We start from the raw sequence: 144,179 nt of genomic DNA on the forward strand, positions 1-144,179 counted from the left end.
ATTTTTAAAGCAAAGGGTTGTCTCACACCAAATATTGACTTTGTTTCATTTATTATGGCTTACTGCTGGGCGGCACGGTGGTGTAGTGGTTAGCGCTGTCGCCTCACAGCAAGAAGGTCCGGGTTCGAGCCCTGTGGCCGGCGAGGGCCTTTCTGTGCGGTGTTTGCATGTTCTCCCTGTGTCCGCGTGGGTTTCCTCCGGGTGCTCCGGTTTCCCCCACAGTCCAAAGACATGCAGGTTAGGTTAACCGGTGACTCTAAATTGACCGTAGGTGTGAATGTGAGTGTGAATGGTTGTCTGTGTCTATGTGTCAGCCCTGTGATGACCTGGCGACTTGTCCAGGGTGTACCCCGCCTTTCGCCCGTAGTCAGCTGGGATAGGCTCCAGCTTGCCTGCGACCCTGTAGAACAGGATAAAGCGGCTACAGATAATGAGATGAGATGAGATGAGATGAGATGGCTTACTGCTGTTTATAGTATTTCTTTAATGTTGAAACATTTCTTGTCATTATTTTTAAGCTTTTTTTTTTTTTTTGGTCTACAGCATTTCTTTACATGTGCCTAAGATTTTTGCACAGCACTGTGTGTATATATTTAGATTTATTGTCACATCTCAACATCTCAGTTTACAGCTATTGGGACATCATGTAAATTGGGACAATTAAACTTAGCAGCATTTGTTCTCTGTCCTGTTAAATCCAAGTCAAAAGTAATGTTCTTGAGCCCTTACAGTGAAATTGCTGCTGCTGCTTGATAGAAATAATGTGACTTTATTCCTGTGACATCATCTAAGGGGATGTAGTAAACATCAAAACAGGAAGCTCACCAAAAAAAGAAGCTCGAGGTCTGAAAAACAACACATGCTTGAGCTATTTTATTCATAAAGTTATAAAATTGTCATGATTAATATATTATACATATTTATTAAGAATGTCAGCCCTCCGATAACCCGTTGACTTGTCCAGGGTGTACCCCGCCTCTCGCCCATAGTCAGCTGGGATAGGCTCCAGCTTGCCTGCGACCCTGTAGAACAAGATAAGCAGCTACAGATGATGGATGGATGGATGGATGGATGGATGGATATTTATTAGGAATATACAGTACTGTGCAAAAGTCTTAGGCACATGCAAAGAAATGCTGTTGGGCAAAGTTGCCTTCAAAATAATGAAATTAAATGTTTCTATATTAGAAAAAAATTATATAAAGAGCAGTAAACAGTAATAAATGAAACTACTGAATGAAATCAATATTCGATGTGAAGACCATTTACTTAAAAAATAGTGAAATGAGTTGTAGGTTTTACTGAGCATCTTGCAGAAGCAGCCACGGTTCTTCTGGCCACTTTGACTGTCACAGTTAATTCTTATTTCTGCAGCAAAACCCAGTAGTCTGCTTTTTTTTGGTCTGAAAAGTGGTCTCTTACATAATATGCTGCTTGAAAACTAATGTTTTTGTATTGGCTCAAAGGTAGAAGTCATTAAAAAAAACTATAACAAAGTTTGTGCTAAAAAAAAAAGAGGCTACCTAAACCTTTGCACAGTACTGTATATAAAAGATGTACTAACAAATAAGCTAAAAAAAAAACATGAAAAAAAACCCTAAACATAAAGTTAGTTCAAATCATGCTCATAGCTTTAGAATGTAATAATTTTATCAAATGTCCCAAATGGTTAACTGCCGTAACTCAGCACAAGTGCATTGCAACTGCATGACATTATGGAATTTTATGTCCAAATCGTTGCTTTTTGTTTGTTTGTTTGTTTGTTTGTTTGTTTGTTTGTTTTTGTTTCGTTTTGAAGATTGTTGAAAATGTTTTATCTGATTAAATGCCATTGTAAATTACACTAGTGATGCCTTCCTGTGTTGTCAGAGTGGCACACAACCGATTGCCTCTCAAAAGAATAAAACAAAATAAAGCAGCATCCAATACAATCACTATGCATTGCAAATATTTCAATACAAACATATTTAAAGGAAAACAAAACCCAACAATAAACACCATTTGCCGAGCACAGCAAGTGTCCCCCCCACTTTTAAATTAAAAATAAAACTTTCTAACAACAATTTATCCATTTCAAAAGTTATGATATTGCTAACAATAGGCTTACCTGGCTGCGACAAACTGCAATGAAACCAAATATCCACCTGTGATGTAACCAGTTCACTAGCACACCGTTTGTCTTCATTACACAGAGCCATCAAATAAAGCCTTCTAATTAAAAAAAAAAATCCCCAGGTGCCACTGCTCTCTCTCTCTCTCTCTCTCTCTCTCTCCAGCTCTGTGTGCTCATTGCTTCAGATGGAAAAGAAAGAACTTCACTGTGCTGTAATGTATATGTGGCAAATAAAGGATTCTAATTCTAAAAATCTAATCAGAAATGTTCTGTAACCATGTGATTTTTACTGGCAACAAAATCCGCGAATCAACAGACTTCACTTTTATGAAATTTAAATCTCACTCCGCTAGACAACACATATGCAGTACTGACACGGACGGATACTAGTAAACAATCCTGCTGTCATAGCAACATGATTCTTGCCATCTAAAAAAGACTGCTTTTCTCAGTGAATAAAAATGAACAAAAGCATGTCACATAAAAATACAAAGAAAAATTTACATTTTTGAAAACAACAACAACAACAACAACAACAACAACAACAAAACACTGTGAGCAGTGAGCAATGGAGCGTTTACAGGCAGCAAAAGACTTCCCAAGGCAGGGTATGTGTCTGCTCTCTGCTTACGTGTGTGTGTGTGTGTGTGTGTGTGTTCATTGCTTCAGTGATCAGGCTTATTTTTACAGCTAAACACTTGACACTTGGGGATCTTCAGGGTTATTTACAATAATTTACAAGCGATATATACACACACTAACTCTCAACCTGGGTAAGTCATGTGGCGAGTAAGTGACGTCAGAATCTGACATTAGAGCAGGATATTTGAACCTTGGAGAGAGCAAGATGTCAGCACCCAGGGACATTTTATTTTAAAAGAAAAAAAATCTGTACACAGTATACAGGTACAAATATGAACAAATGAATAATCTAAGATGTCTTGTATGGATATCATCTGCCAGTATAAAGGAGTTTACTTTTTACCTTGCCTGGGACGGAGTCCACCAGGGGTCGACGTATTGTTTTCAGTTGGGTTTCTTTGTTTGTTTCTTTGTTTTTTTTTGTTAATGATACTACAAGAAAACGGCTGGATCAATATTCATGAAACTTTCAGGATAGATGGGCATTGGTCTCAAATAGAACCTCTAACATTTTGAGGGTCATCCGGTCAAGGTTACCAAAAAGGTCAAAATTGTTTTTGTTGTGGCTACTGCCTCATATAGAGGCACTAGCCACTATGTCATCGTGCTGTAAGAGTGTAATGATCGCGCACTGTGCATGCATATACATGTGTTCCAATTAAAATGGCCGGTGAGTGTATTCAATTTGGTTCATCATTCGAAATAAATGGACTAGACTAAAGAAATCGCTTTCAGACATGTTTATGCTTATTACAGAGGGAAAGTGCATTCCACTGAGCTCTAGCACCAGGCCATTTCTGGGAAATAAGAGTTTCAGTCATGGCGACAACGTGTGTATGTCAGCCTCGGTTTGGAGGTAAGTTTCGAAAACTGTAAGAGGTAAGAGTAGAATAATATAAAGTACAGACACTTGGTATATTTTACTTCTGTGATTTTTAAATTGTTCAGTTTTGGATTATGCTTCATTTTTGTGGCTACTGCCTCATAGAGTAAATATATGCTATATTTACTGTATGGACATGGTATCAGAAAACAATTTTATTTATAAGCAGTAGCCACATGTACCCATAGGGTACCTATTTTTTTTCGTAATATCTTCCTTCATATTCATCATAAGCAGGCCCGCCGACGGGGGGGACAAACGGGTATGTTGTCCCGGGCCCAGGAATGGGGGGGGCAGAACTGGGCTCTCATGAAGTTGCGATTATTTTATTTCATTTCAAAATGTGTTGATTTGGGGGAGAAATGTGCTATATTTGCATTCAGTAAATGATTTCTAGATATTTTGCCTTTATTGTCTTTGAAAAAGGCGTCAAGAATCCCCTACCACCCCTAATGCAAAAATGGTTTGGTCTGACTCTTTGATTAAGGGGAAAAAAACGACATCATTCGATCCGCTTCAACAATCAGCGTGCGTGCCATTTGCCAACATGCACAAGTCAGGAGCACAGAAAAGAAAAGAGAAAAAGAGAGGAAGAAACCAAGAGACTCAGGGGCTCACTGCATAAATATTTAAAAAAAGATTCAGATGATGCAGCAGGTACTAGCAAAGGCAGTGGGGCAGCTGAGCCAAGACACAGCCAACTTTTTCCAGCCCCGTAAAGTAACCCCAACCAAGGCACGCGCGGCACGCAATTCATGTTACAAACGAGGGGAGAGCAAGTCACACTGAACACCATATCAAACGCACAGGGCATTGAATCATTTCATAACCACAACGGCTTAATAACATTGTGTTTCGTATATCTGATTGAAGCTAAGAATATTCACATTAGCCCACAATCATATCCCGCCGTTTCTCGAGCGGTGTGTTCTTCTCTGCTTTTCACACTGGACAGTACGCACGCACGCACAAGAAAAGTCTGGCACATTGCATTTCGCACCTGAATAGTTGCAGACTAAGGAAATGTTAAAATGTTAAAACTGTAAAAATGTTGAAATGCTAAAATGAAATGGTTGTTGACCAGTTGAATGGTTTTTGAATACCTGTCATTTAAGGGTTGGAGTGAGTAGAGACTGGGATAAGAGAGGTGGGTGTGTGTGTGGGTTGGCCCGGGGGGGTTGTTAGGGGGGGCCCATTCAGAGCATTTTGTCCCGGGCCCAGCCAAAGCTGTCAGCGGCCCTGATCATAAGTGCTACCGGGCGAGGTTTGTTTTGCCTGGCAACACTTGTTGAGTTTTGTTCTCCTTTAATGTGTTTCAGGGTGGAGAATTCCTTTAATATCTAAATAGTTCAGTGTGTGGTTAGTCAGCAGTCTTATGGCCTGTCTCGAGTCTGTGTGTGTATGCTTCAGTATTCCAATACCATCTGACAAAAGGCAATTGTGTGACAAGGCTTTGGTTTGAGTGGCTGTGGTCTTTGATAATTCTCCAGGATATCCTCAAGCACCATCTGGTGTAAATGTCCTGGAGGGAGAGAGAAGCTCACCTGCACAGTTTATACTCTAAGTTTTTATAGGCAAGAGCAGCTCTCAAATCAGCAATGCTACCACTTAGGATGTGCAGTTATGGAACAACAAGAGGATTCTGGGGCTCGGACAGCATTTCTTAAGGCATCTGAGGTTGTAGAGGTGTTGTTGTGTGTTCCTTATGTCAGCTTCAGCTGAGACCTACACTGACATGAGTCCAAAGAATTTAGAGCTGCTCATTCTCTTTACTGCAGCTCTGCAAACATGTTTATTGCCAGAACAGCATAGCTAATTATTAAGCAAACTAGAGCGAATTATTAAGCTAATTAACCAGAAGATAATATTAAGCTCATTCCATCCTTTTCAACACTGCCACACACATGTGTGCATGATCATGGTGTATTTTAAACAGCTGGAGGACACATCATAAATTTCTAAACAGGAACAGTTATCCCTTCCGGTTGTATTCACTCAGCAACACATAATAGACAATAGTTGCCTTACTGTGGTATCACAATTTTCTTCCCATGTAGGCTTAATGCTGACCAGTGACCAATATAGTTGACATTTCTAGAGATTTTCTCATAGTTCTACATTTAAAGGCAATTTTTGTGGAAAGTTTACTCGTTCATTTTGCTACTTTGTCAGTTTACTCTCTCTCTCTCTCTCTCTCTCTCTCTCACAAAACTTGTTACTAAAATTTATATAGCAAACTACATTACAGAATAAACAAGTTTAGATGACAGAACTGGTCCACATTTCCAGCCTCTAAAAGCATTAAAGCAGGTTATGACCCTGAACTAATACTCTAATATCTCCTTTCTTTCTTAAACCACTGAGACTTGAGTCTAAAAGTGCTGCTGATCTTTTCTACTCTTGTGCGAACACACTTCCTTTCTTCCATAGAAAAAAATGGCTGCTAGGTTCAATATATAAGAAATGATAAGACCCATGCTAACAAACCACCCTCAATAAATAAATAAATAAATAAATATCCTTAATTCACATTTTGTCTGATTCATATAAAATATCATCACCGTCACACCAGGCATGAGGTGCACCATGTTTTGGTTGACTTGGCCAGAATTGCAGCAGTAGAGTGGCCAGTTCCTTTCTGTGCACTCACATAATGGGCAATTTAGAGTAGCCAGTTAACCGAACTGCATGTCTTTGGACTGTGGGGGAAACTGGAGCACCCAGAGGAAACCCACGCAGACACGGGGAGAACATGCAAACTCCACACAGAAAGGCCCCTGGACTTGAACCCGGAACCTTTTTGCTGTGAGGCGACAGTGCTAGCCACCGCACCACCATGCTGCCCATCTTATAAAATATATAGTCTTTAAAAAAAAAGTTTAACTCTAGAACCCTCAAGAGATCCCCAACATGTACAACCATTAAATATATCCTATGTAGGTTATAACTCGACAATGATTTCCCTGTTAGTTCCTCATATCACCTCAGAGAGTCGTTCCCCCCACCCCACCCGCCACTGTTACCTTTGGCTTGCTCATTAGGCTTCTAAATATAAATCCACACCCAGATTTCTGGCGGCACGATGGTGTAGTGGTTAGCGCTGTCACCTCATAGCAAGAAGGTCCGGGTTCGAGCCCTGTGGCCAACAAGGGCCTTTCTGTGCGGAGTTTGCATGTTCTCCCTGTGTCCGCGTGGGTTTCCTCCGGGTGCTCCGGTTTCCCCCACAATCCAAAGACATGCAGGTTAGGTTAACTGGTGACTCTAAATTGAGCGTAGGTGTGAATGTGAGTGTGAATGGTTGTCTGTGTCTATGTGTCAGCCCTGTGATGACCTGGCGACTTGTCCAGGGTGTACCCCGCCTTTCGCCCGTAGTCAGCTGGGATAGGCTCCAGCTTGCCTGCGACCCTGTAGAACAGGATAAAGTGGCTAGAGATAATGAGATGAAATGACATGACCCAGATTTCTGTAAAGCTGTTTTGTGAGAGAATTGTTAAAATGCTGTACAAATTTAATTGAATTTCTTAATAACTTTTAAAGGATCCTTCAAAGACAAATATTGAAATAATGCAAGTGTATATTATTTTTCATACATAAATATATATCTGTTTAGATTCCTGTTTCTCTCTCACACACAGCTAATTTTATAGTGTTAAATCAACTCTGAGAGAGTCAATTTTAACTCTATGCTGGTGTTTATTTTGTCCCAGTTTCTGCAGTGTTAATTTAACACTTCCTAAATACACAATTGACTTCTTCACAGTTAAATCAATTTTTTACAGTGTCATTTCAACTCTATATTTTAACACTTTTGCTTAACACTGGGAAATTAACTCCGAGAATTTTGCTGTGCAGTGTAACAGTTAGCAGAAGTCCTCAGATTGCTGTCTTCTTACTCTAAGGTACATATTGCAACTGCTCATTTAAATTAAATGAGCATAAACTGTTTACTTGTAGATGATATTTTGCTCCCCGGCACTATCCAGTCATCCTTTATTGCTGTAATGATAAATGAGCGTATCTGGAAATAGAAAAAAAGGAAGTGGGAGGAGGGTGCACAAGTAGCCTATGTACAGTAGGTAGCTGTGACTATGTCAGTTTACCCTGTTTTTAGTTACCAGGGAATATGAAGCTTTTGTGAAATAGCTCTGGGCTTTAGAAATCTGTTTCAGGAGCTTTACTGATGTCACTTCCCTTGAAACCTATGGCCTCTGTGCACCAACTATACATCTAAATCATACTCAGAGAATAATGTACAAGTATCCTAACACACACTGACTTGTGTTAGTTAGAACAAAGAGGGGAAAAAACACCCAAGGCAGGACACTCCACCCTTTATAGCCAACAGGAAATGTTCAGTATGAGTATCATCTGTGTGTGTGTGTGTGTGTGTGTGTGTGTGTGTGTGTGTGTGTGTTATGTATTATTAGTCTAGTCTAGTCTGTAAATGTATGCACATGATTTACAGTATACACAATATAGTGTGTGTGTGTGTGTGTGTGTGTGTGTGTGTGTGTGTGTGTGTGTGTGTGTGCCACCACATTATTAGGGCCAATATTATGTTCCAGTGCCAGCAGTGGTTGAATTGTGTGCCAGTTGTAGTGGTTGTATTGTCTGAGTCACATGTGATCCTGTATTAAATTTCTTTTTCTGTGCAGTTTCTAAATTTGACTCCTTTTATTTATGAGCATTTGTGTTTTAATGGTGGGGTGTTTGTTCCCCCCTCCACACACACACACACACACACACACACACACACACACATTTAAAATCATATATCAATCATATATATTACATATTTGATATATAAAATGGTCATTGGGGAAAAACCGTTAAGAAAAATGCATACAGCTAAAGTTAGTCTTTAACTATAGGATAATGTTGTAAACTAGACTGATATTTAAACCTGCCTTATTTCCTGTACTAAAAGGTCAAAGGAAGTCGGACTGAAACTATATAATAAGGCCTCCAACTTTCATAATTTTGTGACTTAATAACTTACATGCAACTTTTTTGTGACTTAATAACTTACATGCAACTAGCTGTGTGTGTGTGTGTGTGTGTGTGTGTGTGTGTGTGTGTGTGTGATTTCTATATTATAAAATTATAATGTTGCAATTATATGACAGAATTATATTTAGTGAAGCATCACCTCGAGAAAATAAAAACACTTCAAAACACATAGGCTCTCTGTCTATAAGGCTGTATGTCATGACATAAGAAGTTGTATGAGTTATGAAGGAAAATCCACCTGAATATCTTGCACATTTATTGATAATTAAGTCATCTTCAGTGGTGTCCAAAATAAAATTTTAAAATGTTAATTCTTTTTTTAGTTTAAATTCTTTCACCTACATATTTGTCCATTTATTTAGCCAGAATGTCATTTGCCTACCTCCTGATAGTAGTGCCAGTGGGAATTAGTCCATGCTTCATCTCTATCTAAAAAGAGAGTGATGCAGCAGTGCTTTAGTCCTTTACTCTATCCAGCCTCCTAATCTGTTCACTTTGTTCAAACAGATCAGGTTCCAAATTTCCAACTTTCATGTTAATAACGCTATCATGATGTCATCTTGTAGATCATCTTGTGAGTCATCTGCTGTAACTCAACACATTTGTTTAGTAGTTGCTTTGAAGTCTGGGAATATGAGGCTGCTTGCTGTCTCCACTACTTATATATTGAATTATTGACATTAAACATTAATGGAAAATAGTGAGTTAGAAACCTGACCTTGTGCCTGATATAATTGAACATTTTCTTCTATTCATATCAACTATTCACTGTGACCAAAAAGACCAGCTTTCTCAATCTATTTGTTCCCCCACCAGCGCACACATCTTGCAATGAAGTCATGTACGATTTATACTGAATGAATAGATTGTAATTTCATTTATACACAGTATCCTCCACAATGATTAGTAAAAAGGGTTAGAAAAAATCTTCTTTTTGGTGAAGTAGCTTCATCTCACACTGAAAAAATGAGAAATCCAAACTTTAATTGAAATAAATTTATTCAGAGTAAAACAAATCCCTCATTAAGAAATAATTATTTTCAACAAAAACACCTGTGCCACTATTATTGGCACCCCTGGAAATTATAGTTAACACAATGTAACTGAAGCATGTTTCCCATTTAAATTGTGCATTTTTGAGTTGGTTGGAGTGTGTAGGAACTTTCAAGCTGTAATCCATGACTTCCTGATTAACTGGGGTACAAATATGAGGTGACACATAGGCCAAGTTCCCTTAGTCATCCACCAACATGGGAAAGATATATGACTTAGTATAAATGTAAAATGACTTGAAAATTACTCATTATTTATTTCCATGTAAATGGTTGGCTAGCATAGTGGGTAGGATCATTGTTTTAGAGGCTGAAGCTCACTAGTTCAATCCCCAACACTTAATAAAGTTTTGCATCAAATCATGCATTGATTCAGGATACTCGTTTGGGGCCACAATGTCATCAATACAACCAGTAAATCCTGAAATTAGTCTTCATTATGAAATGACACTTTAAAAAAAAAAAAAAGCCTAGACTTTAAATGTGTACGTTGGTTGTACATGACTGAAAAGGTTGCATTTACAGTTTGTTTTCATACAGGCACCATGATAGAGTCATGGAATAAAGACAAAAAATTGTTATTAAATGCTCAGCAGAGTGGAGGATCAAACCAACAATCTTCAACTGCTGAGGTGGTGACACTACCTACTATACTACACAGTCATTTACACAGAATAAATAATGAGCCATTTTCAAATCATTTTAAAAAATAATATGAGGGGGGAAATGGAACACTGTCATGGGGTGCCCCCCCCCAAAAAAAGGACTAAAACTGTAAAGAATAAGACCAGATAATGGCCAGCATACACACAGAGGAGGTCAATCCTCTCTTTCTCTCTCTAATTCAAACTGCTACCACATTGACCCTGCGCAAAGCAGGACTCAGCCTGGGCAGTAAGGCCCGCCCACAGACAGGTGATTGACAGCTTGGCCACTCAAGCAAATGAAAAAGCTTTTTTTTTGATGGGCAGCCCTCGCACGTGTGGTTCCGCAACCCAGGACATCCCGCCACCCAACAAAACAGTCACGTCATATATTCATCAAATGTTCAAAGGTGATGTGCATGTTGCAAATGCCATGACTGCTTGACGGATGAGAGATAGTCAGACAAAGACTGTGTGTGTGTGTGTGTGTGTGTGTGTGTGTGTGTGTGTGTGTGTGTCTTTCTGTGGTGTGAAAATGTACATTTATATATGTACAAAACTATACGTGTCTCCTCCTTATCTCTATCTCACGCTGTAATCTTAAATCATCTTAGCTTTCCTGTGTCTGCAGTGTGTGTGTGTGTGTGTGTGTGTACATGCAGAGTTTTCATATGTCTGCAACAAAATGCACAATGATGGCAGGTCACTAATATATAAATTTAGGCACTGCCTAAAAGTGGAGCTCCCATCTGTTTCTGGGTTGTAGAATTTTCTTATATCCTCGCCAGTCTCTTTTGTTCTATTTCTTTACTGGCTAGCACTGGCCACTAGGCGGTGTGTATGACTGGTAATTACTAACACTGGCCACTAGGCAGTGTGTATGACTGGTAATGACTAACACTGGCCACTAGGCGGTGTGTCTCATCTCATCTCATTATCTCTAGCCGCTTTATCCTGTTCTACAGGGTCGCAGGCAAGCTGGAGCCTGTCCCAGCTGACTACGGGCGAAAGGCGGGGTACACCCTGGACAAGTTGCCAGGTCATCACAGGGCTGACACATAGGCACAGACAACCATTCACACTCACATTCACACCTACGGTCAATTTAGAGTCACCGGTTAACCTAACCTGCATGTCTTTGGACTGTGGGGGAAACCGGAGCACCCGGAGGAAACCCACGCGGACACAGGGAGAACATGCAAACACCGCACAGAAAGGCCCTCGCCGGCCACAGGGCTCGAACCCGGACCTTCTTGCTGTGAGGCGACAGCGCTAACCACTACACCACCGTGCCGCCTAGACGGTGTGTATGACTGGTAATGACTAACACTGGCCACTAGGCGGTGTGTCTCATCTCATCTCATCTCATCTCATTATCTCTAGCCGCTTTATCCTGTTCTACAGGGTCGCAGGCAAGCTGGAGCCTATTGAGGTATTTCACTCACGTGACCAAGTCATGTGATGCTGCCATTTTGGACGGCACGGCTCGAATCAGTTTGAATGCGAGGAAGGCGACAAATGAAAAACATAAAAGAAAAAGGAGCGAGATGCAGAAAACACCTTCACTATCCAGCGACGTAGGGCATTTACAGGGCGAGCAGAGGGAGAGGTATTTGCAAAAATTGAGGTTAGCAGGCTTAGAGAACGACGTTTACCTGCTTCCACCAGGATTGTTCACTGACGTACGGAAGTACATGAAGCCCTCGTCTTTACCTGACTTCAGCCCACATGATCTGTATACCTATGTCGTTAAAAACCCATTGCCATACACAGGTATTGATCTGAAAGCGTATACGAGTTTGGATACCTACAAATATTTTGTGTCAGGCTGGGTAACATGCCTACATCAGCGGGTCGTCCCTGGAGCCGGTGGTCGCCATCTTATTACAGCTAAGGTTTGTTCACATTTTCATTTACTTTCGGTCCTCAGGATAAACAAAATGTTATTAAATGTCATTGAAATAACTTCTTAGTCTGTTGAGACATGGCCCGTTATAAATTTGCTGTTACCAGGCAATGATTAAGAACTGTATTATTAGGGTCAGTGTAGTTGTAGCAGTGTACTAGCAGCTAGCTGTTAGCACTAGCTAATGTCAACAACATCATAGCTGGTATGTTACTGTAGCAATGTTTACGTTCAGTCATTTGGATGACTGTTAAAACCTTTCAGTCTCAAGTTTGTCCTTTACTGGATTTACTAGTTTACTGAGCTAGCGCGCTCGGGCAAGCCGGGAGCTAGCACGCGCTAGCCAGCCAGCCTGCCGGCCGGCGCGCACTAGCCAGCCAGCCTGCCGGCCGGGAGCTAGCGCGCGCTAGCCAGCCTGCCGGCCGGCCAGGAGCTAGCACTCGCTAGCTCAGTAAACTAGTAAATCCAGTAAAGGAAAAACTTGAGACTGAAAGGTTTTAACAGTCATCCAAATGACTGAACGTAAACATTGCTACAGTAACATACCAGCTACTGTTGTTGACATTAGCTAGCTTGCCGTCCAAAATGGCGGACACCGGGGTGTCACGTGTCACGTTCACCCTGTCCGGTGAAATACCTCAATCCCAGCTGACTATGGGCGAAAGGCGGGGTACACCCTGGACAAGTCACCAGGTCATCACAGGGCTGACACATAGACACAGACAACCATTCACACTCACATTCACACCTACGCTCAATTTAGAGTCACCAGTTAACCTAACCTGCATGTCCTTGGACTGTAGGGGAAACCGGAGCACCCGGAGGAAACCCACGCAGACACAGGGAGAACATGCAAACTCCACACAGAAAGGCCCTCGCTGGCCACGGGGCTCGAACCCGGACCTTCTTGCTGTGAGGCGACAGCGCTAACCACTACACCACCGTGCCGCCCTAGGCGGTGTGTATGACTGGTAATTACTAACACTGGCCACTAGGCGGTGTGTATGACTGGTAATTATTAACACTGGCCACTAGGTGGTGTGTATGACTGGTAATGACTAACACTGGCCACTAGGCGGTGTGTATGACTGGTAATTACTAGCACTGGCCACTAGGTGGTGTGTATGACTGGTAATTATTAACACTGGCCACTAGGCGGTGTGTATGACTTTAATAGGAACTTATTGTTGATTCACAGAATGTCACTTTTCGCACATGCGCACTGCACAGAGCTTTATAAACGATCTCCCAGAGTTATCAACTTTGATTGGGTCACTGTCAGCCCCTGCAGAACTTGATCAGGCAACTGAATGCTTAGAGTCAACATTCCGCCATACCTTAGATAATGTAGCTCCTCTAAAAAGGAAAATGGTCAGAGACAAAAAATTAGCACCCTGGTATAATGATGACACTCGCACATTAAAACAGACCACTCAAAAATTGGAACATAAATGCCGTCAAACAAAATTGGTAGTGTTCAAATTAGTGTGGAAGGAGAGCTTCCTGAAGTATAGAAAAGCTCTTAGTGCGGCGAGATCAACATATCTCTCCTCCCTAATAGAAGATAAAAATAATCCTAGCTTCCTATTTAATACTGTAGCAAAATTAACCAGGAATAAGTCCACTATAGACACATGCACACCTGCAGTTTGTAATAGTAACGATTTCACGAATTTTTTTAATGACAAAATTGAGAATATCCGACAAAAAATTCAAACTACTAATTTAAGGTCAGACAACGTAAGTGACCTTGTAGTTAACCATATAACTGTATCAGATCGTCAATTAGAATGTTTTACTCCCCTTAAAGAAACTGAATTACTTTCTTTAATCTCGGCATCAAAAGCCTCAACTTGCGTACTAGATCCCTTACCTACACGTCTATTCAAACAGATAATACCTGAAGTAATTGAACCGCTTCTAAAAATAATAAATTCTTATTTCACGATTGGCTATGTACCCAAATCCTTTAAACTAGCAGTTATCAAACCCCTGATTAAAAAACCTGACCTTGATCCCTGTCAGCTGTCCAATTATAGGCCAATATCAAACCTCCCCTTTATCTCCAAGATCCTTGAAAAAGCTGTGGCACAGCAGTTATGCTCATATTTACATAGGAATAACATCCATGAAATGTATCAGTCAGGATTTAGACCTAATCATAGCACAGAGACAGCTTTGGTTAAAGTAGTAAACGACCTACTGTTGGCGTCTGATCAGGGCTGTGTCTAGCTACTTGTGTTGCTTGACCTTAGTGCAGCATTTGATACCATTGATCATTCCATTCTTCTGGATAGACTAGAAAATGAGTTAAGGGAACAGCCCTCTCCTGGCTCAGCTCTTATTTAACTGATCGTTATCAGTATGTTGATATAAATGGTGATATTTCTAGACGTACTGAGGTAAAGTTTGGTGTTCCACAAGGTACTGTCTTGGGTCCACTGCTTTTTTCTTTATATATGTTACCTCTGGGTGATATTATTCGTAAACATTGGATGAGTTTCCACTGTTATGCTGATGAAAGGTAATATTGTATGTTTCTGCAAAACCTGATGAGAGACACCAGCTTAATAGAATTGAGGAATGTGTTAAGGACATTAGACACTGGATGCTTATTAATTTCCTTCTGCTTAACTCTGACAAGACTGAAGTACTTGTACTAGGACCACATACAGCTAGAAGTAAGTTTTCTGATTACACAGTAACTCTGGATGGCCTTTCTGTTTCTTCACATGCAGCAGTAAAAGACCTCGGAGTGATTATTGACCCCAGTCTTTCATTCAAAACTCACATTGATAACATTACCCGGATAGCTTTCTTTCATCTCAGAAATATTGCTAAGATAAGAAATTTAATGTCACTACATGATACAGAAAAACTAGTTCATGCTTTTGTTACCTCCAGGTTGGATTACTGTAATGCCTTACTGTCTGGATGTTCCAATAAGTGCATAAACAAGCTCCAGTTAGTTCAAAATGCAGCAGCAAGAGTCCTTACTAGAACTAGAAAATATGACCACATCACCCCTGTCTTATCCACACTGCATTGGCTCCCAATCAAATTTTGTATTGATTATAAAATACTACTATTGACCTTTAAAGCACCAAATGGTCTCGCACCACAGTACCTGAGTGAACTTCTGCTCCTCTATGACCCGCCACACCTACTTAGATCAAAAGGTGCAGGCTATCTGCTGGTACCTCGTGTAGTGAAGGCTACATCAGGGGGCAGAGCCTTTTCTTACAAAGCCCCACAGTTATGGAACAGCCTTCCAAATAATGTTCGGGAATCAGACACAGTCTCAGCGTTTAAGTCTAGGCTGAAAACATATCTGTTTAGTCAAGCCTTTGGTTAATGGTGTTTTATGAGGTAAAGGTGTAGATCTGGAGGGTCATCAGACATAGAGTGTTTTGGTAAACTGGGATGTATGGATGCTGTCAGTCCCCCACTCGCTTGCTCACTCAAGTTTGTTGACAGTGTAGTGGCTGGCTGCTTTATGTCCTGGGGCTCCCTCATGCCTGTGTTACCTTCTGGCTCTCCCCTTTTAGTTATGCTGTCATAGTTAGTTGCCGGAGTCCCTGCTTGTACTCAGTGCAATATGTATACTGTTCCTACTTATTCAGGTGACATTGGGCATACCTAACAACCTGTGTTTTCTCTCCCTCTCTCTCTCCTCCCTCCCCCCAAATCTGTCCCTCTGAGTTACATCAGTCAACAGGAAATCTTTTGGTGGAGAGGGTGGAGACCTCGATTGGCTCTCGTAACCTGCAGGGAATCGGCCATCAGACATTCTGTCGCATGTCCCAGACCCGGTGAAATGTAACTGAATTGTCTTGGCCAGCCCTAAGGGTCCCATCTGCATCCCATCATTCCTGAGGAGTGTGCTCCCATCACCCAATCAAGCATCCAGCCAGAGCAGATCATGATATTTTTGAACCATATTAACATGCCATTGTTGTGTATTATGCCTGATGTCAGGACTCTCGTCTCTGCGAGCCTACCACACAGACTTAATACTTGTCATTTTGGGGGCATACCTAACAACCTGTGTTTCCCCCCCCCCCCCCCCCCCCCCAAAAAAATCTGTCCCTCTGGGTTACATGTCGGTCCTGGGATCGAGATGCTGACCTCTTCTGCTCCTTGGACCTGCCTGATCCATCCTGGTGCCCTGTGTCTGGTTGGAGTCTCGTCGCGTTGCTCCTGTGGAGGATGGCCCCATGAGGACAGTTGAAAGTCACACCTGGAGGATGCTCTGGGCTCTTACAGTAATGCTTTTATGGCTGAGGACTACAGTTGACTTGCTAACTTAGGACTGCAGTTGTCATGAACAGTTTTGCACTCAAGTTTCCATCAATGAAGAGTTACAGCATCAACGAAACTGTCTTTATGTTAAAACTGTTAATATTATAGTCATGCTGTCTGTTGTTGCCCAAATGAGGATGGGTTCCCTTTTGAGTCTGGTTCCTCTCGAGGTTTCTTCCTCATGTCGCCTGAGGGAGTTTTTCCTTGCCACCGTTGCCACAGGCTTGCTTATTGGGGATAGATTAGGGATAAATTAGCTCATGTTTTAAGTTGTTCAAATTCTGTAAAGCTGCTTTGCTACAATGTTTATTATTAAAAGCGCTATACAAATAAACTTGACTTGACTTAATTACTAACACTGGCCACTAGGCGGTGTGTATGACTGGTAATTACTAACACTGACCACTAGGCGGTGTGTATGACTGGTGGTACACGTACACGGACAAACCACAAAAAGTCGACTCGATGGGTTTACCATTTTTTCTTAGGTATGGTGCTCCGCAGTAGCTTCACTATTATTGTGTGTGTGTGTGTGTGTGTGTGTGTGTGTGTGTGTGTGTGTGTGTGTGTTTGTCAGAGGAAGAGAGAGAGAGTGTGTGTGAAAGAGAGTGTAGATGTTGCGTGTGCATGTGAGTGCATACTTGTGAGAGAGTGTGTGTATGTATAAATATGCATATGACTGTGAGTGTGTGTATGATTGTGCACAGAATTGTATATGTTATATCATCAGACTCATGATATCCAATATTTTGTAAAGTTTCAGATCAATCCATCAATGAATTGAACATTTTTTCCCCATTTCCTGCTTGGCCAGATGGTGGCGCTGTGCTAGGCATCTGAATTACACATGTGAAAATCATCACAATTATAATACACAATATTTTGTAAAGTGTCAGATCAATCATTTAAGGCATTGCCAATTTCTGGCACATTTCCTGCTTGGCCAGATGGTGGCGCTGTGCTAGGCATCTGAATTACACATGTGAATATCATCACAATCATAATACACAATATTTTGTAAAGTGTCAGATCAATCAGTTAAGGCATTGCCAATTTCTGGCACATTTCCTGCTTGGCCAGGTGGTGGCGCTATAACAGGCAGGCCTATTGGGCGTCAGGTTATCATAATAATCATAGTATCTATTGAAGTAAGAAGTGTCCGACCATACAGTCAATGCACTGTGGCTTTCTGACAAATAAGGCCAAACGCGGCAGAAGAAGAAGGAGAAGGAGAAGAAGAATTAAAGCCGCTAGCGGCCTTGACGGGCCCTCGCACGTGTGGTTCCGCAACCCAGGACATCCCACCACCCAACAAAATAGTCACATGTCATATATTCATCAAATGTTCGTCAGACAGGCCCATAACGGCTAAAGAGTATCAGCATCAGAATCAGAGTCATATTACAAGATATCGAGTTCAACATTCAGCAATATCCTACAGATATCAAATTCAACATTCAGTAATATCTTGGCATATTATATGTTATAATATTTCAACATATGACAATATATCAAAAATCATTGTGCATTTTGTCTGCAACAAAATGCACAATGATAGAAGGTCACTATTAGTGTGTGTGTGTGTGTGTGTGTGTGTGTTCGATTATTTGGTCCACACCAGGCAGTAATATTGTTACATTGTAGCATACAGACTGCATGTGGTCCGCGTTCACACATGCAAACGAACCAATGCATCAGAATCAGAAGCATATTACAAGATATCAAGTTCAACATTCAGCAATATCTTGGCATATTATATGTTATAATATTTTGACATATTACAACATATCAAAAATCCCTTAGCAATTCAACTTCAGCAATATCTTGGCATCATGTTTGCCAAGTTTGACATGAATTTGATGAACCATCTAGGAGGAGTACATTAAAAATGACCATGTGTAATTTCACTCCAGATGGCCTTATGACATCATCATTCCAAAGTTCTACCCATTCATTTCAACGGGAAATGGAAAAAGGGGCGCTATGAAGTCCCTGGGCCATGCCAGGGGCCAAAAGTCTGTGGCTGAGTAGCAAGGACACTGATGTGTGTATCAAATTTCATGAGTTTTCGTGCATGGGAAATGCCTCAAATAAGGCCAAACATGGCATAATAATAATAATAATAATAATAATAATAATAATAATAATAATAATCCTTCGAAAAACAATAGGGTCTCGCACCAAACGGTGCTCGGGCCCTAATAATAATAATAATAATAATCCTTCGAAAACAATAGGGTCTTCGCACCGAACGGTGCTCGGGCCCTAATAATCCTTCGAAAAACAATAGGGTCTTGCACCGAACGGTGCTCGGGCCCTAATAATCCTTCGAAAACAATAGGGTCTCGCACCGAATGGTGCTCGGGCCCTAATAATCCTTCGAAAACAATAGGGTCTCGCACCGAACGGTGCTCGGGCCCTAATAATCCTTCGAAAAACAATAGGGTCTCGCACCGAACGGTGCTCGGGCCCTAATAATAATAATAATAATAATAATAATAATCCTTCGAAAAACAATAGGGTCTCACACTGAACGGTGCTCGGGCCCTAATAATAATAATAATAATAATAATCCTTCGAAAAACAATAGGGTCTCACACCGAACGGTGCTTGGGCCCTAATAATAATCCTTCGAAAAACAATAGGGTCTCGCACCGAATGGTGCTCGGGCCCTAATAAACAAAAGCATTTATTTTCTTATTCTTTTATTTTTATTTCTGTTTTTATTTTCTTATTCTTTTATTTTCGTTTTTATTTATTTTCTTAACATTTTATTTTCTTACTTTTATTTCTGCATGTATTTTCCTATTCCTTTATTTTTATTTATTTTCTTATTTTATTTTTGTTTTCATTTATTTTAACATTTTATTCTTATTTTTATTTCTGCATGTATTTTCCTATTCCTTTATTTGTATTTATTTTTCTTATTCTTTTATTTTTATTTCTGTTTTAATTTTCTTATTCTTTTATTTATGTTTTTATTTATTTTCTTAACATTTTATTCTTACTTTTATTTCTGCATGTATTTTCCTATTCCTTTATTTTTATTTATTTTCTTATTCTTTTTTGTTTTTATTTATTTTCTTATCATTTTATTCTTATTTTTATTTCTGTGTGTATTTCCCTATTCCTTTATTTTTACTTTTATTTTTTCTTATTCCTTTATTTTTATTTCTGTTTTTATTTTCTAATTATTTTATTTTTATTTCTGTTTTTATTTTTCTATTCCTTCATTTTTATTTTTATATTAATTTTGTTATTCTTTTTCACCATTTATTTTCTTATTCTTTTGCAGATTTATTCTCTCTCTTTTTTTTTTAATGGCTCTCCTGTTAGTTTGCTTAAACACAGCACGCGCGTGGTTGTGATTTTGAATCAGGCAGCGAACTATGACACCTAAAGGTCTTTTTGCTGCAGTGTGCTCACGAGCGGATGTACCGGAAGTGTCCCATTGCCCTCCACTCGCCTCCATCTCTGTGCTTTTGGGAAACCTGTAGGACGACTTGTCTTAAATCATGGTGTTTGAGAAGAAAATGATCTTAAACGGAGACCCAGAGGAGGTGAGGGCTGATATTCAATCCTCTGCTCCAAAATAAATGCAGGTTTTTAAGAGAAGGCTGACTGAAGCGTTTCCCTGAGGACATTTTATACTGTAGCTTAGCTCTCAGTGCTATAATGCTGTGATGCCTCTGTATTACTCTGGTCACCTTTACTGTAGCTTTAACAGCTCAAGTAGTCAGATTAGTTTAATGAATCAGAACTCCATGAACAGTAATGTACAAAAGTAGCATATTACCATGAATTATCTACAGTATTTTCCAAAGAGTGATGAAAATGGAGAAATGAGATTCTGGACGAATTTAACGCTTTTATTAATAGCACATTGATATTATCCACAGTACTTAAAAGGGAAAATAAAGCTGGAAATGAGGAAGAGTTTTGTAATATATTGTTGATCATTTTTAAAATAAAATGATGGTTCATGACTAATTTAAAGTGAAGACCCTGGATGTTCCTTATAACACTAACTCTGGACTGTATCTGTACATTTGGATCACTGTATCAGCATCATCTTTGCACTGAACAGACCAGATAGAGGTTTTGTGTGTTTTTTCCCCCTTATGAGTATGTAGTGTATTTCTGTTTATGGAAACACACAAACAAAATCAATGTGGTGTAGTGGGGATTCATACAGAAGCCTGTTTCTGCCACCTGAAAAATAAGTCACGTAGTATGTCATAATAATGAGAAAGTATCTTGTAATTATGTTTTTTTTTTAATCCTCATATCTCATTATTATGAGATTAAGACAACTTAGGTCATAATTATGAGATATTAAGACATTATTATGAGAGAGGATTGCATTATTATTATTATTATTATTATTATTATTACATTGAAAATCATAGTCATGAGAAGATCTCATAATTATGAGAGACTTTCTCATTACTATGTTGGTGGAAATGGGCCCAATAAAGTCCAGCACCTTAAATAACCGGTCCAGTCAAAAAAGACATTTCCCCCAAATGCTGTCAGTCAGCCAAGACATGACTGGTGTCTCAAGATGCCAAAGTGATCATTTAGACATTTAATTTGCATGATGATACTCTGAAAGTTCCTTTACTTGTTAGTTGTTTTATATGAAGTTTCTTAGAAATTGAAACACAGGGCAAATATGAATTAAAAAAGTCATATAGAAACTGTGTGAATTATGATTTTGTGTACAGAAGTTAAACATATAACAGATTTGAAGTTAATTCTACTTCTCTGCTGTCACATTGTTTCTATATAGGAGGAGGAGGAAGAAGAGGAAGAAATGGTGGTATGTTGGACAATCTTATTGTTAATGCTAATATGAGATTTACCTAGCTATAAACTAACACCTCTGTTTAATTATTTGTAATCCAGAAAACACATTTAGGGAATAAAATATGACCCAGAGAAGCATGTAAAAATAATCATTATAATGAGGGATGTGTGGGTAGTTAAAATTCATATGTTGTTCCTGACAATTGTCTTTTTTTTTCACCACAACTTTTTCTGTTTCTCTCTCTCCTGTGAACAGACTTGTAGGCTTTCAGAGAAATAATTAAATGTGCATAAAATGGGAGGCTTTGGAAGGGCAGTGATATGCTATAGCACATACCTGATTATAAAAACAGTAGTGTGGCGATATGGAATGCAGCCAGATTCAGTTGTCAAGGGAAATGGGCTAAAGTTTTGATGAGGCTGTTTGTCTTTGACTCCACTGTGCGTTCATATCTTCTCTAAGTAGGACACGTGATTCACTCTCAGACTGATCCACAATGAGGGGCTTTAGAACATCATGACTGTTGCTTGAATGAGATGGATGTACTGTATTCTATAGGACTGATTATCAGCACACACCTTATGAGATTATCTAGACATCAAATAATACACTTCTTCATTTACAAACACAACCAGCTTGTTGTTTAATAAGAGAACCTACTGTGTGTGTGTGTGGGGTGGTTGTGAATGTAGGACCCATTAGAGACAGTCAGGCAGAAATGCGAGGAGACGGAGCACTGCGTCCACACGCGTGAGAAACTCGACCTGTGTGAGACGAGGGTGAACTCACGGTCGACTGAAGAGGATTGCACTGAGGAGCTCTTCGATTTCCTGCATGCTCGGGATCACTGCGTGAGTAAAACAGTACTTCAGTTCAGATGTAATGTCCGACAGATGATTTTGCATTTTGTTGTCCAAGATCTAAAGGCAGTGTCGAGGGTTAGTTGTCGTTGTTATTGTTATTATTATTACACAGCAATCCCCTTTTTTCATTTCCAAAGGGATACTGATATCAGAGCTCACTATTTGATGGATCTGAGTTCTCTTGAACTACATACAGTCTTTTTTGTAAATTCTAGCCTGTCTCCTCTGTGAAATAACCATAAATGCTGTAGAACAGGTGAATCCTACACAAACCTTCATCTGAGGACTGATGACCTTGTATGTTCTAATAAATAAAGCAAGGATTCTGTGTGTATCCATTAGTTGAAGTAAAGCATGCACTGAAAAACGGAACCTTCAGAATGGGACTATTGTGAATATTATGCCGCTTTTCCACTACAAACGCGGCTGAGCCGTGCCGTGCCGTGCCGAGTCGAGCTGAGCGGGGCTGTTGGAGTTGCATTTCAACTACAACCGCGCTGAACCGTGCTGGCTGGAAGTGGGTGGGCACATTGGGTGGAGTTAGCGAAAGTGGGTGGACGTCATGTGATGTCGTTAAGCAGCGCAAACAGTGACATCAGTGACAGTGGCGGAACAAGTCAGAGCCGGGCCGGGGGCGGGGCAAATGACCGGGCCCTTTATTAAAGCTTATCATAACATCATTTTAGGCTACAAAATGTCCGCAACTGCGGTGTTTACCAATTTCAACACTACCGGGTGCAACTATGTTATTTAGTACATCAAGTCCTTCAAACGAACATGTAACTCAGAAACAAAAAACATTAGGATACTGTACATGGCTCATAATAAAACATCAATAGCCTATACTGCGCACATTATTTGAAGGGCATACAAATGAGCGCTCAGAGGTTGCAGCGGTGACAGGAAGAGTCAGAAATAAAAGGAGGGCGGTGCAAACCTCACTGAATGCACTGTGTTTACCAATTTCAACACTCCGGGGTGCAACTATGTTATTTTGTACATTAAGTCCTTCAAACGAACATGTAACTCAGAAACAAAAAAAACATTAGGCGACATACTGTACATGGCTCATAATAAAACATCAATAGCCTACTGCGCGCATTATTTGAAGGGCATACGACGAGCCTTGCGCTCCGCGAACTCGTCCACGATGCTCTGTATGTCACTGATTCAGTGAGCTTTTAAGCGGTAGTCTCACGACCCGGATAGTAAACAATAAACATGGAGGACATGAAGTCGTTAGTGTTGCTGGTCTTGGTGCTGTGGCTTGTTGTCACCGACAACGCGGACAGATACTGGCAAGAGCGTATAGATGAGGCGAGGCGCATAAGGCTTCAGAAATTCTCGTAATTCATAATTATTCTCCTTCCGGGTTTGCGGTGTTTACAGATCCCAGCGCGCTCGCGGGGCGTGTGTGGGCATGTGAGGACACTCCTCCTCACCAATCAGTGCACAGGGGAGTGTCTGCTCACGCCCCCAACCTCAGTCGGCACGGTTTGGCTCGCTTCAGCCCCACTCCAAAACGGTGCGAGTTTTAGGGGCTAAGCAGGGCTGAAACGAGCTGAGTCGTGCTGGTTTTTGGCAGTCGAAACGCGAGCCGTGTCGGGCTGAAGTGAGCTGAAGCGGGCTGAAGTGAGCTGAAGCGAGCTGAAGTGAGCTGAAAAAGGGTAGTGGAAAAGGGCCATTAGACCACACAACTAGTGAATTAATGAACTGATTGGTCAGAAGGTGTTGATTAACTTTCTGTAACATCAGCTCTGACAGTAGTGCTGACTTCAAGCCAAATCACAGTTTGTATTTGTGTGTGTGTGTGGGAGGGGATTGCTAGATGAACCCCTTCCCACACCTCCTATTACAAAGCATTTGGACCTGAACAAACAGTTAAAGGAGTCATATTTAAGTCTTCACATTTATTTTGGAACAATAATTAGCACAATTTTTACAAGAGAACCCCCCCCCCCCCCCCCCCCCTTTTTTTTTAACAACAGAACAATTATTTTACAATTTTTTTTTATCTCCCGCTGGCTGAAAGGCCTGAAAGGAAATTATGTCATGGCAATGTCTGTCCGTCCATCCGTCCATCCCGGGAAGGGTACTTGGCTTCTGAAATCAACTCCTCTCACAGTCTTTGGAGGAATTTCATGAAACTTGGCAGGATTCTTTGTTATACAGTATGTCGGTAATATGCATATTGTAATTTCGTTCAATTGGGTCACACTTTACCTTGATTAACAAAATTATAATTTGACAATTTCATGAGAGTATGTTTTCATTCTGAAATCAACTCCTCTCATAATTTGTGGAGGAATTTCACCAAACTTGACAAGAGGCATTGTTATATGTCGTTACTGCGCATATTGTAATTTTGTTAAATTCGGTCACATTTTACCAGAGTTGTGGCCTTTGATTAACAAGCTTGTACTTTCACAATTTCATGAAGGTGTGCTTGCCTTCTGACATCAACTCCTCACAATTTTTGGACGAATTTCTCGAAGCTTGGCAAAAGGCCTTGTTATATGACAGTAATATACATATTGTGATTTAATTTCGTTTGTGAAAATTTTACGAGAGTTTTGACCCTTGATTAAATAACTTGTACTTTGACAATTTCATGAGGGTGTACGTTCTTCTGAAATCAACTCCTCTCACAATTTGTGGAGGAATTTCACCAAACTTGGCAAAAGGCTTTGTTATATGACCGTTATACGCATATTGAGATTTCGTTTAAATTTCCCATGGGGGAGCGGCGGTGCTGGTATGGTAGGGGAAACACTGGTTTTTATAATAGTAACAGTTTACACAAGAATTTGTATAACGGAGGCTCCAAGGCTAGCTCCAAGCTTTTTGTAAGGAGATGTTTATGGAAGGAACTAACTTGTTTCTTTGACATTAAATGTAGCTATAAATGGGGGAACAGTATGTCATTCTTCAGTAAATAGGAAATTGTAATAGTTGGCATACTGCTATGGTATAAGAGGAATAAAACACAACACATGACGTTATATGAAAAAAAAAATTATCACACCACCTTGTTGTTTACTTATTCATTTTAGTTTTATAATGGTGCACCCAAAGCATTTTATTCTTTACTTAATCCTTGAGGGAGTCAGTGGGACAGCGAGCTATGACTGCAGCCTCTATCTAGTGGTATTATGTAGTTGGATTTGTATGATATTGAGTTGTGTGATTGATCCAGATAAGTCGACACTGATCTTGAGTGTGAGAAAGGTCCAGATAGTCATGGTGCACAATATCCATTCATCCATCCATCCATTATCTGTAGCCGCTTATCCTGTTCTACAGGGTCGCAGGCAAGCTGGAGCCTATCCCAGCTGACTACGGGCGAGAGGCAGGGTACACCCTGGACAAGTCGCCAGGTCATCGCAGGGCTGACACATGGTGCACAATAGCACTTGTAAAAATTTTGCTGATAGACTATATCAGCATTGCATTAATCTACTATACATTGTGAAACACTGTAAATAAGTACACATAGAAAACCAGTGCCTTGTTGTCCACACTTGTATTGGAACTATTTGTTGTTAATCGCTCTTCTTTCTTTGTCCAGGTGGCCCACAAGCTCTTCCACTCGGTCAAATGAAGCTCCTCAGATCCTCATCACTGTTTCTTCTTGGCTGTCCTGTCAGTACCACTAATAAAGTTGTTATTTATAAGCAGTGAAGTGATTGCTGACATTTTTTCCAACTGAGCCACTGCACTGTACTGTACCTAACATGTCCAATTGGCTTATGATGATTTGTGTATAAAATGTTGTAATGTGTTGCAATCTCTGAATTAAATATGATTCTACAATCAGTGTTAGAAGTGAACATTTAAACAATCTCAGAGTAGCTGGGAATTCCGTCAAGTCCCTGGATAAGATCACATGCAGAAGACTGTTGGAGAAGATTGCGTTGTGTATTTGTGGTGTATTACTTCCTGTTGTCTCCAAGTCTAATCCAAACTAATGTAATCAAATCAAACCAAGCTTGATTTATATAGTGCCTTTGGCATAAAATAGCAATACATGGTGCTTAAAGGTCCACTATGTAGAATTCAACAAACTGACTGCCCCTCCGTTTCCAAGCATGTATTAGAGTGTACAATGGCTGTCAGGTGTCCATGGTGTACTTCCAATACTTACATTCACGCTCCCTTTCCTTGTACTGAATAATAAGTATAATTCTCAATTTTTCAAAATGTGGGTTCTCATACTTGTTAGCCAGCACCAGCAAACCCTCTTCTTTCTTCTTTGTCTTCCTTCTGATTCTTCCTTCCGCAGTCACACTGCCACTTGTAAAAATGCAAAACACAGAAGGTGCTTTCTAGAAGTTTCTGTTCTGGGCTACTGTAGCGGCAGAGCATGGTGGCTCTGTGGAAGTGGACCTACACCCTGTCTACAGTAAATATGAAAGACTCGTTCTAAGCTTACAAAAACGATTCATAGTTACAGGTAATTATACACTAATGAAAACATACTTATGAATACTATATTCCATTTCTACATATAGATCCCCTAAATCCTACATAGTGCACCTTTAACATTTTAATGAAAATACAGTAAAAAAAAAAAAGGAGATACATAAGGCAATGATGGTGTGATAAATGAGAGAGATGGTCAAGTAAAGAGAACAGTGGATAAGCTGGTACTTGTTAAAGCGCATCACTCAGGCAGTAAAGTGTGAGAGTTCATGAGCACTGGATGGTTTTCAGGAAATGATGCACAGTGAATAGGGTGTGGTTTCTAACATACTGTATGATTTCCTAGGAGCTATTATGGCAATGAAGCCTATGAAAGGGCCTTTATTTTATTTTATTTTAGCGAGCGGAGCCCCATAGGCATAGAGTGTGGATATATAAAGTCAAATCAAATCAAATCAAGTTTATTTGTACAGCGCTTTTAACAATAAACATTGTCGCAAAGCAGCTTTACAGAATTTGAACGACTTAAAACATGAGCTAATTTTATCCCTAATCTATCCCCAATGAGCAAGCCTGTGGCGACGGTGGCAAGGAAAAACTCCCTCAGACGACATGAGGAAGAAACCTCGAGAGGAACCAGACTCAAAAGGGAACCCATCCTCATTTGGGCAACAACAGACAGCCTGACTATAATATTAACAGTTTTAACAGGTATAACCCTCAACTGTCCTCATGGGGCCGTCCTTCACAGGAGTGGGGCGATAAAACTCCGACCAGACACAGGGCACCAGGATGGATCAAGCAGGTCCGAGGGGCAGAAGAGGCCAGCATCTCAATCCCAGGATCAACATGTAACTCAGAGGGACAGATGGGGGGGAGAGAAAGAAAACACGTTGTTAGGTATACCCTAAAAATGACAAGTATTAAATCTGTGTGGTAGGCTCGCAGAGACGAGAGTCTTTACATCAGGCATGACGCACAATGGCATGTTAATATGGTAAAAAATATATCATGACCTGCTCTGGCTGGATGCTTGATTGGGTGATGGGAGCACACTCCTCAGCAATGATGAGATGCAGATGGGACCCTTAGGCCTGGCCAAGACAATTCAGTTACATTTCACCGGGTCTGGGACATGCGACAGAACGTCTGACGGCCGATTCCCTGCAGGCTACGATAGCCAGTCGAGGTCCCCACCGTCTCCACCAAAAGATTTCCTGTTGACTCCATGTAACTCAGAGGGACAGATTTGGGGGGGGGGGAAGAGAAAGAAAACACAGGTGGTTAGGTATGCCCAATGTCACCTGAATAAGTAGGAACAGTATACATATTGCACCGAGTACAAGCAGGGACTCCGGCAACTAACTATGACAGCATAACTAAAAGGAGAGAGCCAGAAGGTAACACAGGCATGAGGGAGCCCCGGGACATAAAGCAGCCAGCCACTGCACCGTCAACAAACTCGAGTGAGCAAGCGAGTGGGGACTGACAGCATCCATACATCCCAGTTTACCAAAACACTCTATGTCTGAGGACCCTCCAGATCTACTCCTTTACCTCATAAACACCATTAACAAAAGGCTTGACTAAACAGATATGTTTTCAGCCTAGACTTAAATGCTGAGACTGTGTCTGATTCCCGAACATTACTTGGAAGGCTGTTCCATAACAGTGGGGCTTTGTAAGAAAAGGCTCTGCCCCCTGATGTAGCCTTCACTATACGAGGTACCAGCAGATAGCCTGCACCTTTTGATCTAAGTAGGCGTGGCGGGTCATAGAGGAGCAGAAGTTCACTCAGGTACTGTGGTGCGAGACCATTTAGTGCTTTAAAGGTCAATAGTAGTATTTTATAATCAATACGAAATTTGATTGGGAGCCAATGCAGTGTGGATAAGACAGGCGTGATGTGGTCATATTTTCTAGTTCTAGTAAGGACTCTTGCTGCGGCATTTTGAACTAACTGGAGCTTGTTTATGCACTTATTGGAACATCCAGACAGTAAGGCATTACAATAATCCAACCTGGAGGTAACGAAAGCATGGACTAGTTTTTCTGCATCATGCAATGACATTAAATTTCTTATCTTTGCAATATTTCTGAGATGAAAGAAAGCTATCCGGGTGATGTTATCAATGTGAGTTTCGAATGAAAGACTGGGGTCAATAATCACTCCGAGGTCTTTTACTGCTGCACGTGAAGAAACAGAAATGTCATCCAGAGTTACTGTGTAATCAGAAAACTTACTTCTAGCTTTATGTGGTCCTAGCACAAGTACTTCAGTCTTGTCAGAGTTAAGCAGAAGGAAATTTATAAGCATCCAGTGTCTAATGTCCTTAACACATTCCTCAATTTTATTAAGCTGGTGTCTCTCATCAGGTTTTGCAGAGACATACAACTGTGTGTCATCAGCATAACAGTGGAAACTAATACAATGTTTACGAATAATATCGCCCAAAGGTAACATATATAGAGAAAAAAGCAGTGGACCCAAGACAGAACCTTGTGGAACACCAAACTTTACCTCGGTACGTCTAGAAATATCACCATTTATATCGACATACTGATAACGATCAGTTAGATAAGACCTGAGCCAGGAGAGGGCCATAAAGAAACCCATCGAGTCGTTTTCTGATGGTTTCGATCCTGTGCGTGCCTCCACCATAGACATATAAACATAGATGCCACATTCTGTGTAGAATCATACGTCATCCTCGCCGCCATATTGGATGTGGCAAAGTGGAGATTCTTCAACCGTCTCTGGTATAGCGTCTAGACAGTAGCCGAGAATAAAGATGCCTCATTCATGTGCTGCGTTTAACTGTACCAACAGGTTTACCGTCCAAACGAGATCACATGGGATTACCTTTCACAGGTGAGACTGGAAAAATACTTTTCATTGTATTTGGTCATTATAACGTAATTTTATGAACAGATTTTTCTGACTTTGTGGCTAATATGAAGTCTCGCGCATAATAGCCGCTCGGTGAAACCTGTCTCCAAACAACGAAGTATTTCCTTCGTAACTACGCTGATTGTTGTTAGTTGCTTAGCTAACTTTTCACATACTATGTAGGTTTCCCAAAAATAAAGACATGAAAAAGCAGTGGGAGACAGCTGTGCGACGGGAAGGGTTTTCTGCTACTCCGTCATCCATGCTCTGCAGTGAACACTTCAGAACGGAGGATTTTGACAGAACAGGTCAGACAGTCAGGATCAGAGAGGGAGCTGTTCCTTCAGTCTTCAGTTTCCCAGCTCATCTCCACCGGGTAGGTGTATAGTTATAAGCAGTGAGAATTAGATAATACAGTGCCACACTATGATGAACGTTTTTGAACGTATGATGAATGTTTTTAACCTTTCTGAATGTGAAGGAATCAGTGATGTATTTTGTTTTGGTATGACGTTAGAACCTGGCCAAACTCAGTTTGGAGGTCATTCAGCTCATTTTATTCAGCGAGAGTAGGTCTGTGTGGTGACTCAATAAATAAAACAGTAAATTTTTATTTTCATTCACTATTTCCAGTTTTTCCACTATTTCCATCATTTATCATATTCAGTCTTGTAGGTTGGTTATTGTGGCCTCAGGTTTTGGTAGCTTGCTACGGTATGCTGACTGATTAGCTTACCTGAGCTATCTATCGCGTATCTGTGGCTAGTTTGCAGTGTACAGGGTATTTCGCACACTATTTATAACCATCACATTAAAAGTTATATATGTTGTTTTGATGCCTGATTGTTTCCCAAATATATACGTGTGTGTCTTAATGGGTGAATAAAAGGCATCGAGTTAAATATTATTGTAGAAAGGGGCTTTATGAAGTTCAGTCCATTTACTTGCATTGGTTTACGGGGAAGATTTGCCACATCAAATATGGCGGACACTCTGACGTATCCCAGCAACGGGCCACCCAGCTCAATGCGGCGTCTATGTTTATCTATGGCCTCCACCGTACCAGTGTTAGTAATTACCAGTCATACGCACCGCCTAGTGGCCAGTGCTAGTAATTACCAGTCATACGCACCGCCTAGTGGCCAGTGCTAGTAATTACCAGTCATACGCACCGCCTAGTGGCCAGTGTTAGTCATTACCAGTCATACACACCGCCTAGTGGCCAGTGCTAGTCATTACCAGTCATACACACCGCCTAGTGGCCAGTGTTAGTAATTACCAGCCATACACACCGCCTAGTGGCCAGTGTTAGTAATTACCAGCCATACACACCGCCTAGTGGCCAGTGTTAGTCATTACCAGTCATACACACCGCCTAGTGGCCAGTGCTAGTAATTACCAGTCATACACACCGCCTAGTGGCCAGTGTTAGTAATTACCAGCCATACACACCGCCTAGTGGCCAGTGTTAGTCATTACCAGTCATACTCACCGCCTAGTGGCCAGTGTTAGTCATTACCAGTCATACACACCGCCTAGTGGCCAGTGCTAGCAATTACCAGTCATACACACCGCCTAGTGGTCAGTGTTAGCAATTACCAGTCATACACACCGCCTACACAGTGGTGTAGTGGTTAGCGCTGTCGCCTCACAGCAAGAAGGTCCTGGGTTCGAGCCCCAGGGCCGGCGAGGGCCTTTCTGTGTGGAGTTTGCATGTTCTCCCCGTGTCCGCGTGGGTTTCCTCCGGGTGCTCCGGTTTGATCCAGATAACGACTTTATGGGGGGAGAAGTTATGAACAAAGCACATTCTCCAGGCAAGTAGGCATTGCCTATGGAAATTAGAAAGTTTAATAGGTAATTTAGATAGGACGAAGTTGCACTTAAGAATAAAAGAAAGACCACCTAATTCATTGAATATGTGATTAGGGATAAAAAACCACAGTGAGTTAGGTTGTAAAAAGCATCTTCGAATCCATCCAATCCTGAAGGAATCAATTGTGTTAGAGAAGTCTAAGAAATCTAGACCTCCATTAGCTTTACAATCAGTCAGCACTTCCTTCTTCAATTTATGAGGTTTATTTCTCCATATGAAATCCAGAAATATTTTGTTGATCTGTTTTATTGTTTTATCTTTCAAAAATAGGGAAAGAGAGGGATAAACAAAATGAGAAAGACCATCTGCTTTAGACAGTAAAGTTCTTCCATATATACTTGGATCTCGTTGTAACCAGGAGTTAAAGATGTTCTTGGCTTTAATTATTTTTCCTGCAAAATTCAATTCCTCTCTATTCTTGGGGTCCTTAGTTATTTGTATTCCTAAATATTTAACTGTTTGCTTTACTGGGATGTTATTCATTATGGTGTCGTTGCAGTCATGTAGGGGTAATATTTCACATTTTGAAATATTCAACTTGAGACCTGATGCATAAGAAAATTGCTCTACAAGAGCCAGCGCATGGGGAAGTTGTTCTTTATCTTGCAAAAATAAAATCGTGTCATCTGCCAGTTGCGATATTTTGATTACCCTCTGAAAAATGGATAGACCCTATAAATCAGGGTCATTAACTATACTTAAAGCAAGAAGCTCTGTCACTAGAAGTAATAAAAAGGGAGAAAGAGGACACCCTTGCCTTATTCCACGCTCAACATTAAATCTTTGGGTAATGTTATGGTTAACTATTACTGAACTGTTTATGTCATTATAAAGCGTCTGAATTATATTAATAAAGGGTTGACCAAATCCAAATAGCTTGAGAGATTGAAATATAAACTGATGCTCAATGGAGTCAAAGGCTTTGTAAAAGTCCAGCAGTAGCATGAGAGCTTCAGAGTGTACCTCATCTGAATAATCTAACAGATCAAGTACCAATCTTATGTTATTCGTAATATGGCGATTTTTAATAAAACCTGATTGTGTCTCTGATATATCATCAAGGCCAGTCTTAAATCTCTTTGCAAAGATAACGCTAAATTTTTATAGTCAATTGTTAACAGTGATATTGGGCGCCAATTCTCAACAGAATGTGCATCTTTCCCTGGTTTAGGGATTAGAGAAATTACACCTTGCTTCATAGTTGAAGTCATATGTCTCTGCTCAATGCATTCTTGAAACATACAAAATAATGGATTCTCAATGTGTTCCCAGAAATGAACATAGAATTCTACAGATAGCCCATCTATACCTGGGGCTTTGCCTTTCTTCATTGAAAGGAGAGCTTTCTTCATCTCAGCTTTAGTTATGTCAGAGTCACAAAGCGATACATATGAATTATCTACGGTTGGGATGTATTTCTCTATTTTTTTAATGAACACTTCCGCTGTACAACTATTAAATTTGGATGTATATAGTTCTTTATAGAAATTATAAATATGTTTTGAAATTAGAGCAGCATCATTACAGATTTTTCCATCAATATTAAGAGAATTCAGCATTTTCCTTTGACCATTCCTTTTCTCCAAGGCAAAAAAATAACTGGAGTTTTTCTCCCCCTCTTCCAGCCATTTGGCTCTAGAGCGCACGAAGGCACCTCTTGCTAGATTCAAATAAAGATCATCCAGTTGTAAACTGATTTTTTTAATTTCTAATTTTTCTTCTTCTGTATTATTTTCTTTGGTTAACCCATTTAAATGTTGCAATAGCTCAGTTTCTAACTGACTCCTTCTAGCCTTGATCAGTTTACATCTTTTAGTAGCAATAAGTCTAGCTTTATACTTAAAAAACTCCCATTTTTGTTTGCATCCATCACTACAATCAGCGAATAGTTCTTTTACAAGTTCTTACGTTCACACTCCAGGCTGAAGTGACTCAAATCCGATTTTTTCGCCCATATGTGACCTGTATCCGATCTTTTATTGACAATATGAATGAAACAGATCCGATTTTTTCAAATCCGACCCAGGCCGTTTGGATATGTGGTCCTAATTCCGATTCCTATCCGATCTTTTCATATGCGACTTCAGTCTGAACTGCCAGGTCGCATTCATCCGACTTACACGTCATCAGCAAGCCACAAACGTCACTATTCTGCGCTGAAGTAGGCGGCGGGTCTCTCAAAAAAAGTTACAACAACATGGCTTTGATGTTCCTTTGAACGGAGGTTGCAGTCACTACCCTGCAGAACGCCTGAGCCAAAACCCTTGCCCTCTTCCTTCTCAACCTCCTCCTTAACATCAGGCTATTGTGCATGTTCTGGCTCCGTCGCAACAACAACTGCATCATTGCCAAGTACTCTGTCATACACAGGAAACTTTAGCGCTACGTTCACACTGCAAGGCTTAATGCTCAATTCCGATTTTTTTGTGAAATCCGATTTTTTTGTGAGGTCGTTCACATTAACAAATATATGCGACTTGTATGTGATCCTCAGTATGAACGAAAAGCGACCTAAAAGTGTTCCGCATGCGCATTGCAGGATACGACGACGTCACACGCAGTGAGCATGGCCAGTGTTTACGGAAGTAAAACCGCCCGGTTGCGGTATGACTCATCCAATCTAGCTTGAATAGCTGCATCCCCCCAAATGGAAATCAGCTCCCTAACCTCTGCGTCCTTCCATTGAGAAGATTCAGAACCTTCACAGCCCGAAGCGTCCCTCGCATTGATGTCATGCGCAGGGGCGCAGATATGTTTTTTGAACTGGGAGGGACAAAAAACTGGGGGGGGGGGGACAAAGCTGCCAGCAAACCAACCCCAACATGCCTGTCAAACTTGTTGTTAGTAACCATAGCAACCAAGCTCGAGCTCGCAACCTGTGCAGTCTGCGCAGCGCAACCAACCGAATATCAGTCTTTGTTTTGTTTTATGTGAGTTGTTGCAGCTATGTATACACTGCCGTGCACCTCAATAAACCGAATGGTAATTAGTCTTTTGATTTTTCCGTGAGGTTTGCCTTATGCAAAGAAAGACAGCATAGACGTTTTTTCCTCCCTATAAGTGGGGGGGGACCGAACGAGGTGAATTTAAATCTGGGTGGGACGAGTCCCACCCTCTATCTGCGCCCGTGATTATGCGCCATGTTGTTGTAACTTTTTTGAGAGACCCGCCGCCTACTTCAGCGCAGAATAGTGACGTTTGTGGCTTGTTGATGACGTGTAAGTCGGATGAATGCGACCTGGCGGTTCAGACTGAAGTCGCATATGAAATGAGCGGATAGGAATCGGAATTAGGACCACATATCCAAACGGCCTGGGTCGGATTTGAAAAAATCGGATCTGTGTCGTTCATATTGTCAATAAAAGATCGGATACAGGTCACATATGGGCGAAAAGATCGGATTTGAGTCACTTCAGCCTGCAGTGTGAACGTAGCCTAGGTTACTTCCGTAAACACTGGCCATGCTCACTGCGTGTGACGTCGTCGTATCCTGCAATGCGCATGCGGAACACTTTTAGGTCGATTTTCGTTCATACTGAGGATCACATACAAGTTGCATATATTTGTTAATGTGAACGACCTCACAAAAAAATCGGATTTCACAAAAAAATCGGAATTGAGCATTAAGCCTTGCAGTGTGAACTGAACCCATGCAAGCTCTCTCAACCTGCTGACGGATCCGCACGTGACGTCACGAATCTGGCTCCAGACTCCCTTGGGATTTTTCCAGACGCTTTTTTTTTTTTGCTATAGATAGATGACCTTGTGCAAAATTACCCTTCTGAATGAGTGTGGAAAGGGACATACTTTCATATTTAAAAAAAAAATACGAAATTGGTCCAGGATATGCACTTTAAGATTTAAAAAGTACACACGACACATTTTTTTTGGCTTTTATTTTGAAACTGTAACGGAACTTGTTTACTTTGGTGAACTTCACACATCAGCCCTCATTGCGCATAAACAGAACTTCGTTATACATGTTCAGTGCATTTGTGTCAGATCAGATGAAATCGGATCAAAACTGTCAAACTCTGAGGCTTTCCTGTAGCAGGAGAGAATATTTGTACGGGTCGGTTTTGGTTTCCAAACATGTGCAGCTTCACTCTGGTGCAGATGTGCATCAGGAAAGTGGCTCAGCATATGGATGTGCTGGAGAGTCAGGCTGGGGGTAAGGAGTGTGTGTGTTTTAATTATCATCCAGATAGTGTTGCACAATTTTGAATGATAAATTACACATGCAACATTTAATTTGCTGTTCAGCAAACAAATTCAGATGATAGAAGAGTTCAGGAAACTTTCTCTGGTTTTGCCTGTTGATGCTGAGTCAACTCATTCAGGCCAACCTCTCTCTCTCTCTCTCTCTCTCTCAAATGCCCTTTATTGGCATGACAAATCATACGTTGTATTGTGAAAGCATTCACAGGAACAGTAGATCATTAACATATTGTGACACATGAAGCTGCATGTGAGATGAAATGTTTGTACATTGAGGTCTCTGTGCATGCACACACAACTTAACCCGAGTGACCAACAACATACCCAGAGCAGTCTGGAGAACAGGCGGGGGTTCGGTGCCTTGCTCAAGGACACTTCAGCCATTCCTGCTGGTCCAGGGAATCAAACCAGCAACCTTTTGGTCCCAAAGCTGCTTCTCTAACCATTAGGTCATGGCTTCACAAACTATATACATACACACACATATGATGTGTGTGTGAGTGACGGTGTGAGCTGTTGCAGTATGTTTGTTCATAGGTGCATCACTGAGTGGTCACTCCACTCTTTATCACTATTTTTCGCTCTCTCTGTCGCTCTGTCTCTGTCGCTCTGTCTCTGTCGCTCTGTCTCTGTCGCTCTCGCGATCTCTCTCTGTCGTTCTTTGTCTGTCGCTCGCTCTCGTGCTCTCTCTCTGTCGTTCTCTCACTCTGTTGCTCTCTGTCTCTCTCTGTCGCTCTCGCAATCTCTCTCTGTTGTTCTCTCACTCTGTCGCTCTCTCACTGTCACTCACTCTGTCGCTCTCGCACTCTGTCGCTCTCTCACTCTGTCACTTTCTGTCTGTCTCTCTGTCGCTCTCGCGATCTCTCTGTCGCTCTCACGATCTCTCTCTCTCACTCTCGCGATCTCTCTCTGTCGCGATCGTGCTCTCGCTCTGTCGCTCTCTGTCACTCGCTCTCTCTGTCGCTCTCGCGATCTCTCTCTGTCATACTCTCTCTCTGTCGCTCGCTCTCTCTGTCGCTCTCGCGATCTCTCTCTGTCATACTCTCTCTGTCGCTCTCGCGCGCTCTTGCTCATGCGCACTCTCTCTGTTGTTCTCTCTCTCTGTCGTTCTGTCGCTCTCGCTCTGTCGCTCTCACTCTCTGGTTGGGCCTGAGATGTGTGTTTTGTCTCTCAGCTGTGTGCATTATTCAGTAGGACAGTGAGGATCTGTTGCTTGTTGGGGATGTATTCTATATGTCGTCAGTGTGGATCCTGACTATAAAGGATCCTGTGTTACACTGACGACATAGAGAGTACATCTTCAGTCTTCAATAAGCGGCAGATCCTCACTGTCCTGCTGAATAAAGGTGATCAGTTATCAAGATAAATGGAAATAAATCTTCCTAAAGAGACGCAGACACAACAAACATGATAACATTAATGCAGGGAAGCATACTCAGTTTATCACTGCACGATTATAGTGTTTTTCTGGTTTAACAATTATTATTGAAATTGCAAATGTAATGCAAACTAATGTCTTTTTGTTAATTAGAAGGTAGGCTAAGAGTTTGTTACACACAGGTGGGCAAAGAAGAACAGACTCCAGTGACAGTATATCATACTTTTTCTGGTTTAGAAAATTAGTTGTTTGTGAGTCAGTAGAGGCCTCTCCTCACACTAATGCTTCATCAAAGTTACTCAGTGCGTTTACATGCACATCCAAATCGAGCTGCTGTCGGTAATCGAGCTAAGGGTCCCAGCAGGGGTGCCAGAGAAATCCAATCCTACATGCACACAAGGAAATCGAGCTATTGTGTGAGGTACGTTGTGCACCCGAGCCACAGGTGGCGCTACACACCCCATCGTGTTGGTACACTTCCGGTTGTCGTCATGAAGAAGAGCTATTCAAGAGTATAAACAAAGTTATCAGTTCCGTGTTCACAAGAAGAACGACGACGAGGACAGCAACCAGGGCTTAATTTGAGCCGGAACATGACGGAACAAGATCCGTAACCTCCGTTGTCGGATCCGGCAGCTATTTTCATTTCATTCGGTGTTCCAGCAACTATTTAAATGGATCAGATCACTTCCGTGACCATCACAAAGGGAAAAAATCAAACAATAAATTAAATAAGTAAATAAAAATTTGTTTAGTGTTCGGTTTTGATTTTGATATCTGTTGTCGATTTCTCTCCTATGACATCCACAAAATCTATGCGAAAGGGGAAGAGGGAGGGACATGGGGTGTATACGTCCGCTCAATAGAACACCGGGTTTTTTGTAGCCGTTAGCTTGCGCTGTGGAAAAAATGGCAATAAAACAAGAAAGCTTACTAAAATTTTTAAAATTAATTCTCCAACTTGTTTTGTAAACCCTTTATTTCTTAACTATTACTTGAATTGATTGCACTTATGTTTGCTGGCACTGCTTTTAAATTATTCTCTTTTTTGGGCTTTTTCCACCTTTATTGCATAGGACAGTGTAGAGACAGGAAATGAGCAGGAGAAAAACAGGGAGGGCTCGGAAAATGACCGCAGGTCGGAATCAAACCCGGGTCCCCGGATTTATGGTATGGCGCCTTATCCACCTGAGCCACCTGTGATCTGATCTCCAATGGTGAAATAAACCGGTTGTGATATGAGTACAGTGTTATTTTAGAAGATAAATTTAATATATAATTTAATATATAGCCTAATAAAAAAATAAAATTTTATAACATATCACGACATATTACTGTCTGTAACTGTTCATCACTAAAGCGTTTTCTAAGATCATAAAGTCTGATATTATTTTTTTTTACACACACAATAGGCGTGTGTGCGTAAAGTTATAGTAAACCACCCCCCGCCTTTTTTTTTTTTTGAGTCGCCGGACCCACCCACCTCCTGCGTTCCGGGACCTCCCACTTCACAAATTAAGCACTGACAGCAACATCGAGATATATATTCAACTCCTTAAGCTGAATGAGCATGAACTCTATCTCCTCATTGCTCCAGAAGTGCACGTTTCTACTACTGTTGTCATGCCGACCGAGGCTGTTTTTTTTTTTTTTTTTTATTGCAATAAAACAACAACAATGACATTGACATGTGACAATAAGGTAAAACAAGAGCAAATGACTAATACAAATATATAAAGACATAAAGTAAATTACATTAATCAACTAAAAGAAAAAAAAAAAAATCCGACCGAGGCTGTTGTGTTTCCCGCTTGTGGTCTCGTCACTCGTCACTTCCGGAAGGGGCAGTGCTGAAGTAAGTAGCTCGACTACGTAGCTCGATAGGGTTTACATGCGCTAAGTAGCTCGGCTACAATCGCATAATCTAGGTCGCGTAGCTCGATTACGAGAAATCCAGTTCGGTTTGATTTCAGCCGAGCTAAGGTGTTTCCATGGCATTTAGAACTTCGATTTCAGTCGAGCTACGGCAGAAATTCGATTTTCTCTGTGTGCATGTAAACGCACTGAGTGTCTCTATAAACCTCTTTTTTTAAGTTGGTGTTGATGTTGTTGATTCTAGATTTGCCAGCCTCACTTCTTAAAGACTTGATGCCTCACCTGAACATGTATTACCTGGACAGGATTGAGAAAGCAGCTCATCTGAAAGGTAAAAACGCACAGACATATAGAGAGCAGTTATTTTGTTCCCAGGACAGACTCTGGATTCACCGTTACCCTGACTAGGAAAAAGTGTTTACTGAAAATGAATCAATGAGGTTACATGATCTAACTAAGATGTATGTAATCTGTATCTACAAAATGTGTTCTTTTTGTCATTACACTGCGCACACAGCCCACGACTGACTTGGTGTATTACTGTGGTCTCACGTGATTATTCTCGGATCTCTTACAAACTGGGTTTACATTAGTGCTGAACATTGTCATGCTGTTTATTTCAGTGGCCTTCATTCTGGTCCATTGTCCTGTTCATTCATCCATTATCTATGCAGTTTATCCATCAGGATCACGAGGAAAGCTGCAGCAGGTCACCAAGCTAATGCAGAGACAGAGGCTACGTCCACATTAATACAGTTTAGTTTTAATACATATCACTTTTACTATGTTTACGCCTGGTGTCCACACTATTCTGGAGTTTTTGAGTCCCAAAACAGAGATTTTTGGAAATGTTGCTGGCCCTGTTTCAGTTTGAAAACGATGATACAGACACCCATGTTCGCTTCCTGATTGGGTCTTATCATTCACAACTTATTCTTCCCTGATTTGTCATGCTATTATCACGCAACCCTTTTCCAGAAGAAAACAAACAGCATCAGCTGCTTATACCGGCACACGCATGCCCAGTGTACACAAATGTTCATGTGATATGTGGTTTTTTTTGGCATGTTAGTATTGACAGAGGTTATTTCTGATATGGAACTAAAATGCCCATCTGGACAGAGATTATTTTTACTTAAAACTAAAATGTATTAGTGCAGACATAGCCAGAGATGAACAACCCTTCACACTCACATCTACAGGCAATTTAGAGTAGCCAGTTGGATTAGAGTAGCCTAATCTGTATGTCTCCACAGGGAGAACATGCAAACTCTGCACAGAAAGACCCCAGTTAACCATGAGGTTCAAACCCAGAACCTTCTTGCTATGGGGCGACACTGAAAACCACTGCACTGCTGTGCTGCCCTTGTCATGTTCATACCTCTCCTATTTGTTTTTTACACAGATGTTTCCAACCAGCTATGAAATTAATCATGACCTCATAACGGGTTTTTTTTATTTCCGAAGCAAAAATTTATAAAACTAGAAAAAAATACAAGGTGATGTTTTTTACAGGTGAATAAATTGCTGATCTCATTAAGCATTGTTTCTAGGAACTCTGCGCTCACAGAGTATATATCTTTATTATTCATTCATTCATTCATTTGTTGGGATATCAGTCCATTGCAGGGCATCATGCACATTCACATGCACTCCCTCATTCACTCATCAGGGGCAATTCAATGAAGCCAGTCCACTTACCTGTATGTTTTTAGGAAGGAACTGGAGAACCAAGGAAACCCATACAAACATGTTTATCATCATTAGGATGCAGTGCTGCAGCACAGCAACCTATGGGCTCCCCTAGGGGAGCCCATAGGTTGCAGTGCAAAGCACTGCAACTATTGTTCTTCTACGTGTTTCTTCTTCTTCTTATATTTATTATTCCTACGTGAATTTCGATTTCGAATAACTCAATAACCGTACGTCGCACACAGACAAACAATATATCAAAACGTGCGGCTCGATCGGACTCGCTATGCTATTACTTTTCTCTACAGAATACGATTTTTTTGCGACGTAGTCGCGAAAAAATCGTCCAAAAAAAACCCATTCATTTCTATGGAATTAATTGGAAAAAAAAGCACTTTTTCAAACATCCGCTGCTCTGGCATGCTTTCACCTAGAGACGTGATTCAAACTCTAAAACGTAGGAAAACTTCTCCTCTGTGGATTGGGCATTCAACTTTTCTGCTAGGTTCTACACTTTCGGATCAGTCCCGGCTCAAACGCCATGTGGGTTCCGGGAGAAAATCCGGCTTTTGAATGGGTGTCTATTGCGTTACACACCAGTGCAGCTCGTTTAGTTAGAGTGTAGAGAGCTTGAAAAAATAACTCAAACTTTCTCGCTTAAACTGTGTTTTCAGCCACAAATTTCACTCTACAGATATGATTTTCTCAAAAGTAGTAGTCACACTTGTTCTGATTCACACAATGTGTCTACCTAAACGATAGGATTTACAGTTTTTGAATGAGAAGCCTCAAACTGAGGAGAGGGCTGCCGAGCTGCCTCATTCACTCCCATTATAAATGTGACAGAAAAGTCACTCGTTTTTAACTCGCTCTAGTGTCCTCATTTTTAACACGACAGACAAAAAATTACATCAGTGTATTCAGGAGACCCTTGTGGCACTCACGGTGAAAGAATTTTGTGAATAGCTGCTTTCGTTTTCAAGTTATTCGTCGTTGTTCGAGGCCTGCTCCTGAGCAAAAAACAGTAGAAAATTGACAAGATCTTGTGTGACTCAGCGCTCCTGCTCAGGCCCGTTGCCATGCCGACTGGGGCCAGTGAGGGAGCGGGGGGGGGCGCTGCTGTCTCAAGCACACACATAAATCATGGCATTGTAGCTTCATAGCAGGTCACACATTCACGGCCAGCAAACATGCGTGACCGAATTGCTTCGCGCACTGCATCCTCTCACAATTTCCCCCGGGGAATTGTCCGGTCTAGTTGTATTTATTGTAGTTTTGTGTGTCTGTGTAATAATGAAATATATCCTGCACTGAGAGGCTCCGGTTGAAATTATGGATTCTCTGAAGTGACTGGCATAGTACTATTTTCTGAGAGGCGTAGCCCCAAATGCCCTACACCAATCACCTGAGAAAATCCATTATTACTGGTGCCTCTCAGTGCATGCTGTATTTGTTTTATATCCCTCATTACAAAATTCCAAACTAAAAGTATTAAGACTGGGGCGCCGTGGATCAGTCGACTAAGGCGCCATACCATAAATCCGGGGACCCGGGTTCGATTCCAACCCAAGGTCATTTCCCAATCCCTCCCTGTCTCTCTCTCCAGCTTATTTCCTGTCTCTACACTATCCTATCCAATAAAGGTAAAAAAAAAAAGTATTAAGATTGAATCTTGACATAAATTCACTGGAGGCAGCCATATTTGTTGTTTACATTGGAGCGACCTTTGACCTGCACATGTGTAATGTACCATGCTATCACCTGCCTCGTTAGGCATAATCATGATACATAGATCTACACACACAGAAATGCTCGTGGAGCCACAGCTATGACTCGAGTCAGCCATATAGTTTGAAACTGTGATGTCAGTTCATGGTATATGACATATCCAGAATATACCATGACTGACTCACACCATATCCTTTTTTTTTTTTTTTTTGACGTCACGAGCTACATTGCTTAATCAATGGTGGAATTATTTTATGTCACGTGAGCCATCCTTGGCCAATCCCTGCATGGGAATTTTTTGATGAGGGATATAATGTTTATTATTCTATCCACATTCACTGGATATGAGCAATCGCATGCTCTGATTGGCTGCTCTAATACTGGGCTATCAGTTCATATACCATGAGTAGAGAGAAACAAAATGGCGGAGTGCATCAAGTCAGATATGTCACTTTATCAAGTATTTAAAAGAAACAGAAATGGCTAAAAGAATAGTGGCGGCTCCCCCAAATTATCACCTGTTCCACACTCCAGCCCAGTCAGTGGCAGTAATGCACCTTTAAGTTGGTTTGGCAACTGCCAAAAAAAACCTAAAGAAGAAGTAGTAAATGGCGGTGCATGTTGCTGAACCAACCAAGGATGAAATAAAAACTCTGCTTGAAAACAAACCCCCCCAAAAATACAAAAAAAGCAACAAAATATGGAATAAAAGTATTTGATGGTAAGAACGTATCTTTTTTTTTTTCAAGAATTATTATAGCATTTTTCACAAATTGCAACTGTCATTTCGCCGGTTTGTGTACATTCTAAGCAGAAATGATTTTGTCAGACGTTTTGTATGAAGTTTTTATGTATCAAATTTTCTCAAAATAAAAATGCTCTGTTTCTCAAAATCCAGTGAATGTGGATAGAATAAAACAGTTATTCCACTCAATCTCATTGTATATGGCTTATAGCCAACTCGGTGCTATCAGCTCATGTACGACTCAAGTTTGTGGAATAACTTAAATATCTTTTCACTGTTGTTGATTTTCACGTTATAAATTCTCATCATTTTAGGAGTCTCATGTTCATCTGCTTGGGCAGCAAAGTGGAGGGATCTGAATCGCACATGGCGCTGGAAGTTAAAGGTGCTGGACATTTTCTTCACTGCCCTATTTTTATGTTTGGGATTCAGTTTTGGGCAGATTTTTGCATTGTATCATGCTGAATCTGATTTCACCTGTTTTTTCCCTCATTTATCAGTAACATGAACATGTGGCGTGTTGAATGATTTTGTTATTTTTAGTGGAATTCAAGTGACTCAGTCAAGATAACATTTAATATTGCTATTTTTACGCATTAGGTGAAAGAGTAACAGTCTGCACCCAGTATTTCCTATTATTCCCTACTATTGCACCATTCCTGTGTTTTGTTTGTTTTTTTGTTTGTTTGTTTGTTTGTTCATTTTGTGTGTATGCTTTATCTGTGCTGTAATATGAAAGCTAAGTGGTACCAGAGTCAAATTCCTCGTGTGTGTTCGCACACCTGGCAATAAAAGTGTTTCTGATTTTATTTTATTCTATGTTGATGCCTACAAATACAAATTTTTTTTGCTGTTACACTCACTTTCTGTGAGTCACCTGTAGATTGTCTGACACAAGACTGTCATTTGAAAGCATGCTGAAATATACCCCCACTGAGCACTTTATTAGGAACACTATACTAATACTGGGTAGGGCCTCCCTTTGCTCTCAAAACAGCCTCAATTCCTGGTGGCATGGATTCCACAAGATCTGGGAAATATTCCTTTGAGATTCTGGTCTATATTGACATAATTACATCACGTAATTCCTGCAGATTTTTCAGGTGCTGCAAATTTTCCATTCTGCCACATCCCAAAGGTGTTTTATTGGACTCTGATCAGTGACTGGGAAGGCCACTGAAGACCATTCATGTGCCTCAGCAGAAATCGAGATTTATCAGACCAGGCTACATTTTTCAGTCTTCAACTGTCCAATTTTGATGATCCTGTGCCCACTGCAGTCTCAGCTTTCTGTTCTTTGCTGATGGAAGTGCAACCTGACGTGGTCTTCTGCTGTTGTACCCCATTCACCTCAAGCGTCAACATGCATTTTTGAGATGCTTTTCTGCTCATCACAATTGTACAGAGTGGTTACCTGATCCTTACTGTCAGCTCAAACCAGTCTGGCCAATCTCTGTTGACCTCTCATATCAACAAGGCCTTTCTGTCAGCAGAAATGCTGCTCACTGGATGTTTTTTATCACACCATTCTGAGTAAACTATAGAGACTACTGCGCATGAAAATTCCAGGAGAAAAGCAGTTATAGAAATACTCAAACCAGCCTGTCTGGCACCAATAATCATGGCACAGTCAAAATCACTGAGATTGCATTTTTTTTCTCCATTCTGATGTGAATATTACCCAAAGCTGCTGTCCTGTATCTGCATGATTTTATGCATTACATGGTTGGCTGATTTAGATAATTGCATGAATATGTGTATGGTGTTCCTAATTCCCAACCCCGTTTCCAGAAAAGTTGGGATATTTTCCAAAATGCAATAAAAACTAAAATCTCTGCTTTTGTTGATTCACGTGAACCTTTATTTAACTGACAAAAGCATAAAGGAAAGAGTTTCAATATTTTTACTGACCAACTTAAATGTATTTTGTAAATATAAACAAAGTTAGAATTTGATGCCTGCAATACACTCAAAGTTGGGACAGAGGCATTATTACCATTGTATTACATCACCTTTCCTTTAATTACACTTTTTAATCATATGGGATCTGAGGATACTAATTGTTGCAGTTGGAATTTTTGTCCATTCTTGCTTGATGCAAGACTTCATCTGCTTAACAGTTCGTTGTCTGATTCTCCTCTTCATGATGCGCCATACGTTCTCAATCGGAGACAGATCTGGACTGGCAGCAGGCCAGTCAAGCACATGCACTCTATGTCTATGAAGCCACACTGCTGTAGCTTGTGCAGAATGAGCCCTGACACTGTCCTGCTAAAATAAGCATGGACTTCCTAGGAAGAGACGTTGCCTTGATGAATATATCTCTCTAAAATCCCAATATATACCCCAATACATCAATGGTATCTTCACACACATCCAGCTCACCCATGCCATGGGCATTGATGTCCCTCATACCATCACACATGCTGGCTTTTGCACCTTTCTCTGATAACAAACTGAATGGTCGTGTTCACTTTTGGCACGGAGAACTTAACATCCAGTTTTCCCAAAAACCAGCTGAAATGTGGACTCCTTTGACCACAGCACACATTTTCACTGTCTTTTTCAGTCCATCTGAGATGAGTTTGGGCCCAGAGAAATCAGCAGCGTTTCTGTATAGAATTGAAGAATGGCTTCCTCCTTGCATAATCCAGGTTCAGGTTGCATTTCTGGATGCAGCAGCGAACTGTGTTAAGTGATAGCAGTTTTTGGAAGTACTCCAGAGTCCATGTGGCCATATTTGTCACATTAGCATGACAGTTTCTCAAGCAGTGCTGCCTGAGGGCTCAAACGTCACGCACATTCAACAGTGGTTTCTGACCTTACTGTACCTTTTACACACTGAGATGTCTCTGAATTCCCTTAATTTTTCACAGTATTATGTACTGTAGATTTTGAAAGACTTAAAATCTTGCATTGAGCAATGTTTTTTGAAAAGAAGAACAATTCTCTCACACATTTTGGCACAAAGGAGTGAGCCACGACCCATCCTTGCTTGCAAAGACTGAGCCTTTAAGTGCTGCTCCTTTTATACCCAATCATGTTACCAATTAACCTGCTTATTGAGGAATCTTCCAGAATGGTGTTACTTGAATATCCTATCAACTTTTAAGTCTTATTTTGTTCTGTCGCAACTTTTTTTGAGTGTTACAGGCATCAAATTCTAACTTTGTTTATATTTACAGAATACAAATAAGTTGGTCAATAAAACGACTGAAAATCTTTTCTTTGTACTTTTGTCAGTTAATTAAAGGTTCATGTGAATTAACAAATTGCAGATTTTTGTTCTTATTGCATTTTGGAAAATATCCCACCTTCTCTGGAAATGAGGTTAGTATATGCTAAGTGAATTTAAGTGTAAGGTGAAAGTGTGCACTAATTGGATGCTAAACTTTCTGTTCCAGTTTTTGCAGCCGGAGAAGGAAGACTGGAAGCAGATGTGTTTGGAGAACTATTTTCACATGGTTCTGTTTAGAAGGTTGCAAGCACAAAGTTCTGCTTCTGACATGAGAGATAATGCGATTCTCTCAATGTCAGCCAAGTATGTGAGGGTTCTCTCTCTCTTCACGGCGCATGATGTGTGCAGGTTGGCCTCAGAGGAACTACGGCTCATCCTGTCCACTCTGGAGAAGGAAGTGAGGACACTCAGGTTGCTTGATGCCAAGGTGTTGCTCAGGCACAGAAAGTCAGACATCCTCTTTGTTCTGCACCGTCTTCTCGACCACGGCTCAGTTAAAAAGCTAGTTCTGAAGAGGACTCCAGATCTGTACGTCTTCAAATGGATCATGTCGAGATGTCAGGGCTCTTGCTGGATTGATGAGGGTCCTACAGCATCCAAACACCCTCGGCTGCATCTGCTTATGGATGAGCCAGTATACAACAAGTTCTGTCCCTCATGTAGTGCTAGCGAGACATGTCCCGAGGGACAGATTCACTCAGTGGAACTGGAGGTTTGTTCATTGACTGCAGTGTCTCGACTGCTGCCTTCCTGGTTGGGTCTCCGCTCACTTCATCTGTGCACTACCCGTAAGTGCTAAAATAACAATCTGTTGTCTTTTTCTGAGACACTGTATCAGATGTGTCTTTTAGGTTGCTGTGATTTAGGAAGACTTTTTAACATGATCTAACTGAATTAATACCTTTTACTTTTAAGTATATTTCAGCATTATTTATTAAGAATATGTCATATGTAATGTAGGTGCAATAGGCTTATCGAATCAGTCTCATGTAAAAAGGGATCAGCCTGATAAATTCATTAATCATTAATTCAAATGTCTAATAGTTTATAGCTAAACTATTAAAATCAATGGAATAACTTAGTGGTGATGCTGCTATAGTTTTAGTGAGTATTGTAGCTCTAATGTAATATGTTTACTCTAGATCTATAATATTCATATAACAACCAAATGGGCGAAGGCAATTAGAATACTTGTTGGCAGAGGTTGGCACTCAGTGAATGTTGTAGCAATAGACAGGACACAGTTTACTCCAAAGGTACCATTTATTGAAATAGCTGACATGAATTAGCAAACTAATACTGATCAGATATAGCAACAATAGTAGCCAAGGAACAATGCAATAAAAAATGGTGATACAATGTATACAAGTAATAATCAGTAGTGTATAAAGCAATAGTCAGTAGTAAGTAGCATAATAACCAGCAGTAAACAATATGAGAAATCAGCAGTGAATATGATGATAACCAAGGCACTAATGGTGATCAGAAGTAATGGGCTATATGCAAGTGTTACAGTGTAGGGGCGAGTGAATGTTAAAATGTGAGAGGGAAATCACGTGTTTGTGTGTCTGTGTGTGTGTGAGTGTAGGCGTGTGCGTGCATGTGCGCAGCTGCGCACTAATGAGATGAGGAGGCGCTAGGGAGAGAGAGCGTGTGTAGGCGCACGACAAGGATGAGGGGAATGAGGGAACGAGGCTGTGCGCAGGCGAGAGATAGGTGTGGTATGTGAATGTAGTGCGCGAGCCTTTGTGCTAGGCTCCGCCTAAAGGGGGGGTGGACAACAAGGAGAGCACATGAGGGAGAGTAACAAAGGATCTGTAACTTAAGAGCTAGTCTCAACTAGGCCTTAAACCCAAACTTCTGCCCAACCCTTAGCTACTCCTGAAATCCCAATGTTGAGGGGTGTAGTGCAGTGGAGGGAGTTAAAAAGAGAGGGAGAGAGAGAGAGAGAGAACACATGCACAATCTAACTAATACAAATAGTAAACAAAGCAAATAAAAAAACACGCAGTCTAAGACCGGCTTTCATGTGAATCAAAATGCGTACATTTAAACCATGAATGAATTCAAATAAACAACACTCTTTGCATTAACTAGCCACAGCTAAGACTAACAATTGCCCAGATGCCAGCCTTACTTGAGATCGCTCTTGCTTGGCGACCGAAGGTGCATCGTTTATTATCCGAAGACAGCGCGGGTCCAGAGAGAAAACAGTTCTGTTCCTTTTGCTTTTACAGCTCGTCAGCTGAAGATCTTCAGTGTCCCGTCGGTCGTCCGATGATCTGGAAGGAATCTTGCTTGTAGTTCATCGACATTGCGAAAGGGAAAAGGGATCTGGTCGCCTTTTCTCTTTTAAAATACTGCGTGGGCTGCAGTAACTAACCGGTTCAGTTATTATTGCAAGTATGCGAAGATCAAATACATTGAACTTTGGCTAAAGGCCGGTATCAATAGCTTGTTCTTTGTTCTTCTTTAGCACAGATGCAACAACGTCTCTCTTTCACGCGTGGGGATCCACCACCAGAGAGAAAGAATTTCGATTCCACCGCGGGTTTTAAAGCACAGCCGTGACGTCACTGTATTTGGTATCCGGTATCATCTCTGTACCCAATACCATTACAGTGAGTGTGAGAAGAATGGGCGGAGATAGAACATGGCATTGAGTACAGGGATTGTTGTGTTCAATGCTGTAACAGTGAAAAGGGAGAAGATGGGCCATAAAGTGAAGCAGGGAATTGTGGATACTATGGCTACAGCATGGCAGCCCCCTACAGTTATGACCCATTGTTTGTTTTCAATTTTAATTCAATACCAGTGTCCAAGCTCTGAGGGTCAGCAGATACCTGACTGGCGCTATAATGCTAATCTTATACTGGTCCAAAAATGACACTGATCTGACACTGATGTGATATTGATCTGACGCTGATGTGATATCGGATACTGATGCAATATTGATCCGATACTGATGCGATACTGATACCTTGCCACTGGGGTTGCACAAGTCAGTGCATACTGTGTGCCGTTCCCAAACCCAGATAGATTTGGGAGGGTTGCGTCAGGAAGGGTATCCGGTGTAAAAACCTATGCCAAATCAAATATGCGGAACAGATCTGCTGTGGTGATCCATAACGGGGGCAGCCAAAAGAAGGAGACTAATGCGATACTGATGTGACATTGATCTGACACTGATGTAATATCGGTCCGATACTGATATGTAATACTTATAGGATACTGGTCCGATACTGATGTGGTATTTATAGGATACTGATTTAATGCTGGTCCAATATTGGTGTGATACCGATGTGGTACTCCTTGGATGCTGATTTAATACTGATGTGGCACTTATAGGATACCAATTTAATACTGGCCCAATACCTATGTGATACTGACTTTGGTTCAATTAAATAATTGCCAAGGCTGTCTAATGGGGTTTGTGTTAATAATAAATTTAAGACGGAAATAATAAGTGCTTTGTGCAGGAACTTCACTTTAGATGTGTTTCCACTGGAGGTACCAGGAGCAGTCTGTTTTCAAGAACCTTATTAGTTTTTGCACTGACTGTGTTTAATTAATCTTAACAGTCTGAGTTGCTGTGTCAGTATTACACTGTGCACACACAAATGACAGAAATCTGTAACCTGTGAATACTACTTATGAATACTAGTTTTGCTGTACAGACATATGACCAGATGTCCATGCATTCTCACTGATGGTATTCCTGTACAGGCAATGAGCCACTTTGCAAGTTCAAATGTCATGCCCATAATATCAGTGTCTTCCTCCTGCTGTATATCTGTATTCTGTTTGTATATTGTATTATACATGTTGTGGACGTGTGTGCAGAGCTTGTTTGTGAGAAGGAAGTGGTCGACTTGGTGGAGTCTCTCAGAAAGCTTTTCCTGAACCCACACTGTTCCCTTAAAGACCTGAGTCTTGGTAACATGTGTGTTCAGGGACATTTAGCCAGTGTGCTGATTTCCTGCCCCACACTGCAGACCCTCTCACTGGAAATCAACCTGCGGTGGGACTGCAACACCACATCCAGCGTGCAGTTCACACCAAACATACGTAATGTTGCTTTTATTGTATTATTATAATTATTTAAAATTTTATTTATTTATTTTTTTAAATGTCACAAGTTCACTAATGATTATTTGTTATGATGTTATGGTAAATTATATTTATTATTTTTCTGATGTAGAACTCTCCCTTGAGAAACTCACCTTGAAGGCAGTCGAGAACCAGACGACTGTAAAGTGTTTGCCGGCTGTGCTTCAACACGCCCCAAATCTCAAGAGCCTTCACATCACAGGAGTACGGCAGGCTCTTTCCCTACTACGCACATTGTCAGGTATTACAAAAGTACTTCATATAAAACACACACACATACAGAATGAAAAATGAAATGTACTAAATGTGTTTATTTTTTATTCTTTTTTAAAAATTAATTTATTTATTTATTGCTTTTTCTGAAAATAGATAATGGATAGAAATTTAGTTGGCTACAAGGCTGCTTATAAATGTATCGATTATTTACAAAAAAAAATCATGTAATTTATTAAGAATTAATTATATCATAATGTTTACTGCTTTGCCTGGATATACTTTGCTAAGTAGATGTATTTTCCCTTTTCCAATAGATAATTGTTCCCTTATATATTTGAAATTATTTTTGATGTGTATTTTCTGAATAGATTTATTAATATTTTTATCCTTTAGTCTCTAATCAATAAGAAGTTACTCTTTATTTACTGATTTGCATTTTCACTAAACTGTAGTTAATTGTCCTTTTTCGCTGATTTTCTTCTGTTTTTATTATCATTTTGTTTGTTTGTGGGGTTGTGCACTTTGTCGCAGTGAAGTGTTGCTCTGCACTGAAATTTCAGGAGGCCATTGTATTGTTCTGTGTCTGTAGTTCCTGTGAGAATGATCTGTTAGCAAGAGTTCAGTTAAATTCAGTCTTCTCCAGCTATTATAATTAAGGAATATTATAATTAAAGAGTGCAATAATTAAAGTGGATCTCCAGGTAATCCCTGATCTTCCTTATAACACTAAGAAAACGTTATTTCTCTCCAGAGTCCAATCCATTCCTAAAGGTACTAATGTTGGAAGACATAAACCTGGCAGACTGTCGCCGTGAGATTCTTCATCTACTCGAGAACTCTGTTCTAGAAGGTAACAACAAACGTCACACTTTAAAAACAATAAAAGACAAATCCGACTCATTTTAATTTATTAATTTAATGTACTTTATTCCAGTCCTGTTGTTTTCCTCATGATTTCAGAGCTGTCCTTGAAAGACTGTAGGCTGCTAGAGAAGTGCATGGAAAAGAAAGACTTCCTGATTCCATTTGTAGCATCCGCAAAGGAACTTCCTTCTCTACGCTCTCTGTCTCTGTCTCAGAATCGGCTTGGTGAGACTCGCATCACTAAATCATGTACACTTATTCCTTCAGTTTGGTCTTATCTTGTTGGACCCAGCAACACCAGGGTTTGAGTAAAATACAAAGTACTTACAGTGCCTTGAAAAAGTATTCATACCCCTTGAACTTTTTCACGTTTTTCCACCTTACAACCACGAACTTAAAAGTTTTTTTTATTGAGATTTTATGTGATAGACCAACACAGAGTAGCACATAAATTGTGAAGTGAAATGAAAATGATAAATGGTCTTCAAGGTTTTAAACAAATAAAAATCTGAAAAATGTGGTGTGCATTAGTATTCAGCCCCCCTGCATCAATACTTTGTAGAGCCACCTTTTGCTGCAATTAAAGCTGCAAATCTTTTGTGGTATGTTTCTACCAGCTAGACACTGAAATTTTTGCCCATTCTTCTTTGCAAAATAGCTCAAGCTCAGCCAGATCGGATGGAGAGCGTCTGTGAACAGCAATTTTCAAGTCTTGCCACAGATACTCAATGGGATTTAGATCTGGACTTTGACTGGGCCATTCTAACACATGAATATTCTTTGATCTAAACCATTCCATTGTAGCTCTGGCTGTATGTTTAGGGTCATTGTCTTGCTGGAAGGTGAATCTCCTTCCCAGTCTCAAGTCTTTTGCAGCCTCCAACAGGTTTTCTTCCAGGATTGCCCTGTATTTAGCTCCATCCATCTTCCCATCAACTCTGACCAGCTTCCCTGTCCCTGCTGAAGAAAAGCATCCCCATAGCATGATGCTGCCACCACCATGTTTCACAGTGGGGATGGTGTGTGCAGGGTGATGAGCAGTGTTAGTTTTCCGCCACGCATAGCGCTTTGCATTTAGGCCAAAAAGTTCAACTTTGGTGTCATCTGACCAAAGCACCTTCTTCCACATGTTTGCTGTGTCCCCTACATGGCAAACTGCAAACGGGACTTCTTATGCCTGTCTTTCAACAATGGCTTTCTTCTTGCCACTCTTCCAAAAAGGCCAGATTTGTGGAGTGTACGACTTATAGTTGTCCTGTGCACAGATTCTCCCACCTGAGCTGTGGATTTCTGCAGCTCCTCCAGAGTGATCATGGGCCTCTTGGCTGTTTCTCTGACCAGTGCTCTCCTTGCTCACTCTGTCAGTTTAGGTGGACAGCCATGTCTTGGTAGGCTTGCAGTTGTGCCATACTTTTCCCATTTTTGAATGATGGATTGAACAGTGCTTCTTGAGATGTTCAGAGCTTGGGATATTTTTTTTATAACCTAACCCTGCTTTAAACTTCTCCAGAACTTTATCCCTGACCTGTCTGGTGAATTCTTTGGTCTTCATGATGCTGTTTGTTCTTCAGTGTTCTCTAACAAACCACTGAGGCCTTCACAGAACAAGTGTATTTATGCTGAGAGTAAATTACACACAGTAGGACTCTATTAACTAATTAGATGACTTCTGAAGGCAATTGATTGCACTGGATTGTATTTAGAGGTATCAGAGTACAGGGGCCTGAATACTAATGCACACCACATTTTTCAGATTTTTATTTGTTTAAAATTTTGAAGACCATTTTATCATTTTCGTTTCACTTCACAATTATGTGCTACTCTGTGTTGGTCTATCACACAAAATCTCAATAAAAAAAACTTTTAATTTTGTGGTTGTAAGGTGGAAAAATGTGAAAAAGTTCAAGGGGTATGAATACTTTTTCAAGGCACTGTAGGTTTAGGGTATTCTTATTCTTATTATTATCATTCATTCATTCATGAAAGTACAAAAAAAATCATGAAAAATAACTTAAGTGCTCAAATTGGAGAAAGATATTTAATGTTATGTGTCACAGAATACATTTCAAATGCATTAGCTTAGTAATGGGGTAAAAATATGTCCTCCCAGGTATTAGGATTGTTACGGAAAATGTACAGAGCATCATAAAATTGGTTTTGCCATCTGTCCTTTTGTGTAGTTTGCGCTTTGATTAGATAACGTGTGCTCAGTCTATCACCTTTCAGTTTTTCCTACAAACATATTTTAGCGGAAAAATAATGACTGAGTAAATAATCCACTTGGTTCCTGTTCATTACACCTGCGACTGAGTTCATAACACGCCTACAGAAATGTCACCAAAGCAGGCTCGAATAACTTGGCCCACTGGAGCGCAAAACTAGGTGGGCGTGTCACACTGTGCAGCCATGTGACAAGGCTGTTGCTGATTGGCTGCATGAACCAACAGCACTGGGCTGGTTACACATTTAGCCCTCAGCCTTGCTTCATATCATTCTAGTGGTGTTGTTACATTTGGGTTCAAAAAAATTGCAGCAGATAAGATGATGTTAATACCAGAAATATGAACCCTTATATTGAGGGTTGGGGTTTTTTTGTTTGTTTTTAAACCTTTGAAAGATGGGGTGGGGGTTAAGCCCTGCTAGTCTATTGATGCGAGCTGCCCGTGCCTAATATTATATCAATAATAAGAATGTTAAACATGTTTCGAGACTTTTTTTTTCCGAGAAGGAAGCCAAATTATTTTCTAATAAATTAAGACAAGGGTGACACAGTGCTACAGTGATTAGCACTGTTGCCTCAAGAAAAGAAAGTTCTGGGTTTGAACCTCGCGGTTGATGGAAGCCTTTCTGTGTGGAGTTTGCATGTCCTCCTCATGCCTTTGTGGGTTTCCTCTGGGTGCACCAGTTTCCTCCCACAGTCCAAAGACATGCAGATTAGGTCAACTGGCAGTGTGAATGATTGTCCATCTCTGTGTTAGTCCTGCAATAGATTGGCGACCTCCCCAGGGTGTACCCTGCCTCTCACCCAGAGTCAGCTAGGATTGGTTCCAGCTTCCCCACAATGGATAAGCGGTATAGATAATGGATGGATAGATGGAAAATAAGACAAGTTAAAACTTTAAATTAGTAAACAAAAATGTCCAGAAATAATCTCATCTCATTATCTCTAGCCGCTTTATCCTTCTACAGGGTCGCAGGCAAGCTGGAGCCTATCCCAGCTGACTACGGGCGAAAGGCGGGGTACACCCTGGACAAGTCGCCAGGTCATCACAGGGCTGACACATAGACACAGACAACCATTCACACTCACACCTACGGTCAATTTAGAGTCACCAGTTAACCTAACCTGCATGTCTTTGGACTGTGGGGGAAACCGGAGCACCCGGAGGAAACCCACGCGGACACGGGGAGAACATGCAAACTCCACACAGAAAGGCCCTCGCCGGCCCTGGGGCTCGAACCCAGGACCTTCTTGCTGTGAGGCGACAGCGCTAACCACTACACCACCGTGCCGCCCCCAGAAATAATGATAATCTTAATAATAATCAGCTTAATAATCATGTTTGATGTATTGTGTTCTGATAATAGGAAATACTAGATCAGTTTCACTATGCTAAAAATGTCCATTTTTTTTCTTTTTTTCAGTATAAAAAGTAAAGTACTTATTTGGGACAATGATAACATTGAAATCTGTGGTTCCTTTCAAATGTTTGTCTGTGAATGTTTATGTTTAGCACCTATGGTTTCGAGTGTTTAACAAAATGAATTTCAAACCTGCGATTCTCATCTCATTATCTCTAGCCGCTTTATCCTTCTACAGCATAGGTGGCCAACCCGCGGCTCGCGAGCCGCATGCGGCTCTTTGCCTGGTGTCATGCGGCTCTCACCTTCACGTCCAAGTTGGTGTTCGTTTGTGGTTTTATGTGCGTTTTCGCTTCACTGCAGTTAATTACGGTTATTTTATTAAAGGTGCTTCGCTTGGTTTCATTACGGTATTTTCACATCATGACAAATGCGCAGGTGCGTGAGATATGCTAAATTCCCCTACAAGTAGCACTTCTGCTGCTGTGTGTGTATATGTGTGTACATTTGAGTATGTGAATGTGTGCTGATGTGAATTCAGATACACTACAGGCCAAAAGTTTGAACATACCTTCTCATTGAAGTAGCGGGTGACCGTTTGTGATGCTAACTGCGTGTGTGAGTATTGTACTATCCCTGCTGCTGAGGCTTGGGATACGCGCTGGGCGCGCAAGCCTGAGTAGTGGGTGAGTGCTCATTCAGTTTTGATGCCTTGAGTGAGAGTAGAGTATACTGTAAGTGTAAATAGTCATGAGAATACAGAACACATTGAATGAGAAGGTGTGTCCAAACTTTTGGCATGTAGTGTATATACATTATGTATTTGTTCATTTGTTTTCCAGTTATCAATTTGTGTGTGTGCGTGTGTTCTTCTTTCAAAAATTTGAGCATTGTATTATATTTTATCTATATTTGCACTTGCACTGATCACTGTTCCCAGTGCCTATGGAGCTTGTACTGTTTGAGGAAATTAAATTAGCACTTTAATTTCCATTTTCCGACTGACTGTATTTATTTGAATACTTATTTATTTGAATGCAGGTCTTGTGCAGGTCATGCAATTGAGAATTCAAGCTGAATCAAAATGGCTTTTGCATTTTCGATGTTAAACAGGTAACTCCAAAATGCACTAGAACACAGGAAATTGCATCTAAGAAATCCAAAATTTTTCGGGGGAGGCCCCCCGGAACCCCCCCAATGGGGGGAATCCCCACATGTAAACAATGTCTGCCTTTGTGCCCCACCTACAATTTTCTTCACCAGTCGCCACTCTTGAAAATGACTGGGCTGTGGTCTTGGTACTGCAGTAAATGTATCATCATGTTGGTGTGGGGCATTGGTTAAGTTGGAGTGTGACATCAATGTGGCTGTGTGTGTGTGTGTCCGCGCGCGCAGAAGTAAGGGTAATTGTGTGCCCATGTTCATGTGCCGATGTGGCTCTTTGCCGTAACACAGTAAGAATTGTGGCTCTTGGGCTCCGACTGGTTGGCCACCCCTGTTCTACAGGGTCGCAGGCAAGCTGGAGCCTATCCCAGCTGACTACGGGCGAAAGGCGGGGTACACCCTGGACAAGTCGCCAGGTCATCACAGGGCTGACACATAGACACAGACAACCATTCACACTCACGTTCACACCTACGGTCAATTTAGAGTCACCAGTTAACCTTACCTGCATGTCTTTGGACTGTGGGGGAAACCCACGCGGAGGACATGCAAACTCCACACAGAAAGGCCCTCGCCGGCCCCGGGGCTCGAACCCAGGACCTTCTTGCTGTGAGGCGACAGCGCTAACCACTACACCACCGGGCCACCCACCTGCAATGTTACTTCTTAATATTTTACTAATCTTAGGAAAATGTTATGATAATGTGCTAAAAACTGAACTGTCTTTCAGCTTCAAGTGTCATCGAGGTTGCAGATCTGTTTTTAGTAGAACATCCAGGCAACATAAACAAATTGGACCTCAGGTAATATTGCTAACATAAAGTAGTCTTACATATTTCTGGTAATATTACTGATACGTAGTTTCTTTTGTGTGTTGTAAATTTTTGATTTGTCGATACAGAAGGATGAGAAATTAAAGGAAAAATCAACATGTGGTTGACGTTACTGTTCCTGCTGACAATCTGTTCATCTCATTCTCATTATCTTATTATCTCTAGCCACTTTATCCTGTTCTACAGGGTCGCAGGCAAGCTGGAGCCTATCCCAGCTGACTACGGGCGAAAGGCGGGGTACACCCTGGACAAGTCACCAGGTCATCACAGGGCTAAAGATCACATTAATGTGCCAATTCAGTTTTCATGCATTAGTCATTGAGCTGGCACTTTTTCCAGCTAAATTGACTGATGTCTTTCCCATAGATCCTAAATGTAGATGTTGCTTTAGTTACTGTTCCTGTTGAAACACAGCCAGTTGAGCAGTCTGCCCAAATAGTGAACCCTTTTTCAAACTCGCATACATCTTTTCCTCTTACCAACTTCATCCAAATTTCAAGTCACCTGGACCTGCTTGGTCTTTTTATATATACCACAGAGCATGGTAGGACGTCACCTGCTAACTGTATCAGATGATACACTTATCTGGAAGCATCATGATTTCTCCAGTTCAGGTTTATTTGACGATATATTTTGGCATATAAGGAGACATGTTTTCTTCAACTTTCCTGCAGCTCAAACTTCATCCTCCCTGCTGACCTGCTGGAGTTCAGCCGAAGGATTGAAGCGTACCACCCTCTTCACCGATTCACACTGGACCTGCGCTTTAACCCACTTAATCGTGATCCGGAGGTCAAAGGTCAAGCCCTGCAGATGCTCCTTCCATTCTGTGAAATTCTGACTGATGAATGGGACTTCAACTCAGTCATGGTGGATCACGTTAGTGTGATGTGAAGAGACATTTAATGCTAGATACCCACAGTACTGGGTGTATTTATTTGTTTGTATTATTTTTGAAATAAAACTATTTTTCTACTGCGTAGTAGTTTTGTGCAATAATGTAATTTAAGTAGTGGGGGTTTTTTTGGCAGGGCTCCCACCTGAATTAATCAGGGGTGATAGCGTTCCGGCGCCGCGCCGGATTTCCGGCGTACCGTGGCTGGGGGAAAAAAAAAAAAATCTAGTTCGCCCATTGTCCTGTGTCATTCTGAGATGCGCAGATAGACAGTAAAGGGAATTCCGAATTCCCTTTACTGTCTATCTGCGCATCTCAGAATGACACAGGACAATGGGCGAACTAGATTTTTTTTTTTTTTCCCCCAGCCACAGTACGCCGGAAATCCGGCGCAGCACCAGAACGCTATCACCCCTGATTAATGATCATATCAGTTTTTCTTTGGCTGATCAGACACAAGATACACCACCACTCTTGCTGGAGTAGTTAAGGGTTAGGTGCCTTGCTCAAAGGTACTTCAGCCAGCCCTGCTGGTTTAGGGAATCAAACTAACAACCTTTTGGACCCAAAACTGTTTCTCTAACCATTAAGCCACAGTTTCCCATTGTTTGTTTGTTTGTGTGTAAGTAAAAGTAAAGCAAGTTTGGTGTCTTACATTAGCTTCTTCATTTCTGCACCGAAGTACAGTGCTTGCTGAAGGTGATGCTCTGAAGAAGCCAACAGAACCACATCATCTGCAAAGAGCAGAGATGCAATTCTGAGGTTCCCAAACCAGACACCCTCCTCACCCCAGCTGCGCCTTGAGAGCCCATCCATGAACAATCACAGACAGGATCCGTGACAAGGGGCAGCCTTGGCAGAGTCCAACACCCACCAGAAATGTGCTCGACTTTGTGCTCACACTTTGGTTGTACAAGGACCGAATGGCTCGTAGCAACATCCCCGATACCCCATACTCCCGCAGTGCCTCCCCACAAGAGCCCCCGGGGGACACGGTCATAAGCCTTTTCCAAATCTTTAAAAAAAAAAAAACATGTAGATTGGTTGGTCATACTCCCATGAACCCCCCCCACCAACCCTGCTTGGGTAAAGAGCTGGTCCACCGTTCCATGGCCAGGACAGAATCTGCGTTGCTCCTCCTGAATCTGAGGTTCAACAAATCGGTCGGAGCCTCCTTTCCAGCACCCTGGAATAAACTTTCCCAGGGAGGCTGAGCAGTGTGATACCCCTATAATTGGAGCACACTCACTGGTCTCCCTTTTTGAAAAGAGGAACCACCACCCTGGTCTGCCACTCCACAGGCACTGTACCCGACCTCCACGCGACATTGAAGAGGCGTGTCAGCTATGTCTAGAGCCTTCAGCATTTCAGGGCGAATCCCAACCACCCCTGGTGCCTTGCCACCGAGGAGCTTCCTGACTGCCTCAGCGACCTCTGTCAGAGATATTCCCCCGAGTCCTCAGACTCCACCTCCTCCATGGAGGATGTGTTCAGGAGTTCCTCAAAGTGCTCCTTCCACCGCTTGACAATATCCCCAGTTCGGGTCAGCAGTTCTCCTCCCCGGCTGCACACAGCCTAAGGCAAGCCCTGCTTCCCTTTCCTGAGTCACCAAACGGTTTGCCAGAACTTCCTTGAGACCAATCGAAAGTCCTTCTCCATGGCCTCCCCGAACTCCTCCCACACCCAGGTTTTTGCTTTAGCAGCTGCAACCCTTCTGGCCTTCCGGTACCTGCCTGCTGCCTCAAGGGACCCCTGGGCCTGCCCAGCCCGAAAGGCCTCTTTCTTCAGCTTTTGATGGCTTCCTTCACCACCGGTGTCCACCAGCAGGTTCTTAGGTTACTGCCACGACAGGTACCAATGACCTTTTGGCCACAGCTCCTACCAGCCGCCTCTACTATGGAGGCTTTGAACACAGTCCATTCGTATTCCATGTCCCCAACCTCCCCCGGGATGCGTGAAAAGCTCTTCTGGAGGTGGGAATTGAAGACCTCATGAACAGAAGACTCCGCCAGACATTCCCAGTTCACCCTCACTACACGCTTGGGTTTGCTAGGTCTGTCTGGCAGCCTCCCCCACCATCTGATCTAACTCACCACCAGGTGGTGATCAGTTGACAGCTCTGCTCCTTTCTTCACCCAAGTGTCCAAGACATATAGCCACAGATCTGATGATATGACCACAAAGTCAATCATTGATCTTTGGGCTAAGGTATTCTGCTACCAGGTACACTTATGAACCACCTTATGCTCAAACATGGTGTTTATTATGGCCAATCCATGACTAGCACAGAAGTCCAACAACAAAACACCACTTGGGTTTAGATCAGGCAAGCTATTCCTCCCAATCACTCCCCTCCAGGTTTCCCCATCATTACTCACGTGAGCATTGAAGTCCCCCAGGAGAACGATGGCGTCCCCAGTCAGCACCCCTTCCAAGACACTGCCCAGCAACTCCAAGAAGGCCGAATACTCTGCACTGCTGTTTGGTCCATAAGCACAAACAGTCAGTTTTCCTCTCTGCAACTTGCAGACACAGAGGCGACTGTCTTGTTCTCCAGCAAGAACTCCAACACAGCAGCGCTCAGCTGGGGACTCATGAGCATCCCCACACCCGCCCAATGCCTCTCACCCTTGCCTGGCCTTAGGGTGGTGGGCCCACAGGGTGGTAGCTCCATGTAATTTTTTCAGGCTGTGCCCGACCGGGCCCCATGGGCCAAGGCCCGGCCACCAGACGCTCGCTGGCCAGTTCCCCTCCCAGGTCTGGCTCTAGGAGGAGGCCCTGGTTTCCCACTCCCAGGCAAGGTGCTGCAGCTCCTTTTTTGCGGTTTCATCGGGGTCTTGAATCGCTCTTTGTCTGGCCTCTCCCCTGAAACCAGTTTGCCTTGAGAGACCCTACCGGGGCATTAGTCCCTGACAACACAGCTCCCAGGATCACCAGGACACCCAAACTGGTGGCGATTCTGCGGAGGGGAATTTGGAATAAAAATTCCATATGCAAATACAAGAACTTGTCCTTAACAAATCATTACAATCTGAGAATAACTAGAAAATGCTTTTGTCAGTTTAGAAGCTAACTGTATGTACAGCACAGCAAAGTGTTTATAAATATGGTCAAAAAATGTAATCGTGTAAACCCAAAAGACAGACAATATAATCACTCTATCCAAGGTTGTTCTTCCTTGCCATCACCACCTCAGGCTTGCTCATTAAGCATAAATTTATAAAGTCATATGTTTAAAATCTATATCCAGAATTTATATATTTCCATAAAGCTGCTTTGTGACAACGTCTGCTGTTAAAAGCACTATAAAATTCAATTCCATTTTATTTGTAAAGTCCAATGTTGATATTTCTTTCATTTCCAAAACACTGATCAAGCTTTGGTGAAGCTTGTATAAGCTACACACACACCACTCATGTGATGCCTACCTATATAAATTTATTATATTTACTCACATTGTGTATATAAGCAACATGGTTTAACAATCCCGATTCTTCCCACTTGCACTGTTGTGCATTGTTCTGCTTCAGTGCTCACTAGGTCTCAGATAAGGAAGCTCAGTTAAGTAACACATCATGCTATCTTCTGTTATATTGGATGCTTAATATAATACTTAAATGTTCCGTTCATGCATAAATAATTCTTAGTTTCCTGTTTGTTGTGCTATAAAATCCTGCATAACAACCAGAACTAGACAAAAATAAGCAGTTTTATTTTTTATATATGATAGACATTTAAATCAACATTAATCAAGACCCTCAAATATACACAATAAATAAAAAGAAATAAATGAACAAAACAGCTACTCAGGAAACACTTTGGTCATGTGACACCAAATGACTGTCTCTCAGGTATCTTCTTGTGATGCCTTTCAGCTCAGCAGATCTGATACACAAGTTTAACAGAACAAGTCAGCCACAGCTGCATGTGGCAGGTTTGACTTGTTTACAGTTGTTCAGACGACTCCTCTCTGGTCATGGTGAGAGTTATGGTGGAAGACAAAGGTCACAGCTTTATCCCAGGAGGCCTGGAGCACTGCATCCTTCAGCCCTCGTTTATCTGCACAATGATGCCAGCAGGACAGATTGCTGGTGCAGTCTGAATCATCAGGAGGGGGACGAACCTGATGCCCATTTACACACCGCTGACATCGAAACCTGAAGAAAGAAAAAGAGAAACTTTTTTTTTTGCATAACATTTTGCTAAAGAATTGCCAGCGACATTATGGGATTTCCTTTGTTAGGGAAACAACTAGTCCTTAAACCGTGTCAGCTTCCAATGCTTTAGCTTTTATGATCATAAAGGTAATTTATAATAAAGATGCCATTTGGTTTCTTACAAATGTGCATCTGACGACATCGGAGTTTTAAAATTAATTAATTAATTAAAATTTAAAAGTGGTGTTTTTTGTGTGCATGTGCTTTGTGTATATTTACCTGTCATGTGTGTCACTGACAGTGTCCTCGTTGAGAGTGAACAGCTCCCTCAGCTCCTCCAGAGAAAAATGTCTCTCTACGTCCTGCTCCTCGTCCACCACACAGCTGCTCAGAGCCTTCTTATGAGCCTGCCTCTGTAGGATCTTCTCCTCTATAGTTCCCGTCTATACACATGCACACAGCAAAAGGGCCACAAACAGCTCAGTAAGCAATGGAAACCATCAACGATACGAATTATTAGTTACAGATGCAAAGTCAATGTTTTTATAACAGCATGGTTGAATGCTAGAATCTGACTGGTCAGTGGGTGTGCATTATTTTCGTATAGCAGCAGGGCTTGGAAAATAGTTCCGGCTGTAACATGAACAATTGTTTAACATTCTGATATATTTTGCTTTGATAGTAACATCGCACACGCAGGGACTTGTATGGCAGGCACTCAACATAACAGACTGATAAACCGATTTAAAAAACATTATCTAACAAAGTAAAACCTATAATTGATGGTGATATTTTTTGCTAGGGGAGACAATATTTATAGAAGGTGTCTCAGTTGTAAGTGCTTTGTGAAGTTTATCAACAAGGCAGATCAGTTTATGCTTTTCCGTTTCTCTGTGAAATGACAAGCTGCATGAGAGAGAGATTTACCTTGCCTCTCAGATGTTCCACAACATTAAATCTAATTAATATACATTCAATGTAACTATAGTTTCAGGCATTAATAAATGAACTATTGTAAATCAATGGAACATTGCTGTGATAGAACATAACACACTGCAGACTGTGTCATTATACAAAAAGAACACATTCTGCTCGTGTGCTGCATCATTAATTTTTTTACACTGGTTATGACGACACTGTTTATAATGACCGAGTCAGTAGAGAGAGGGGCCCTGCAATGAGCTGGCGACTTGTCCAGGGCGTACCCTGCCTCTCGCCCATGGTCAGCTGAGATGGGCCCCAGCTTGCCCCCCGCACGGGATAAGCGGTTACAGACAAAAGAACAATAGAGAGGGACAACTTTGTCTTTCTGTTATATGAATATACTCACAGAGAGCAGTCTATAGATGTAACACGTTTTCCTCTGGCCATCACGCCACACTCTCGCCATTGCCTGTTCATCATTGGCTGGATTCCAATCTGGGTCGAACATTACCAATCGATTTGCCCCAATAAGGTTCAGGCCGCAGCCGCCGGCCTTACTGCTCAACATGAAGATGAACTCTGGGCTCTGGGGGGGGGATTTGGCAGAAAAATAGCTTATAAAAAGTGCTGGTATTTACTGTACTTGGAAGATGGCTCTGGACACTTAGAGTAATGCATTCATGTCTGAGGACTACAGTCGACTTGCTAACTTCAGGACTGCAGGTGTCAAACAGTTTTGCACTCAAGTTTCCATCACTGAACAATTTATAACTTCAACACATTAAAACTATAATGAATTTCCTGGTTTCGCAGTTATACTTTGTGACTATATAGGACAGTTATAGAAACGAATTATTTATAAATCACACTGTTATCACCCAGATGAGGATGGGTTCCCTTTTGAGTCTGGTTCCTCTTGAGGTTTCTTCCTCATGTTATCTGAGGGAGTTTTTCCTTGCCACTGTCGCCACAGGTTTGCTCATTGGGGATAAATTAGCTCTTGTTTAAAATCTTTAATTCTCTGTAAAGCTGCTTTGCGACAATGTCTACTGTTTTTTTTTTTTGAAATTGTATCTTTATTTGGAATGGACAGAAGAATACATCCGCATGGCATCATTAATAGGAATACAAGCAAAAACCATTCCAGTTTTTTGTGTTTAAACCAGGAAGGGCGTAGCACTCGCCGACATGGTCAATAAGTCCACAGAATGAAAAGTCGTGAAGCCTGGGTCAGACTTCGTTTGTCTCTTGCATGACCCTTATTCCTTTAACCCAAGATTGGGCAAGATTTGAGTCACAGTTGCCTGTTGGGAACATGGTTAACTTCTTAAGGCCCAGTCTGACGAAGTGTGTAGGGCCAGTGGAGTACACACGTTCTCCTGGAAAGCATCCTGGAACATCTCAGTTAACAGTAAACAGTTAGTACAGAACTATATACAGAAACAGTTGGTGGGGGGGTCCCCGCTGCTGCCGACATAAAAATAAACATTCCTTATCAAGCAGATCAAATGATTAGGGTACAACATAATATTGCCAGTGAGATCAGGTAAAGTCTGCTCTCGTGGGGGTAATGAAGGAAATCCATTTGTTCCAAATTTGGTAAAATTCGTTCTTTTGGATTCTTATTTGGTAGGTCAATTTTTCCATTCTAAATATCTCCAAAGTAATTCCAATCCAGTCGTCTAGGGTGGGCTGAGTCGGACTTAACCATCTCCTTGTAATTGTCTTTTTACTTGCCACCAAGAGTATTTGCAGCAGCTTTATCTCTCTCTTACTTTTCAAAAAAGGAACATAACCCAAGTACAGTGCATCAAAACTCAGGGGTATTTGAGTGTTAAAGACAGTGCTTAATGTAGACTGGACATCCCTCCAGAAAACTACTAACTTGGGACAGTCCCAGAAGATATGGTAGTGGTTGACAGCAAACGAGCCACAATTCCTCCAGCATGGCGTAGTTGCACCTTTGTACCTCTCCTGATGCGGTGTCTTAAAATATCTTATAATATTCTTCCAGCAATGCTCTCTCCAGACCATAGAGTTAGATGTTGACCATTGAAAGGACCAGATATTACTCCAGGCCTCCTCGGAAATCTTGATCCCTGATTCCTTTTCCCATTTATCTTTAATGTATAGGGTGTTATTATTGCTGGAGTAGGAAAGAGCTTTATACAGTTTTGAAATAGATTTAGAGGGGATCATGGTCAAGGCATTTTTCATAATGTGGGAGAATGCTAATTCAACATCTGAAAGGTCAGTTAGTTTACATTCATGATCGATATAAGAACGTAGTTGCAGGTATCTATGAAAATCGTTCCGTGCCAAGCCATGTTCGTCTCTCAGGGTAGCAAAGCTGCACACAGTGTTTCTTTGCGTAAGTGATATGAATGCTGTGAGGCCATACAATGTCCACAATTTGAACCCGGAGTCGTGTCTGTTGGGAAGGAAATCTGAGTCATAAGCGAACCATCTAAATATCCTCAACATTTTATCTATCCCGCTGATATTGATCACCCTCTGCCAAACCTGTAATGTATGGGTCAACCAAGGGTTACCCAACTTAACCACCCTGTCTATTAAGCCCTTATCCGCTATTACTGCTTGAATTGGGAACTGTATCAGTAATTTGGACTCTAGCTCCTTCCATTTGGCTGTATATGTTGCATTACTCCATAATAGAAGGGGAGCAATTTGTGCAGCATAATAGTAATTCCTTAGGCAGGGGAGGCCCAGCCCTCCCCTCTCCTTGGGAAGTTGAAAAGTGGCAAATTTAATTCTTGGTTTCCGACCCAGCCAGATAAATCTGGAGATCCATTTATCCCACTCCCTGAATTGGTTTTCACTCACTTCAACAGGCAAATTCCTAAAAAGATAAAGTAGACGTGGTAACACATTCATTTTGATTGCACTAATTCTAGCACTAAGGCCCAGGAAAGGGATCAGGCTCCATCTATGTAAATCGTTCTTTACAATAGAGGATATTGGCTCATAGTTTGCCCGGAAGAGCCCCGAGAGGTCCCTGGTCAGAATTATCCCTAGATATTTGATTTTCTCGTTTTCCCAATTTAGCTTAAATTTGTCACTAAGAGCCGCAGGGGCTGTATAATTAAGTGTCATCACCTGGGTTTTTGAGATGTTGACTTTATAGCCCGAAAGCTTACCAAAATCACTCAGAGACGACATCAGTTCCCTGAAAGATCTCTCTGGATCCCCCAGGCACACCAGTACGTCATCAGCAAACATCGCTACCTTGTGTTCAACTCCTGAAAGAGCAATACCCTTGATATTTTTGTTTTGTCTTATTAATTGACCTAGTGCTTCTATAAATAAGTTAAAGAGGAGAGGTGAGACTGGACAGCCCTGTCTACAGCCACGTTGCAGGGTAAAGGCACTTGAAAGATCACCATTGATCTTGATACGGGCTGAGGGTCTATCATATAAGGCCTGAATTGTTCTGATAAACTTGTCATGAAGTCCAAACTTCCCCATCACCTTGTACAGGAAAGCCCATCTGACTGAGTCGAAAGCCTTCTCAGCATCCAGGCTTCCGACAATTGCTTGAGTTTTGTCGTTTTGTATTTGTCCTAGGATATGTAATATTCTTCTGATGTTATCTGTTGTTTGTCTGTGATGAATAAAACCACTCTGGTCTAAATTAATGAGGTTAGGCAGCAGCTTCTCCAATCTGCGGGCAAGAATAGAAGTGAATAGTTTATAATCTAAATTTAAGACGCTAATTGGTCGATAATTCCCACATTCTTGTCTATCTTTCCCTTCTTTTAGGATAACTGAGATAGTAGCCTCCCTCCAGGAGGGCGGAACTACTCCGTTCAGTAGGATGTAATTGAATGTCTTAAGCAATATAGGGACTAGTTCCGTCCTTAGGATGCGATACCATTGGGAATTGTACCCATCCGGCCCAACTGCCTTTCCTGATTTTAGTCTGGAGATAGCTGCGTTAATTTCCTGTGTTGAAATTGGCTTTATCAAATGCTCATTTTCAGATTCAGAAATTAAAGGTAAGTCTAGACTGCCGAGAAAGGAATCAATGTAATGCTCCTCAGAAGCATCAGATTGTGAATATAGATCCCTGTAGAAGACCTCAAAGCATTCCTGTATCCTCTCCAGTTTGGATTCTATTGCATTAGTTTTAGGGTTCTTAATTTTATAGATAGAGCTTTCCTCCTGTTGTTTCCGTAGTTTGTACGCCAAATACTTAGTTGATTTCCCTCTGATCTCATAATATTTCTGCCTTAGGAAAGTTAGATTCCTCTGAGCCTCCTGTGTGTATATATCATTGATTTCTCCTTGTAGTTTCCTGATTTCCTGCTTTACAGTGGGGTTAGGGTGGTTAATATCTTCCTGTTGTTTCGTCTTTAGCCTTGACAGTAAAATTGTTAGCTTTTGATCTTTGGTTTTTTTCAGGTGAGAAGTGATGGAAATTAATTTGCCTCTCATTACTGCTTTCAACGCGTCCCACAGAATGATTGCAGACACCACTCCTGTGTCGTTAATTTCTAGAAATTCTTTAATGTCTTCTTTTATTTTAGAAACGATGGTAGGATCGTTGAGTATATTTGAGTTAAATTTCCACAGGGTATTTCGTTTTTTCCTAGCCATCCGCAGAGACATAGAAATAGGACTATGATCAGATAAATCCCTTGTTAATATTTCACAGTCTCTAATCTTGAATCTGTCCACATTAAACATAAAGAAGTAATCTAGCCTAGCATAGACTTTGAATGAACCAGAGTAGTGTGTGTAGTCTCGGCTAGATGGATAGAGCTCTCTCCACACATCCATGATTCCCATTTCTATCAGATAAGACTTAACTTTCCTAATGAGTGTATTAGCGTGCTTAGTCGGGTTGGAGGAGTCTAGTGTGGGATCAAGTCTGAAGTTGAAATCCCCCCCACAGACGACTGTGCCCTGTGAGTCCACCATTAAATCAAAAATTTTCCTGTAAAAAGCCCAGTCGCTCCCAGGAGGGGCGTACACATTTAGAATAGTAATTTCAGATCCCTCTATACTTCCTGTTACCCTGACAAATCTGCCCTCCTCATCACTTATTTCTGAAATGTGTTCATAGTTAAGGGTGCCAGAAATTAGTATCGCCACCCCCCTTTTGTGTTTTGATTTAACCGATGAGGAAAATACATGTTTAAAGCCCCTTCTCCTCAGCCTCAGATGATCTGCTTGGTTCATGTGGGTCTCCTGAAGTAAGGCAATTTGGGCTCTTTCTTTCTTTAATTTAGATAATATTTTGTTCATCTTAATTATATTCAGAACCCCATTTACATTGAAGGACATAATTTTCACTGGCTCAATTTGCATGTAAATGTATTAGATACACAAACAACGTACCCCAACAGCAGCGGACAACCCATCCCCCCATGAAACAAACCAGAAACAAACAGATATGTGTGGTGTTTAACTGAAACACAAATGCGTCAAACCAAACTTCCAGCAGTGAATCACTTCCACTGCTTCCCTTAGTCTTTGAAGGAATACCCCTATCTACTCTCTGAGTTAGGGGGCCTTCCAATGTGATGGCGCCCTCTGAAAAGAGAATCCCACCCCATTTTGACTCGACCCTAGTTGTACATTACCCTGTCGTCCATGTCACAAACACATTGTAATATTAGTTCTCTTCCCATCTGTATACTTGCAGCCTCTCCTTGTATCCTGCAGCTCCCCGGTTCTGCCGCGAGCGCCGTCCCCCGGCATCCCGCCACGCCGACCATCTCTGTATTTTCTCTCTAGGGGTTGTCGACGGTTTAATCACTTTCACCGGAAACCCCCGGCTCGCCAGGTCCGCCGTCGCTTCCTCCACCGTGTTGTAGACTCTTGCACCTTCCTCATAAAACACTTTAAGGCGGGCTGGGTAGAGGGTTCGGAATCGTAGGTTCTTGTCCTTCAGGACCCTCCGCGCCTCTGCGTACTCCTTCCTCATAGCCATGATCTCCGGGGGATAGTCATGGTCGAGGTTTATCTTACTGTTGTTCCACATAAAGCCCTTCTTCTGCCATGCCAGCCTAAGCACTTCTTCTTTAGTAGTGAAACACAAAAACTTTACCAGGGTCGATCTAGGCTGGGAACCACCGGGAGGGAGGGAGACGCTCTGTGTGCCCTCTGGATTTGGAGAGCTATTGACGAGGGGATGTTTAAATTCTCCCGAAGTAGCTTCTCCACAAAATTAACCATGGATTGTGATCCAACCTCCGCTCCCTCTGGGATCCCGTATATCCTGATGGTCTCCCTCCGCGAGTATGCCTCCAGTGATGTCAGCTTAGACTGAAGTTTTTCCTGCATTATTAGCATTTCGGCTAATATCTCGTCTGTGCCTTGGATCTTATCTTCATGCTCGGCGACCCTGGATTCCACATCGTTGATCCTCGCGTTTGTTTTATCCAGTTCCCCTCTGATATCTTGTAATTGTGTTTTCGTGTCTTTTCGGAACTCTTTCACCTCTTTCCCGACGGCTCTTAACTCGTTCAGTATCAACATCAAGTTTACCGGCTCGTCCTCTTTCTCTGTCCCAGCGCCGTCATAGCTGGGGGCGGGGGAGGCGTCCCGGCTAGCCCCGGGAGAGCTAGCATTAGCTTCACCTGTTAGCTGCGTTTCGTCATCTTCGGCAGTTAACTTTTTACCCTTTTTGTTCCTCTTGGACGTCATCTGTGCCCCTTATCCTTTGTTTTCGTGCACTTCGTAAGGTAATAATTTCGCTTCGGGGCAGTTTTATTTAACTCTTGTCGAGAGCTCTCTCTCTAAGCCGCCATCCTCTCCGACCCCCACCGGAAGTCCGTCGACAATGTCTACTGTTAAAAGCGCTATACAAATAAACTTGACCGTAGTCTGCAAGTTTTGCAGTTTCTATGTGAATAAGGAACTGTATGTGTTTAGTTGAGGATCTTTTTTGCTCCTAGGATTCTGCACTGTTTCAGGTAAACTGGTGAAACCTTAGTTTTGCAGCACCTACAGTACAACACTATCAGCTCCTTAACCAGCTCTGCGGTAGAGGTCTGCGCGGGACAGAATTTTCAGTCCCGCTCCCGCATTGTGCAGTCCCACTCCCGCAAAGAATTATGATTTTCAGTCCCGCTCCCGCCCGCAAATCCCGCATGATGCAGATGTTCGCGTTATTTCTCAGGAAAGTTCTTGTCATTGGCTTGGGGAATTAAACATGCTGAGCTTAGCTGAGCTCTCCACTGACCGATCCTTCACCTAGCGCACGTAGTGAGGGTGCGCGTTGCCAGGCGGCATGCGCAGCTGAGGCTTTACAGAGATACCCAACACACCTACCAAAATCTACAGTGGATATTAAGAATATTGTACATTACACATAGCTTATATGTCACTCCTCACATTCTAGGAAATACAAGTAGGCCTATAAGAAATTAATATAATTTAAAAGACACAGCGCGTCTGATTTCAGGACTCTTGACTTTTTAACGGTAAATGTGCCTCTTTTTAAAGCAGCACTTACTTCTGAAGCACTGTGAGCTTCACTAGAGGAGCTCTGCTCTTCTGCCATGATCGGAGATCTCAAACACGGAAGAGCGGAAAGGAATCGGAAACATACGCGAGATTAGACCACATCCGCAAATTTAGGCATCTTAAAATGTTTTTATTAATGCCAAATAAAATATCCAGCACAAATTAGATATGATAGACATAAATTAATAATTTATAAATTTTATTTTAAACACGTTTTTAGTTAGCAGGACTGCAGCTTATCACCTCTCCCGCACGCTCCCGCATTGTGCACTCCCCCTCCCGCCCGCAATGAGCTTTCAAAATTTGTCCCGCGCCGCACTGCTTTGCGTCGGGTCCCGCGGGACTACCGCAGGAGTGCAGGGCTCTACTCTGTGGTGAAGAAGCTCTCTTCACTGCTTCTGTAGCTGGTCCCACATGAATACCCTAAAACTCCCCCAACACAGTTTATGCCCATGACACCCTCGCTTCAATGGATAATCTCGCCTGGATACTGTGGATCTGTAGCTTCTAAGCTGCTGTAATCATAAAACTGTGCTATTCTGTGATTAGGGATCAACATTGAAAGTTAGGACTTACAGAAGGAGTGTTAAATCTTTCAACAATCTTGGCTCTCTTCTTAATAGACATTGTTCCATCCAGTCTCACATACAGATATCTAAGTCAACAATAAAACAAAGTGACCATGGATTAGCAAGACAGTTCAACCACATACACTCAAGCAGCATGCATGAAACATCAGGAATAACAATGTGGAGTATTAATCACTGCTCTCAAAATGATTTTATACAGAATTTGCAAAAATAACATCCAATCAGTATAGTAATAAAGAACAGCATGTGGATTGATAATCTATTATTCAATCTTATTATAGCTAAATATTATATAAGTAATGTTTAATATTCATAAACACATTTTCTAAAAAATAAAAATTTAAAAAAGGAAATGCAACTATGCATCTATAATTGTGTGTTAATGAATGAACTTGGTATTATATAAAAAAAAAAAATTAAAAAATAAAAATAAAAAAACCTGAAATCTAAAGGTTGGTACAGGTACTGAAGATAAAGGAATGAATGTTTCTGTATGTGACTAATTTTTTGAAAAAATTAAGAAATTTTAGAAAAATTAAATGAACATTTGACTAATTTTTTGCATCATAAAAAACAATGTACATATATATAAACGTATAATTTTGGAGAAATCTAAATTTTAATATGCCTTTCAAATATATTAATAGAATTTTATTCTCATCACTATTTCACTACTGATACTGGTACTAATGTCGTTATACATTTTGCCTACAAGAGTCTTATTACACTTTCATTTACTAATCAAATCTAAATTGAAAGCTAATAATATAACAAATAATAAATTGTGTGGATGTGGCTCTCTTACTTGCGAGTACGACACAGCTTCTCAAACAGGTCAAGCGTCTGTGTGTAGTTGGAGACCAGCACCACTTTATCGCTGGTCGTTGTCCGTGTCATGGCCAGAATGTAGTCGAGCACCAGCATCTTCCCTGAAACCAAACAGTAAGGACATCATGATCTTTTAACATACAAAGAGCATCTACAACACATACACACACGTGCAAAACACACACAGCTGACCTGAAAGCTGTGGTTCAACAGCTTTAGTGGAGTAGTTCGGTGGGAAGAGCTCCATTGCTCCAGCAAAGCCCTCATCCCCTTCCACACACTTCTCATAGATTAGTGAAGGGTCTGAAATAACAGTTTATTTACTTGGCAGTGTTGATAATTAATCAAATCTGCATCTACATTATCATGGAAACAAATGATCTTTACTACCATTCCACACTTATCCAAGTTTAGACACCAACGAGTAATTCTAAACTCCATATGGTCAATCATGAATTATGCATCCAAAAATGTTTTTGTTGTACTTGTTACTGTTTCAACACTCATTTCTATATTTATTACTTCACTTGAGTAAAAGAAACAAAGAAAATAAATCTATCCCTTAGGTCAGCAGTTCTCAAAGCATGGCTCAGGGACTTCAGGAGTATGTAACGCATAGCCAGGGGGTCCATGACGTTTTCTTTGCCCCTAAATTTTGTTACACTGATGGAAATCATAATGTCACATTATCAAAGTTGTTATATTTAAGGGTCCAAGCACCAAAGTCAACTTAGACCTAATGTGTTCTAGCAGTGGAAATTTCAATAGAAAATTCTATGGCTCCCAAAAATATCATTTAATTTATAAAAATCAAAAAACTTTTCATGAAATAAATATATACTGTAGGAGTCTGTGGAATTTTACAGTATACAGGGATGAGAATGAAAAATATTTTAAAAGTCTGAAAAAAGCCGGAGGTTTGGGGGCCGCAGGCCCCCAGCGGGGCCCAGGGGGCGGGAGCTAATGATTTTTGGCTATTTTTTTTTTTACCTCAAAACCATTAATTTTATCAGCAAAAAGTTGCAATTTATTTGGAAATAAATTCCCCTTCTTGGTGGACTACCAGGTGAAAATGATTAATATGGTACAAGAGACTTGTTTTTAATCAATTCACATTTGAAGATTTAAAAAAAAAAAATCAATCAATGCACCTTTTAACATAAACAAGCTCTACAGTATTATATTTCTGCATTTTTGTTATTCATGTCTTTGAATACTCTAATCCTTTAAAATGAAGTGCAAACCAGAAAAAAGTTCTATCATATAATTCTCTTAAGCTTTCTACTGATGTTATCATGGTAGCAGGAGGTCTTGCATATTAAGCAGGCAACATTCAACATCACTTATCACTTCCCTTTCAACTGCTGTGTGGACTAACTAGGTTTTATCTGGACAGGATGTTGTGTAATGTAATACAGATACCATATGGTCAATGTGAAGATCAAGATGGTAAGATGGTGATTTTGAATTAAAGAACAGGCATGTACAATGGGCATTACAGATTGGAAATTTTTTTAAAAATCAAAAACTATAAGTTCATCTCGGCCTAAAAAATTTGGGCAGACGCTCCCGCACGGCACATGCCAGCAATCCCTCATGAAATGAGCAATAAGTAGGAGAGTTATACATGGTATCATGCCTAAAATTTTATCAGAAATATAGATATGATACTATGATTCTCCCCAACATGCTACATTAGATAAGCTATGTGTGTGCGCTATATATATATATATATATATATATATATATATATATATATATATATATATATATATACACATACATACACACACGTGTGTTTTATATATATATATATATATATATATATATATATATATATATATATATATATATATATATATATATATATATGTGTGTGTGTGTGTGTGTGTGTATGTATATCAATCACACACATACCATGGCATTGATTCGTGCGATATACATTATAAATATAATGAATCATTGAACAGGCAAAATAATTTTCGACCTACCTTTGTGTTTTTTGGTGTGTATGTGAAGTTCGATAGTCCTTGCCCCTCTACTAGCATAGTTTTATCATGTCAGAACACAATGAGCAAAGTACTTTTCCTGGGACGTCTATTTTCCGTATGTGATCACCGAGCTTCGTTGTGACAGTCTGCTTGTCGATCTCGACATTCAGTGTTCTTTCTAACCAAGCCCATCGAAAAGAGTTCTTTATTCCTGCACCTTCATCAATCTCCCTCGCTCGATCCTCTTCTTTCTTATCTAGGACTTTTGCCATTGTCGATATGCTAAAATATCCCGCCTGAATACGTGTCTTTCTGATGTTACCAATGCGTATCGTCAAACAGTGTGTACGGTCAGTGAACGGCGATTGCAAGCCACGCATGGAGAGCATGCGCACTTGTGTTTATACACTGCACGCGATGGGATTTCCTGAAAATTCTACCGCAAATAAGTCGAACACTGTCGCAAAAGTGAACGTTAATTATGACATGTTGAAAGACTCGAGTGTGTTAACCCGGAGCCCACCAAGAATCAAGACGTTTTAAGGCGACCACAGATCGTTAACCATCCCCCGAAAATTTCTCAATGGATTTACATCGATCTCAAAAACGATCATTTTGGTCTGAAAAAGTCGGAAATCCGCCGATCAGCAGAAAATTCTCATCCCCGAGTATAAGGGGGTCCCTGGCTACAAAACATTTGAGAACCACTGCCTTAGGTGATGTAAGTAAAGGACAAAAAACAAACACGCGTGTCCCTCTTTATAAGTCTTTCTCAGTCTTTGGTGAAGAACTGTTGTGTGAAGCAGAAGTGTTCACACTCACGGTTGCAGAGCTTTTTGAGTGAAGTGATAGAGGATAGTGACGACACGCTGATCTTGCCCTGCTGCAGCGTCTCTACTGGCTTTGCCTGCTTCAGGAACAGCTTGTAGAGTTCCTTCTGCAGAGGAGTCAGCCTGCACAGCACAGTGACAGACAGACACACAGACAAGTGCACACAAAAACACATTAATACTACTACTATAGTACAGTAACAAAAATAATAAGAGGAAAATACATGTAAAACTAAAAGCAGTGTAAACCCTTCAAAAGAAAATAACTAAGTAGTATTACAATAACCGTTAAAAAAAGTCTACGTTTAAATAACAAAGAATGTTGAGGGGGTTGCATTTTTGGAGTATAAAACTAAGTCACTTCACTACTTTCCTAGTGAAGAACTAAAAGAGAGGACTTGATCTTAAGATTCAATTTGTAACATAATTCATACATACATACTGCATATAAGCATACAGTGCATTAAACTGACATTGTCCATTAAAAATTTATATTCTGCATCATTTTCCTTCATTTTATTTTTTGCTGGCTTGACAAACCTTTTTGTCATCTACACAAAAGTACTGAACATGTCAATTTGTCACACAAACATGCAGTGGTGATCAGCTTATTGTCTTCTATTTCTCATATTACTATTCCTTTTGGAATCATTGTAGAATACAGACAACAAAAGCAGATGAACGCATTACCTGCAGCAAACAACTTGCTCAATCTTCACAGGGAGATACTTAGACAGAATGTCAGAGGTCCTCCTGATCAGACACCTGCAGAGACAAAAAAATAAACAAACATGTAGTGCTGGAAAATGTCAAGTCAGTTCCATCCACTTGTAAAAAAGGTGTGTGTACCAGAACTAGAAAAATCACATGAACCATTGGGGGCAGGGGGATTTTTCCCCCCACAAAACTCTCCTGCTCTCTCTCGGGTATGGTCATGAATTAAGATACACATGCCTGGTGTGACCAGTGCTTAATAACTGGCAGTTTCTTACATTTTTCAAAAAATAAAATATTTCTCATTTTCTCAAGGCTGTAGAACTTGAGTCCGGTCTTGGACTGGAGTCTGCGCTTGACATGTGTTTTTATTGGCATTTGTACTCAAACTTGCCCTAGTCTTGAGCACTGGTCTAGTGAAATATGGTTTTGGTCTTGACAGTTTGTCGTCTTTTCCTTTTGTATGCACAAACTTTGACAAGATGTAATTCATTCTAAAAAACACAACTTAAACATCAGAGCAATGCAAGAACTAAGCCAACTTCTTAAAAGTAAAGACTTGCCCTTGAAAAGAATGTGATAGTTTTCTGTCTCGGTCTCACTTTCATTTGGACTCGATCTTGACTTCATCTTTGATAGTAGGCTTGACTATAGCTGTAACTCACACTTAAAAGGTTCAAATTAAATCTTGTGACGGCAGCTCCAGAAAACCACCGTCAAAGCAGCGCACCATTCCTCACCCAACCACTCCCACAGTGCTGAAGAAACAGCGGTGCTTCAGCACCATTGTTTTGGACAGCCAGGAACAGCATGGCCAGGGGGCGGGGCTTGCTGATCACACACTTGTGGCCCTTTTCCACTACCCTTTTTCAGCTCACTTCAGCCTGACACGGCTCGCGTTTCGACTACCTCAGAGCAGCACGACTCAGCTCGCTTCAGCCTTACTCAGCTCCCAAAACTCGCACGGTTTTGGAGTAGGGCTGAAGCGAGCCAAACCGAGCCGAGTGGGGCTAGGGGCGTGAGGAGACACTCCCCTGTGCACTGATTGGTGAGGAGGCGTGTCCTCACATGCCCACACACGCCCCGCGAGCACGCTGGGATCTGTAAACACCGTAAACCCAGAAGAATAATAATTACGAATTACGAGAATTTCTGAAGCCTTATGCGCCTCGCCTCATCTATACGCTCTTGCCAGTATCTGTTGGCGTTGTCGGTGACAACAAGCCATAGCACCAAGACCAGCAACACTAACAACTCCATGTCCTCCATGTTTATTGTTTACTATCCGGGTCGTGAGACTACCGCTTAAAAGATCACTGATGTCACTGTTTGCGCCGCCTAACGACATCACGTGACGACCACCCACTTTCACTAACTCCACCCAATGTGTCCACCCACTTCCAGCCAGCACGGTTCAGCGTGGTTGTAGTCGAAATGCAACTCCAACAGCCCCACTCAGCCCAACTCAGCACGGCACGGCTCAGCCCAACTCAGCCGCGTTGGTAGTGGAAAAGCGGCACAGCATAATCGGTGCCTTAATTCACCCTCCTCAAGCAGCCAGAGGACTATAAAAAGGCGCCGTGGCTCTCAGAGGTGAGTCGAATCACAAATGTGCATTTTGGCTTATGTGCTCTCTTCCCCGCTTTGGCTCATGTGCAAAATCGCCCCCACTCTCTCCGCCTCTGGGAAGCCTCTGGCACAGTCAGCACCCACCACGACCCCACTCTAGGCCAGCTTGGGCTCCCTGCCTGCTTCACGGACTGCACTGCTCTCACTTCCCCTTCATTACTTTTTTCATTAAAATTCACTGACTTTTTGCACTAAGGATTGGGTTTTGTGTCTGTGTTCTCCCCGCCTTGCAGCACGAATCTCACACTCACTTATACAATTGTAATATTTTCCTGCTGCAGGAAGCAAATGTTTGTGCTTCCTGTTCCTACTTAAATGAATTGACTCCTGAACAGGAATAAAATTTGTCAAATGAACCAAAGTGTTCAGTTTGACAGGAATGTTGCAGTGGACAGGAACTGGTCAGTTTCTTATGTGCATTAAAAAGAAAGACCCTCTTATGTTTACTTAAATGCTCATATTTTAAGAAATTAGACCATTAGAAAATTCTGTGTTGCTAATACAAACACAAATAACTGGCACAGTGGGAGAATGCAGCAAGTGCGTCTATGGGAGTGGGTGAGACAGGTAGGGGTCAGAATCCCTGTTAATGACACTACAAACTACTCACGTGTTTGTTGCATGTACTGTAAAGTTACAATAGAAAGGCATTATTGTGATTGAAAATCATCTTTGACCTGTAGCTCACCTGTTAACGATGCCGATGAGCTCTTTTAGCTTCTCCTCCCCGACAGCACGCTCTTTATCACTAGCATCAGCATCACGGCCCTTTAGGATAGGAATCTCAAAACGCTTTTTAAATTCCTGAGCTGTGCCTACAAGAACATATGACAGTTATAGCAGAAACTTTAGAATGGCTGAAGATCCAGACAATTAAATGACTAGCAAAATGTTTTATAGTCAGAAAGTTTGGCCACTGTAATTTAACATACAACAGATACACTTGTTGACTGCTAAAGACTGGTAGGTATTATAACGCCACACAGTGCAACTTGCACAGATAAAAAATGTTTTATAACGGTTCTGTTTATTGCAAAGACAGTATTTTAAACACCATTACATTACTACACTGTAGGGCAACAAAATTTCCCTTTTACTGTAATTATGGGGTCTCAAGCCTGTTCCAGCATGCTAGTGCTCCTGTGCACAAAACATGGTCTGCTAAGGTTGGTGTGGAAGAAGTTGAGTGGCGTGTACAGAGCTCTGACCTCAACTCCACCGAAAGACCTTTGTGATGAAATGGATCACTGACCATGCACCAGATCTCCTTACCTAACATGAGTGCCTGACCTCACTAAGGCGCTTGTGCCTGAACAGGCAGAAATTTCTACAGCCACACTCCAAAATCTAGTGGAAAGCCTTCGAAGAAGAGTGGAGATTATAACAGGAAAGAGGGACTAAATCTGGAATGGAATTTCCAACAAGCACATATGGGTATAATTGGACAGGTGTCCACAAACCTGTTGCAATATGTTGTATCTATTCCAACAAAAATATGCAAAGACTTCAAAAGCCTCAAAAGAAACATCTTCATCTTCTCTTTCCCAAGCTGACATTGGTTATGTAATAAATTGGGAGACTACATTCTGAGAAATTTGTTTGTGCACATCACTATTAAATTTAAAGGGTACCAGTACAGCATTTAAAAGTGATCGAGATTGATAGTACAAGCCCTAATTATAATAATGCACACAAGTGCAGCCATCCAATTAGCTGTCATAAGAGCTTTAAATGCTTAAAAGTCCAAAAGCATGTCCCATTTTATTGCACATGGGCAGCCAATATGGCACCCAGGATGTGATATAAATTTGTTGATAGCCAGGTACCGGAAGTTAAGCGTAGCCAATGTAAACATACTTGTTAGCCTGGATTTAGTCAAATGAAAAAAAAAAAAAAAGAAGGAGTTCTCTTCAGATCAGTATGGACAGTGAAGAAACCAGACATCTGTATAAACCTCAGAAAAAGGATGAACCACATCTGGTAAATGATTTCAGCAGTGAATCATCAGATGATTCTAATGATGAAATCGGTGATGCTTTGCAAGTGCGAAGGCGGGAAGGCAGAAAAAAGGGTTTGGCAGCTATCTGGTCCCGATGTGGCAAGTGTACCAAGTGGAAAACTGACATTGAATGTGTTTGTTGTAAAGAGCACAAACTTTTGTGATATAATGCAGGCAGTCATTTAATTGTTTCATGGATAAACCCAGTTTAGAAACGTACATCGCACACAAGCCTACACTGGAAATGGACTATTCTATCCACATTCACTGGACATAAGCAACTGCGCGCTCTGATTGGCTACTCTACTACCAGGCTATCAGCTCATATACCATGAGTAGAGAAAAACAAAATGGCAGAGCGTGTTGCTGAACCGAGGACGAAAAAAAAAAACCTCTACTCGAAAACAAAACCCCGAAAAATACAGCAAAAAAAAAAAAAAAGCAATAAAATACGGAATATAAAAAAAAAAAAAAAAGTATTTGATGGTAAGAACATCTCTTTTTTTTCAATAATTATTATACCATTTTTCATAAATTGCTACTGTCATTTCGCCGGTTTGTTTACATTCTAAGCGGAAATGATTGTCAGACGTTTTGCATAAAGTTTTTATTTATCAAATTTGCAAAAAATAAAAAAGCTGTTTCACAAAATCCAGTGACTGTGGATAGAATAAAATGGTTATTCCACTCACTCGTCGTACATGGCTTATAGCCGCGTATCAGCTCATGAACAACTCGATTTCGTGGAATAACTTAAATATACAGACCATGATGGCCTGTGTGTAGCATGATAGCCTGATGCAAGAGGGAGAGCACCAGATGGAGAACTATATACACATACATACAGTGCCTTGCAAAAGTATTCATACCCCTTGAACTTTTTCACATTTTTCCATCTTACAACCACGAACTTGTTTTTTTTTTATTAAGATTTTATGTGCTAGACCAACACAGAGTAGCACATAATTGTGAAGTGAAACAAAAATGATAAAATGGTCTTCAAAATTTTAAACAAATAAAAATCTGAAAAATGTGGTGTGCATTAGTATTCAGGCCCCTGTACTCTGATACCTCTAAATACAATCCAGTGCAATCAATTGCCTTCAGAAGTCATCTAATTAGTTAATAGAGTCCTACTGTGTGTAATTTACTCTCAGCATAAATACACTTGTTCTGTGAAGGCCTCAGTGGTTTGTTAGAGAACACTGAAGAACAAACAGCATCATGAAGACCAAAGAATTCACCAGACAGGTCAGGGATAAAGTTCTGGAGAAGTTTAAAGCAGGGTTAGGTTATAAAAAAATATCCCAAGCTCTGAACATCTCAAGAAGCACTGTTCAATCCATCATTCAAAAATGGAAAAAGTATGGCACAACTGCAAACCTACCAAGAAATGGCCGTCCACCTAAACTGACAGAGCGAGCAAGGAGAGCACTGGTCAGAGAAGCAGCCAAGAGGCCCATGATCACTCTGGAGGAGCTGCAGAAATCCACAGCTCAGGTGGGAGAATCTGTGCACAGGAAACTATAAGTCGTACACTCCACAAATCTGGCCTTTTTGGAAGAGTGGCAAGAAGAAAGCCATTGTTGAAAGACAGGCATAAGAAGTCCCGTTTGCAGTTTGTCAGAAGCCATGTAGGGGACACAGCAAACGTGGAAGAAGGTGCTTTGGTCAGATGAGACCAAAGTTGAACTTTTTGGCCTAAATGCAAAGCGCTACGTATGTGTGGCGGAAAACTAACACTGCTCATCACCCTGCACACACCATCCCCACTGTGAAACATGGTGGTGGCAGCATCATGCTATGGGGATGCTTTTCTTCAGCAGGGACAGGGAAGCTGGTCAGAGTTGATGGGAAGATGGATGGAGCTAAATACAGGGCAATCCTGGAAGAAAACCTGCTGGAGGCTGCATAACACTTGAGACTGGGAAGGAGATTCACCTTCCAGCAAGACAATGACCGTAAACATACAGCCAGAGCTACAATGGAATGGTTTAGATCAAAGAATATTCATGTGTTAGAATGGCCCAGTCAAAGTCCAGACCTAAATCCCATTGAGCATCTGTGGCAAGACTTGAAAATTGCTGTTCACAGACGCTCTCCATCCGATCTGGCTGAGCTTGAGCTATTCTGCAAAGAAGAATGGGCAAAAATTTCAGTGTCTAGATGTGCAAAGCTGGTAGAGACATACCACAAAAGACTTGCAGCTGTAATTGCAGCAAAAGGTGGCTCTACAAAAGTATTGACGCAGGGGGGCTGAATATTAATGCACATCACATTCAGATTTTTATTTGTTTAAAATTTTGAAGACCATTTATCATTTTCGTTTCACTTCACAATTGTGTTACTCTGTGTTGGTCTATCACATGAAATCTCAAAAAACTTTTAAGTTCGTGGGTGTAAGGTGGAAAAATGTGAAGTTCAAGGGGTATGAATACTTTTGCAAGGCACTGTACATACATACATAGCTGAGCGTAAATGAGTACACCCCCTTTGAAAAGTAACATTTAACAATATCTCAATGAACACAAACGATTTCCAAAATGTTGAAAAGACAAAGTTTAATATAACATCTGTAACTTATAATGTGAAAGTAAGGTTAATAATATAACTTAGATTACACATTTTTCAGTTTTACTCAAATTAGGGTGGTGCAAAAATGACTACACCCCACAACAAAAACTACTACATCTAGTACTTTGTATGGCCTCCATGATTTTTAATGATGGCACCAAGTCTTCTCGGCATGGAATGAACAAGTTGGCGACATTCTGCAACATCAATCTTTTTCCATTCTTCAACAATGACCTCTTTTAGTGACTGGATGCTGGATGGAGAGTGATGCTCAACTTGTCTCTTCAGAATTCCCCAAAGAAAATAATTTCTTTACACCACAAAGGTGAAGGCTACAAGAAGCTCAGCAAAGCTTTACTTATCACTCAGAATGCTGTCTCAAAAGTGGTACAAAAACTTAAGAAAGATGGAACTGCAACCATCTCACAGAGACGTCCAGGTCGTCCATGGAAGTTAACACCTCGACAGGAGCGTCTTCTGATGAGGAGGGTTGAAGAAAATCAGCATGCAAGTTCACTGCAGTTATCTAAAGTAGAAAGCCAAACTGGGGTGACTATTTCCCGTGACACAATACGGCGTACACTGCAGAGGAATGGCATGCATGGATGCCTTCCACGAAAGAAGCCTCTCCTAAAGCCCAGGCACAAAAAAGCCCCCCTAGAGTTTGCCAGGGCCCATGCTGACAAAGATGAAGACTACTGGGACTCTACGCTCTGGAGTGATGAGACCAAGATAAATGTTTTTGGAACTGATGGCTTCAAAACTGTATGGCATTGCAAAGGTGAGGAATACAAAGAAAAATGCATGGTGCCTACAGTGAAACATGGTGGTGGCAGCGTCCTTACAGTATGTGGGGCTGCATGAGTGCTGCTGGTGTCGGGGAGCTGCATTTCATTGATGGCATCATGAATTCACAGATGTATTGCTCTATACTGAAAGAGAAGATGCTACCATCACTCCGTGCCCTTGGTCGCTGTGCACTTTTTCAACATGACTAAACACACATCTAAGGCCACTGTTGGATTTCTGAAGAAGAACAGGGTGAAAGTGATTCAGTGGCCAAGTATGTCTCCTGACCTGAACCCAATCGAACACCTATGGGAATTCTGAAGAGACAAGTTGAGCATCATTCTCCATCCAGCCACTAAAAGAGGTCATTGTTGAAGAATGGAAAAAGATTGATGTTGCAAAATGTCACCAACTTGTTCATTCCATGCCTAGAAGACTTGGTGCTGTCATTAAAAATCATGGAGGCCATACAAAGTACTAGATGTAGTAGTTTTTGTTGTGGGGTGTACTCATTTTTGCACCACCCTAATTTGAGTAAAACCGAAAAATGTGTAATCTAAGTTATATCATCAACCTTACTTTTTCCTGTTATAAGTTAAACAGATGTTATATTAAACTTTGTCTTGTCAACATTTTGGAAATTGTTTGTGTTCATTGAGATATTGTTTAAAATGTTACTTTTCAAAGGGGGTGTACTCATTTACGCTGAGCACTGTGTGTGTATATGTGTGTGTATATATATATATATATATATATATATATATATATATATATATATATGAGAGAGAGACACACAAATTCAGTGTGCACACATTAAGGTGTGTCTATACGGGCTATAAAGCCTATTTATTCATTTATTGCGTGTGTGAATACAGGTATAGACATGCAGCATGCCGCAATAGTTTATAAGGTCTAAATATAGAATAGTGACAGCTCAAAGTCAAGTGCAAGTTTACAGCGGAGCACTGAAGAACACTTGACCACCAGAAAATGAAATTTGTACCTTTATTTACATAAGACAGATTTTTTTTAAAATCCAGCAGTTATTTTTAATTAGCTTTAAAAAAAAATAATGTGGGATTATTTACCAACACATTTTATACTTCTCGGGAACTCTGCTTTACAATCTAGCTAATCAGCTTCCATGGCCCAAATCCCTTTTCTGTCGACGGTGTTGGAACATTGCTGGCACAGTATCGGGTTTGAGTCTAACACCACCTGCGTAGCCCAAGAGCTCGGCCTGTAGATTCCTTTCAAAGCATTCAGGCTCAAAATGGTCCTCGCAAACACCACAATTTCTACCAAAGGAGTGTGTTTCTAAAGTGTGACCTGTTCCCAAGTTGCGTAGCTACTGTTTAGAAAAAGTCATTTACGTTGCTCAGTTGTCAGCAGTGGAACACAGGAAAAAGATCTCATCTCATCTCATTATCTGTAGCTGCTTTATCCTTCTACAGGGTCGCAGGCAAGCTGGAGCCTATCCCAGCTGACTACGGGCGAAAGGCGGGGTACACCCTGGACAAGTCGCCAGGTCATCACAGGGCTGACACATAGACACAGACAACCATTCACACTCCCATTCACACCTACGGTCAATTTAGAGTCACCAGTTAACCTAACCTGCATGTCTTTGGACTGTGGGGGAAACCGGAGCACCCGGAGGAAACCCACGCGGACACGGGGAGAACATGCAAACTCCACACAGAAAGGCCCTCGCCGGCCACGGGGCTCGAACCCGGACCTTCTTGTGTGAGGCAACAGCGCTAACCACTACACCACCGTGCCGCCCCTCCGGAAAAAGATCTCCATCATATTTATTTATTTTGCAACCACAGGCTTTGCACTCCTATTTTCAACAGCCGGATTTTTTTGTACATCCGGCTACATCACAGTATCAGGAGCAGCGAGCCAATCAAGATACAGGAAACCCATCAATGATACTATGCCATGCTGACCTTTGACACTACCCACAAAATGGCAACATAGCTGCATCCTTAAGTGAACAGGAATACAAAAGTATTTTAAAGCACTGCTTTATGCGACACAGTGTGGCAATACAGGGGAGTCTAAATTCATTTGTGCAAAATGTGTAATATTTCTAGCCAATGTTTATTTTCGCTGCGGGTACCCTTTAAGTAAAATCCCAGAGTAGTGCAGATGCAAGTTTTATTACTGACATCCTCCAACTGTTCACACTGGACAACCTGAGATGATTAAATGGTGGTGATTCAATTAGGAAATGGACTTAATGACTCACTGCGGATTTACTTTATTCACACTGTACGTTTTTGAGCCACATACCAAGGATGCCAGCGTTGACAAAGTGCACCAGACTGAAGTACTCAAGCAGATCATTCTGAATGGGAGTGCCAGAAATCAAGACTCTGCGTTGGGCGTTCATCACATTCAGAGCCTGGTACGTCTGATTATCTGAGTTTTTCAGCCTGTGACCCTGAGTAAACACAGATGATACCTGAATAACTGACATTATCCAAACTGCCCAATTATTGCTATGCTCACCAATACTGCAGTTGTTTAACTTATTTCCATGCAACTAATTCAGCCATAATACATGCAGGGTAGATATTTCATACCTCATCACAAATAACCAATCCAACTTTGCCTTTGTGCAGAATTTCAGCATGGAGACGGAACGTTTCATATGAAATAATCAGAATGGGAGTGGGAACTCTCAGACCTTGTTGGGAAATGAAATTCACTGAAATACAAAAAAAAATTTAATTTCAGCAGTGCGTTTGTGGTTTTTTTTGCCAAGCATCTTTGAATATTACCATTTGTACCAATAGGTGTAAATAATACCATGCGGATATACCAGCTGGAAGACTTAAAAGACTTAACATTTAAGACAGTCGGATATGCAACTATACAGAGTGCCTCTGACACAACGTGCATATTGCAGCTGCAACAGAATTCTCTACAATTTGATTTAGCAATAAAATTAAAAATGTTAAAAATATTGATTTTTTTTTTTCCCTACCAAGCTTCCGATCTATCTCTTCCTTGGAGCCACCATCAATAGCCACAGGCTGCACACGCCCTCCGAGCCACTTAGCCACTTCATTGTACCAGTTTTTCACAAGGCTGGATGGGGAGACCACGATGGCCTTATCAATCTCAGGCCTGAGATCAGGACTCTGCTTGAGGAGAGTCCACATGAGCGTGATGCACTGCAGTGTCTTCCCCAGTCCCATCTCGTCAGCCATGATGCAGCCGTAGGAGTCGGGGATGCGCCGCCCCGTCACACACTCCCACAGAAATTTCACACCCTCATAAAAGTACAACACACTGATAAGTTGTCGTAATGTTACAATAAATTCCACAGTGCACTGTAATCGTGGGTATCTTTACAATACTGACCCACCATTTTCATAGAAGTTAACAAAATTAAACAAACCAAAATCAGGGATTAAAATATGAATGTGCAGCAGACTACAACCCCGATTCCAAAAAAGTTGGGACAAAGTACAAATTGTAAATAAAAACGGAATGCAATGATGTGGAAGTTTCAAAATTCCATATTTTATTCAGAATAGAACATAAATGACATATCAAATGTCTAAACTGAGAAAATGTATCATTTAAAGAGAAAAATTAGGTGATTTTAAATTTCATAACAACACATCTCAAAAAAGTTGGGACAAGGCCATGTTTACCACTGTGAGACATCCCCTTTTCTCTTTACAACAGTCTGTAAACGTCTGGGGACTGAGGAGACAAGTTGCTCAAGTTTAGGGATAGGACTGTTAGCCCATTCTTGTCTAATGTAGGATTCTAGTTGCTCAACTGTCTTAGGTCTTTTTTGTCGTATCTTCCGTTTTATGATGCGCCAAATGTTTTCTATGGGTGAAAGATCTGGACTGCAGGCTGGCTAGTTCAGTACCCGGACCCTTCTTCTACGCAGCCATGATGCTGTAATTGACGCAGCATGTGGTTTGGCATTGTCATGTTGGAAAATGCAAGGTCTTCCCTGAAAGAGACGTCGTCTGGATGGGAGCATATGTTGCTCTAGAACCTGGATATACCTTTCAGCATTGATGGTGTCTTTCCAGATGTGTAAGCTGCCCATGCCACACGCACTAATGCAACCCCATACCATCAGAGATGCAGGCTTCTGAACTGAGCGCTGATAACAACTTGGGTCGTCCATCTCCTCTTTGGTCCGAATGACACGGTGTCCCTGATTTCCATAAAGAACTTCAAATTTTGATTCGTCTGACCACAGAACAGTTTTCCACTTTGCCACAGTCCATTTTAAATGAGCCTTGGCCCAGAGAAGATGTCTGTGCTTCTGGATCATGTTTAGATACGGCTTCTTCTTTGAACTATAGAGTTTTAGCTGGCAACGGCGGATGGCACGGTGAATTGTGTTCACAGATAATGTTCTCTGGAAATATTCCTGAGCCCATTTTGTGATTTCCAATACAGAAGCATGCCTGTATGTGATGCAGTGCCGTTTAAGGACCCGAAGATCACAGGCACACAGTATGGTTTTCTGGCCTTGACCCTTACGCACAGAGATTCTTCCAGATTCTCTGAATCTTTTGATGATATTATGCACTGTAGATGATGATATGTTCAAACTCTTTGCAATTTTACACTGTCGAACTCCTTTCTGATATTGCTCCACTATTTGTCGGTGCAGAATTAGGAGGATTGGTGATCCTCTTCCCATCTTTACTTCTGAGAGCTGCTGCCACTCCAAGATGCTCTTTTTATACCCAGTCATGTTAATGACCTATTGCCAACTGACCTAATGAGTTGCAATTTGGTCCTCCAGCTGTTCCTTTTTTGTACCTTTAACTTTTCCAGCCTCTTATTGCCCCTGTCCCAACTTTTTTGAGATGTGTTGCTGTCATGAAATTTCAAATGAGCCAGTATTTGGCATGAAATTTCAAAATGTCTCACTTTCGACATTTGATATATTGTCTATGTTCTATTGTGAATACAATATCAGTTTTTGAGATTTGTAAATTATTGCATTCCGTTTTTATTTACAAATGTGTACTTTGTCCCAACTTTTTTGGAATCGGGGTTGTACATATATTAAGCACATATTAAGAATCAACCTCATGGCGTCTGCTAAATGCCTGGAATGTAATATGTTTTCTGTCTGCAGCTATTTGTACAGAAAGACAATTACATCATAATTGTGACAGGCATACCTTGTACCACATGATTCCTGTCTCTTAAATAGTTAAATAAAGTTTACTGAGTAACAGTAACATCTAAAAAAAAAAAAATTGACCTGATAGTCCTTCATATTCTTAAAATGTGTCACTGCTGTTTTACTGGCGTGTGTTGTGCGTTTCAAAGAAAGCAAAACAAGACATCCTGCTAAATGTCGTGTGCCATCTTCAGGTTCTGGCCTTGTTGACCAATTCCAATTAGAACATTTCAGACAACAAAGTCTTTCAGAATACAAATATGCAAATAATAATACCAAGATGGGTTTTGTGTTACATACACTGCTTTTTAGGTTGTATTATGTTCGCTAACTATACACAAATATGGCTGTTTATACACCAGGTTAAAAATTAAACAAAAAGAAATTCCTAACTATTAGAGAGATATTGGTAAATGCAGATCTCAGTTAAAAGTGACAGTTATTTGAATCATCCATGACAACTCATAACTCACCTCCCTTTGATGGGGTCGAAGAACTTTAGTAAGTACAGGATCCACCACAACATGCACAGGCAGCTTGTCCCTGAGGAGTGTTCAATAAACACAGAAATGAGAGGTAAAGATAGACAGACAAAGTATAAAGATGAGAGCTTTATCAGGACAAAACTGTGAGATGATTGGTGACTGACTTCTCCGTTTTGATGAGCTCGTGAGCCCCCAAGGCTTGCGGCTCATAAAGAACCAGAGCTCCATCTTCAAAAGGGTCATGGAGAGCCTTTCTAACACCTGACCTCTTCAAGCCCAGAGCCCGCACACCCAACGGACCTGAAGTGAGAGAATATAGAAACACACATACACACACCAGCCACTTTATTAGGTATACCTACACACCTGCCGTTTTATGCTGTTCTCTAAATCAGCCAATCCCTTGACAGCAACACAATGCAGATACAAATCAAGAGCTTCAGTTAATGTTCACCTCAAACATCAGAATGGGAAAAACTGATCTTTGTGACTTTCACTATGGCATGGGTGTTGGTGCTAACCAGATGGACTGGTTTGAGTATTTCAGAAACTGCTGATCTCCTGGGGTTTTCACACACAACAGGCTCTAGAGTTTACACAGAATGGTGTGAAAAAACAAAAAAAAACACACTGAGTGAGTGACAGTTCTGTGGATGGAAACGCCTTGTTGATAAGAGAGGTCAGAGGAAAATGGCCAGATTGGTTCGAGCTGCCAGGAAGGATATAGTAACTCATATAATCACTCTTTACAACCGTGGTGAGCAGAAAAGCATCTCAGCATGCGACAGCAGAAGACCACATTGGGTTCCAGTCCTGCCAGCCAAGAACAGGAATCTTAGAATCAAGAACAGGTTCCTATTGAAGTGGCCAGTGAGTGTAAATTCAGCGAGCATGAAAAAATTCTATCTTGGGGACAATCAGTAGGACAGATGGTGGGGGGATTGTACTTTAAACACATAGTATCTGGAATGCTTTGCACCCAGGAAACACATATGGCCAAAAGTCCAGTATGTGGAAACCTGACCATCATACCCATGTATGCTTGTTGAGCATCCCATTCCAATGTTGGTTACCCTTTTTGCAAAATCTTTCCACTAGATTTTGAAGCCTGGCTGTGGGATTCTTTTTTCTCATTCAGCCATAAGAGCATTAGTGAGGTCAGGTACTGATGTCAGGTGAGAAGGCCTGGCAAACCATCTGTATTCCAGTTCATCTCAGAGGTTTTCAGTGGGGTTGGGATCATAGTTCTGTGCAGGCCACTCGAGATCTTCCACTCCAAACTTGGCCCACCATGTCTTCATGGATCTTGCTTTGCGCACAGGGGCATTGTCATGCTGGAACAGGTTTGGGCTAAGCTTCTTGATTCCAGTAAAGGATATATGTTACTGCTACAGCATACAAAGACATCCTTATACAATTGTGTGTTTTCAACTTTGTGGCAACAGTTTGGGAAATAACCACATCTGTATGACAGTCAGCTGTCCACATACCATATAATATAGAAATGCACACAGCTACCTGTGTAATTCGGGATGGGAACCTTGAATGGCCTCGAAAGGATACTTCGAATAAAAGCCTCCTATTAAAAAAAAATAATGAGAGAGAGAGAGAGAGAGAGAGAGAGAGAGAGAGAGAGAGAGACCAAAAAAAAAGTGGTCACGTGTGTGCAATAAGTGAAAAGAAAAACAGACAAGTTCAAATGAATAGTGAAGGAACAAAGGTTCTTTGATTTAAGCTTCTTCATGGGAGAAGTCCAGGACTACTATAGTAAATTCCACATTTCTAATTTAACTTAAGACCCGTCTCTCAAAATAAACACGATGATGACAATTTACTCACAAAAATGACAAAACATTTTGTGGTGCCTTACATGCTCGTTGCTGTCCACACACAGAGGCCGGTTTGTGAGCTGGGTCAGAGGCTTCCTATACGGGGAGACATAACTTTCTCTGCAGTTTTTCTTCCTTTTGCTTGTCTGCAAGAATATATTTAATAATATACACTTAATAGCAAATAAGCTCCCAAACAGTATTAGCCAACTTACCCTCAACCCTACTTCAAACATGCAGTGTAACCTCAGGACTGGACATACAGTGCAATTTGGGATTCAGGTTTCGATAGTGTGTTTAGCGAGTGATTTGTTAGAGTAAAGTATCAGGTCATATTTTCTGACCATAAATTATTCACCAAATTATTATTGGCAAACAAAAACGGAGCTTCAGCTAAATTCCAAATGGCTGTTTATTGGACATGTAGTTTACTAACTTTATAGTGTGTAGTCATTAATAATTCTCTATACAGCACATTTAAATATGGAGACTTATGTTTTGGGATCTTAGCTACTTACAATTCCAGCATCCCAGTCTTCATCTTCATCATCATCATCAGATGAATCGAGTCTCTGCTTTCTCTTGGCGAGCTGACTGGGCGCAAAGCTTCTTCTCTAAAACAATATTGCTCGTTATAGTGTTTCAAAGCTAAGCACTATATTGTTCTTCCTAGGCTTATTATGATTCCCTTTCCCCCCCTTTTAACTCATATTCTGTGAATAATTCCTCAAGAACCGCTTAACACAGAAACTTCATTCAAACTTGCATAGGTCTTGTAAATGACACGCAAGCTACGTCATTATCATTTTTCTACACTTAAGATATTAAAGAAAAAACTAACAATTTCTCGTTGAAATGAATAGTGTAATCTCCATGACGAACATTCTATAACTGTCAATATTCAACTGTCACTGCTGCAGTCTCCACAGCTCTCTCGCTCTCACTTCTATCTGTCCATCTATCTAGCTCGATGTTAATATCCAACTTTCCTGTACATTTAATTTCTTTTTCCCTTTCTCCATATCTAATTTCTTTGACTGTCTCTCTCTCTGGTCCACTCACTTTATTTATTTTTCTCTCCCTATGTTTGTTTTTAGCATTTCCCAATCTCTAGCTATCACTCTCTCTCTACATTGCCTTTTTTAAAATAACTTAGGATATGAATATTAGTGATATTAATCAATTAATCAATGCATTGCACTATTTGAACATCTTTTTTTCCCCCTTATGTACTTAGCTGTTTTTGTAGGCCTGGGCTGGCTATCATTCATTCCATCCATCCATCCATATAAATCTTACTTTTATATTACATCAAGGCAAGTAGTTTGGGTAAATAAAGTTAAATAAATCACTCTCTCTCTCTCTCTGCCTGCACTGAACATCGGGACTCCCTAAAGTGAATGACGCATGAAATGGAATGACAGCTAGTGATTTGAACAATAAATGGTCCCTTGTCATTCAGATTCTTATAAATGGAATAACGATTGAAATGTAGGTGGAATGACATGCTTTCAGCTCATGAAATGGAATGACATTGTTTCTAAGTGGAATGACATACTTTTAGGTTATGTTATCAGTGATATCACCTTTTACAAATGGAATGACAGCGTTTCCAGGTGGAATGACATACTTTAAGCTAATGTTATCAGTGATATCACCTATAACCTAACCCTAACCCTAGAAACAATGTCATTCCATTTGTTAATTTGATATCACTGATAACATTGCCTCAGAGTATGTCATTCCACCTAGAAACCTTATCATTCCATTTGTAAAAGGTGAGATCACTGACAACATTAGCTCAAAGTAAGTCAATACATATAGAAAACCTGTCATTCCATTTGTAAAAGCTGATATCCCACCAAGCACCCACTTATCTTATCCTAGGGAGGTCTAAAACTAAAGATTTCAATCGTTATTCCATTTGTAAGAATCTGAATGACAAGGGACCATTTATTGTTCAAATTTACTACCTGTCATTCACTTTAGGGAGTCCTCTGAACATCTTCTAAACTTTCTAATCTTTTACTTTGCATTTTTAAACTGCTTTGGAAGCACTGGTATTTCTTTCAGCAAATACAAATCTAGTTGAAAGTAACTGTTGTGCCAATTATTATTCTGTACATTAAATATGTTTACTCACCATTCTGACTCAGAGACGCGGATGAATTTGGTCTAATGAGCGCAGTGAGGTGGATAAAAACAAAGCTCCCCCTGATTCCGCTGCTAGCAAGCTAATTACTAATGCTAGCAAACACTAAGAACCGCTTAATATTAGGATTACAGTTCCACAGTATCATTGTTCGCGGAAATATAACGCATTTATTTATTTATATGACACGAATACATCCAGTTACATCACTAATTAATTCCCCGATATGAATTAAGAAGTTTTGAAACGCAACAAACTTTAAGTTCCATGATTTGTTGTTAAATATCCCGCGCCTGCACCGGTGACGCAAATGTACGGGAATCGAAAAGCACCAAAATATCAAGACGCGTTGCGGAAAATAAGAAAGGACTGTTGGACTTCATTGCGTTTAGTCATTGCGTTGGGTTAGTAAAGATGTGTAAAATAGGGTTTTAAAGATTTGTTTCACCAACTTCACAACTATTTTCCATGGCAAACATAAACGTAACCCACTCTGCCTCCAGGGCTGAAGTGTGATTGATGAGGACTGTGGAAATTTACTGCAATATAAAATGGGGTTAAAATGGTGGTTCAGAAAAACAGTACACGAGTTGTTTATCATTGCGTTTATAAATATCTCCAACATGTAAAAGTGAAGTGAATTGGCATTCACAGTAAAGCCAAACAATACACATGTGCTTTCACTACTAGTCCAACAGATGGCGCTGTAGCTCCATACATCAGACGTATACTAGTGCATCTCAAAAAATTAGAATATTGTGGAAAAAGTTCCATATTTTCCATCAGTTATTTCTCATCTCATCTCATTATCTGTAGCCGCTTTATCCTGTTCTACAGGGTCGCAGGCAAGCTGGAGTCTATCCCAGCTGACTACGGGCGAAAGGCGGGGTACACCCTGGACAAGTCGCCAGGTCATCACAGGGCTGACACATAGACACAGACAACCATTCACACTCACATTCACACCTACGGTCAATTTAGAGTCACCAGTTAACCTAATCTGCATGTCTTTGGACTGTGGGGGAAACCGGAGCACCCGGAGGAAACCCACGCGGACACGGGGAGAACATGCAAACTCCACACAGAAAGGCCCTCGCCGGCCACGGGGCTCGAACCCGGACCTTCTTGCTGTGAGGCGACAGCGCTAACCACTACACCACCGTGCTGCCCCCATCAGTTATTTAAGAAAGTGAAAATGTTATATATTATAGACTTATTACACATACACTAAAATGTTTCAAGCATTTTTCTATTTTAATTTTAATCAGTATGGCATACAGTACAAAAAAAAACATCTCAAAATATTAGAATATTTCATTTCAAGTTTGAGTAAAACAGTATGAACACAGTGTATCTCTCGGTCTAGTTCAGTACACACAACCACAATCATGGGGAAGACTGCTGACTTGACTGTTGTCCAGAAGATGATCACTGATGCCCTCCACAAGGAGGGTAAGCCACAAAAGGTCATTGCTGAAAAGGGTGGCTGGAAAAGGTGCACAAGCAACAGGGATGGCCGCAGTCTTGAGAGGATTGTCAAGAAAAGTTGATTCAAGAACTTGGGAGAGCTTCACAAGGAGTGGACTGAGGCTGGTGTCAGTGTATCAAGACCCATCACGAACAGACATCTTCAAGGAAGGGGATACAACTTTCACATTCCTAATATCAAGCTACTCCTGAACCAGAGACAATGTCAGAAGTGTCTTATCTGGGCTAAGGAGAGAAAGAAATGGACTGTTGCTCAGTGGTCCAAAATCCTCTTTTCAGATGAAAGTACATTTTGCATTTAATTTGGAAATCACGGTTCTAGAGTCTGGAGGAAGAGTGGAGAGGCACAGAATCCAAGGCGTTTGAAGCCCAGTGTGAAGTTTCCACAGTCTGTGATGATTTGGGGTGCCATGTCATCTGCTGGTGTTGGTCCACTGTATTTTATCAAGTCCAAAGTCAACACAGCCATCTACCAGGAGATTTTAGAGCACTTCATGCTTCCATCTGCTGACGAGCTTTTTGGAGATGCTCATTTCTTTTTCCAGCAGGAATTAGCACCTACCCACAGTGCCAAAACTACTACCAAATGGTTTGCTGACCATGATATTACTGTGTTTGATTGGCCAGCCAACTTGCCTGACCTGAACCCCATAGAGAATATATGGGGTATTGTCAAGAGGAAGATGAGAAACACCCAACCCAAAAATACAGATACGCTGAAGGCCACTATCAAAGCAACCTGTGCTTCAGTAACACCTCAGCAGTGCCACAGACTGATCACCTCCATGCCACACCACATTGATACAGTAATTCATGGTAAAGGAGCCCCAACCAAGTATTGAGTGTATAAATGAATATACTTTTCAGAAGTTGGACATTTCTGTATTGTAAATCCTTTTTTTGATTGATCTTAGGGAATATTCTAATAATTTGAGATACTGGATTTCTGATTTTCATGAGCTATAAGCCATAATCATCAAAATTAAAACAAAAAAGGCTTTAAATATTTCACTTTACATATAATGAATATAGAATATATGAAAGTTTACCTTTTTTAATTAAATTATGAAAAAAAGGAACTTTTTCATGGTATTCTAATTTTTTGAGATGCACTAGTACTGTAACTTATGGCCCTTTTCCACTACCCTTTTTCAGCTCACTTCAGCTCGCTTCAGCTCACTTCAGCCCGACACGGCTCGCGTTTCGACTACCAAAAAACAGCACAACTCAGCTCGCTTCAGCCCTGCTTAGCCCCTAAAACTCGCACCGTTTTGGAGTGGGGCTGAAGCGAGCCAAACCGAGCCGAGTGAGGCTGGGGACGTGAGCAGACACTCCCCTGTGCACTGATTGGTGAGGAGGAGTGTCCTCACATGCCCACACACGCCCCGCGAGCACGCTGGGATCTGTAAACACCGTAAACCCGGAAGGAGAAGAATTTCGAATTACGAGAATTTCTGAAGCCTTATGCGCCTCGCCTCATCTATACGCTCTTGCCAGTATCTGTTGGCGTTGTCGGTGACAACAAGCCACAGAACCAAGACCAGCAACACTAACGATTCCATGTCCTCCATGTTTATTGTTTACTATCCGGGTCGTGAGACTACCGCTTAAAAGCTCACTGATGTCACTGTTTGCGCTGCTTAACGACATCACCTGACATCCACCCACTTTCGCTAACTCCACCCAATGTGTCCACCCACTTCCAGCCAGCACGGTTCAGCGCGGTTGTAGTCGAAATGCAACTCCAACAGCCCCACTCAGCTCGACGCAGCCCAACTCAGCACGGCACGGCTCAGCCACGTTTGTAGTGGAAAAGCGGCAATACTGTAACATACTGTAACATTGGTGAAGTTACCCAGTAATTCAAAATGTAATATCAGCATCTGAAATTGGATTAGATGCACATGGGAAAGGAAGTGTGGCCTTTAGAGCTTTTTTTTAATCCTTTGTTCTCTCTCTCTCTCTCTCTCTCTCTCTATTTGGCATGTCACTACAGTGATGTGGCCGTTCTGACTTACATCAAAGTTTCTAGTGATAATTGCAGTAGTGGTTTCCCATTGCCTTTTACTGGATCAAACAATTTGCACACACATTCACACCTATGGGCAATTTAGTGCAGCCAGTTAATCAAACTGAATAATCCAGCCACTGGGGGTGCATAAAAGCGTACTCTTGGTGCCGGTCCCAAGCCCGGATAAATTGGAGAGGGTTGCGTCAGGAAGGGCATCAGGCGTAAAACTGTGCCAAATCTAACATGCAGAATGAAAAGAGAAATACCATACCGGATCGGTCGGGGCCCAGGTTAACAATGACCGCCTCCGGTACTGTTGGTCAACAGGATGCCGGTGGAAAGTGTGCTACTGTTGTGCTAAAACGGAGAAGGAGAAAGAGAGGGGGAAAGTGTGTTAGGAGAGGGCATGAAAGATGGAAGGGAAGGAGCTTAGAATTGAGGGTAGGAACACTGAATGTGGGAACATTGACTGGCAGAGCAAGAGAGTTAGCAGGTATGATGGAAAGAAGGAAGTTGGACATTTTGTGTGTGCAGGAGATGAGGTGGACAGGAAGCAAGGCCAAGAACATTGGAGATGGATGCAAGTTGTTTTATTATGGAGTCGATGGAAAGAGAAATGGTGTTGGTATTGTTTTGAGGGGAGAGTTGGTCAACAGTGTGATTGATGTGAAGAGGTTGTTAGATGGAGTGATAGGCATGAAGTTGGAGATTCAAGGAGTGGTAATCAATGTTGTGTGTGCATACGCCCCACAGGTTGGATGTGAGAAAGAAGAGAAAGAGTCTTTCTGGGAAAAGATGGATGAAGTGGTAGAAAGTATACTGAGGGAGGAGCGTGTGCTGATAGGAGCAGATTTCAATGGACACGTTGGTGAGGGAAACAGAGGAGATGAGGACATGATGGGCAGATATGGCGTAAGAGAGAGAAATGTGGAAGGGCAAATGGTGGTTGATTTTTCAAAGAGGATGAATTTGGCAATAGTCAATACATACTTCGAGAAGAAAGAGCAGCACAGGGTGACGTTTAAGAGTGGAGGAAGATCTACACAGGTGGACTACATACTCTGCAGAAGGGGTAACCTGAAGGAGATCGGAGACTGTAAAGTGATGGCAGGGGAGAGTGTAGCTAGACAACATCGAGTGGTCGTGTGCAGGATGAGCTTGAAAGTGAAAAAGAGGAAGCGTGAAATAGTGGAGCCGAAGATTAAGTGGTGGAAACTAAAAGAGGTTGAACATCAGAAGGAGTTTAGGGAAGAAATGAGACAAGCATTGAGTGGTCATGGAAGTCTGCCAGAAGATTGGAATACTACTGCTGTACTAGTAAGAGAGGCAGCAAGGAAGGTGCTAGGGTGGTCATCGGGAAGGAGGAAGGAAGACAAGGAGACATGGTGGTGGAACAAAGAAGTGCAGGAAATTATAAAAGAGAAGAGGCTAGCAAAGAAGAATTAGGATGATCAGAGAGACGAGGAAAGCAGGCAGTTATACAGAGAGACGAGACAGAAGGCAAAAAGAGCTGTAGCGAAGGCGAAAGCAGATGCATACCAGGAGTTGTACGAAAGACTGGAGACCAAAGAAGGAGAGAAAGACCTGTACAGACTAGCTAGGTAGAGAAACAGGGAAGCGAGGGATGTACAGCAGGTAAGAGTGATGAAAGATGGAAATGGAAATGTGCTGACAAACAAAGAGAGTGTATTAAGAAGGTGGAAAGAGTACTTTCAGGATTTATTAAATGAGGAGAATCCAAAAGAGAAAAGGTCAGATTCATTGGAGACAGCAAATCAGGAAGTAGAATTGGTTAGTAAGGATGAGGTGAGGGCAGCCATGAAAAGAATGAAGACTGGGAAAGCAGTCGGACCAGATGGTATCCTGATTGAGGCTTGGAGATGTTTGGGTGAGACGGCTGTGGAGCTCCTAACAAGATTGTTTAATAAGATCCTAGAGAATGAGAAAATGCCAAATGAATGGAGAAAGAGTGTGCTAGTCAGGGGTGCAGATCCGATGTCAGGATTGGGGGGGGGGGGGGGGGGGGGGGACGACACAAAAGTGATTTTTTTTATTTTTGCCCGTATGCAACTCATACCATGCAGAGATGGAATGCAGAGTCAGAAATATATTTGTCAAACATTATTTGTTCCACCATTTCTATCTAAAAAGTGAAGAATGTGAAGTCTGAAAATACATTTGTTTGTACAATTTTGAATGATTTAGGGGATTTTTATTGGGGGGGACAATTCATATTTTTCAGAAATTGGGGGGGGGGGGGGGGGGGGTGTCCCCCCCGGGATCTGCACCCATGGTGCTAGTCCCAATATACAAGAATAAGGGAGATGTACAGAGCTGCAGTAATTACAGAGGAATAAAATTGATGAGCCACACCATGAAGCTATGGGAAAGGGTATTGGAGGCGAGATTGAGAAGAGAGGTAGCAATCTGTGAACAGCAGTATGGGTTTATGCCAAGGAAGAGCACGTCGTGCCCCGTGGCCGGCGAGGGCCTTTCTGTGCGGAGTTTGCATGTTCTCCCCGTGTCCGCGTGGGTTTCCTCCGGGTGCTCCGGTTTCCCCCACAGTCCAAAGACATGCAGGTTAGGAACTGGTGACTCTAAATTGACCGTAGGTGTGAATGTGAGTGTGAATGGTTGTCTGTGTCTATGTGTCAGCCCTGTGATGACCTGGCGACTTGTCCAGGGTGTACCCCGCCTTTCGCCCGTAGTCAGCTGGGATAGGCTCCAGCTTGCCTGCGACCCTGTAGAACAGGATAAAGCAGCTAGAGATAATGAGATGAGATGAGAAGAGCACGTCGGATGCAATTTTTGCTTTAAGAATGTTAATGGAGAAGTACAGAGAAGGCCAGAGAAAGCTACACTGTGTGTTTGTAGACCTGAAGAAGGCATACGATAGAGTGCTGAAAGATGAGTTATAGTATTGTATGAGAAAGAGTGGAGTGAATGAGAAGTATATTAGAGTGGTGCAAGACATGTATGAGAACAGTGAAACAGCAGTGAGGTGTGCAGTTGGAACGACTGAATGGTTCAAGGTGAAGGTGGGACTTCATCAAGGATCTGCTTTGAGTCCTTTTTTGTTCGCCATAGTGATGGTTAGCTTGACAGATGAAGTGAGACAAGAGTCACCATGGAACATGATGTTTGCGGATGATATTGTGATATATGGTGAAAGTAGAAAGGAGGTTGAGTTGGGTTTGGAGAGATGGAGGTATGCATTGGAACGAAGAGGAATGAAGGTGAGCAGTAGCAAAACAGAATACATGTGCATCAGTGAGAATGGGGATGAGAGTGATAGTGAAGATGCAAGGAGTAGACGTAAAGAAAGTTGGTGAATTCAAGTACCTGGGGTCAACTGTGCAGGAAAATGGGGGCTGCGATAGTGAGGTGAGAAAGAGAGTGCAGGCAGGGTAGAGCAGTTGGAGAAGGATTTCGGGAGCCATTTGTGATGGGAAAGTCCCAGCAAAAGTGAAAGGTAAGATGTATAAGACAGTAGTGAGACCAGCTATGATGTATGGATTGGAGACCATACCCTTAACGAAGAGACAGGAGGCAAAGTTGGAGGTGGCGGAGTTGAGGATGTTAAGGTTTGTGATGGGAGGTTGGACAGGATAAGGAACGAGCACATCAGAGGGACAGCACATGTGGAGAGCTTGGGAATTAAGCTAAGAGAGATGAGACTGAGATGGTATGGGCACATCCTGAGAAGAGATGCAGAGCATGTTGGAAGGAGAATGTTGAGGATGGAGCTGCCAGGCAAATGAAAATGAGGAAGGCCAAAGAGGAGATACATGGATGTGGTGAGAGAGGACACGAAAGTGGCAGGTGTGGTAGAGAAGGATGCGGAAGACAGGGAGCAATGGAGACGAAAGATCCGCTGTGGCGACCCCTAATTGGGAGCAGCCAAAAGAAGAATTAGTTAATTGAACTGAATGTCTTTGGACCGTGAGAGGAAACCCACACAGACACGGGAAGAACATGAAAACTTCACACAGAAAGGCCCCGTCTGCCATGTGACTTGAACCCGGAACCTTTTTGTTGTGAGGCAACAGTGCTAACCATTGTACCACCATGCCGCCAAATCCTGTCATGTGGCATAAAGTGAACTTAAAGCAAGACTTGTGTTCAGAAACAAATCATAAAGACCACATTAAATGAAATGGGTGCTACACAAAATAAAGACTTCATATTACCTCAGTCTGCTCAGCCTGTAACACTGTGGTGAAAGATCATAATGAAATAATCAGCTCTCTGTGTGGTTAATACAGTTTTTACGCTTCGCTCTGCTAATGGTCCCCACTAGGGTATTAGGCAGAAAAAGAAATTTACCAGTCAAAAATAATATTTTATATAATCCTGATAAGCGCCGCAGGTGCGAAGACGAGCGCCGCAGGCGCGAAGTCCCTCTAGGGGGGTCTGGGGGCATGCCCCCCCAGAAAATTTTTGAAATTTAGACTTCATTTCCTGCATTCTAGGACATTTTCAGGGTGAAATGGCGTGTAATTTTTGATCAGAAATATTGCATATTTTTACTTTGTATTTTTTTCAGTTTCACTCCTGAATGTATCAGATGTATGTATGGTGTTTGATTTGGTAACAAAAGTGAAAAGAAAATAAACAACAATGAATTGTATATAATCTTTTGATCTAGTTACAGTATTTAATAAAAAAAAAAACCAACAGTATTCTATTTTACCATACCCCAATGAACCCCCCTTGTTAATCAATGTATCACACATACCTTTTCTGTCTTTTTGTGGAAAAACGAATCAGTTTTTGTCACATTCAATTTGGGGCGTTTGTTGGGATTCATCTTGATCCAGAAGAGTGAGTCAGCAAAAAAAAAAATGCGGTTCTCCCGCCAAGAAAGAGGAAACTACAACGCAGGGTGTTTGGCAATTTTCGACCAATCAGAATTCGCGATTTATTCAGTCCGCATGTTACAAGATTCAGTGCGGGCCAAAATGGCGGAAGCGATGAAATATTCTGATTTTTCATTTCAAGTTTTCAGTATTTTTCGTATTAAACTGTGTTTCTTACGATTTGTAAATGATGGCGGAACCACACACGGACTGGCCATCGGGAGTAGCGGGAGTTTTCCCAGTGGGCCGGTGGTTCAGTGTGGGCCAGCGGAGAAAAAAAAAAAAAAAAAAAAAAACAGTTGCGCGCTGGCCTTTAATATGATAAGCAATGTTAACAGTTTCTTTAACAAACTGTTAACATTGCTTATCATATTAAAGGCCAGCGCGCAACTGTAATAAGCAATGTTAACAGTTTGTTAAAGAAACTGTTAACATTGCTTATCATATTAAAGGCCAGCGCGCAACTGTTTTTTTTTTTTTTTTTCTCCGCCGGCCCACGCTGAACCACCAGCCCACCGGGAAAACTCCCGCTACTCCCGATGGCCAGTCCGTGTGTGGGCGGAACGTAACTGGATTTATCGGATGACATGTGGGAGTATTCATGTGCGAAAATTTTCGGCATTATCGTCCGTTTCAGTATCCGTCTGTGTGTATACTTGCCCGTTGAAATCGGCAATTGCCCGTCAAATTTACGGGTGGACGGGTCTCTGCCTAATACCTTAGTCCCCACCCTTCCACATGGCTTGTGGCTTAAAGGGTTAGAGAGATGTGTATCACCTCATCATTTATTTTAAAAGCAAGCTATTCAGAGGCTGATGGTGCTGTGATAAATAAACAAAACTGGGTGTTCTGTATGTGTTATTTACAGAGACGTGCAGAACACATGAGCTTCTCATTTCACAGACAGCTCTCACTGAGCTAATTTCAGTTGTTTGATGTTCATGAAAGAAAATCTGTACATACTTTTCATCTGCTACAGAATACAGGTACTTTACATGAAGGTACAGCACAACAAATTTCCACAAAATGCTTTTCCAAGGCCCTTAAGGGTGCTTTCAGGGGGTCTGAAATTACAGTGTCTTGCAAAAGTATTCATCCCCCTTGATGTTTGTCCTGTTCTGTTGCATTACAAGCTGGAATTAAAATTGATTGGGGGGGGTTTAGACCATTTGATTTACACAACATGCCTACCACTTTAAAGGTGCAAATTGTTGTTTTATTGTGACACAAACAATAATTAAGATGAAAAAAAAACAGAAATCTGGAGTGTGCATAGGTATTCATCCCCTTTTGTATGAAACCCCTAAATAAGAGCTGGTCCAACCAACTCACTTCATAAGTCACATAATTAGTTGGTTAAGAGCCACCTGTGTGCAATCAAAGTGTCACATGATGTCTGTATAAATCAACCGCTTCTGGAAGGACCCTGACTATGCAACACTACTCAGCAAGCAATACAAAACCCAAGGAGCACCCCAAATAGGTCAGAGACAAAGTTGCGGAGAAGTATAGATCAGGGTTGGGTTATAAACAAATATCCCAAACTTTGAACATCCCACGGAGCACCATTAAATCCATTTCAGCAAAATGGAAAGAATATGGCGCCACTACAAACCTGACAAGAGAAGGCCGCCCACCAAAACTCACAGACCGGGCAAGGAGGGCATTAATCAGAGATGCAACAAAGACACCAAAGAGGACACTGAAGGAGCTGCAAAGATCCACAGCGGAGATGGGAGTATCTGTCCATAGGATCACTTTAAGCCATACACTCCACAGAGTGGGGCTTTATGGAAGAGTGGCCAGAAAAAAGCTGTTGCTTCAAAAAAAAAAAAAAAGAAAACACGTTTGGAGTTTACCCAACAGCATGTGGCAGACTCCCCAAACACATGAAAGAAGATTCTCTGATCAGATGAGACTAAAATTGAACTTTTTGGCCATCATGGGAAATGCCATGTGTGGCCCAAACCCATCACTTCCCATCACCCTGAAAAAACATTCCTACAGTGAAGCATGGTGGTGGCAGCATCATGCTGTGGGGATGTTTTTCATCTGCAGGGACAGGAAAGCTGGTCAGGACTGAAGGAAAGATGGATGGCACTAAATACAGGACAATTCTGGAGGAAAACCTGTTTGAGTCGGCAAGAGGTTTAAGACTGGGACGAAGGTTCCTGTTCCAGCAGGACAATGACCCTAAACATACTGCTAAAGCTACACTGGAGTGGTTAAAGGGAAACATTTAAATGTCTTGGAATGGCCTAATCAAAGCCCAGACCTCAATCCAATTGAGAATCTGTGGCATAACTTGAAGATTGCTGTACACCAACACAACCCATCTAACTTGAAGGAGCTGGAGCAGTTTTGCCTTGAGGAATGGGCAAAAATCCCAGTGGCTAGATGTGCTAAGCTAATAGAGACATACCCCAAGAGACTTGCAGCTGTAATTACAGCAAAAGGTGGCTCTACAAAGGATTGACTTTGAGGGGGTGAATACCTATGCACACTCCAGATTTCTGTTTTTTCATCTTAATTATTGTTCGTGTCACAATAAAAAACAATTTGCACCTTTAAAGTAATAGGCATGTTGTGTAAATCAAATGGTGCTACCCCCCCCCCCCCCCCCCAATCCATTTTAATTCCAGCTTGTAATGTGACAAAACAGGACAAACACCAAAGGGATGAATACTTTTGCAAGACATTGTACTCACTTAGTAATCAGTGTTATGTGTAAATGGAGATCGTTATCCCTGGACAGATGTGCATAGCTGGACAGATTGAGTATTGCAATAATATTGAGTGAACATCTTTCCCTTCTGCTCCTCTCCCTTATAAGCAACATCACAGCCATTTTCTCTAGTACAAAACCTTTATTTCTTTATAGGAGAGATGTACAAAAATAGAGTCTACGTGATGTTTTACAGTGAAAAAAGACACAGTTGAATAATAATAATAATAATAATAATAATAATAATAATAATGGCTTTGCATATTGAACTGAGTTTTGTTGTGTTACAATATAAATTACATTATATTTATCCTTGTGTGGATAAATTGAATGTTTTGCATTGTGGTGCTTAAAACCTGATGAGAACACATTGTTCTTTTCCTTAACTGTGTCAATAATAATGTTTTTGTTTATTTATTTTAATATTTACAATCCTTATTAAAGTCAATAACAGTCAGATGATAAATTATATAAAATTATTATTTATCTAATAATTATAGGAACAAACATATGACTACAATGATAAATAGATAAGTTATGTCTAATAAACCTTTCCCTTAAATAAAGGAGGGGATGCATAGCATCCAGTGGGGAAGAGGTGGCCATTATTCAGACTGTTCTGACACAAAAACAACAATCAGCTGTGCTCAGAACAGTCCAAACAGAACTAACATGTCAAATACAGCGTCCTTTACATGTTCACAGGAACCAGACTCACCAAAAGTATTTTTCGTCATGAGAGAGAAATGAGATTTCCCCCCAAACACAATAAGTTTCAAAATGGACTTCATTTCTGTGTTCAGTTGAGGAAAAAGTTTGGCCAAAATGAAATTAGCCAAATTAATTTCCTTATTTAACTACATTACCCATGTAGCTCCAGTGTAAAAGTAAAGGAGCAAACTTGGGACATAACTTGGCTAATTGACTACATTTGGTGTAAAGGAAAAATTATGTAAATTTCATTTTAGACAAATTAATTCCTTTAAAATGAGACAGAGTAATGCAGAAAGCAACACAAATTCTAACCTTCAGCATGCAAAAAAAAAAAAAAAAAGCAGCTCACAAATAAAAGAAATGGCTGATTGGGCTTCTATTCATTTCATGGACCACATATACCTTTACACTAAGTTATAATACTGTTTTTAACATCCCTTGTTTTAAAAAGATCATCAAATTGCAGTGAACTATAGATGTCCTTGAGATTCAATTTCTTTAACAGGTTCATAGAGTTTATATTTTGTAATAGTGATAATATTAATAATATTAATAGTAACTAAGAGCTAAGCTACAGTTTCTTCAGTATTATTACAGTTTAAATCAAAGCTACATTCATCTTCTTTAGAAGGGAATTAAAACAAATTATTGCCCTGATCTGATTGGCTAAAAAATCTTTCATATAATATTGAACTTTGCTGAATTTTGGGACTGGACTGTGTCACAGCCATCATGCACCACACACTTACAAGTGGACACGTACTGTAAGTTGAAACTTATAGTGATATTGACACCTCTTGGGTCATTTTACAAACTTCAATTGCGTGACTGATGCCATGAAACAGTTCCCAACATGGTGACTGAGAGCAAGGGTAAATCGGCAAATCGACATATATGCTTCCATATAACATTGAAGACAACGTTGATTGGGTATGTCTGATGTGTTTCTTATGTCAAACAAGTCTGTTTCCAGCACTGCTTGGCTACACCACCTCATCACACCATTAGTTACCAATTCCCTTCAGGTTAATATAATTGCTTTATACAGAAATAATGTGCTACAATATGGAAATGATGTGAAGAGAAAGTGAGCATGGCCTGTATGAAAAGCAGTACTACGCTGCCTATTTGTCAGTGTGTGTTCCAAAATGAAACGAATAGTGAATGTAAAATACTGTCAGTGTGCAGATATTATTGAAATGAAGTTGGATTTGGATTCAGCAATGCATTTTTACTGTCACGCTTGCTTTTAAACCATGAATTGGTTGATGACTAACCCCTCAATATTGCAGCTGCACTGATCCAGTATTGAGTATCACAGTTGGACCAGTTTAAAACATTGGACTGGTATCACATATGGTTTGGCATTATTTATGAGCCAATTCATGACCATAAACAAATGTGTGTGATGTTGACTGACTGTTTTCCTTCTTTTAATGCTGTGTCAAGTAGCTAAGCACAAATCAAGTGCCATGTCTCCACTGAGGTTCTGAGAAACTAAAGCGTTTCCTAACTGTCCTGAACGAGAACTACAAGGTTCCTGGACAAGTTTGTCTTCTACTATGAATAATAGAACTGTGAATAATAGAAGTGACAATCTGTGTAACCATCATGAAATTTCAGCAAAAAGCAAAAGCAGTGTTTTGCAGTTGTGCCATGCTGCTTCTTCAAATAGAAAACATGCTTTAACAATTACTTTGTTCGCTAAATGCAGATAACTGGTGGTCATTCTGTGAAGGAAAGGCATCTAAAGGTCAAAGGAACAAAAACTCACCCAAGTATGAATTTTATATCCACGCTGGCATGATAAAACTCCTGTCTGAAGTCTGAGTGAACTGTTACTTATAGAAATGCAAACTACCAAGCCATGTAATGCTTAATCTCAACATCACACCTTCAGCTGAATGTAAGACTAAGATTCTGTATATAATGCCCACTGAATGATTTACCTGAATCTGGATTCATAGTCCTCAAACCTTTGTATATACAAGACAAAACATTCATATCATAACTAGATCCCAAACTATTATAATAACAATAGAGCTGCGATTAAATAAAATAAACAATGCACAAAAGCCAATGAGGTAATAAGATGAGGAAATAAGTAAGTATGTTACTGGTGCTTCAATAAGATAAATGTCATCAATCCACCAGAATCAGCACTGATCTTTTAAAAATCATTACAAAAAATGCTCCCTCTTGTAAAACAGTTGCTAATGTAGCAATACATGAGCCATGCTGATGTGCATCCTGGGCTGAGGTGAAGGAGAGGCTGCGTGTCTCTTCTATATCAGTAGAGTGCAAGAAGCTGAACTCTGTACTGATTCAAAGTGTAAACCACACAGCAATATAACATGCTTTAGCATACATCGTGTTGCATTCACGGTCATGGTAGAACTGTCTTCCAAAGTTCCTGATTTTGGACAAAATATGATGTGTTCTTATTGGGTCACCATGTAGTACACTGTGATGTTCCAGGATAAAAAGGTTTGGAAATGATCACGATAAATATTTAATATCAGAATTAATATTTAAAATCAGCACATGACTAATGAATACTACAGACATCCAAGTGGCTGTTTGATAACTTAACGAAGGCTGTTACTTTAAGAAGGAAAGGTGACAGGTAATATTGTGTGTGTGGTTGTGTGTGTGGTATCATCAGTTCTGTCCTCCACTGTATAAACCTTCAAGGTTTGGCTACCAAGTTCCTGGATCCTACCAATTGTCCAAGGATCATTCTCTACGGCACTGTTGACAGTTTTTATCTCTTTTTGATATATGATGCTTTTCATATTGCATTCTCAGTTTCCTTCTCACATCAGAATCGGTTCGTATTCCCTACAGCATCAGATGAGCATCCTCTCCACTCTCTCTAACAGGAGAGCACAATCGCTTGTCCCTTCATTAATCCTCTCTGTTACTATTCCACCCCATTCATGGCACAACAGCTGCAACATCTGTATCTGTCATGTTGCTCTTTATAGAACAACCAGTTGAGCTCTCCATCTGAGGTGCCAGAAGAGATACAACTTCGTCAAATCCTTGTCTTCATCCATCCCGGAGTTTTTTTTTTATTTTATTTCTCATTTTTACCAAGCTGCTCTGTTTCCTCCTCTCATCCCACACAGCTGCAGTTGGCTGCTGAGAGCCACCGGATGGTTTGCCAGTTTGTTCGGGTGTCCATGAAAGACACCGTCTCAAAGCGTGTAGGCCTACAGCATGGATGAGTGCTCACATCACGGCCCAAGATGCTGCCGTTCTCAGTCAGAATCTTAAGCGCCATGTCATAGTTCCTTCGTGAGCTCATGCACGTCCCCACACAGTACTTAAAGAGCACGATTTCATCTGAATCATAGCCCAAGCCCAGGTCACGCACACGCATCTGTTTCTTCTCAAGGTGACAGTCCTGGTTCAGATTTTCTCGCTGCCGCTTTCGGTTCTTGTGTCCTTTGCGGGATTTTCGATAAGTTCCAGAAATGTCTGCCAGAGACTGATGCCATCTGGCCCTGTATCCCTCACCTTCCTCTGCCACTGATGGATCTGTATGTTGAGAGAGTGAAACACAAATGGATTAACACACCAAATATCTTTTTCTGAAGTGAAAGTAATTCTTAAAAATTCATCATTAAATATATTTTTTGGGGGCGGCACGGTGGTGTAGTGGTTAGTGCTGTCGCCTCACAGCAAGAAGGTCCGGGTTCGAGCCCCGTGGCCGGCGAGGGCCTTTCTGTGCGGAGTTTGCATGTTCTCCCCGTGTCCGCGTGGGTTTCTTCCGGGTGTGCCGGTTTCCCCCACAGTCCAAAGACATGCAGGTTAGGTTAACTGGTGACTCTAAATTGACCATAGGTGTGAGTGTGAATGGTTGTCTGTGTCTGTGTGTCAGCCCTGTGATGACCTGGCGACTTGTCCAGAGTGTACCCCGCCGTTCGCCCATAGTCAGCTGGGATAGGCTCCAGCTCGCCTGCGACCCTGTAGAACAGGATAAAGCAGCTAGAGATAATGAGATGAGATATATTTTTTGGTATTGCTCTGAGCCTTTGTGTTTCTGCTGTACCTGTTTTCCCTGGAGTGCACATATGAGGTTGGACACATGGAAACCTCATTTTCCCACCAACATGGGAAAATACAACGAGTTTACAACACAAAAGAAACAAATGGTACTTGACGTGCATAAGCCACAGACAAAGTCATCCATCCTTTATCTATACTGCTGATCCAGGCGTCAGGGTCACAAAGCTGGAGCCAATCCCAACTGACTTCAGTTAAGAGGCAGGGTACACCCTGGACAGGTCGTCAATCTATTGCAGGGCTAACATAGAGACAAGCAACCATTCCCACACACATGTTCACACCTATGGCCGATTTAGAGTAGCCAGTTGACCTCATCCATGTCTTTGGACTGTGGGAGAAAACCAGAACATCCAGAGGAAACCCATGCAGGCAAAAGGAGAACATGCAAACTCCACACTCAGTTCAGGACCCAGTCAGCTGCGAGACTCAAACCCAGAACCTTCTTGCTGTGAAGTAACAGTGCGAACAACTGCACTACCATGCCACACAGACAAAATCAATGTTCTATTTATTTATTTATTTATTTTGTTGGGTGTGTGTGTGTGTTATATGGGTGTTATTTCCAGGGCATGTGTCACTGTGGCAGCGGGGGCGTGGTCAAGCACCGGTCTGTGACCGGAGGGCGGAGTCAGGGAAGGTAAGTGGCAGAATCACTACACCTGATGTCAATTAACTTGTTTGTGTGTCTTCCCAGTGACCGCGCCCTATATAAGGAGAGAGAGAGCAGAGGAAGAGAGCTCTCTCTCCCCAACCAGACGACTTGTGTGTGCACGCGCGTGCGTGGCTGGGAGAGTTGGTTTAAAGCTGAAAAGCTGAAAATAAAACGAGTTTTGGAACTTGAATTCTGGCCTGCCGTCTTTCTGTGCTCCTCCCACCCTTACGAACTGCCACAGTCACAAATTATTAGAGTTTATACCCAAAATATCCCTAACTGCATGTGCAGTCCATAAAAAATGATAAAGGATGCCCAGTATCTTGAAGATGTTAGAGATTTTAGTTAACTTTTCTTACACAGTTTATTGTGCTATAGACATCTTTAATTCCTTTATAATATATGTAAAATTTTAAAGAGTAAATTTTCTATGACTATGTATGGAACTCTGAGTAATAAGAACATTTACAAATGTGGATATGTTTTTTTTAACCCCTTAATTCCCCGCCACCCCCATGCTCTCAGAACAGCTACAATTCTTTATGGCATGGAATCTGTCAATCTCCCATTCTACCACATTTGAAAAGTGCACTACTGAATTCAGGACAAGATAAAGCGGCTACAGATAATGAGATGAGACTACTGAATTCAGATTTGGTGAGAGGGGAGGCCATTGAAATACACTGAACTCACTGTCATGTTCATAGAACCATTTTGATGTGATTTGTGTTTTGTGACATGCTGCGTTATCAAGCTGGAAGTAATCATTATAAAATGGGTAACTTGTGGCCACAAAGGGATGTATGTGATCAGCAACAATACTCAGACAGGTTTTGGAATTTAAGTGACGTATGATTGGTATTAAGAGGGCCAGTGTGTGCCAAGAAAAAAACATTTCTCACTTATACCACCACCACCCTGAATGATAGACACAAGGCAGGATGGGTTCAAGGATTCATGCTGTTGATGCCAAATTCTGAGCTTATCTTCTTCAAGCCAAAGCACAAATTGAGATTAATCAGACCAGCCAATTTTCAATTTCTTTTCAAGTTTGGTGAACCTGTGCCTACTGTAACCTCAGATTTTTGTTCTTGGCTAACAGGAGTGTAATCCAATATGGTCTTCTACTGTTATAGCTTATCTGCCTCAAGGTTCATTGATTTGTGCATTCCGAGATGCTTTTCTCCTCTGCATGGTTGTAAAGAGTGATTGAGTTACTGTGGCCTCCCCATAGCTTAATCCAGTCTGTCCATTCTCCTCTGACCTCTCTAACCAAATATGTGTTGCATCCGAATATGCATACTTCTATGAGCACTATTAGTACGCAAGAAGCAGTTTGTAGAATGTCTAAATAATCAGTAGGCATTTAATAGTAGTCGAATAGTACCCGTATGACTGACTACATCTGTATTATGCATCTGTACCACACTACACTACCAGAAACAACTGAGATGGAGCGATAGCAAGTAGACGTACAACAAGGTCTGTGGATTTCACCAAACACTGGCCATTATTTCTCTCTAGGAGGGTTAACGAATATGAGTATTTGAAGGAATTATAGCATATTCCCAGTTATCTATGATCACTGTGAGACCACAAGACCGCATGATATTTCTGCAGTTGAACCGTTTTGGGAAAAACTGACTTTGTTTCAGGACATGCAGTGATATGGCTTGTCAATCTCCTCAGCAAAAGTTTGTTTGTGATGTAAGGCGACATGCCGACTTATGAGACAGGAACTGTTCCATTTTTGCTCCAATAGAGATGTATTATGTTTCTCTATCTTGGTATATTCTAAGATCTTTCAGGCTACACTACACTATCCCATAATTCAACTGGACCCTCCAAATAACAGGAATTTCCCAGGGGAAAATAGAAAGAAGATGTGCTGTCTGAAACGATGCTAACTGTTGCAGTGGTGTACAAATCCATCAGGAATTGTTTAAACATTTTTAAAAATTAATTTATTTCCACAGCATACTTGGGTATACATCATCTGTGAACATCAGGGTCAGAAGAAAGGCAAGATGTCAGCGGAGTACATCCAAACTGTGTCCTTAAAGACTCTCTCACATACTCATAGAACGTACTACAGTTATGGTCAGGTAATATGTAACCGTCTTTAGTACATACCGAGTATTCGGATGCAGCCATGGTGTTTCCACCTGCACAATTGACATTTTGTTTTGCATCATTCTGTGTAAACTCTAGAGACTGTTGTGTGTGAAAATTCCAGGAGATCATCAGTTTCTGAAATATTCAAATCAGCCCATCGGGCACAAGCTATGACATGCCATGTCTTGAGATTACATTTGTACCTCATTCTGATGTCTGATGTGAACATTAATTGAAGCCGTATCTGCAGTATTTTATGCATTGCACTGCTGCCATATGATCTACCAAATGTGACTAGACAGTTACATGAATGAGCTGGTGTACAGGTGTTCCTATTAAAGTGGCCAGTAAGTGTACATTTTAAAGTATTCAATCACTCTGATCAATTATTCAATCACTCTGATGCAAGTAGCAGTACAGATACAGTACTGTAAAAAGTAAAATGCACCCTTTGAATATGAATTTTGTTTTTACATGAATATGAATATGGATTTTAATTTTGACAATTATTTATTAAGTGTCAGCAGAAGAAAAATACATTTTGTACATACTTTTGTTCCAAAAATATTAATGGTTGTAGAGATTTTGTTTGTATCTTGTTAAATAATGGACTCTGTAAGGTTACAGAGCACGTCATTATATATATATATATATATATATATCATCTCATCTCATTATCTGTAGCCGCTTTATCCTTCTACAGGGTCGCAGGCAAGCTGGAGCCTATCCCAGCTGACTACGGGCGAAAGGCGGGGTACACCCTGGACAAGTCGCCAGGTCATCACAGGGCTGACACATAGACACAGACAACCATTCACACTCACACCTACGGTCAATTTAGAGTCACCAGTTAACCTAACCTGCATGTCTTTGGACTGTGGGGGAAACCGGAGCACCCGGAGGAAACCCACGCGGACACGGGGAGAACATGCAAACTCCACACAGAAAGGCCCTCGCCGGCCACGGGGCTCGAACCCGGACCTTCTTGCTGTGAGGCAACAGCGCTAACCACTACACCCGCCGAGTTCCCTTTAACGGCCGGGTGTACGCGTGTGTTGTGACAAATAAAGGCCGGTTCCGAATACTCGCCGGGGTCTAAAAAAAAAAGCGTCCGAACGTTCTATCTAGCCCTGTGATGACCTGGCGACTTGTCCAGGGTGTACCCCGCCTTTCGCCCGTAGTCAGCTGGGATAGGCTCCAGCTTGCCTGCGACCCTGTAGAAGGATAAAGCGGCTAGAGATAATGAGATGAGATGAGACGTTCTATCTAGAATCTTGAGGCCCAGCACTTTTCTGGTTTTCTGGTGTTTAAACGATTTTGCATTGCATAGTTTTCTACCGAAACAATATGAATGAATGAATGAATGAATGAATGAATGAATGAATGAAATTATTTTTATAATACTGTTTACAACATTTTGTTACGTGATAATAAACATGCCATTTCAATGTTATAATCTTGGTCTACCGTAATATTTCTTGAGGAATGCAACTCCGTAACTTTTGACAGATGTCTTAGCCACCCCTTTGGGTATACCCAACGAAAGCCAGCGTGTGTGGTGACATTGAGGACTGCGGGTTTCCAAGGTTGGACTGCTGCTTCTGTTAAACGACCTAAATTGCCGAATGCATGCGTCAAAGCACACACTGAGTTTTATTAAAGACCTTATACCATTTCATTTGCCCTTACCCATTTGGATCTGGAAGACGCTTTACAAAAAAGGTGAGAGCGTTCTAACACGCATTTCAGTCTGCTCGCGGCCAATCTAATCCAAGGGGCCTTTTCAACAAGTAATCTGTCGTGCAAGTTGGGCAGAAGCACGCGTCAGGCAGGCAACATGTAGGCCTACAAGTCAGTAACCTATTCAACTAACTTTCATCCGAACTTTAAGTTTTCTACGGGGTCGAGCCACCGTACCAACTCACTCGGGGAATAGGCTCATATCGGCCAAATAGGGAGACGTCTTGGAGAGAAACGTGAGAATGCAAGATGACAGTATGTAGCCACTGCAGGTCACTTATTTTTCAGCATAAGAAAAAACCCTTTGGTTTGACACTTCGCACCCTAATTATGTTGCTTCAACGTCGCGCCCTCCATGCAATTTCAGATTGACAGACATCGCGAAGCGCAAAGGGTGGAGGTTGCATGGGTGAGGGTGATAGCAAGTGACCATAACTTTGCAGAGTAATTAAATCACAGTGCTGCGCACAGACAATGGTGTGGTTTCTTGATTATTTTGTAAAGCATGCGCTTAACTAGTCATTAACAGGAAAAGGTGTGTGATTTATCCTTTATCCACCCCGACTGTGCCATGCGAAGATGCATTCTGCGTCTTCAAAATTCCCCGAAGTCGGCACTGTGCTATCTGTAATCTAACTCTAAACAAACTGTAAGTTATACTGGTTAAAAGTAGGCCTATCTGAGAATGATTTTTTCCCCGTTTTGAGGTAGATTTTGGGGAAGGTATTTGTGAAGAAGGAATTAATCGCCTGTTCCAAATAGCCGCCTAGTCTCTAATACGCGCCGGGTCTCTTACGTGATTGAGACAAATAATCGCCCGGGCTATTATTTGGTATTTTACGGTATATATATATATATATATATAGTGGGGAAAACAAGTATTTGATCCCTTGCTGATTTTGTTGGTTTGGCCACTAATAAAGACTCGATCAGTCTGTAATATTAATGGTAGGTGTAGTCTAACATGCTGAGACAGAATATCACAAAGAAAATCAAGAAATCGACTTTAAAGAATTTGTATTAATTTATTTGCATTTTATTGAGGAAAATAAGTATTTGAACCCTCTTGCCAAAAGGACTTAGTACTTTGTGGCAAACCCCTTATTAGCAAGCACAGAGGTCAGACGTTTTTTGTAGTTGATGACCAGGTTTCTGCACATATTAGGAGGAATTTTGGTCCACTCTTCTTTGCAAATGACCTCTAAATCATCAAGATTCCGTGGCTGTCGCTTGGCAACTCTGAGCTTCAGCTCTCTCCATAGATTTTCTATAGGATTCAGGTCCGGAGACTGGCTGAGCTACTCCATGACCTTGATATGTTTCTTCTTCAGCCATTCCTTGGTTGCCTTGGCTGTATGCTTTGGGTCATTATCCTGCTGGAAGACCCATCCACGACCCATTTTAAGCTTCCTGGCAGAGGGAAGGAGGTTTTCACTTAGGATTTTATGGTACATGGCTCCGTCCATCCTCCCATTGATAAGGTGAAGTAGCCCTGTGCCCTGTGCAGAAAAACACCCCCAAAGCATAATGTTACCACATCCATGCTTGAGAGTGGGGATGGTGTTCTTGGGGTCATAAGCAGCATGTCTCTCCCTCCAGACACAATGGGTTGAATTGATGCCAAAGAGCTCAATTTTGGTCTCATCTGACCATAACACCTTCTCCCAGTCACTCTCCAAGTCATTCAGATGTTCATTGGCAAAGTTCAGGCGGGCCTGCACATGTGCTTTCTTAAGCAGGGGTACTTTGCGAGCACTGCAAGATGTTAGACCATTGCGGTGTAAAGTGTTACCAACTGTTTGCTTGGTGACTGTGATCCCAGCTGCTTTAAGATCATCCACTAACTCTGCCCGTGTTGTATTAGGTCTATTTCTCACCGTTCTCATGATCCTGGAAACCCCACGAGGTGAGATCTTGTTTGGAGCCCCAGACCTAGGTCGATTGATGATCATGTTGTGAGTCTTGTACTTGCGCACAATTGCACCAACAGTTGTCACCTTAACGCCCAGCTTCTTGCTAATGGTTTTGTAGCCCATACCGGTCTTGTGCAGGTCTACAATCTTCTCCCTTAAATCCACAGAAAGCTCTTTAGTCTTTCCCATGTTGGAGAGTTTGGAGTCTGACAAACTGATTGATTCTGTGGCCAGGTGGCTTTTATACAAGTCATTAGTGATATCAGGTGTCTTCAATTTAGGTGACAATGTAATTTGGAGAGTCTAACTTGTCTGTATTAACAAGAACTCTTGATGGTTACTAGGGGATCAAATACTTCTTTTTCTCAATAAAATACAAATAAATTAATATAGATATTTAAAAGTTATTTTCTGGATTTTCTTTTTGATATTCTGTCTCCACATGTTAGAATACACCTACCATTAAAATTACAGATTGATCAAGTCTTTCTTAGTGGGTAAACCAACAAATTCAGCAAGGGATCAAATACTTGTTTTCCCCACTGTATATATATATATATATATATATATATATATATATATATATATATATATATATATATATATATATATATATAAAATGAAGGCTATCTGATGTCTTTCCTGCAGAGACAGAAGAAATGTAGCAAGAAGCCTGGAACAGCCTACAAGCTGATCTCCTTTGAAAACTGCATGATAGTGTATTTAAGATAATTTATTTAGTTATAAAGAGAAAGGGAATTTGTAATTTGATTTAAGTTTATTACTGTGTATGTTTTACTGTTCAATGCAGTAAGTATTTTCATACTTCGAAACCTTTCACTATTTTTGAATGCATCTTGGTTTACATAATTTTTTTACGTGTCAACGACTTTTACACAATGCTGTATGTAATTAGACATGCAAGGAATGTATGGACCCCTGGTGGGTTCTGAAATTTGAAGGCATTAAGAATTTATGAATGAAAAGGGCAAGACAGTGGCAGGTATACAACCAACGAGAAACAGTGAGGGCAAATCAACATGGGCATTTCAAAGACTGAGGAACACATCTTTATCCACATAAGTAATTTTATTTACCTTAAACGATCTGTACTTCACTACATCTGCTTATAATATCAACTTCCAATCTACTCTTTATTTTAACAAACAATATGTATAAAATTCATCTCATCTCATTATCTCTAGCCGCTTTATCCTTCTACAGGGTCGCAGGCAAGCTGGAGCCTATCCCAGCTGACTACGGGCGAAAGGTGGGGTACACCCTGGACAAGTCGCCAGGTCATCACAGGGCTGACACACAGACACAGACAACCATTCACACTCACATTCACCTACGGTCAATTTAGAGTCACCAGTTAACCTAACCTGCATGTCTTTGGACTGTGGGGGAAACCGGAGCACCCGGAGGAAACCCACGCAGACACAGGGAGAACATGCAAACTCCACACAGAAAGGCCCTCGCCGGCCACGGGGCTCGAACCCGGACCTTCTTGCTGTGAGGCGACAGCGCTAACCACTGCACCACCGTGCCGCCTGTATAAAATTCATAGACATTAAACTCCAGGAGCATTTCCTGAGCATTTGGGGTGCCTCCTAATGAGCTGAATATTATCTCTGTGATACTGTATATAATATATTTAACAGTTATTCCATGAAATCGAGTCATACATGAACTGATAGCAGACAAGGCACGTAGCACCGAGTTGGCTATAAGTCATGTACATCGAGATTGAGTGGAATAATTGATTTATTCTATCCACATTCACTGGATTTTGAGAACCAGAGCATTTTTATTTTTAGCAAATTCGATAAATAAAAACAACATACGCAACGTCCGACAAAATCATTTCCGCTTAGAATGTAAACAAATCGGTGAAATGACACTTGCAATTTGTGAAAAATGCACTAATAATAATTCTTGAAAAATAAAAAAGTTATGTTCTTCCTATCAAATACTTTCATATTTTGTTGCTTTTCTTGTATTTTTGGGATTTTGTTTTCGAGTAGAGTTTTTATTTCATCCTCAGTTGGTTCAGCAACATGCTCCGCCATTTTGTTTTTCTCTACTCACAATATATGAGCTGATAGCCTCGTAGTAGAGCAGCCAATCAGAATGTGCGATTGCTCATATCCAGTGAATGTGGATAGAATAATATGTAATATATCATTACAGAAGTTGAGTTGAATCATTTTAATATTGATTTGCTTTCAGTACAAATTACCTCAACAAAACATCAGAATTAAAGCATGAGCTCACTGTGTGCTGGCCCTTTATTATTAAAAGGCACATAATGTAGCATTCAGTGTTGTGACATTCACAAATCCTGTGAGTCACGCCTCCACAGCTGATGTGCGTTGCACCTACAAGTAAAATCAGTGTGAAATTCCAGCACTTATCATCTCTTTCACTGAGGATGACTACCATAATGTGACACATAATAAACCTATTTTCATGCTGAGAATTCACATGCATTGAGAACAAGCCACATCACGCTTCAGCACTTAATGACAGGAGGTTAAAACATCAGTAGCTGAGGACAAAACAAAAATATTAATCAGAATCCTCCCCAAGGCGTAAATCTGAGTAATTTGCTTTCCAGAAGTAATCCAGAGGGCAATTTGCTGTCAAAACCTGTCATAACCAAATTCAAGTAATTCTATCAATGCTTTCTGAGAATACATTGAGTCAAATTTTGAAGAAAGGGAAAGTGGTTTCTATCGTACATTATGCAAACTGCTTATCACATTTGGAATGTTTGTACAATATCAACAATACATATAATACATACAGTGTATTTATATACACTACATTATGCTCAATGTTACATTCATCTGGAACTTTTATTCAAAGCAACTTATAAGTAAAGCAGAATAATTTCAAGCATATTGCTGACTACTTGAGGGTTAAGGATCTCATTTAACCGCCTGCGTGATTCAGTTCAATTTTATGTCTATAGCACATTTAACAAGAGACAGTTTCACAAAGCAGCTTTACAGAAATCTGAATATACATTTAGTTCTCTAATGAGCAAGACATGTGACAGTGACAGCGTGACAAGGGAAAACTCCCTGAAATGACATGAGGGGAAAAAACAGACTCAAAAGAAAGATTATCGTCTTCTGATGGACAGTGGAACCATAAATCATCATGTTATAAAGGTGTAGAAGAGTAAATATGTTGAAAGATGTGTTGAAAGGATGTTTAATATGAGCATATTGTGAATAAATGTCCTGGGATAAGCAGTCCTGGGACAGTCTTTATGATTACAGTTCTTAGAAAGAACAAGTCTAGCAGTTAAGATTATCCACTAAAGCAAGGGCGAGACCTGGCCATAAACTGTTTCTGGAAAGTGAAAACTTAGCAAACATCAGGTAGACTATTTACTGTGTAAGTAAAAATGATGAACAAGGTTTATCATTACTGTATATAATTTTATATTTATTAGACATTATTATCCAAAGTGATTTTAAAGTTAGAATAAAATATATAGCAAGTACTGTATATAATCAAGTATTTATTAAGCGATTAAGGATCATTCTCAAAGGCTTAGTGGCTCTCTGGTGGCCCTGGCTGTGTTTCTTACAGATCTAAAGTAACTCTGGTCAGAGGACTGGGAGTGGCGCAGGTTTGAGAGACAATTATTTGGGAGTTTTTGTGTATCGAGTATTATATTTTAAATATACAACTGAGAAAACCAGCACAGTACTTAACATCAAACAATTAACAGGAAAGAAGAAGCTTTGACAGGTTAATCAGGTTCTTGTTTCTCGTTGCTGTTTACTGTTCCTGCTTATCTGCTATGGTGTCTCACCTTCCCTCTCTTTCTGTGCCTGGCCCACTCTCTGTCTGGCTCCATACTCAAACTTCATTTATATCACACTCAATTTGGAAACAAGGTGTGTTGCTTTCTTGCAACAGATTAATAACCAAAATGTAAAAACATTTGGAAATTCAATGAAACATAGTGAGGATGCTTCTCCAAAGTACCTGGAGAAATTTTCTTTGCTTAAAATGTTCTCTTTGATATCTCGGGTGTCATTATACTGATTCTCATTTGTGTGTCATTTAATTATCAACTTTATCACAAATGTTTCTCCTAAAATTCCCTAGGAGAAAAAGACACACAATTTTTCTGAGATTAAAGGAGTTAAAACAAATCCAAGCTTGGTATTAGCTGGATTCAAACACACAAGCTTCTCATCAGAGTGCAAACGCTTGACAACTACAGCAGTTTTTTTTTTTTAAATGTTGCACAAGAAAATAAAAGTAAACCAAGAAGAATTAGAAAAGGACTCAAGGTGCATATTTTTCATACCCCTAATTCTACTAATAGTTTAACTGGCACCTAGTACCGTATACTTCTCTTCAAACATGCTTACAGTACAAATGATGGCATGTCAAAAATGCCCTAGTGTACACTAGTGTTCATCAAATATACTTTGACATGATGGTATCAAAAGTAAGTTGTACGTTTCTTCAAATATAAAAAAAAGATCTTGCAAGAAACTGTGTAAGTAAATTTGGTAGTATATTTGAATGAAATTTAACATTAACATTAAAATTAACTTTAAAGCTTTAAACTTTAAAATTAACATTTGACATTAATTTGGTAGTTCTAAACACAATGTGTGATTTAGTTGAGAGCTCTACTGAAACTCAAGAGGAGATAGACGTTAAATCGCTGGGGTCTTTTGTCTCAGGAGACAGTAGACTTAAAGCAGATACGCAGAATGTTTATTTTAAAATAAATTTCTGAGTGGATAGTACCTCCATCCTTGACTCTTGTATGCTGCATAAATAGGAATAAAAATATATATATTTTTGAGAGTTAAAATCGACCGCAAAGTTGGCATTCGAGCTGCCCCGCTGAGCCAGCCAGCCCTAAGTGCATGAAGTCACAGCGGGAACCGGTTTTAAGGCCGAGGCCTTTGACAGCTAAAGACCAAAGTCATATAAATAAAAATTTATGGTGAAAGTAAGAAATACTGTTACCAACTTGCTCAACTAAGACTGATTTGACCTCACTGATTGTGGGTTGACTCTCATTAAAACAGGATAGGTGTTATAACTTATGCAACGTACATGCATGCATTTTCACTGATAAAACGTAAAAGAGTAATTAAATAATCAGATGAACTGAGGCAATCACATTCTGAAGCAAATTAAATAATCTTATACCGGCAACTTAAACACAATACAAGTTACATGTCTCATCTCATCTCATTATCTCTAGCCGCTTTATCCTGTTCTACAGGGTCGCAGGCAAGCTGGAGCCTATCCCAGCTGACTACGGGCGAAAGGCGGGGTACACCCTGGACAAGTCACCAGGTCATCACAGGGCTGACACATAGACACAGACAACCATTCACACTCTCATTCACACCTACGGTCAATTTAGAGTCACCAGTTAACCTAACCTGCATGTCTTTGGACTGTGGGGGAAACCGGAGCACCTGGAGGAAACCCATGTGGACACGGGGAGAACATGCAAACTCCGCACAGAAAGGCCCTCGCCGGCCACGGGGCTCGAACCCGGACCTTCTTGCTGTGAGGCGACAGCGCTAACCACTACACCACCGTGCCGCCCCAAGTTACATGTATTAATCTAAATGCAGGTAAACAACGTGTTTTTGTTGTTTTGTATCCAAATGAGAGTCGGAGCTTACTCGTCTGTGTTCTCGCTTCTTGAAAGCCAACCTTGTGGCCGATTGTTTTGAAACAATCTGACTTTCAGTTGTTTGTTCAGTTCTCCGTTCATTCACTTCTTCCACGTAAGGGTGAGATGGCAGCAATATCCAGTTTAGAAATAAGACGGCTGCTCCACTCTTTCTCTATTTTGTCCATACAGAGTACTCCGCCATTAGTGCTCGGCTCAGGCAATTACTAAAACCCAGGACGGAACGGGACGTCACCGGTTTTAGCAACAACTGCGGGGAGGTCACTGCCCGAGCAATATGTCATGTCCCATTCCATCCCGGGTTTTAGCAACAACCCTCGGGTCACTCCAGGAGGACTGGTGCAACTGAACTTTCCTTTTTAAAAAAATAAAATAAATAAAATAAATACTTTCCTTTTCTTGTTTTCTTTTCCTTTAATTATTGGTACTGCACCCTCTTTCAATACAGGCTTCTAGCCAACACTCCTCAACAGATCAGAGGTTTCGTACAAGTCCTCAGTAAAATGTGCAGAGCAGAGGAGAGACCACTTCGTAGGCGCCCAATGTGCCCATGAACGTCTCGCAAAACCCATCCAAATCTTTGCAGTTTGAACATTCTTGGGCCATGAATGCAACGTAAATCCACCTTCTGTCGTGTTACTGCACCGGCCAGCAACACATCTACATGGCATGGCGATAAATTAGCTCAAAATGGAGGCTCGGAGTTGCAGTCAGCTCTGTGATTTAGTATAGCAGAAATGGCAATGAGACCGATAGACTTCCTGCTGTGATGTTACGGACGTCAAGGTCATTCACTCAGACCGCTACCTATATGAATCACTTTAATCATAAAAATTACAATATTAGATTTATTGTTAACACTTAAAACTATTCCTGTGCCATTCTTGAGGTCTCAAGGCATTTATAAACGAAAGTGAGGCCATGGCTCTGTGTATATGCTTTAAGTAAACGTCTCTTTTCTTTCCATTTGTTGTTATTACTGTTGAGAAGAAACTTCCAAAGTAATAAATAGATTTTTATGGGTATAACCTATTACATGTGATGAAACACTGCCTTGGACTAAACCCATACTCTTCAGACATTATCAAATGCATAGTACCTTATCCACATAGCCAGAACTATGTTTTCCTTGAGTCTTAAAATGGAAATACCAGAAAAGTTTATAGATGTTATTTATTACAATCATCACTGACTTAGAACTCAAATTAGTGTACACTCATAAACATCTGGGTTCACTCAGAAGGGAACACATTCTTACCTCCTTATAATGATCTTCATGTTTAAATGATTTAACACATTGGCTAACAGCACTGAATGCTGATGGAGACAAAACAAAAATGTCAACAGCCTCAAAGAAAAGATCTCTCTGAAAGATAAAACTATGCAGATCATAACATGGGCTTGGTTACCTGGGACCATGTGGCCTTTTTGCAGGCTCACATAACACAACATAACCCATCATAACCATGCTGAACTGATTTGTAGCACTGTGACTTCCACAGAGACAAGCCAGTTAAACTTGTGGAATCACTTTTATATTTACACTTTAGTGGACATACAGTGTCTTGTAAAAGTATTCATCCCCCTTGGTGTTTGTTCTGTTTTGTCGCATTACAAGCTGGAATTAAAATTGATTTTTGGGGGGTTTGCACCATTTGATTTACACAACATGCCTATAACTTTAAAAGTGCAAATTGTTTTATTGTGACACAAACAATAATTAAGATGGAAAAAAAACAGAAATCTGGAACATGCATAGGTGAATACCTATTACTGCAGCCACCTTTTGCTGTAATTACAGCTGCAAGTCTCTTGGGGTGTGTCACTATTAGCTTAGCACATCTAGCCACTGGGATTTTTGCCCATTTCTCAAGTCAAAACTGCTCCAACTCCTTCAAGTTAGATGGGCTGTGTTGGTCTACAGCAATCTTCAAGTTATGCCACAGATTGTCAATTAGATTGCAGTCTGGGCTTTGATTAGGCCATTCCAAGACATTTAAATGTTTCCCTTTAGAAGAAGAACAACAACAACTTTAGTCATCACACGCTTGTGAAATTCCTCTCTGCATTTCACCCATCTGAAGCAGTGAACACACACATGAGCAATGAGCACACACACATACCCTGAGCAGTGGGTAGCCATGCTAACAGTGCCCAGGGAGCAGTTGGGAGTTAGCTGCCTCACTCAAGAGCACCTCAGCCCAAGGCTGTCCCATATTAACCTAACCTAACCGCATGTCTTTAAACTGTAGGGGAAACCGGAGCATCCGGAGGAAACCCACGCAGACACAGGGAGAACATGCAAACTCCACACAGAAAGGCCCCCACTGGCCACTGGGCTTGAACCCAGAACCTTCTTGCTGTGAGGCGACCACTACACCACTATGTCACCCACAACCACTCCAGTGTAGCTTTAGCAGTCTGTTTAGGGTCATTGTCCTGCTGGAATGTGAACCTTCATCCCAGTCTCAAACCTCTGGCCAACTCAAACAGATTTTCCTCCAGAATTGCCCTGCATTTAGTGCCATCCATCTTTCCTTCAGTCCTGACCAGCTTTCCTGTCCCTGCAGATGAAAAATATCCCCACAGCATGATGCTGCCACCACCATGCTTCACTGTAGGAATGGTGCTCTCAGGGTGTTGGGTTTGTGCCACACATGGCATTTCCCTTGATGGACAAAAAGTTCAATTTTAGTCTCATTTGACCAGAGAATCTTCTTCCATGCATTTGGGGAGTCTGACACATGCGGTCGGGTAAACTCCAAATGTGTTTTCTTAAGCAATGTTTTTTTTCTGGCCACTCTTCCATAAAGCCCCACTCTGTGGAGTGTACAGTGGTGCTTGAAAGTTTGTGAACCCTTTAGAATTTTCTATATTTCTGCATAAATATGACCTAAAACATCATCAGATTTTCACACAAGTCCTAAAAGTTGATAAAGAGAACCCAGTTAAACAAATGAGACAAAAATATTATACTTGGTCATTTATTTATTGAGGAAAATGATCCAATATTACACATCTGTGAGTGGCAAAAGTATGTGAACCTTTGCTTTCAGTGTCTGGTGTGACCCCCTTGTGCAGCAATAATTGCAACTAAATGTTTGCAGTAACTGTTGATCAGTCCTGCACACCGGCTTGGAGGAATTTTAGCCCATTCCTCCGTTCAACTCTGGGATGTTGGTGGGTTTCCTCACATGAACTGTTTGCTTCAGGTTCTTCCACAACATTTCAATTGGATTAAGGTCAGGACTTTGACTTGGCCATTCCAAAACATTAACTTTATCCCTCTTTAACCATTCTTTGGTAGAACGACTTGTGTGCTTAGGGTTGCTGTCTTGCTGCATGATCCACCTTCTCTTGAGATTCACTTCATGGACAGATGTCATGACATTTTCCTTTAGAATTCACTGGTATAATTCAGAATTCATTGTTCCATCAATGATGGCAAGCCGTCCTGGCCCAGATGCAGTAAAACAGGCCCAAACCATGATACTGACACCACCATGTTTCACAGATGGGATAAGGTTCTGATGCTGGAATGCAGTGCTTTCCTTTCTCCAAACATAACGCTTCTCATTTAAACCAAAAAGTTCTATTTTGGTCTCATCCGTCCACAAAACATTTTTCCAATAACCTTCTGGCTTGTCCACGTGATCTTTTGCAAACTGCAGATGAGCAGCAATGTTCTTTTTGGAGAGCAGTGGCTTTCCCCTTGCAACCCTGCCATGCACACCATTGTTGTTCAGTGTTCTCCTGATGGTGGACTCATGAACCTTAACATTAGCCAATGTGAGAGAGGCCTTCAGTTGCTTAGAAGTTACCCTGGGGTCTTTTGTGACCTTGATGACTATTACACACCTTGCTCTTGGAGTGATCTTTGCTGGTCGACCACTCCTGGGGAGGGTAACAATGGTCTTGTATTTCCTCCATTTGTACACAATCTGTCTGACTGTGGATTGGTGGAGTCCAAACTCTTTAGAGATGGTTCTGTAACCTTTTCCAGCCTGATGTGCATCAACAACGCTTTTTCTGAGGTCCTCAGAAATCTCCTTTGTTCGTACCCTGATACAGTTCCACAAACATGTGTTGTGAAGATCAGACTTTGATAGATCCCTGTTCTTTAAATAAAACACGGTGCCCAGTCACACCTGATTGTCATCCCATTGATTGAAAACACCTGACTCTAATTTCACCTTTAAATTTACTGCTAATCCTAGAGGTTCACATACTTTTGCCACTCACAGATATGTAATATTGGATCATTTTCCTCAATAAATAAATGACCAAGTATAATATTTTTGTCTCATTTGTTTAACTGGGTTCTCTTTATCTACTTTTAGGACTTGTGTGAAAATCTGATGATGTTTTAGGTCATATTTATGCAGAAATATAGAAAATTCTAAAGGGTTCACAAACTTTCAAGCACCACTGTATGGCTTAAAGTGGTCCTATGGACAGATACTTCCATCTCCGCTGTGGATCTTTGCAGCTCCTTCAGTGTTATCTTTGGTGTTTTTGTTGCATCTCTGATTAATGCCCTCCTTGCCCGGTCTGTAAGTTTTTGTGGATGGCCTTCATTTGTCAGGTTTTTAGTGGTGCCATATTCTTTCCATTTTGCTATAATAGATTTAATGTGGGTGGCACGGTGGTGTAGTGGTTAGCACTGTCGCCTCACACCAAGAAGGTTCTGGGTTCAAGCCCAGCAGCTGACAAGGGCCTTTCTGTGTGGAGTGTGCATGTTTGCCCCGTGTCTGCGTGGGTTTCCTCTGGGTGCTCCAGTTTCCCCCACAGTCCAAAGACATACAGGTTAGGTTAATTGGTTGTTCTAAATTGACTGTAGGTGTGAATGGTTGTTCGTCTCTATGTGTCAGCCCTGCAATGACCTGGCAACTTGTCCAGGGTGTACCCCACCTTTTGCCCATAGTCAGCTGGGATAGGCTCCAGCTTGCCCGCGACCCTGCACAGGATAAGTGGCTACAGATAATGGATGGATGGATTTAATGGTGCTCTGTGGGATATTCAAAGTTTGGGATTTTTTAAATTTATGCCCCAACCCTGATCTATACTTCTCCACAACTTTGTCTCTGACGTGTCTGAAGCGCTCCTTGGTTCTCATGTTGCTTGCTTAGTAGAGTTGCAGAGTCAGCGTTCTTCCAGAAGAGGTTGATTTACACAGACATCATGTAATGGATCATGTGACACTTTGATTGCACACAGATGGATCTTAATCAACTAATTATGTGACTTATGAAGTGAATTGGTTGGACCAGCTCTTATTTGGGGGTTTCATACAAAAGGGGGTGAATACCAACGCACACTCCAGATTTCTGTTTTTTCATCTTAATTATTGTTTGTGTCACAATAAAACAACAATTTGGACCTTTAAAGTGGTAGGCATTTTGTGTAAATCAAATGGTGCTAACCTCCCAAAAATCCATTTTAATTCCAGCTAGTAATGTGACAAAACAGGACAAACACCAAGGGGGATGAATACTTTTGCAAGACATTGTAGTTTCTCATACACTGCAGTATTTATATCATTTGATATTAAACTGCTGCATGGCCTTACTGATAAACGGTGTGTATATATCGCACTTTAGCCCTTTTTCACAGGCCAACACAGTGGTGTAGTTTCCATTCCAAACAGGAAGGACAAATGCCTTTATTTGTATTGTGATATACAATATTTTTTGCCACATGCTCATACTATATGGTGTAAAAAAAAAAGTAGTGCCTACTACAGACCGCGAGTTGGCCTAGTGGTTAGTGTGTCTGCCTCTCGACCAGGAGATTGTGAGTTCTACTCGCGGTTGGGTCATACCAAAGACCATCATAAAAATGGTACTTGCTACCATCTGGCAAGGCACACTGCAATACAGATGCGAGTGGGGAAGTCAGTCTCCGTTATCGAAATGGAGATCAGTGCCGCACCCATATGACTTAAAGAGTTGGTTAGTACTGGGACAGGAGACTGCCTGGGAAGACCAGATTCTAGCGTGAGAGGGACTTTGACTTGCATGCCTAATACAATTACAGCTGAACTACATACATTTCCATGGTTACACTGGAAGGAACAATGATTCCTGAGCAGATGCATACCATGGTAAAGATGAAGAGGCAAATTACTTTATATAGTCAAAACTATCAATCAAAGGAAGGTTTATTCTCCCAACTTAATCAACGTTAAGCAGTAACCAGACCAAATGCCTACCATGTCAGTGTGACTGCAATGTAGACAATAATCCACCAACACTAAAATATCTGGTCAAAAAGTCCTAAAATATTAAACTGATATGGCAGAGTAGGTCTGGAAGTTGTGGCTCAGATTTGGGCCTTACCATAAAGTGCAGCCCATGGAGGTTGTCTCTGCTCTTTCTGGACCATCAGTGTGGTGGAGTGTGATTCTTCCCTCTCCTCTGCCAGTTTTTGCCCTTCCACAATCTCCAGCAGACACACACTCATTAGGAAAAGCACCTGTAACCACAATAAATTACACCTATGTATAACCATGTTGAAAAAAAAAAGTCAAAAGACACAGAGTCCAAATCAGAAATACCAAACACAAGGAAAACAATATAAAGCACAAGAACACACAGTTGGCATGTGTGGTGTAGCAGGTACTAGATTTGTGGTATCTTCATGACCTTCATGACCGTTCACCAATCCACCCTCTCAAAAACAAATATTTGACCATCATTATCAGTGGCCAGAAGTCACATCCAAATCACTACAAGTCGTCAAGTTTGCCTACATTTTTTTTTCATTTATATGGTAATAGCACAATCACTTTTTAAAATCAAGTAGCATATGTGGAGTTTAACTACTTATTGACAGAGTAGTAAAGCAGCACTGATCACTACGGCGTTTCATTTTTAGAGCCAGTGCAAATAAATAATTATGTAAGTTTAAAATATTTTGTGAACTGTACTGAGCATTTTTTTAAAAAAAACTTTAGTTCAGATATGAGAACATGTTACACTTTTGCTGTGTACAGCTCTGCGCTTTTGCCTTAATTTAGCAGCTCATATCTCATCTCATCTCATTATCTCTAGCCGCTTTATCCTTCTACAGGGTCGCAGGCAAGCTGGAGCCTATCCCAGCTGACTACGGGCGAAAGGCAGGGTACACCCTGGACAAGTCGCCAGGTCATCACAGGGCTGACACATAGACACAGACAACCATTCATACTCACATTCACACCTATGGTCAATTTAGAGTCACCAGTTAACCTAACCTGCATGTCTTTGGACTGTGGGGGAAACCGGAGCACCCGGAGGAAACCCACGCGGACACGGGGAGAACATGCAAACTCCACACAGAAAGGCCCTCACCGGCCCCGGGGCTCAAACCCAGGACCTTCTTGCTGTGAGGAGACAGCGCTAACCACTACACCACCGTGCCGCCGCAGCTCATATCAAAAGAGAAATATCACCAGCCACACAAAATGCACAGAATTTTTTTTGTTTGTTTGGTTGGTTGGTTCCTGCAGCTGGATCAATTCAGAGTCAAAGGATGTTCTCACTGTAGTCAAGCTGTAAAGGGTTCACTTGGATGGAAACCAAGACCGCTTCACAAATTTGCTGTGTTCTCACCTCCTCAGACAAACAATACTGAGAGAGTAAACAGTGCCTTTTCAGCATTTTGTATGTGATAGAACTTGGACAAATTAAATGTGTTCTCCTCCTCTGTGGAACTTGGCACAGCTTGGACTTTAATTGAAGTACAGCTTGTACTCAACAACTAGTGCTTCTCATAAAGTTTGCAGGCGGCACGACAGTGTTTGAACTCATTCACAATAAAGAAATTGGTCTTGTAACTTGCCTATGATCTTAAAGTCCTACAAAAATCTGTTAGAACAGGCTTTTAAAATAAACTACAACAGATCTATGCACGCCCATGTGACAACCCTGATTCCAAAAAAGTTGGGACGCCAGATAAAAACAGAATGCAATGATGTGCAAATCTTTTGCGAGCCATTATTCAATTGAATACAATACAAGATTGTATATAAGACAAGATATTTTATGTCCAATCTGATAAATTTTATTGTTTGTTGTAAATATACACTCATTCTGAATTTGATGCTTGCAACACATTCCAAAAATTTGGGACAGAGGCAACAAAAGACTGGGAAAGTTTTGGAATATAATCAGAAGATTAATAGAATCCAGAGAAATCTCTGTATGTAAGGGGAAAGGGCGAAAATCAACATAGAATGTCCGTGATCTTCAATCCCTCAGGCGGCACTGCATTAAAAACTGAGATGATTGTATAAAGGATCTTACTACTTGGGCTCAGGAACACTTCTGAAAACCATTACTGGTAAACGCAGTTCACTGCTGCAGCTACTATACAAAGCGAAAGCCAAATATCAACAACATCCAGAAATGCTGTCGAATTCTCTGGGCTTGAGTTCATCTAAGATGGACTAACACAAAGTGGAAAAGTGCAGTGCGGTCTGACGAGTCAACATTTAAAATTTTTAGGGGAAATCATGGACATTGTGTCCTCCAGTCTAAAGAGGAAAAGAACCATCCAGATTGTTAACAACACAAAGTTCAAAAGCCAGCATCTGTGATGGTATGGGGGTGTTAGTGCCTATGGTGATGGAACATGCCCTTGTCCCAACTTTTTTGGAACTTGTTGTAGGCATGAAATCAGAATGAGTTGATATTCACAAAAAAACAACAAAGTTTATCAGTTTGAACACTAAATATCTTGTATTTGTATTGTATTCTATTGAATATAGTTCAAAAAGGATTTGCAAATCATTGCATTCTGTTTTTATTTATGTTTTACACAGCGTCCCAACTTTTTTGGAATTGGGGCTATCGATAAGGGCTGAGTTCATCATCATGAATGACTCTCACTCAGTTTTTTAAAGGTAGCACTCTGGCTAATACATCACTCATATGTCTCAGCTTATACCCTGAAAAGGACAAATATATCTCATCTCATCTCATTATCTCTAGCCGCTTTATCCTTCTACAGGGTCGCAGGCAAGCTGGAGCCTATCCCAGCTGACTACGGGCGAAAGGCGGGGTACACCCTGGACAAGTCGCCAGGTCATCACAGGGCTGACACATAGACACAGACAACCATTCACACTCACATTCACACCTACGGTCAATTTAGAGTCACCAGTTAACCTAACCTGCATGTCTTTGGACTGTGGGGGAAACCGGAGCACCCGGAGGAAACCCACACGGACACGGGGAGAACATGCAAACTCCAGGACAAATATATATTGGAAATAAACATAAAAGCCAGAGACATCGTCAAATTAGACATGTAGCACACTACATAAAATAAATACATAAAATAAACAAGCCATTATGCTTTGCTCAATGTAACAGGAAGACATTTTCGCCTATTCTCTCAGTGGACCATCACCGTTAACACAGATATATTCATATAGAAGGTTGGTGTTGTTAAGTTTTTGCCTTGCGTATTATGGAGTATATGTGCTCCAGTAGCTGAAGCATCCTTAAAAAACAATAATAATAAACAACCCAACAACTTTTTTGGTGTATCAGAGCCAATAACACAAACTATTTACACTTCTGTTACACTGTAAAAATGATTTGTTGTTTTAACTTAAAAAAGTTAGTGCAAGGGTTGCCTTAAGGGCTGCCTTAAAATTTTGAGTTCACTGAAATTAATATAGTAAGTTCACAACAATTTAACTTACTATGTGAATTCCAGTGAACTCAAAATTTTAAGGCAGCCCTTGCACTAACTTTTTTAAGTTAAAACAACAAATATTTTTTTACAGTGTAGATTTTAACAGTGATTTCAAGTTGATGTTTGAAATGTTGTCTGGTTTGTTTTTGTGGGTCTCTCCATTCAAGTAAAGAGAAACCTTGTCGTGTGTGACTGGAAATAACTATCTAGAAATGGTGCCAATTGGACAGACTTTACTTCTGTCAAATCACATTACTAATGTTTACATGAGACTTCCTATCGCGTTCTGCAGCACACATTGCCTGTTTTACTTTCCCACATGGTGGGACGTTTTTCCATTATCATGTAAATGCACAATTAGTGCATAAGCACATAATCATATCTACTTCCATGCTTTATTATTATTACTCACGTCTGACTTTACACATTCTGGTCTGCAGATGTTTTGAGGAAATGTTTAAAATCCGATCAAATGTTTGTTTGATGTTTTTTGTTTTTTGGGGGGGGATTAAGGATTTGCATGCATTTTACTGATATGAAGAATTTGAGCTTGAAAAGCGCACGGTCAGTGTTAAGACCTATCAGACTCTGCATCTCCATCTGTCTTTATTTGGCTGATACTTTCTTTATATGGGTAAAGCTTCATGTCCATCTGTTAATCCTTCTCTGATTGTGTTCACCTGTTGCTAATTTCTTCCTTTAATTTTATTGGATTTATTCCCTATGTGTTTCTCTGTTTAGTTGTGAAGTTGTGCACGTTTGTTTGTGTCACAAGGCCATGTGTTTCCTGGACCTACCTTTGTGCCTATCTTCTTGACTTCTTCTTCTTCTTCTTGGATATGTTTAATTTTTCCTGGCTTTGATCCTGGCCTGTTTATTTCTCTTGGTCTGTTTTTGCCAGTGTGTGTTCTCGCCCCTTCCTGGTGTACTGGTGATGATTATTAGGACAGACGAAATAAACATGTTTTGTGTATGCCCATGTGTCCTCTCTCCCACATCCTCTCCATACAACAAATACATTACACAATCAAACCGGTCTGACAGACTATATAATTCCTTAGTCCTCCTTAAAGTTAAAGAGAACTAAAAAAATAAACACCGTTTGCCCATCACAAAAGTGCCCCGATGTGCCCTCCATATGTTTAAATTAAAAATAAAACTTTATAACAACGATTTATCCATTTTAAAAAGTTATGATGTTGCTTACCTGGATGTAACCATTTGCAATGAAACTGGATATCCGCCTGTGACGGAACTGTAACTAGTACGCCATTTACCATCGTAACACAGAGTCATCAAATAAAAGTTTCTAATTCTAATAAAGATCCCTGAGCACCACTGCACTCTCTCTCTCTCTCTCTCTCTCTCTCTGTATGTGTGTTTTCACTGCTTCAGCAGGACTGAATGCAGAGAAAGAACTTCACTGTGCTGTAACGTATATGTGAGAAATAAAGGCTTCTAATTCTAAAAATCTTTACAAATTTTCTGTAACCATGTGATTTTTACTGACAACAAAATCCACAAATCAACAGACTTCACTTTTATGAAGTTTGAATCTCGCTCGGCTAGATAACACATACACAGTACTGACACAGACACTAGCAGTCAATCCTGCCGTCATAGCAATGCGATTCTTGCCATCTAAAGAGATCACTTTTCTCAGTGAATAAAAAACAAAAACAGGTCATATAAAAATACAAGGACATTTTTCATTTTTTAAAACAAAACAAAAAACAAAAATACTAAGTAGCCAACGATGGAGCGTTTATAGGCAGCAAAAGGCTCATGGCTGGGTATGTTTTGTGTGTGTGTGTGTGTGTGCGTGTGTTCACTGCTTCAGTGATCAGGCTTATTTTTACACCTAAACACTTGACACTCAGGCAACTTCAGGTTTGTTTACAATAATTTAGAAGGAATGTATCCACTAGATCTCAGCCTCGGTAAGTCACATTAGCATGTAAGTGATGTCACAATCTCAGATATTCTGGTGTAATTTGTACTCAGAGTGCGATATTTGAACCTTGGAGAGAGTAAGATATCAGCGCCCAAAGACCATCCATAACCACTTATCCTGTACAAGGTTGCAGGCAAGCTGGAGCCTATCCCAGCTGACTACGGGCGAAAGGCGGGGTACACCCTGGACAAGTCACCAGGTCATCGCAGGGCTGACACATAGAGACACACAACCATTCACACTCACATTCACACCTACGGTCAATTTAGAGCCACCAATTAACCTAACCTGCATGTCTTTGGACTGTGGGGGAAACAGGAACACCTGGAGGAAACCCACACAGACACGGGGAGAACATACAAACTCCACACAGAAAGGCCCCCATCAGCCACTGGGCTCAAACCCAAAACATTCTTACTGTGAGGTGACAGTGCTAACCACTACACCACCGTGCCACCCCGCCCAGGGACATTTTTCTTTTAAAAAAAATCCGTACACAGTATGCAGGTACAAATATGAACAAGTGAACACTCAAACATGTCTTGTATGGATATTATCTGTCAGGATGAAGGAGTTTATTTTTGGGTTTTGTTCATCTTTAAAAATGATTTAACTCAACTCTGATACCATGAATATGATTATTAAACAAGAATGTCTTAAAAGCATGGCTAATACTCTGATAATTTATCAAATGAACCAGTAAACTGATGATGAACAGTATTTTTGCAATTATTAGTAATGATTAATTTGTTCACTTAATTTAATACTTTATTCACCGCTTTATCCTGGCCAGGGCTGTGGTGAAGCTTTTTTTTTTGAATGACATGCTGGCTTAATGCATGACATGCTTGGTTGGTATCGTGCATGCTTTTAAGTTTGGCCGGCTGCCACTTTGTGCTGCCTAGGCAAGCACATGAGTAATCACATAAAGAATAATTATGTTTTATTCATATGCCATCTGCGAAAGAAGAGGAAGAAGCTCTTTCCCACCAAACCTCAGGTAATCTGCTGAAATATGTGCTTAATAACTGACATTTTACTGTTGTGTTTAATATAATAGACAGAAAATAAGAACAATATACACTTCTGTATGAACGACAGGCCTACAGCACATACTGCTTATACTGATGACCCACACAATCAAACATCACAGAAACATCTGTCAGCTCTATTTTCCAGCTAATTACAGTTAAATGAGTGTAATTAATTAGTGTTGTTAGTGTAATAACACCACCTGATTAGCCAAGACAACCCAGCGGCATTTTCACTTCCTGCTGAGGTTTTGGAGAGCAAATCCTGAGTCAGTCAGACTACTCAACACACTTCTGGACACTTCTGAGGCTGTGGAGGAGAGGAGGACTCTGAACAAACTGTTATCTATCATGGATAATCCTGACCACCCTCTCCACCACATGCTGGACAGACAGAGGAGCACCTTCTCCAACAGACTGTTAGAGCTTCACTGTCATAGGGACCGATACAGGAAATCTTTCCTGCCCCAAACCATCATCCTGTACAATAACTTACCTCTGACTGAGAGAACTCTGACCTCTCTACTGTATAGTCCTGTTCATAACCCTGGTCTTCCTGTAACTTTTGCACCATTAGAGCTTATTTGTTTACTGTCATTAGTCACTTTGCACCATTAGAGTTTATTTATTTATTTTTTATTTATTTATTTATCTATCTTCCGTTCAATACTGCTACTTTTGCACAGTTTTTATCTTCATTTATCACAATTCTTGTTTTTAGCACTATTAATGCACATTCACATGTACAAAGCACATATATAGATACATATATTTTTTATAGTACATTTTTACCTGTATATTGTATAGACGACTTGTTCTTGGGATCTTTCCCCCCTAAATTCTATTTTATGTTGTACAGTGTGTCTTTTTCTTTTTGCATGTATGATAACTTGCTGCTGTACCATACCAATTTCCCAGCTTGGGATCAATAAAGTCAATGAATGTATGTATGTATGTATGTATGTATGTATGTATGTATGTATGTATGTATGTATGTATGTATGTATGTATCTATCTATCTATCTATCTATCTATCTATCTATCTATCTTCTACTCACACACTTCTCCCCACCACTCACCCAAACTAATCAAGACCCTTCCCAACACTGAGTCTAGAATCATGCACACTATCACAACATGTCCTACTATCATTGCACACCTGCACCTAGAGACAGTATTGTGCCCTCACAAGACAATCCATCCATCATCCATCCATTATCCATAACCGCTTATCCTGTGCAGGGTCACGGGCTGGAGCTGGAGCCTATCCCAGCTGACTATGGGTGAGAGGCGGGGTACACCCTGGACAAGTTGTCAGATCATCGCAGGGCTGACACATAGACACAGACAACCATTCACACTCACATTCACGCCTACGGTCAATTTAGAGTCACCAGTTAACCTAACCTGCATGTCTTTGGACTGTGGGGGAAACCGGAGCACCCGGAGGAAACCCACGCAGACACGGGGAGAACATGCAAACTCCACACAGAAAGGCCCCAGTCGACCACTGGGCTTGAACCCAGAACATTCTTGCTGTGAGGCGATAGTGCTAACCACTACACCACCGTGCCGCCCACAAGACAATCCTATTAAATCCTATTATCATATTATGAGATACATGTATCACTTGTTACACATTTCTCTATCCTACATCACTGCTACCACGATGGTGTTTCCATTTAAATTGCTTCACAGTGTCTTAAGTGCACTGGTTTCTAGGCATGCTGCTGTGAATACACGACCATGCAGCAATTCACCTCTTCTTCCACAATGCCATATATTCATTCATTCATCATCAGGGTCAGGGTCGTGGCGGATCCGCATTCTCTCGTTGAAACACGAGGAGCAATTCACCTCGGATGGAATGTTAGTCCACTGCAGGGAAACATATGTACACACCCATTCACCCATTCACACCTAGGAAGCTTACCTGCATGTTTTTGGACAGTGAGAGGAAACCTGAGAACCCCACACAAACACGGGAAGAACGTGTGAAACTCAACACAGCCAGTAACCCGAGCTCAGAAACAAACTGGGGACCCTGGGGAGCTGTGCAGTTGGAACACTACCTGCTACACCACCATGCCACTCTCCATGTCATATAAACCATCCAATACTGTTTTGTTGTCCTGTCCAGTCAGTACACACTGCCCTATGTATTTATTGTCATATATATTAATTGCCTTGTGTATGCATTGTCCTGTGTATTTATTGTATATTTTGCACTCATCTCACACTGTTGTGTATTTGCTATCCCATATATATCATGCTACAGTGGTGAACCGTTACTATTAGAGCTGGGACTTCAGCTCAGCAAAACTTAGCCAGACACCAAAAAAGCAACAGGGCAAAGGATTTTGCAGGAGATTAGTGGCAGGCTGCCAGGTCGCTCCATTGTGTGTAGTTGTCGATGTTGATTTTAAAAGTAATTAAGTAAATTATATAGGGAAATGAATACTTAAGTATGAGTGAAAAATACTGTAGCAAGTGTGTGTGGAAGAAGAGTCTGGAGACAGAAATCTTAGTTTCTCATTCGTTAGCCTGTGCTACTTGCTCTCGATAGCACTGGCTTGACTGCTTCATTAGCATTCGCTAACACTAATAACAAACGCTACACCGGCTGGAAGGTGACTTCACTGCCATGCTGATGCCGCTGACTCGTGGTTAAGCTCGCGTTAGCCTTTGAGAAGGCCGAGGGTGATACATTTGAGGTCTCTCCCATTATATATCAAAATTTAATTGGTTAATTCATCTGTCACTTCCAACATAAACATACACTGCCATGGCCTTCTGTCCCGGCAATGAAGTCCTAACCAATGAGTGAGCCAGCTCTAAACTCTTCTCAGCCTAGAGACAACAAACAAACAAATTTCAATAGATAACTCGATTTTAATGTTTTCAGGACAGTAACCCTTTCATTTCTGAAGGAAATTTGATAGAAAATGAGGCCAAATTAGGATTAGAAGAGAATAATTAAAATGAAATTATGAAAGAAATTAAAGAATGAAAGAAATTAAATATAACCTGTGAAATGCTGATATGTTTGGGCCTTCTCTGAAGGCCTAGAAGGCCCTGACGGTTCCCTTCTGCCATGCTACTGTGTTGTGTGTCACACCTTGGACCTGAATAATCAACATTTTTTTCCAATGTGTTAACCACAAAGCAAGTGTTTTATATAACACCTATCAATGTGTCTTTTCAGTTAAAATTACTAAATATAATTTTTTAAAAATCATATTTCTCATTTTACAGGTTTCTACAGATGTTCACGGTCATTTTGAACTAAGCATAGTGGGTTTCCATTACACCTGTATTGTTTAATAGTGATTCACTAAAATGAAGAGAAGATAGACTGGGAATATTTAAAGCAAAGGAGGGTCATCCTTTTCTAAATGGCTTGTCTAATGATTATTCTGAAACTCCACACTCCTGAGTGGTACAAGATTATGAGATCAAAACCCAGTGAAGCCAACATCTACTGTCATCCATGGCTGGGAATCCAAGAGAGCAAAATGGCACTACTCTCTCCCGTCTCAATCAGAGCAACACTAATCAATTTTATGGGAATGTGAGTTCACATATGCAGAAGAAGACAGCATCCCCACCCTAAGTGTGTTTAGCTGCCCTGTGATGTAATATTTTAAAAAATGTTGTGTTCACATCGCTCAGAGAAAGTATATCACCCTGTTGTGTGAAAATTACCGTATTCAGGGAAAAACTATCAGCTTCCCTATCTGAACTTCTCAATGTATAGACAGAAATTTCAACATTTTCTCAATGCGGCAAGTTAACTCACAGCAACTGTATCTTTATTGTACATAGCTACAACAGCTACGATTTATTGGTTTCACTTTTCTACTTCACAAAACCCTGCACTTTAACATTTTTATATCCATTGCATAGTCCTGTTAAAACTAAAGAGTTGGCTCAGGGAATTGGGATTCCATCCATCCATTATCTGTAGCCGCTTATCCTGTTCTACAGGGTCGCAGGCAAGCTGGAGCCTATCCCAACTGACTATGGGTGAGAGGCGGGGTACACCATGGCAAGTCGCCAGATCATCGCAGGGCTGACACAGAGACAAACAACCATTCACACTCACGGTCAATTTAGAGCCACCAATTAAACTAACCTGGATGTCTTTGGACTGTGGGGGAAACCGGAGCACCCGGAGGAAACCCACACAGACACAGGGAGAGCATGCAAACTCCACACAGAAAGGCCCTTGCCGGCCGCTGGGCTCGAACTCAGGACCTTCTTGCTGTGAGGCGACAGTGCTAACCACTATACCACCATGCCACCCTGGAATTGGGATTCATCTCATCTCATCTCATTGTCTCTAGCCGCTTTATCCTGTTCTACAGGGTCGCAGGCAAGCTGGAGCCTATCCCAGCTGACTACGGGCGAAAGGCGGGGTACACCCTGGACAAGTTGCCAGGTCATCACAGGGCTGACACATGGACACAGACAACCATTCACACTCACATTCACACCTACGGTCAATTTAGAGTCACCAGTTAACCTAACCTGCATGTCTTTGGACTGTGGGGGAAACCGGAGCACCCGGAGAAAACCCACGCGGACACAGGGAGAACATGCAAACTCCGCACAGAAAGGCCCTCGCCGGCCACGGGGCTCGAACCCGGACCTTCTTGCTGTGAGGCGACAGCGCTAACCACTACACCACCGTGCTGCCGGAATTGGGATTCAACATTGCTAAATAATGATCACAACAGGAAAGTTGAATGAACCTGTTGCACACTAGATGTTCTGTTGCTACACTACACCATGAACAATATGATTCCAGGCTCCTCAGCATCCGCTCACATATGCAATATTAATTACTTAACTAACACCCAATACGCCCCCATGTGAGTGTATGTGATGAGTAAAAATTTCAGAGAGTGTCTATTGGATGAGTATGAGGCATGTCTGGTCAGGAGGATGTGATATGCTGGGGACAGGAAACTCTCTGACACCAATATAACCAAATGGCCTGCTACTAATGAACTAATGAGTGATATGACTTTCCCCCCTTTGTGTGTGTGTAAATACAAACCTTCCAGTAGGTCAGGTGATACTGGGCAGATGTTGCAATGGGATCCTGCTGATTCCACCACCTCTTGCCATCTGAAACACAACAATCGCAACATGTTACACCAATAGTTATGACAGCCATCTAGTGTCTGCACAGTTAAAGCTAGACGGCCTTTCAATTTCATAAAATCAGTGAAATTTAGTTCCTTCTGAAATGTGGTCATTGTGATATATGTTTATTTCTGTAATATCTCACAAAATATCAGGCTGTTCTGTGGCTGGGAAGTTATTTAATTTGAGGGTATTCCCTAGCAAATAACGTGCATGAAATCACTCGCTTTGCGCAATCAAGCAGACAGAGGAAGTCCGTGTGTGCATGCGCATTTTACCTTCTTCTTCGTTTGGGTTTTACGGCAGCTGGCATCCACAGTGTTGTATTACTGCCATCTACCAGTTTACCTTTGACCGTGCACTGACAGTTACATCATTCTGTTGCTAAACGACAGAATGATAGCTGATCACATCAAGGTGCTTGCTGACCACCAATATTAGTTTGGTCCTGCGTTTCCTTTCCTTCGCAACTTAATGTCTTTTCTTCTGGCTTTCTGTTACTGTAGTCGGTATTTCACGTTTCATTTGCACACTCACGTCCTCCGTTTTCTCTCCTGTTTCAAATTTGTATCCCACAATGTCTTGCTCGAATGGAGAAAGCCCACCACGTGATGCATGACATAGTATCTTGAACTAGCTCATGTTGAAGCAGGAAAAAATAGCAGAGAATTTAGGGCCACGTGGCCCTAAATTCATTAATTGTTCTATTTAAAAAAAACTAATAAAATTGGAAGTCTGTGATTCGAATTCAGTAGCTTTCAGTCCACTGAACAAAAATAATTGGGTGTCAGGGAAAATTATTTTTCTGACCTACACTTGAAAAATCTGAAAGGCAGTCTACCTTTAAAAGCAACTGTAACTCCTGCCGAACCTCTGAAAATATTGGATATTATAAAAGTAAAATAACTGGGACTTTAGATGATGAAACAAAAGCTGTACATGAGAATGTAGCAAAATGGATAAGCTTTTACTGGTGTGACTCACAAGGGGGAGTGTCTGAAACATGAGGCTTTTCTTATTCCGCTGTTAGTTAGTTGTGTTTAGAGTAATGAACTTTGTGTAGCTCCAGATGTGTTTCTGAATCCTGTCTTTTCCACTGCCAAATACGAATTTCCCAATAGTCATGGTAATTTCTTTAGCCAGGACTGAATTAGCAAGGAACAGCTGTCTAAGTGCAGTACAGAGTTTGCTGTGCATATGTGCTAAAGTCACCCATGTTAGTCGTATACTTGTGGTATCAGGTATTAGGTGTATTGTACACATATCTAGAGGGTTCAGCACACTGTAACTATTCAGTCCAACAATTACTGGTCATAGACTGGTACCAAAATTCAAAAAAGTGCTTATTTAAGGAGTTAAAGGCATGTGCCGAATTCAAATCTGCAATATGCCGAGCTCTATCTGACCTCTGTTGACCTCTAGAGGTCATTGAACTTTGGGCCTGTAAACGTCTCAGCTGAACCCAGTTTCTCAGCTTTCTAAGGAATGAAATGTACTAAAATGATTAATGAAGTTAGCAAATGGCCTTGTTTGTTAAATGTTTGGGTGCTGAATTCATTTTTCATTTGTAAAACGACATATGACCTCTGATAACCTCAAGGTCATTAAACTTGGCCTATAGGCCTATGCATTTAACGGCATTTTTAAACTGACTTTACTCCCCCAAAAAGAATATGAACAGACAAAAAACAAATAGAAAGGAACAAATACAACATTAAATGCCAGTCCATGTACATGTGACTTACTTTTCACAATGAGAATGCCTAGACAATCACCTTACATAACATTGCATTACATTTAGCGGTTATTGTTTATACAAAGCTACTGAAAAAAGGACAGATTCAGCAGCATACAAAATGTGGGGGCATACAGGGTATACAGGTTAATCAGGGTTAGTATATATGAGAGTTTTTTTCTTTGTTGTTTGTTTTTTGTAAAGGCTTTACCCCGTTTAAAACAAAACAAAACAAAAAACAAACAACAAAGAAAAAAACTCTCATATATACTAACCCTGATTAACCTGTATACCCTGTATGCCCCCACATTTTGTATGCTGCTGAATCTGTCCTTTTTTCAGTAGCTTTGTATAAACAATAACCGCTAAATGTAATGCGATATTATGTAAGGTGATCGTCTAGGCATTCTCATTGTGAAAAGTAAGTCACATGTACATGGACTGGCATTTAATGTTGTATTTGTTCCTTTCTATTTGTTTTTTGTCTGTTCATATTCTTTTTGGGGGAGTAAAGTAAGTTTAAAAATGCCGTTAAATGCATAGGCCTATAGGCCAAGTTTAATGACCTTGAGGTTATCAGAGGTCATATGTCGTTTTACAAATGAAAAATGAATTCAGCACCCAAACATTTAACAAACAAGGCCATTTGCTAACTTCATTAATCATTTTAGTACATTTCATTCCTTAGAAAGCTGAGAAACTGGGTTCAGCTGAGACGTTTACAGGCCCAAAGTTCAATGACCTCTAGAGGTCAACAGAGGTCAGATAGAGCTCGGCATATTGCAGATTTGAATTCGGCACACCCAAATTGACAAAATAAGACTGTTTGCCGACTTTGTCTCAAAAATGCCTTTGGGTGTCACAATTCTGGATTTTGGTACCAGTCTATCATCAGCATCATAACATTCTGGGAAGCCAAATTGCTTCCAAACACCAGACCTTAAAGATTTGCAGGAAGTTTCCAGTACTAACTTGGTGCTGAATTTAGCAACTAGTACACTATGGGGGAAGCCATGACCTAAAGGCTAGAGAAGCAGCTTTGGGACCAAAAGGTTGCTGGTTCGATTCCCCAGACCAGCAGGAATGGCTGAAGTGCCCTTGAGCAAGGTACCTAACCTTCAAATGCTCCCCAGGCTGCCCACTACTATGGGTATATCAGAGTCCTGTTGTACGTCGCTTGAGATAAGAGTGTCTGCTAAATGCCTGTAATGTAGTATACCGTACTAGTACATTCGCTCATGAAAAACAGTCTGCTTAAGAGAAGCTTTAAAAAAAAATCCTCATAGCCTCACTGGATTAGATCTAAAAAGGAAGTTGCTTTTTCAGAGGAGGGACAGTGGGCTTGATTAAGTTTGAATGTTTATTATACCTTATGTTATCATGAGAAGTGATATTTTATGATGAATAACCTACTTTATTATGCAGTGCTGAATGTACTGTATGACATGGAGACTCATACTAAATGAAAAAATACCATACATTATACCATTACAGCCCCAGTAGTTAGATAAGTTAGTGACTGTATGAATTTAAAAAAAAAGAACTGCGATTGAATAAATGAGTCAGTAAATAAATCTGGAGTGGCACGGTGGTGTAGTGGTTAGCACTATCGCTTCACAACAAGAAGGTTCTGGGTTCAAGCCCCGGGGCCTTTCTGTGTGGAGTTTGCATGTTCTCCCCGTGTCTGTGTGGGTTTCCTCCGGGTGCTCCGGTTTCCCCCACAGTCCAAAGACATGCAGGTTAGGTTAACTGGGGACTCTAAATTGACCGTAGGTGTGAATGTGAGTGTGAACGGTTGTTTGTCTGTGTGTCAGCCCTGCGATGATCTGGTGACTTGTTCAGGGTGTACCCTACCTCTCACCTGTAGTCAGCTGGGATAGGCTCCAGCTTGCCTATCCCAGCTGCACAGGATAAGCAGTTACAGATAATGGATGGATGGATGGATGTAAATAAGTCAGGCGAGAACATGTTAGTGAGAACCTAATTTAGTGAAGAAGTGAATGAATGAATGAAGTGAAGTGATCTAAAGCAACTGAAACATTACAACTTAAAAATGGTCTACTGTTTTTCCTGAGCTCTTCACTCTCTAGAAATTTGTTTACTTTAAAATATTATTCCTAATTACTGAAACATTCTTTTTGTTTGTTGCACAATTTCTATTTTATGTCCTCTGTAAATTAGCACAGTACACACATACATACAGTATATTCAGGTATGTGTATGGATTTCTGTATTGTGGAACATCCTGATGGATTTAAAGCATGCTGCAATAAAACCATTAAATAACTCGAACAGGAAGAGACATAAATAGCAGTGTATATCAGGAGAGATAACGTGTGATGATCTATCTCAGGCTTTAAATATCCTGTATTGTTTAGAGGAGTGTTCCTAAAAATACCATGGTGCTAGAGAGAGCTGGACAATAATCAAAAGTTTCACTGGTACCAGTAGGTAATTTGTTTTATTGCTCTTATCTCTGAATACTAAATATAGTTGATACCTTCACTGCAGGTGTATGGTTAAGGTCCCAACTCTCTTAGATGCAGATACACAGTGCCAAACAAAGTAACTGGAGTCAAGTCTGAAGCCTTTGCATGGACTTTTGAAAGAAGAGCACTCAGGACAACCATGTGTACAGTCGTGCCAAACTGAAGTGTTGGGGGGGGGGGGGGGGGGAGCAGCTTTAAAACAAATGGCCCAACTTATGGAGACTCTGCTCCTGAGACCTTTTATGGTGTCTGAATGGAATCAGACACCACAAAATCAGACATCAGTATCTGGTGGATTTGAGCTCATCTATAACAGCAGTTACAGCTCAAGTTGAGGTATAAATGAAATCTTACAATCAGTGAACTATGCACAGTGAGCTGGATGAGCTTCCACAAATGAAGGGACATTCAGCCCTTGTAACTCCTAAAAATTAAACTTCATTAAAAAAATAGCTTGCAAATAAATAACTAGCATCAATGCTCATGGCATGAGAACATTCGAGATTAGATTAGATAAAACTTTATTGATCCCTTTGGGAGGGTTCCCTCAGGGAAATTAAGATTCCAGCAGCATCATTACAGATAATTTGAATGTCCTTAATGACACTTATGAATGACACTTAAAATTTTATTTATTATCCATGGCTTTTTCTTTTTATATCTTTTTCCTACTTGTATGTGAGGTCGATGTGGATAGACCGAGTTGATAGGGTTAAGGGCATTGCCCAAGGGCCCTACAGGGGCAGCTTGGTGGTACTAGGGCTTGAACCACTGAAACCCAGAGCCTTAACCCATTAAGCCACTTCTGCTTTTATTATTAATGGTTTATTTTTTCTTCTTCATATATAATTTGAGTAACAGGGTTGTACAGTCAAAGTGGCCTCAATATCGCAATACTGAAAATAACTAATTAAATAAGAGTGCTTTTTATCTTCAGGAAATTCAGATAATGCAACTTGGGATATTCACAAACAAATGCAAAAATAAGATTTTTTGATGTACCGTATTTTAATGATGACATTTCAAGCTATTTCAAGACGTTTTCTCAGTGCTGTTCTATTAATGATTTACATTAATCTGAGATATGTACTGTACATGGGTCATTGTGAGGGACACTACATATGTTTAAAATGTATTTTACCTTTATATACATATTTGTAACCAGGACAGAAATGGCATCGCAAATCACAGAATCACCCTGCTAACTGTAGACATTTTGACGAATCTCATTGCTAACTTTTAGTTCGTCAACGAGCATTAGATACCTCACACTAGCTAGGCTACAAATAATTCGTGAATGGACGCATCTGTTACTTACACATTTGTTAGACTTGTTGCTGTTTACATCAGGTTCAGTAACTGTGAGACAGCATGTTAACATCTGTTTCAAGAAATGATGCTGAAGTTCACTCTTAATGGCCATAACTTTCGACCCCTACACATGATGACTCTTCATAGTTCACACTGTGGAGTGTATTCTTTGCAGAGAGTAGGGTACAGCCATGAGCACTTCAGAAAGGATGAAGTCAGTCGCTTTCTCTGGCTTCCAACAGCCAATCAGAGCAAGTCTAATAGGAGAAATAATACTGGATGTTTAAGCATGGCAACCACTGAAAATAGTGAGGAAGAGATTAGATTTGCGGCTGACTGCTCCACTGCTGCTGTTTAATCCTTTTGCATTTTTAAAAAATTTAATATGTTTAATGTGTGAACAGTCACCAGGACAAACTCCTCTTAAAAACAAATTTGAATAACAGTGAATCAGATTCTGAAAAAAAAACACTTCTAGATGAATTGTTCATAATTATTGTCTCCCAAATCTTGTCAGGTTTTATTAAAAATATTTGTCACAATAGATTTTCTTTCACTGTACCCAGCTCCAGTGTTCCAGTACAGCAGCTCAAAGTGTACCAACTGGCGTAAAGGTGAACTGGAGTCTCGTTACAAAACATGCTGCAATTTAAACCATTTGACTGACACATCAACTGGGCTCATACCATTACAAATACTACACTACCACTGAGATTAGAA

The 144,179-nt window shown here is 41.0% G+C and overlaps 4 protein-coding genes across 4 annotated transcripts in view; 2 read left to right on the forward strand and 2 right to left on the reverse strand.

Annotated features, from left to right (window-relative positions):
• Window positions 1-19,977: 19,977 nt before the first annotated feature.
• On the forward strand, window positions 19,978-26,038 carry LOC132884467 (cytochrome b-c1 complex subunit 6, mitochondrial). Its single transcript, XM_060918321.1, has 4 exons — window positions 19,978-20,112; window positions 21,345-21,374; window positions 22,055-22,213; window positions 25,794-26,038. Exons 1-4 carry the CDS (start codon window positions 20,068-20,070, stop codon window positions 25,824-25,826), a joined length of 267 nt encoding a protein of 88 aa, XP_060774304.1. The 5' UTR covers window positions 19,978-20,067; the 3' UTR covers window positions 25,827-26,038.
• Window positions 26,039-35,349: 9,311 nt separating this feature from the next.
• Window positions 35,350-58,031, forward strand: lrrc41 (leucine rich repeat containing 41). The gene is made up of 10 exons (XM_060919671.1): window positions 35,350-35,581; window positions 39,126-39,212; window positions 43,361-43,431; window positions 46,451-47,072; window positions 50,128-50,352; window positions 50,486-50,635; window positions 51,362-51,460; window positions 51,571-51,699; window positions 56,951-57,023; window positions 57,728-58,031. Exons 1-10 carry the CDS (start codon window positions 35,503-35,505, stop codon window positions 57,945-57,947), a joined length of 1,755 nt encoding a protein of 584 aa, XP_060775654.1. The 5' UTR covers window positions 35,350-35,502; the 3' UTR covers window positions 57,948-58,031.
• A 3,608-nt stretch (window positions 58,032-61,639) lies between these two features.
• rad54l (RAD54 like) lies at window positions 61,640-92,426 on the reverse strand. The gene is made up of 18 exons (XM_060919672.1): window positions 92,107-92,426; window positions 90,482-90,577; window positions 90,005-90,109; window positions 89,653-89,713; window positions 88,299-88,434; window positions 88,123-88,192; window positions 85,463-85,751; window positions 85,059-85,183; window positions 84,766-84,916; window positions 77,794-77,920; window positions 75,453-75,527; window positions 74,755-74,885; window positions 72,134-72,244; window positions 71,919-72,042; window positions 71,100-71,178; window positions 63,436-63,615; window positions 62,385-62,548; window positions 61,640-62,105 (listed from the first exon to the last, which is right to left on the reverse strand). Exons 1-18 carry the CDS (start codon window positions 92,107-92,109, stop codon window positions 61,904-61,906), a joined length of 2,229 nt encoding a protein of 742 aa, XP_060775655.1. The 5' UTR covers window positions 92,110-92,426; the 3' UTR covers window positions 61,640-61,903.
• A 13,929-nt stretch (window positions 92,427-106,355) lies between these two features.
• Window positions 106,356-144,179, reverse strand: part of LOC132884468 (persephin) — a 48,356-nt gene continuing 10,532 nt past the window's right edge. The window contains exons 2-4 of the mRNA XM_060918322.1: window positions 137,836-137,906; window positions 126,443-126,578; window positions 106,356-107,455 (exon numbers count right to left, since the gene is read on the reverse strand). Coding sequence (XP_060774305.1) covers window positions 107,031-107,455; window positions 126,443-126,578; window positions 137,836-137,906 — 632 coding nt within the window. The 3' untranslated portion in view covers window positions 106,356-107,030. The remainder of the gene's footprint in view (window positions 107,456-126,442; window positions 126,579-137,835; window positions 137,907-144,179) is intronic.

Source organism: Neoarius graeffei, chromosome 4, assembly GCF_027579695.1.
Source record: "Neoarius graeffei isolate fNeoGra1 chromosome 4, fNeoGra1.pri, whole genome shotgun sequence".
NCBI classification, from domain to species: domain Eukaryota; kingdom Metazoa; phylum Chordata; class Actinopteri; order Siluriformes; family Ariidae; genus Neoarius; species Neoarius graeffei.

What these genes read in the sequence shown, in the direction of transcription:
- LOC132884467 (XM_060918321.1), top strand. Translation starts at nt 20,068, where the DNA reads ATGGTGTTTGAGAAGAAAATGATCTTAAACGGAGACCCAGAGGAG. An exon ending in TAAACGGAGACCCAGAGGAG is followed by an intron (nt 20,113 to 21,344) that starts GTGAGGGCTGAT and finishes GTTTCTATATAG; the next exon opens with GAGGAGGAGGAAGAAGAGGA. An exon ending in AAGAAGAGGAAGAAATGGTG is followed by an intron (nt 21,375 to 22,054) that starts GTATGTTGGACA and finishes TTGTGAATGTAG; the next exon opens with GACCCATTAGAGACAGTCAG.
- lrrc41 (XM_060919671.1), top strand. Translation starts at nt 35,503, where the DNA reads ATGTGCAGCTTCACTCTGGTGCAGATGTGCATCAGGAAAGTGGCTCAG. An exon ending in GCAGTTCACACCAAACATAC is followed by an intron (nt 50,353 to 50,485) that starts GTAATGTTGCTT and finishes TTTCTGATGTAG; the next exon opens with AACTCTCCCTTGAGAAACTC. An exon ending in CCTACTACGCACATTGTCAG is followed by an intron (nt 50,636 to 51,361) that starts GTATTACAAAAG and finishes ATTTCTCTCCAG; the next exon opens with AGTCCAATCCATTCCTAAAG.
- rad54l (XM_060919672.1), bottom strand. An exon ending in GTGTGGACAGCAACGAGCAT is followed by an intron (nt 89,714 to 90,004) that starts GTAAGGCACCAC and finishes TTTTTTTAATAG; the next exon opens with GAGGCTTTTATTCGAAGTAT. An exon ending in AAAGATTTAACACTCCTTCT is followed by an intron (nt 63,616 to 71,099) that starts GTAAGTCCTAAC and finishes TCCCCCCCCCAG; the next exon opens with AGCCCAGAGTTCATCTTCAT.